General features: G+C 47.1%; 1 protein-coding gene across 1 annotated transcript; it reads left to right on the top strand.

Moving 5' to 3' along the window:
• Positions 1-59,475: 59,475 nt before the first annotated feature.
• NGFR (nerve growth factor receptor) lies at positions 59,476-126,830 on the top strand. Its single transcript, XM_080979426.1, has 7 exons — positions 59,476-59,708; positions 84,755-84,893; positions 104,871-105,230; positions 109,795-109,872; positions 111,434-111,650; positions 117,641-117,801; positions 121,090-126,830. Exons 1-7 carry the CDS (start codon positions 59,649-59,651, stop codon positions 121,389-121,391), a joined length of 1,317 nt encoding a protein of 438 aa, XP_080835552.1. The 5' UTR covers positions 59,476-59,648; the 3' UTR covers positions 121,392-126,830.
• The last annotated feature ends 17,349 nt before the right edge of the window (positions 126,831-144,179 follow it).

Below are 144,179 nucleotides of genomic sequence, written 5' to 3'. Positions count from 1 at the left end.
GTCATGCTGGCCACATGACCCAGAAGCTGTACGCTGGCTCCCTCGGCCAGTAAAGCGAGATGAGCGCCGCAACCCCAAAGTCGGTCACGACTGGACCTAATGGTCAGGGGTCCCTTTACCTTTACCTTTAGAACCATGTACACCACTTTAGAGAAAAAGGTTGGATATAAATGCAGTAAATAATAATAATAATAATAATAATAATAATAATAATAATGCCAGCATATTGGGGGAGGGTACAACTATGGAAGCAGAGTAAGGCTCAGTGTTCAACTCAGAGCAAGTGACTTTAAAGGATAAAGACAGTAAGATGCTGTTGTGCACCATACAAACAAGGCAAGCGAGGCATTTACTGACCTGATCAGAGGAGTGGAATGGCAAGGAGTTCTGTAACTAAAAGGGGACAAACATGATTCATGATACATGTGGGTGCCCTTTGATGAGAAGAGTATTGGACTTTCTTCTGAAGAAATAAAGCACTCTTCAGAACCCCTTGGTTTGAATGACAGAAGGTTTGTTGAGCCTAAACAAAACCCTTATAATCACAACCCATTTTATGGACTTCCCTCCTCATGAATATTGAGCAAGCTCCCTCCATGTTATCCCAGCATGTTTCCAGGAACAATTCAAAGGGTTGATGCTGACCTTTAAAGCCCTAAATGGCCTCGGCCCAGTATACCTGAAGGAGCGTCTCCACCTCCATCGTTCAGCCCAGACACTGAGGTCCAGCTCTGAGGGCCTTCTGGAGGTTCCCTCACTGCGAGAAGTGAAGTTACAGGGAACCAGGCAGAGGGCCTTCTGGGTAGTGGCGCCCGTCCTGTGGAACACCCTCCCACCAGATGTCAAAGAAATAAACAACTATCTGACTTTTAGAAGACATCTGAAGGCAGCCCTGTTTAGGGAAGCTTTTAATATTTGATGAATTATTGTATTTTAATATTTTGCTGGAAGCCACCCAGAGTGGGCAGAGTATAAATAAATAAATTATTATTATTATTATTATTATTATTATCCTTTAAAGACCACCTAAAATGCTCATAATTTCACCAAGCTTTTGCCTGGAGCATGTCCAGCTTGGGCATTTTTGCTTTACTTGATTGTTGAATCACTTTTAATTTTTTTTTTATGTTGCCTTCTGTGACTTGACCACTGACTGCTTAGCGAAGAATGTTCTTAGTAAGTGAGCGGTATAAAAATAATAGTAAGTAAAATAAACAAATAAATGCACGGGCAGGGATGGCGAGGCCTCAGCCTGCCATTTCTCTCCCTCCCTCCCTCACACACACACACAGAAACCGCCAAGCTGTGTTTCGAACTCTTGATAACATATTGTAGGACAATTAGGTTTTTCTAGTATACCTTTTTTAAGCGAAAGAACAATTGCCATTTTCTGGCTTTTAAACCAGCTGAGGAGTATTGCAGACTAAATGAATGCAACATACAGCAGGATATGAAAAACCTTCCACAAAGTGTCTTGGGCGAGCTTCAGAAAGTTGGTCCTCGGTATGCGAATGGGAGTGTTATAAGCATGTCCCCATTTTCATCTGTGAAGCTTTGGAAGGTATGCTGTTATGAAAGGGTTTGGCGCCATGCACACTCCGTTAGGTATGCTGGAGAATTCAAACAGAATTGGAAAACGGGAGTAGAAATGCCATGTGTTCGCTCATTTGAGTCATATCCGGAACAGAAATCAATCCAGGGAATATGATCGGGATTAGGTGCGGTTTCTTTTCAGCCTGCAAATGATGACAGTACCCTCCACCAACCCGTTTGCATTTCCTTGAAATGAACTGTGTGGAATAACTTAAAGGTAAAGGGACCCCCGACCATTAGGTCCAGTCACGGACGACTCTGGGGTTGCAGGGCTCGTCTCGCTTTACTGGCCTAGGGAGCCGGTGTACAGCTTCCGGGTCATGTGGCCAGCATGACTAAGCCGCTTCTGGTGAACCAGAGCAGCGCACGGAAACGCCGTTTACCTTCCCGCCGGAGCGGTACCTATTTATCTACTTATACTTTGACGTGCTTTTGAACTGCTAGGTTGGCAGGAGCAGGGACCGAGCAACGGGCGCTCACCCCATCACGGGGATTCGAACCACCAACCTTCTGATCGGCAAGTCCTAGGCTCTGTGGTTTAACCCACAGTGCCACCCATGTCCCCATGGAATAACTTACTAATAACCTAATTAATTCTGACCATTTCTGCCATAGCAAACTGCCAGGCGAATAACGTCGTTTTTGTTGGAAGCCGAGCTGCAGTGGAATGGAAGCAGCACTGCATGGGACAAACATGGGTTGGAATGGATATCAATGTGCCTCCACTTCATATGCCAGGGATGTTGAATTTTGGCCCTCAAGGTGTTGCTAGACTGCAGCTTCTATCAGTGCAGAGCGCTCCTGTTTAGTATCTCAGCCAGCCAGCCAGCCAGCCATTCCCTCCTTTCCAATACTCCATTTCACCCCTGTCCCAAATTTCCATCCACCTCCCCCAGCCATTCAGTATCCATTGGCCATTTTGCATGCTCAGTCCCCATTGGGCTGTTTTGGGGACCCTTCCCCTTATTTATTTTTCTATATATTTTTGGTACTTCTGCAAACCTTGAGGTCTCCCCATGCTTGCTGATATCTTCCTGTTGTGCATGAATGCTGCTGCTACATTAACCCTGGCACTCAGAACATCTGAAATATAGGAAATGATTTCTTAGAGGTCTTGGGAAAACCAGTACAGTAGTACCTTGGAAGCCAAACGTCTTGGTGCTTGGACATTTTGGCTCCTGAATGCCGCAAACCCGGAAGTGAGTGTTCCAGTTTGTGAACGTTCTTTGGAAGCTGAATGTCTGACAGGGCTCCCACGGCTTCCGATTGGCTGCAGGAGCTTCCTGCAGCCAACTGGAAGCCGCGCCTTGGTTTCCGAATGTTTTGGAAGTCGAATGGACTTCCGGAACGGATTGCATTTGGCTTCCAAGGTACAACTGTATCTCCAGGCTTTATGGATGCCTTTTTGGCTTCAGTGGAACATTTGGCTGATTTACATCCAATGCCCTTTTAAAATGTGCTGTGGAAGGGGAGAGATCATTGGGTATTTCTTGTTTTTATTTTTATTATGTATTTTGTGTTTTTATATTGTGATGTTATGTTGTGAACTACCCTTAGACCTGCAGGTATAGGGTGATATACACATTTAATATATAACAACAGCAACAACAGCAACCTGCTTCTTATGGCAAACTCCTTTTTCTTCACCACCATCACCTGCTTGACAGAAACTATACACTGTTAATAGTAATGATAAACCTTTAGGCCAACGGAGGAAGCAGAAACCCAGATTGTACATTTGCTTTTAAACGCTTTACTCTGCAACACCAGATTCCTTGTTTTATTTCACCAAACTTTATACGCCGCTTGGCGTAAGCGGTTTACAAGAAAGATTGATTGGTGTTGAAATGCAGAGCGACGGGCAAAAATCGACAGACCCCAGGAGCTTCCAAGGAGATCTGCAAAGCTTTTGCTGTTTTCAGCACCTTTCCCTAGAAAAGAGCTGATGCGCTCTGAAAATTTATGCCCTTGTCCGGGAACCTTAATGAACACACGCACGACAGCCGAAAGAGGCCCCCCTCCCTCCCTCCCTCCCTATGATCGCATTCATTCTTTTGACCTTGAAGCACACTTCACTTTTGAGCGTTAATCAGAGTGTCTTCTCAGCTGCGAGGAGATGGATTGAAAATGCATTTACCAGAACCACATCTCTCCATGATAATGCATCCAGCTCTACTCAGGCTGGTCTTGCCATTTCTCTGAGGCTCTGACCACCATCTGGGTGAAAGGATAGGTGGAGGATCTTGTGGGTTTTCTGGAAATCCAGCATGATGAAAGAGGGGGTGGGGTGGGGGAAGAAAGCAATGCAGAGCTGGGGGGGGGGGGGGAAGGCTGCAATCTTATGCACACTTACCTGAGAATAAGACTCTCAAGACACACAAGACATCTCCAAGTCATCAGGCTCAGTCATGTACTGTACTGGTTTATTTGTAGTCTTGCAGAACACCCTGAGTAATTCCTAGGTGTTTCAAATGTCAAATATTACGATTCAGAGCACCTAACTGGAGGACATGGGTGTGGTGGGACTCTGACTCCTATCAGCCCCAGTCAGCATGATCAATCGTCAGGGATGATGGGAGTTGTAGTCTAGAAACATCTGGAGGGCTACAGATTCTCCATCCCTGCTCTAGAGACAGATGAATGAGTCTACTTCTGATCTGTGTCGCCTTTGCTCTTGAATCTGTTCTGTCCCATTTTCACACTGATTTGCAGTATTTCAAATCTGCACCAAAATGTGCATCTAAATAGTATTTGAATTTACGGTAATGCATTTTCTCTCAAGAATACATATTTACTGTATTTCTTCACAAAATGCACACACTGTCTTTTCAAAATATGCATTTCTAAATGCCTTTCTCCTCCTCCATGTTCAATGGCCGTGTACCTCTGACTATCCCTTATTGAGAGGCCCTGATTGTGGCTTTCCAAAATGCATCTGATTGGCCCCTTGCTTTGACCCAGCAGACCTCTCTTTGCTTTCCTTCTTTCCAACATCTCTTGCTAAAATCTCCACACAAACACTCGTCTTGATCCCGGGCTGGGGCTGTGAACTTGTACGAAGGGTGGGAGAGGTCAGTGCCCCAAGTGCTGACCCTGTCTCACCATTCCCTTCCTGACTTGAGGAGGTCACGCCGCTGTCCTTTAAGTCAGAGGTCTGAAGCCCAGAGGGAACGATGGTCTCTCTCATGCTGTCAGAGCCAGTGGTTGCTGAAGCAGGCAAGGCCCCTTTAACTTGAAGAGTCCACTCCAACAGAGACAGAGCAATCTATCCTCACTATGTCCCCTTTAGGCCTTAGCTGGGATTTAAAAAATGCTTTTATTAAAGATTTTCTTGGGTTACAAAAGTACATACACCTTATAAGTAAAGGTAAAGGGACCCTTGACCATTAGGTCCAGTCGTGGCCGACTCTGGGGTTGTGGCGCTCATCTCGCTTTATTGGCCGAGGGAGCCGGCGTACAGCTTCCGGGTCATGTGGCCAGCATGACTAAGCCGCTTCTGGCGAACCAGAGCAGCGCACGGAAACGCCGTTTACCTTCCCGCTGGAGTGGTAGCTATTTATCTACTTGCACTTTGACGTGCTTTCGAACTGCTAAGTTGGCAGGAGCTGGGACTGAGCAATGGGAGCTCACCCCGTTGCGGGGATTCGAACCGCCGACGTTCTGATCAGCAAGTCCTAGGCTCTGTGAATAACAAACCCATAGCAACACAAGAAATACATGACAAATCAGGGGACACCCAAATACCCTGGCTAACATGCAATTAACTGCACGCCTTCTTAAACAACCCAGTAGTACAGTGGTACCTCGGGTTACATACGCTTCAGGTTACATACACTTCAGGCTACAGACTCCCTAACCCAGAAATATTACCTCAGGTTAAGAACTTTGCTTCAGGATGAGAACAGAAATCATGCAGCGGCAGCGCAGCAGCAGCAGGAGGCCCCATTAGCTAAAGTGGTGCTTCAGGTTAAGAAAAGTTTCAGGTTAAGAACGGACCTCCGGAACGAATTAAGTACTTAACCCGAGGTACCACTGTAAAAGCAACAGCCACAGGCCTTTGACCATCTTTCAAAACCATCTCCTGACAGCAGAGCAACATGGCAAGGGGATGGTATCCACGATATACAAAAGACTACTCCAGAATCCCCCAAACCCCTCACCTCAATCAAAGAACAATGGGAGCATGACATAAGGTTACAAAATAAACTCTACCCAATGGTCTAAACCAGGCTTCCTCAACCTTGGCCCTTCAGATGTTTTTGGCCTACAACTCCCATGATCCCTAGCTAGCAGGACCAGTGGTCAGGGATGATGGGAAGTGTAGTCTCAAAACATCTGGAGGGCTGAGGTTGAGGAAGCCTGGTCTAAACTGTGGTCTAAACTTTTTCACTTGTAGTGTAACAATTCCCATGGAAAATACAGATTGATATAATTGTTAGAGTTAGGAAGAAGATGCAATTTTTAATGTTTGAAATGGGGCTCCAGGGAGGGGGTGGGAGGAAGTCCTGAGATTCAGAGGAATCTCTGTATATTTGAATTTTTATAACATTGTATTGTAAAAATAAAATAAAAACGATTTCACAAAAATGATACATTACATAAACTGTGGTCTAAACCACCCTATAAAGGCACACGGGTGGCGCTGTGGGTTAAACCACAGAGCCTAGGGCTTGCCGATCAGAAGGTCGGCGGTTCGAATCCCCGCGACGGGGTGAGCTCCCGTTGCTCGGTCCCTGCTCCTGCCAACCTAGCAGTTCGAAAGCATGAAGTGCAAGTAGATAAAAGGTACCACTCCGGCGGGAAGTTAAACAGCCACATGACCCAGAAGCTGTACGCCAGCTCCCTCGGCCAGTAAAGCAAGATGAGCGCCGCAACCCCCGAGTCGTCAGCAACTGGACTTCATGGTCAGGGGTCCCTTTACCTAAACCACCCTATAAATCCATCACAGCCAAAAGAAGGGAACTCACCTTCAAAACTTATCTATAGATGGTACCTAACACCATGGAAGCTGGTGCTGGAGAGGTTGCCCCTCTACAAGCACATACCTCCACATGTGGAGGCAGCTTTTGAGCATTCTTGAGTAAATCTCTAGGCTGAGCTTCAAATGGAGCTATCCAGGGTGCTACCTAGAAATTGAACTTCCCTGCAGGAAACTGAACTTTGACCTGCTTTGCTTTGCCTTGCTGGAAACCAACCTTGCCTTCCTCTGCTTACCTGGCTGGAATCTTGACACTTGCCTAGACTTTCCCCACGCCGTTTGGGCTTGGGCTGCATCTGACTGAGACCTCCCACCTGAGACAGAGCAGCTGTGGATGGGAACTTGCAAGGTAGAACTAGTCCTTTGTCACAATCTGCCTTGCACTTGGTGTTCCTATTGGACACCCATCCCAGGAGAAGCCTACTTCTTCTCCAACTCCTCGAAAGATTCCATCACAGGTATCTCCAAAAATTTTTACACATCACTTGGGAAGACAAGCAAACTAATGCCAGTGTACTGGAAGAAGTGAAGATTACCAGTATCAAAGCGATGATTCTTCAACATTAACTTTGTTGGACTGTTCATGTTGTGTGGATGCCTGAGTATCTTCTTCCAAAGGAACTACTCTACTCCAAACTTAAAAATGGATAGCGTAATGCAGGTGGTCAACAAAAGAGGTTTAAAGACTCTCTCAAGGCAAATCTTAAAATATGTAGTATAAACACTGACAACTGGGGAACACTGGCCTGTGAGCACTCCAGTTGGAGAACAGCCTTTACCAAAGGTGTCATGGGCTTTGAAGACGCTTGAGCTCAAGGAGAAAGGGAGAAACATGCTAAGAGGAAGGCACGTTTGGCAAACCCTCACTGTGATCAACTCCCACCTGGAAACCTATGTCCCCACTGTGGAAGGACGTGTGGATCCAGAATTGGTCTCCACAGCCACTTATGGACTCACTGTTAAAACTGTGTTTATGGAAGACAATCTTACTCGGCTACGAGTGATCGCCAAAGAAGAAAGACTCCTTCAGCCTGAGAGAGCTGAGATTGACGGTGACCCCATCCTTTCGAGGCAGCTCAACGCCCTGCCCAAGAAGACGAAGGGGAGGGGAGACAGGAAGCAGAGGATGCTGCTAAGTTGAATGGGGTGGTTGACATGGGGACAGCGTTTCTGAGTGGGAACTTGGGCTGTTTTCCTGTCTTGCTCCGTTTCCTCCCGCCCCTCCTTCACGGTGTCTTTAGGGGAGCAAATGCTTCATCAGTGCCAAGAAACACAGCCTGGAGGGGGGGAGCTTTGGTAACTGAATCTGCCACATGTAGCATGTCAGAGGCAGCGCTCTTTCAAAGGCCACAGCCAGGGCTGATGGGAAAAGAACAAGGTGTTTCGCTCAGGGGCATCTGTGTTCCAATGGGGAATCAATCTATTCCTATTGATTGGAGCTTTAGTGCTGCCAAGCTGATGAAGGGGGACGCGTGAAGGGGAGGAAGGCAAATGCGCCTGGACAGATGGACAGGAGGAAGGGCGAGGAGAGCGCCGTCCTGATGGAGGGAAAGGAAGAAAGGGCTAGGGTTACAAATCATCAGATTTCCATGAAAACGGCAACAGTGTCGAGTGTGCACAAAATAAAATCAATTCCATCATGCATGGAAGCAATTCGGCTTCAAGGTAATTTCTCCAGAAAGCAGCAGGGAAGGCTGTGTGTGTGTTTGTGTGTGTAATAATAATCTTCACCATAATCTCCTTTCCTTCCTTTGGAGAGGCTGTTTTTAATGTTTGGGTTTGGCTTTTTGGAGCAAAGGATGTACACCCAAATTTTAAGAGCCAGTAATTTGGTTTCAAGGTAATTTCTCCCGAAAGGAGGAGGGAGGGCTGGGGTGGTGATAGCGCGGGCAAAATAACAACCGTCATAATAATCCCATTTCTTTCCTTTGCAAAGGCTCGTTTTAATGTCTGGGGCTGGGTTCTTTTTCTTTCTTTCTTTCTTTCTTTCTTTCTTTCTTTCTTTCTTTCTTTGCAAGGGCTCTACCTTTGAGAGCAGGGTTTTGCAATACATCTGTGTTCAGGTAACCAAGCAAAGGTTGATGCAATCGTACTCTTAAGTAACCTTGCTAAAAAGCAAGCCCAGGGGAGTACTGTGTGGAGAAAGGCCCGAGATTAAAACACCTGTCTCTTTAAAGATCCAACATCCCAGGTCTAGAACCTCACATGGTATTATCTACCCATCCTGCTTCAAGCAGATGGTTCTGTCTCCCAGACATAAGACTGGATATTTCTCCCATTTCTCTCTTTTGATGTCCACCTTCTTGGGTTGCTCAAAAGTGCCAATAGCCCATCTCTGTGTGTGAAGATATAGGACACACCATGACTCATGTAAGAAAAAATATGCTGCTAGAGGTGTCTCCAAGTCCACACAGCCACACCCGAGTAGCAGATGCATCCCCTCTTTCCACAGGATTAAGAAGTGGAAATTATCCTCTACACAGACTTGTCACCTACCAAACATCATGGATCATCTTTAATCCTCCTAGGCAAATTTGATAATCCTCTTTAAGATTGTCCAGTTCAGGTTACTTCAGCAATAACATGGAGTGTGTGTGTGTTCACCAGATTACAAGTCCAGCACTCTTAACCACTATACCACACTGGCTCTCGCCTATTATTAAAGCCTATTATTGTAGCTCAGTCTGTCTGAGAAACTCAGCATGTAAAGAGCTCTGAGCTGGTTGCTCCAAGCTCAGACCGCACGGCTCTAACACGCCTTTCTTGTGTTCCTGTACCAATAATTTAGGAACTTTCACCACTGTAACGAAGCCAAGTTGTACTGCCTGTGTTTTCTGACTGCTGTATGGAAAAGCACACAAACCTGACCTTCGAAATATTTGTGAGTAAATCACATTTTAACTTACCAAATGTGTGGTCTTTTCCTATGCTGGGGGAAGAGAGGATTTTTGAAATTCACAAGGGTATATTTTCAAGGTTTAGCAGCCAATTTTTCCATGCTTTGCTGCATATTTTGTAATTCGGAATCTCTGCTGATGTTCTCTCACTAAAGAGAACTTGCCCCAAACCTTGATTTTGGCATCCAGGGAATTCTTCTTTTTTTATACGTATTTTTTTCCTTGCCTAGCAATAGAAAGGTGTGATAAAGCCATAAATAAACAATAGGCTCCACTAGCAGCCTCCGCCCGTTGTCAGCAGGCAGCCTCACAGTGATGCCTGAAAACTCAGTGGCACCTCAACTCATTCGAGGTTGTTGGGTTTCTGTTTTTTTTCCTGGTTGGAAGTCAGCAAGATAATTAAATATTTAGAGTCTGAATTAATTTGAAAATGGCTGGGAAAGCACTCAGCCATCGGTTGAGGGATATTAAGGCTCTCGTCAGAAATGTCATAGGATTGTAATGAGGAGGTAATATGATAAACTTTATTACAAGCACTTAATTGCTTGGGAGAAAATTGCGAGGGCTCATATGCCATGGCAGAGGATGCTTTCCAAACCCCCTGATGCGAGACTCTGGAGGGGAAGGCGAAAATACAAACCAACTGGCCTGTTGCTCCCCCCACCCCCCGCACTTTTCTTTAATAGCTGGGAGCTCGTTCCTTGATCCATCAAGCCTGAAATTTCTTTCCTACCAAGCTGGGCCTGGCAAGAATCATTCACACCTTTGCGACTCCTCGACTTGTCCAAAGCGCTTTTCAAGGGCTGCCTCTGAAGGACGTCCAGGGGAGGCAACTGGTATAGGAGAGAGCTGCTCATTTCCCAGTGTGGGGCACATTATGTTGACACTGTGAGGTCCTTAAGGTGCTCTCTAATTGGTTCCCAAACAGCAGGCTCCAGGGGTGGGTTTTTTGGAGGGCCGGAAACTCAGCAAATTGCCCTCCAGGGGGCTCCCTGCTACCTTGATGGGCCCTGGAAGTGGGCACTGCTCTGAATGACTACTGGGTGGCTGGGAGCCATTTTAATCTCCCATAATGCATTGAGGCACTGTGGGAAATTATAATACAGTGGTACCTCGGGTTAAATACTTAATTCGTTCCGGAGGTCTGTTCTTAACCTGAAACTGTTCTTAACCTGAAGCACCACTTTAGATAATGGGGCCTCCTGCTGCTGCTGCCCGACGGAGCATGATTTCTGTTCTCATCCTGAAGCAAAGTTCTTAACCTGAGGTACTATTTCTGGGTTAGTGGAGTCTGTAACCTGAAGCGTATGTAACCTGAAGCGTATGTAACCCGAGGTACCACTGTACCAGTTTCCAGCTCCCGAAGTCTACCATAGGATGGAAGGTGCTTGAAGATCAGACATTGACTGGCAGCTTCTCCTTCCCACCTGACTTTCCTCTCCTTGACAGTCTCTGCCCCCCTGACAGTCCAGTATTGCTCCAGGCAGCCAGATCAGATCTGGGGCAATCATAGGCTGTTTCCACCTGACTCTAGTTCCCTCTGAATTGGTCTGATTCAGTTTGGGATTCAGCTGTTTCTGTTGCACAGTCGTCGTCCCCCCCCCAATAGAACTCATCAAATGTTTCATAATTTTACATGCATTTTAAATTTCATTTATTGTATGGATGGTATAGCCCTTGTTTGTGTAAATGCAACAAGTCCATAACCAAACCAAGCAGTTTATTGATCCAGGACCAGTGGTGCTATCAGGGCAGGTCTTTAGGGCAGAGGTGCAGGTCCCCACATAACAGAATGACTAGGAGGGCCCCAAAATGCATCAGAGTTGGCTTACCACATTTTGAAGTAAGTGAAGTAATAGACTAGTTGCTCTAGTTATCTCCCGCTTGGACTACTGCAATGCGCTCTATGTGGGGCTACCTTTGAAGGTGACTCGGAAACTGCAATTAATCCAGAATGCGGCAGCTAGACTGGTGACTGGGAATGGCCACCGAGATCATATAACACCGGCCCTGAAAGATCTTCATTGGCTCCCAGTACATTTCTGAGCACAATTCAAAGTGTTGGTGCTGACCTTTAAAGCCCTAAACGGCCTCGGCCCAGCATACATGAAGGAGCGTCTCCACCCCCATCGTTCAGCCCGGACACTGAGGTCCAGCTCCGAGGGCCTTCTGGAGGTTCCCTCACTGCGAGAAGTGAGGTTACAGGGAACCAAGCAGAGGGCTTTCTCGGTATTGGCACCTGCCCTGTGGAACGCCCTCCCAGCAGATGTCAAGGCATTAAACAACTTTTTTACTTTTAAAAGACAACTGAAGGCTGCCCTGTTTAGGGAAGTTTTTAATGTCTGACGCTGTATTGTTTTTAATATTCAGTTGGAAGCCGCCCAGAGTGGCTGGAGAAACCCAGCCAGATGGGCGGGGTATAAATAATAAATTTATTATTATTATTATTATTATTATTATTATTATTATTATTATTATTTAGACAATACCCTCTGAAAAGGGGAGAGAGAGGCCCTCAGACTGTCAAGTGGGCTGCCATAGCATCATAATGTCCAGAGTCTAAAATTGCCTAACTATACCACCAACCAGCCCTGGCTCAAATGAAGATCTGGAGGAGTTCAGGGGGATTGTGATGATGCTCATAACTTAAGCAGACACAAAATGATGAAAGGTGCAGCTGTGGTGGCTCGGCAGATCTCCTTCTGTGTCCACCTAAGCACGCTCCCTTGTCAAAAGCAAAGGAAGTGGCTTCTTTATGGGATGGTCCTGAGCAGCTATCGCTGAACTTCAGGCCTAGGGAACACCTGGGATCTGGACAGTCCCTTGACGTTGTAGGGCTGTGCCCCACATGTTGACCTGACCTGTTCCCGTCCACAGTCCCTCCTTTCTTCCTCCAGATCCCCACATTTCCACCCTCCCATGCCATAAAGGCCTTTTTTTAAGGGAAGGAAGGGAAATAAACCTGATTTAAGGACAAGGAACTTCGAAAGGCCATTGACCCAAAATGCAGGATGACAAGCAAACAGCCGAGTGGCTGTGTCAATGAATCTTGCCTATCCAGACACCAGCAGTTTCTGCGGGTGCCCCAGCAGTGGGAGGTGAGCACGTCAATCGACCCAGCTGTCCAAAGAAAGGACGGTGGCCTGTGATTTAACGACGCCTGGAGTTAACGAGTCCAGGGATGGGATTCCCATTCGCAAACAGGAATCTGAGCCATTTCCTGGCAGCCATCCCGAGGAGCACTTGGGAGCAGGGCTCTCCGATTGATCCTAGAGATTTTGCAACCACCTTCAGGAACAGATGGGAAATCAGTTCGGGGCCCAGCGAAACCTCTGCCTACACAGATTGCTGGACAAGTAAAAGGCATAGATTTAGGCTCAAGACAATGGATTTGGGCTAAGGTTCATACCCTGCTTTTGGCTGTACCCCACATTGGGGGTAGTCAGGAAGGAATTTTCAAAAGCAGTACCGATTGGCCAGTAACTGTGACGTTGCTTTTGCTTCTCTTCCTCCTGCATGGATGCATACATACATACTACATGTTGAAAACTCATTCCTCCCCTCAAGAAAGAATCATGGGAACTGTAGTTTAACCCTAACAGAGCTACAATTCCCAGCACCCTTTCACTAGTATATTCATTGTCATGTGCGCTATCCCCTAAAATATTCATTTCCGCAAACGTTATTTGGTTGGAGAACAGCATCACAAAATTCAGATACATGCAAATTTCGTAGGGCGGCTGTGCTTCAGCTCACTTATTGTTCCAGAAAGTGCACATTTGCAAGATTCTCCTTTAAATGTAACACCCCCATGGCCCTGCGGTTTGGTTGTTGTTCCCTAGGGACTTCAGTGTGGCCGGCTCTGCCCTGTGGAACCCTCTTCCACTAGAACCATCCCTGTATTCTTTTAGACATGTTCCGAAAACTACACTGATTGGACAGGCCTCCTCAATAGGCATGTCTCTTTCTAACCAATCAGTATTTATTTTCTGATGTTTTGTTGATGTTTTTAATTACATTTTTATGGATGCTTCTACCGATTTTCTGGTACAGTCGTACCTTGGATCTCAAACTCCTTGGCTCCCGAACAAATCGGCTCCCGAACGATCGAAACCCAGAAGTGAGTGTTCCGGTTTTCGAACGATTTTCAGAAGCTGAACGTCCAGCACTGCTTCTACGGCTTCCAATTAGCTGCAGGAGCTTCCTGCAGCCTATCAGAAGTTGTGCTTTGGTTTCCAAACATTTTGGAAGTTGAATGGACTTCCGGAACGGATTCCATTAGACTTCCAAAGTACGACTGTATTTTGTATGCTGCATACTACCTTGATATAGTTTTACGAAAGTGTGGATTTATACATATTTCAATTAATAAATACAAGCATCTCTCTGTAGCCATGAAGGCTGATGACTTTCCTTTCCTTTCGCAACGCCCGAAGCCAGCCATCCCAACTCTACAATTCTACGATCCCTGGCACCACTTCCCCCCCTTTTTTTACTATTTAGGAAATCCAGCACCGAGAGCAAGACACCCCCCCCCAATACTGCCCTGTAAATGCTAACACGAGTCTGCTTGCGCCAACCTCTCGTCTTCTCTTTCCTCGATATCCACAGCAACCCGGTGTTTGAAGTTCATTTTCTTTGAACAACTGAAATCCTGTTCTATCAACAACATAAGCGGATCAATCGGCTCCTAAAACCCCGGCCGGTGAGAAGAAAGCCTGCCGGGCCCTTTTGCATGTGGAATCAATCAATATTTTAAGCAGAAAAATATTGATAATGCAATCCACAAGCCGTTGCAGACATATTTATGTGCCTTATTATAGTCACCACAAGGAGCTTGATCTTTCTCTAATACCCTCCCTGAACGTGCGGTTGTTTATCCTTCACTGCGTAATCTGAATTTCTTTCGATGACACTCCCTTCCCGGCCACTAGCACAAAGAGCATCCTGCAAAAGCATCCTTTTTTTCCCTTCATCTTTCTCTAATTCAGGGCTTTCTGCTCTCCCCCCCCCGCCCCCGTTAACGGATCACGTTTCGCGGACATTGTTGTGTTTGGTTGCGCCGGTTCCTTGTAAGAAATCAAAGCCGCATTACGTCGCTTTGCCCCCTTTGGCCTGTCATTCTTCAGAGCGAGACGTCCCGTTGAAAGGACACTTTGTACGGAGAGAAAGGGAGATGGGAAACCTTTAACCAAAAGATGATTAACAAGTGAAATGGGAGGTGGCGGGACGACATTAGGAGAAATTATAGGGTTGAGAATCAAGGGGTATAATGGAAACCAGAGCAGGGTTCTTTGACAGTAATGGAAATCAGACATAGCGTAGGGCTTGGGCTGTGGGGGGAGGATGGGAAAGCGTTCTACTCCATTTACCCTGTACAAAGTGAAGGGGATCGGGATGCCAACTGCTGGCACATATTAAAAATAATAACAATAACAATCTTGCAATCCACACCACATTGAAAGGTTCTAACGTTGCTAGACGTGGGTGCAAGACAGCATCGCTCGCTCCCTGAAATACTGAATCTAAAAGAATTAATGTTGTTTTTAAAACTCATCCCACATGGGTGGCCAGGGCCGTTTTTACCTGGGGGTGCAAGGGGTGCAGGGCACCCGGGCGCCGAATTCTAAGGGGTGCTGGGCGCCCATCGCTGAAGCCACCTAAGCTCTTAACTATCTACCTGAAGCGTCTGTAACCCAAGGTACCACTGTAATGTTAAAGGGTAGTAATAGACTGCCCCGATGGTGATGACGATTAGCAGCCTGGATAGCTCAGTTGGTTAGAGCATGGTGCTGATAATGCCAAGGTTGCAGGTTGGATCCCCATGTTGTTGTGGTTTGTTATTGTTATTATTATTAACATTTCTATACCACCTTCATCTTCCAAGGATCTCCAGGTGGTGTACATGGTTCCCCCCCCCCCCCATTTAATCTTCACAACAACCCTGTGAGGTAGGTTAAGCCAAGAAATGGTGACTGGCCCAAGGTCACCCAGTGAGCTTCATGGCTGAGTGGGGACCAAGGGGATATGGAAGACGAGAGAGGCATGGGGTGGAGTGCTGTGTTAATTTTCTGCATTTGAGGCCTTATGCTGTTCCTTGATAAATATAAATGAAATGAAAGAGGATCAGAGATAAGAAAGCACATTTGATTTGAACATCTTTGTTTACGCCACAATACAGATAAGGAGAAAGAATTCACACTGGAACATTATTTTATATTGCAATGCAGATCAGATCATCAGAAGACCTTAGTATTGGGGGGGGGGGGACTTTTTATTTTTAAAGAGGTTTTCTGGCCTTTTAGGTCTAAAATTTTGAATCACAGCATGGAAATTAATTGTTCTGGCAATGTTGGATTCAATACCTAGCCTGACCAAATCCACAAAACGTTTCTGAGACATTGTAGACTTTAAATAATTCTTAATTAGCTAACTTTTGCTAAATGATATCTCTCCAGAAGCTATTGTTTCTGGAATTGTTAATAGCATTCTTAAACTAACACAAACATTTGGAAACAAGTCACCAAATCTCTATTAACAAGTTCAATAGATTAATTGCTTTAACTATGCATTTACAAAATTTGTTTTAGGTACTGAGGGTCAGAACCAGCAGATACTAGCGCCTTCAGCAGATATCAGTGCAGACTGATAATAATAATAATAATAATAATAATAATAATAATAATAATAATATACCACCCATCTCACTGGGTTGCCCTAGCCACTCTGGGCGGCTCCTAACACACATATTAAAAACACAAAAACATCAGATATTAAAAACTTACAGGGCTGCCTCTTCTAAAAGTTGAATGGTTGTTTAATTCCTCGACATCTGGTGGGAGAACATTCCACAGGGTGGGTGCCACTACCGAGAAGGCCTCGATAGAAGTGCTAGTCTTGACTGTCTTGTGCCTGAAGAATGGGCGTGGGAAGCAAGAGAAAACTCTCACACATAGTTCTCCATTAGTGCTTTGGAATTTCAATATGCTTTTGGGCAAAACTTGATGGCATGTTCCTTTGGGGAATGTTTTAGGCAGAGGGATGTGACCTTTTCTATCATCTTTCGACATGGAACCTCGGTTGTGCTACATCAAGGACTACGTTATGATGACTCCTCTCATCTTCCAAGTTCACTTCTACACTGTAATGGGTTTAGGGGTTGCTCGTGCGTAAGTTGCCGCCACTCCTGGCGAGGTTACCTGGTTAAACCCTTTCTGACTGAACAGCCTCCAGCATCGTGACTGTCTCAGTCGCTGGCAGAATCCGTCAGTGGGCGTTTCTTAAACTTCTTCCAGCACAAAAGTTCCTTGACGCCTAGTCTCCACCTAGTCTCCCTGCGCGGAAGCCTTCTGCGCAGGGAGGGTGTGGGCAGCGGAGGACCCGTACTCTCTCCGCTGGTCTCCGGCGAGGAGTCTTGGAGCCTCCTCTCTGATTCCCCCATCTGCCCCCCTTCTCTACTGGTGTTACGCTGATTTCCTTCCCCAGCGGACGGACTGCCTCTCTCCCTACTGGGACCCTCTCCGCCATCCCTCTGGAGCCCTCCCTCCGCCTCTAACTCCGATGGCAGTTCCCTGACATACACGCATCTGTATCCCTGTTTCTTTCTGTTTTCCAAGCAAGCCTGTCATCTCGCCTTGTGCTATCTTTTGCCAGAACTTCAGCACCGCCTCTCTGGATTGCCTGGGAGAATGTGGGCGGCAGAGGAGGGAAAGAAGGGTTTTATGTAGGCTTACAGGAAATGTAAAATGCTAGTCTTCACACAATACAAGCTCCCCTGCTTTGCCTCCCAGGTGCCATCTTTTTGACCCAGGGCAGGAGTACGATGGACCCCCTGCACTCCTTCTGCTGGGCCCTGTCCACAGTCTAAGCTTAGCTAATTGCTCTTCTGCATTAACCTCCAATCAATGGGATGGTTTGTGGTTCTCGAATGTTACTCTGGCAACAGTCCTTGGAGAATGGGTAGGGGTAGGGGGTGACAATCAGGAACGAGGTTTGCAAAAGGTATTTTGTGGGAAATCCAAATGTCAGTTCAAGGCCCATAGAAATGAATGGCTGTTGCACAAGAATGAGGGTAGTGGTTAAGAGCGATAGACTCATAATCTGGGGAACCGGGTTCGCGTCTCCGCTCCTCCACATGCAGCCGCTGGGTGACCTTGGGCCAGTCACACTTCTCTGAAACCCTCAGCCCCACTCACCTCACAGAGCGTTTGTTGTGGGGGAGGAAGGGAAAGGAGAATGTTAGCCGCTTTGAGACTCCTTCGGGTAGTGATAAAGTGGGATATCAAATCCAAACTCTTCTTCTTCTTCTTCTTCTTCTTCTTCTTCTTCTTCTTCTACTACTACTACTAATCCTATTGCAATGAAGTGTTGGTGCTGAACTTTAAAGCCCTAAACGATCTCAGCCCAGTGTACCTGAAGGAGCGTCTCCACCCCCATCGTTCGGCCCAGACACTGAGGTCCAGCTCTGAGGGCCTTCTGGCAGTTCCCTCACTGCGAGAAGTGAAGTTAAAGGGAACCAGGCAGAGGGCCTTTTTGGTGGTGGTGCCCGCCCTGTGGAATGCCCTTCCACCAGATGTCAAGGAAATAAACAACTATCTGACTTTTAGAAGACTCCTGAAGGCATCCCTGTTTAGGGAAGTTTTTAATGTTTGAAGTTTTATTCTGTTTAATATAGTGGTACCTCGGGTTAAGTACTTAATTCGTTCTGGAGGTCCGTTCTTAACTTGAAACTGTTCTTAACCTGAAGCACCCAATTTAGCTAATGGGGCCTACTGCCACCGCGCCGCAGGAGCACAATTTCTGTTCTCATCCTGAAGCAAAGTTCTTAACCTGAGGTACTATTTCTGGGTTAGCGGAATCTGTAACCTGAAGCGTATGTAACCTGAAGCGTATGTAACCCGAGGTACCACTGTATTGTGTTGGGAGTCACCCAGGGTGGCAGGGAAAACCCAGCCAGATGGGCGGGGTATAAATAATAAATTATTATTACATTATTATTATCACTGAGGAGAACTTCCTAGGAGGTCGTATTAAATAGGCAAGTTGGTGGTGGTCTTGGTGCAGCAAAAAGTTTCAGCAATCTGTCAGCCCCATTGAAATAAGGAATGGAAGAGCAAGTCATTGATTTGATAGCTTGGGGCTCATCCAATTTGGTGAATTCACTTCCCAGTACCCACACACAGGAGTAGGCTCTATGAGTACTAAAACAGAGAAGTAGCAGGCCCATAAAGATAATTTAATGTGGCTTTTCGGAAATGAACAGGAACTTTATCCAAATGCATTAAAGTTCAAATATGTATTGCAAAGGGTGTAAATCATATTGGAATTGGGACTGCTGAACAATTACATTTTTAGTGGATTAAGTAGGCTGCTTTTAACTCATTAACTAGGAAATTAATCAACCAAGTACTAAATTGCTGCAGATAGTCAATGCATCTCTCTCTCTCTCTCTCTCTCTCTTTCACTCCCTCTTTCATATATATAATAAAATCCACCGGCATGTCCTTTCCTGCTTGTGACTAATCTCCACCTCCAATCCATTTACTTTATAATGTTAAACTTTGTTTTACTGGCAAATGAAGCCCAGGGCTCCAATCCTGGGCACAGTTAGGAGGCAGAAAACTGCACTGAACTGAGTGGGCCTTATGTCCGAGAGAACATGCAGAGGCTCACACAATTGCAGTGCGATCCTAGGTGGGATTAGTTCCCCCTGTGTTCAAAAGGGCTTACTCTATATGACTGTCTAGTGGGAGAGAGGAGGGAGGAGAGGAGGCTGACGGGAAGCTGAGGCAGGGATGGCTGGAGATTCAGAAGGGAAACCAGGACGGGCTCCTCCCTACCTAACTGAGCTGTCAACTTTTTGCTCTCGACAGGGTGAGCTCCCGTTGCTCGGTCCCTGCTCCTGCCAACCTAGCAGTTCGAAAGCACGTCAAAGTACAAGTAGATCAATAGGTACCGCTCTGGCGGGAAGGTAAACAGCATTTTCGTACGCTGCTCTGGTTCGCCAGAAGCGGCTTAGTCATGCTGGCCACACGACCCGGAAGCTGTACGCCGGCTCCCTCAGCCAATAAAGCGAGGTGAGCGCCGCAATCCCAGAGTCGGTCACGACTGGATCTAATGTTCAGGGGTCCCTTTACCCTTTACTATGCCTGCTACACCTCCATAGCTGTAAATATATATATATATAATCCTCATTTCATACCCTCCAACATGTTGAGTCCCAAAACTGGGATGCACGAGTCGCAACTTCCTGTCTGTCCTTGTCATGTGACCTACGCAAGCTCATGGAGCCGAAAGGACACACTTTGGGGGAGCTGTGCTCTCACGGCACCCAAAAATGCATGTTTTGGGGCACTGTGTGAGATCGCAGTCCCCGCAAAATGCTTTGTCCCCCAGGGTGAAATTGCACAAGATCTCGGTGCCCAAAATCGGCTGGGAGGAGACCGGCAGCGTCTCCTATGCACCATGAGGCCAACGTAGAGGTGGCATTGGGGGGAGACTGCCAAGGTGATAGAAGTTGCAGACTCCAAGGAGCGTGCTGCAGTTGCTGCTGTCACAGCGATGCTTTATTGGAGACTAGTGATGTTTTATTTGGAGACTGGTTCTGCTGCCCCTTTGGATCCTGCAGCCTGAGGCAGCTGCCTCACTTTGCCTCATGTATGGGCTGGCCCTGCTTAGTGGTGCCATTAATGCAAGACTTGGGGGAGCAGGAGTCCGGGGTGAGCAGGAGGGATCCCCACCCCAGGCAATAGGGTTGGCTTTCCACATTTTGAAGCAAGCGAAATAATACATAGTGCCATGTAATACAGTGGTACCTCGGGTTAAGAACTTAATTCATTTTGGAGGTCTGTTCTTAACCTGAAACTTTTCTTAACTTGAAGCACCACTTTAGCTAATGGGGCCTCCCGCTGCTGCCGCACCACTGGAGCACAATTTCTGTTCTCATCCTGAAGCAAAGTTCTTAACCTAAGATACTATTTCTGGGTTAGCGGAGTCTGTAACCTGAAGCGTATGTAACCTGAGGTACCACTGTATACGGAATAGTATCATGTAATACAGTGGTACCTTGGTTCTCAAACTTAATCAGTTCCAGAAGTCCGTTCCAAAACCAAAGCGTTCGAAAACCAAGGTGTGCTTTCCCATCAAAAGTCATACAAAATGGATTAATCCGTTTCACACTTTTAAAAAGAACCCCTAAAACAGCAATTTAACATTAATTTAACTATCCAACGAGACCATTGATCCATCAAATGAAAGCAATAATCAATGTATTGTACTATAAAATAAATAAGACAGTACTGTAGATGATAAAAATAAAAATTAATTATTTTTCTTACCTGCACTGATGATAGTCGTTGTTTGGATGGGGGGCTTTTATCCATTTCCACAGTCACACAATCAGTCAGCAGCTGAACTGGGTTCCGCACAGACACAAAAACAAATTAATCGGAAAAGCCTCAAAAACAAAAACAGAAAATAAATAGCAAAAACGAAAGCACCAAACTTAATCTGTTCCGGACGTCCGTTTGACTTCCGAAATGTTCAAAAACCAAGGTGCAGCTTCTGATTGGTGCAGGTGCCCTGGAAACAATAGCTGACAGTCGCATCGGATGATTGGTTTCTGAAAAATGTTCGAAAACTGGAACACTTATTTCCAGGTTTTCGGCGTTTGAGTACCAAGGCGTTTGAGAACCAAGGTACCACTGTATAAGTAAATCACTGTATCTCCCCCTGCTCCAGAGTCTAACATGACCTAACTGCATCACCGGCTGGGCCTCTCAGTGTAGGACCAGAATCCAAGCACAAATTCTCCCCTTGCCTAATATAAGGTAAAAGTCACAGTTTGCTTTTGCAAGTTCTAAAACTTCCTCCCCAGGGAACTTTGAGCTGGCCTGCTCTTCTTCTTCTTCTTCTTCTTCTTCTTCTTCTTCTTCTTCTTCTTCTTCACAAAAAAACCAACAACCTTTCGCTAGAAGATTAGCCAAGCAAACCCCTCCTCTTGAAGAAGACCTTTGGTTTGCTAGAATGAAGTTAGGTCATTTGTATTTTTTAAAAGGTTTTATGGACTGGCTGGTCTTAATTGCTAGCTGTGTCTTGTTTAAATGGATTTTATTGTTTTAGTAGTTTTAAATGGTTTCTTTAACTGCTTCCCTTTTTATAGGATGTAAACTATGGCAAGAGCTTTGGCAGAGGAGAAGTGTCAGCCAGCGCCTGGAAGGGAACAGTAAAGCAGAAGTTGGAATGAGGCAGAAATTTGATTTCTGTTTGCCTTTTAACGAGAATGTAGCTAGGTTGCACTTTTCAAACCAATATGCAAACTGAAACACAATTATCCATTGAAATTTGCACTTCTTGTGGAATAACCAGCCTCAAATAACCAACACGCTTATGTCTAATTAATACATGAAGGGGTTAAAACCATAGAGTAACTGTCCTGCCAGGCTTCTCTGTGTCACTTCCCCTTACCTTGGGAGGAAAAAGGCAATCAAGCCTTTGTTTCCTCCCCAGTCTGCCTGAGAGATTCAGCATGTGAAAAGGTCTGAGCTGGCATTTCTTCAGGTGCTAATTAACCTCCCCTGTCCTCTCAGATCTTCCTCTGGATCATCTAACTCCAGCTCCCTGATCTATTCACCCTCCTGCTTGGGAGCTGCCCATCCCTTCTATGACATCCTCACAGGGCTCACGACACCCTCAAACCTGCAGCCAGCCCTGGAAATGACTTCTTAGCCACAAGTTCTCTTCTTCTCCCCATCTACTAGAGTGGAGCATTCATCCACTGTTTTTTCCTGCTCTTGTTGTGGTCTAGGATTGAGCGGGAACCTGTTTTTTTAAAGAAAATCAAGTGGATAGGCCTTTAAGCCATGAATTGCACAAATGTTGTCAGAAAGTTGACCTCTTCCTGTAAAGCTCATCCTTACTTAACTTGAGGCTGTGGTAGGGCAATTTGTATTGTTTTTCCCCTCTTCAACAACGGAGGACATATTTTTAATCTGATCCTTATCCCAAGGAGGAATGGTTTTTTGTGCATTCCTGTCGAAGTGTGATTCTGCGCTTCTTAATAGACGTTTGGTTGGCAAGGGATCACAACCTGGAACTGTGCTTCTGAAAACTCAGCCAGCCCTACTCTTCCGTTTGGGCTTGCCATTGCATCGACTAGAAATAAATGAGTGGTTTTCAAAGGTTCAGTGGGCTGGGAAGCAGTTCCAGATGTCAGGCTGCCAACATGGCAGAAGTTCACAAATATTTGTGCATATGCTTGGCTTTCCAATTTCATGCTCATGAATGTCGACAACAGATTTGTGGTTTCTGCTTCCATTTGAATCGGTTTCATCTAAAACATCTCTTCTTCCACCACTCGCCCCATGGGGGTGGACCTGGGAGACCTGGGGTCAAGCTGTATCTCTGACACAGATTAATTGCATGGTCCTGGCCAAATCGTTTGTCTCTATTGCCTCAACATGACATCTGTAGAATGGGGATAAAAGCACCCACATCACAGGTGTCAACCTGTCACCTTCTACACCAAGCTGACTTCATTCCCATTTCAAAACCCTGCCCAGTAGCTAGACAGTGAGAAAGATGTGGGAGATCTAGACTGATGCCCCACATCTGCTATGAACACTCTCACTCTGAACCATCAAACAGAATTCACATGCTCAACAGAGTGTGCACAGCCTTCTTGTTGGCCCTGCTATTCTCTTTCATGTTGCCTTAGCTCCACATCTGTGAAATGGGAATAACAGTGTGGCAAACCAAGATCTATCAGCCTTTATCAATGGGTGGAATACAGGCATGGAGAGAACATGAAAGCTCCTGCTAGATGTGAGCTTTGTGGGGACTGGGTGAGCTCAAGCTGTGGTTTTGAAGCTGCAAGGAGCAGAGAGATCCTCCAATGAAAAAGATCAGGAATGGGAGACAAGTTGCCTAAATAATAATTATTATTATTTAAAATTTATAACCCCCCCCCCCAGTTGGGTTTCCCCAGCCACTCTGGGCGGCTCCCAACAAAATATTAAAACACGATTAAACATCAAATGTTTAAAAATTCCCTAAACAGGGCTGCCTTCAGATGTCTTCTAAAAGTCAGATAGTTGTTCATTTTCTTGATGGGAGGACGTTCCACAGGGCAGGCGCCACCACCAAGAAGGCCCTCTGCCTGATTCCCTGTAACCTCACTTCTCGCAGTGAGGGAACGGCCAGAAGGCCCTTGGAGCTGGACCTTCATGTCCGGGCTGAATGATGGGAATGGAGACGCTCCTTCAGGTATACTGGGCCGAGGCCGTTTAAGGCTTTAAAGGTCAGCACCAACACTTTGAATTGTGCTTGGAAATGTACTGGGAGCCAATGAAGGTCTAAAGGATGGTTCATTCTCCCTAACTGCTTTTCCTCTGCTGTGTGCAGCTGCCTTGGAGTGTTTGTGTGGTGACCCTTAGATTCTAACTGTTTTGCCCGTGTGGTCACCATCAGCCTGATGAAGACCGACATCCTGCCTAGGGCGTCGCCATCAGCAATGGTGACCACATGCTTGAGGTGATAAGCGATTTTGTCTACCTGGTCTTTACCATAACCGGCATCCTCTCCATTGATGCTGAGCTGGAGAAGCATATTGGTAAGGCTGCTACAGCAATGGCTCGCCTCTCCAAAAGGGTATGGGAGCAGGTGATGCTAACAACCGATCCCAAGATGAAGGTCTACAAGGCTTGCATGTTGAGCACACTGCTTGATGGGAGTGAGTCGTGGGCAACTTACACCCGCCAGGAGCGATGCCTCAATGCTTTCCATATGCGCTGTGCCAGGAAGGTTTCGGGCATCACATGGCAGGACAGAGTCTCCAACAAAGGTGTGCTCTTCCAAGTCCACATTCTCAGCATGTTTGCACTTCTGTCTTAGCAGTGTCTACACTTGCTTGGTCATGTCCATGGAATGGAAGCTGGCAAGATCCTCAAGAAAAGGATGTGCTTTATGGGGAACTGGCTTCAGGCACCAGGCATGTTGGCAGACCAACTCTGCCTTATAAAGATGTCTGCAAACATGACATGAAGGCTAGCAACATTAACCCTGCCATGTCGGAATCCCTTGCAGATGACTGCAGTGCCTGGAGACAGACAGACAGATAGACAGACAGGTTATGTATCCACAGCAATGACCAGAGAAGTGATCGCTGAGAAGAGAGCAGAGAGGAGAAACACCACGGCGCATCTTTAATAGCAAAACCAGACATCTTCACCCGCCCCAGCTGCAACAAAACATGTCTCTCCCGTATCGGTCTCTACATTGGCTCCCAGTACGTTTCCGAGCACAATTCAAAGTGTTGGTGCTGACCTTTAAAGCCCTAAACGGCCTCGGTCCAGTATACCTGAAGGAGCGTCTCCACCCTCATTGTTCAGCCCGGACACTGAGGTCCAGCTCCGAGGGCCTTCTGGCAGTTCCCTCCCTGCGAGAAGTGAGGTTGCAGGGAACCAGGCAGAGGGCCTTCTCAGTAGTGACACCCACCCTGTGGAATGCCCTCCCATCAGATGTTAAGGAAATAAACAAGTATCTTACTTTCAGAAGACATCTGAAGGCAGCCCTGTTTAGGGAATTTTTTTATGTTTGATGTTTTATCGCTTTATGATGATGATGATGATGTTGGGAGCAACCCAGAGTGGCTGGGGAAACCCAACCAGATGGACGGGGTATAAATAATAAATGTTGTTGTTGTTGTTGTTGTTGTTGTTACAGTAGTGGTACCTCTGGTTACGAACTTAATTCGTTCCGGAGGTCCGTTCTTAAGCTGAAACCGTTCTTAGCCTGAGGCGCACTTTTGCTAATGGGGCCTCCCACTGCACGCACACCTCTGGTGCACGATTTCTGTTCGCATCTTGGGGCAAAGTTCGCAACCAGGAGCAGCTACTTCCGGGTTAGCGGAGTTCATAACCCGAAGCGTTCGTGACCAGAGGTACCACTGTATTACAGCCACAGCAGCTGCTGTAGCTCTTCACAGGCTTGACTTTACCCCCAATGGCACAATCTTCCATTGTCTCTCCAGACAGACGGATGCTAAGTTTCTCAGTTCCCATGGGGTGACCCTAGATTCTAACAGGTCTTGCTATACATGCAACTTTAAAGTAACCCAAAGGAGCTCAATTGCCAGAGGAAGGTTTGCTTTACGGAGCTGAGAGTCAAGTAGAAAACAGGAAGTGGGGTGAGATTTAAAGGAACGGGACATCACAACTTAGGCCCCACACAAACTGAGACTGTGACCTAAAACAAGTGGGGCTCAAACATTCCCATCCTGAAAGACCATTTGAAAATTTCTGGGAGTCTCTTGGCAGACCCACTTGAATAAACTTCTCCTTGTCCTACAAATCAAAAACATACATAACTCATGTTTTAATAAAATTTCCCCATCATCATCACAACCCATGCCATGTTATGTAAATCATAGCTTAGGTCCTGGTCTGCTAGATGATTTGGTCCTGTTCAAAATGTCCTCAAACTCCAGGATGAATAAAGTCAAGTGCAAATATTCTCAACTGCTCTGCTATCTCTCCACCGAGTTTGTGGGCTGTGAATTATGGAAATCTGTCCTTAATTTCACAAGTAGATACCTATCTGTTTTATATCGCAACCGAGCGCTGAACTTCCTGCTCTGTGTTCCTCCCCTCTCTTCCCCATCTTCTCATATCCCATATTTTTGTTCTGCACTGCACCAGAAGACTATGAGTAATTCTGGTCTTCCGCCGAGGCCTTATTTATGCATTGTTATTTATAACTTTCCACTAATGGGTGGCCAGCTTTGACAGGGAAGTAATTACCTCTTGCTTTTTAGTAAAATCAATGGAAAGTTTAGCTAGGTGCAAATGAGTGCAGAGTATTTAACTTGATCTACTGCTGGAAGGTGAGGCATGGTACTTGCTCACAATGCCATGCCTTTGGGATGAAGAGATAACAAAATTCCGAGGAACTCCTGGAGCAGGGATGTGTTTGCGTGTGTGTGTGAGAGACAAAGAGAGCCAACCTGCAGTTAACTCATTTCAGAAAGGGGTGCGTCTCCCTGCTAATCCTCAGATGCGTATCTGAGTGTATGCAGCTTAGATATGCCATCTAAGCTGCTTATCTTCAACTGGTGGCTTGGAAACCGATACTGGGATAAGACCCAAGCTAATGTGGGTCACACCAGGCGTGCCACCACTTCTTTCTCCCACGTGTGCGGCTGTTATAAGAATCCCAACGTGTCATACATAAAATGAATTTTCATAAGTGCAGAAGGTAAACACACACAGACCCGCTAAACCACTGAGCCTCTTGGGCTTGCCGATCAGAAGGTCGCTGGTTAAAATCCCCAGTGAGCTCCCATTGCTCTGCCCCAGCTCCTGCCAACCTAGTTGTTCGAAAGCACGCCAGTGCAAGTAGATAAATAGGTACTGCTCCGGCGAGAAGGTAAACGGCGTTTCCGTGGGCTCTGGTTTCTGTCACGGTGTCCCCTTGTGCCAGAAGCGGTTTAGTCATGCTGGCCACATGACCCGGAAAGGTGTCTCTGGACAAACGCTGGCTCCCTCAGCCGGAAAGCGAGATGAGCGCCGCAACCGCATAGTCACCTTTGAATGGACTTAATCGTCCAAGGTTTTTTTTTACCTTTTACCTATTTTCCAGGGACAGTCCCGGATTTACAGAAGCGGTCCCGGTTTCTGGAATCCTGGAATGTCCCACTTTTCCTTAGGACATCCCTATTTTCATCGGAGAAATGTTGGCGGGTATGGAATTATCCGACCCCTGAGCCATCTGACGGCAGCCCTCTATAGTGGAGTTTTTGTGGGGTTTTTAAAAAAGTTTATGTTTTATTATGTTTTTATGTATGCTAGAAACTGCCCAGAGTGGCTGGGGCAACCCAATCAGGTGAATGGGGTATAAATAATAAATAATTGTTATGATGGAATAGGACGTCCCTATTTTTATCAGAGAAATGTTGGTGGGTATGCACACATGAATAAATACATAAACCACATGACTGAAATAGTACAGGAGAGCAATCCTGAAGCCATCTTGAAGGAGGCCTGCATTTCAGCTTGCGTATTGGTTCAGGAAGTGAAAATTGGGTTCGTTCTCCTGAAAATGAACGCTGAACAAACTTCTTTCTCACCCTTAGGGAAAACTAAGGTTTCACCCAAGACAGAGTTTGTCAGTTTAGCCCCGGAAGCTGTGCCCAATGCTGTAAGAAGGAAGCAGAACAGCTGATTTGCATTCAGAAGAACCCAAGTCTAACCCCTGCCAGCTCTTGCTGAAATGATCAACCGGCAGATTAAGAAGGGAAACTATTTGTCTGAGGCCTGCGAAAATATGTATATGAGGAGAAATGTGTGTGTGTGTGTGTGAAAATGAATATGAATTTTCATGCCAATGTCAACAGCAAGCTGTCACCGATGACATGATGTGGAAAAGGGCAAATGAAGTTAAGAATGGAAAAATGGAAAACTGAAACTGACAAATTCGTCTCTCCTTAGTTTACTTCTAAATAAAGTCAATGCTTGCAGGAGAAAATGATACAGTTATAAGTGTCTCGTTTCCGCTCCTCTCCAAGGTCCTCTTTTCCCTTCCACCTCTCCCCTAACAGGTGAGACACCAACTCAGCTGCCGCCCTTATGGGAGCATCTTGAACCCACGCATTGGCCTGTATCCTTAAGGGTCTGATGCTTTCCAGGTCAGCTGCTTGCTGGAACCTGGTCCAAAATGGATCAAACTGAATTCTTCACTCTTGGCAAAGAAATAATTGGATATCGCATACATATGAACCCCGCTAATAATTCTTCTGGGATATCTTAAAAGAACTTGTGACATCAGGAGATCGAAATTCAGCTGGGGCTTTCTTAACCGCTGCCAAACCACTGATCTCCGCCAAATGGCGTCCTCTGATAGTTCCGAGAGAATTAGAACGGTGTAGTAAAATTTGGTGTCTTGCCACGACGAATGGAAATGGTAAGGTTAAGGAAAGGTAGAGAAAGAAAATTTACAATTTGAGAGCCCAAGGTTCCCCATTATTAGGTGCAAGAACATCAGCTAGAATTATACTTATGGCTTTTTCGCTGCTGTGATAATGAATCATGTATATTATAGGAAACAAACTCTAATATAAACTTTTGGGAAATGTATACAGTCGTACCTTGGTTCTCAAACTTAATCCGTCCTGGAAGTCCAGTAGACTTCCAAAAACGTTCGAAAACCAAGACGCGACTTCCGATTGGCTGCAGGAGCTTCCTGCACTCAATCGGAAGCTGCGTTGGACGTTCAGGTTCCAAAGAACGTTTGCAAACTGGAACACTCACTTCCGGGTTTGCGGCGTTCAGGAGCCAAAACGTTCGAGTCACAAGGCATTCGAGAACACAAGGTACGACTGTATTTCTACTGCGTGACATTAAAAAGTTACAATTTTAATGTATGATGATTTGGAAGTAAAAGATACATTTGGAGAAGATGAAGAACACAATATGTCACTTGTGATGACTTCCGGGATAGCTTGGTTGGTAGAGCATGAGACTCTTAATCCCAAGGTCATGGGTTTGAGCCCCATGATGGGCAAAAAAAAATCTGCATTTCAGGGGGTTGGATTAGATGACCCTTGTGGTACCTACATACTCTATTATTAAATTATCTTTGTCGGTTTGCATGTTAACACAAAATCAGGAATTCTTCCCTGTCACCCACAGGAAACAAGCAGCTTATTTGAGATGACGGATGCTTCTCCTTCAGGAAGAGCCTGGAAGGTTCAGGCGACAGCCCATCTGTCTGTTCTAACACATATCTGAACTGTCCATGTTAGGAGAGCATCTGCCTCCTGGAAGTAAGATATCAAATAGTCTCACAGCATGACAGAAGGACTTAAATCTCCTGAAGAAGAGAGATATGCAGGGGATGAAGTCTGCTGGAAAAGCAATATTTCTGTCCCAGAAACCCTCCCCGTCCATGCAGATGTATGCAAGATGGGAAACAGTTGGGGTTACTCAACGGTGAAGGGCAAGACATGCGTTCAAGTGCTCGTTGTGTTTATAGCAGCAACCTTTTGGGGCTCGTAGACACATTTGACGGTTTCAAGAAGTGCTGTGGGCGCCAGTCAAGAGATGGATGACATGGGGGGGGGGGGCTTGGCGTGACTCATAATGACTCTCTGGCCGAGGACAATATGACTTCTATCTTCTCTTTAGTGTGTAGGACAAATACATTTTAAATGAGGGCGATTGAACTATGTTTAGTTTAAGGCAGTGGTTGTCAACCTGTGGGTCCCCAGATGTTGTTGGACTACAACTCCCATCAGCCCTAGCTAGCAAGGCCAGAGCTCAGGGATGATGGGAGTTGTAGTCCAACAACATCTGGGGACCCACAGGTTGAGAACCGCTGGTTTAAGGGATAATGTAACATTTCTAGGGCTGAGCATCCACCCTAGGTGTTTACTCTTGGCTCACCAACTTTTTATGGGACATTTTGAAGATGTTGTCACCAGACTGTGGTCTTCCTGCCTTTCTCCTGTGGTGTTTCTGTCTCTTTGGCTCTTCCGGAAGGGGCTTAATATCGCCAACGGGTCCTTTGGGTGTCACAAACGGGTGACGAGAAAGACGTCGTTTGTTTTAAAAAATCTGAACACCTGATAAGCAGAGGATTCCATCCTGTGTGGTGCTGCTTTAGGGGGAGAGGTGTTGGGTGGGAATGGGAGGCTGAGTGGGAAGGAGAGATTGGGCAGGAAAATCCACACCCCACGTCCAAAGGGTTTCACCTTCCCCCAGGAAGAGGTAGCTGGCTAGGTAGGTCCTTCCTGCTCGCCCAGCCCTTTTTGCAGGTTCTCCTTCTTCCTGTCAGACACCTGCCTCTCCTTTCTGCCTGCTGCCTGGCAGCATCTGCTTTATCTCTCTGTATGCTGAGAGGAGATGTAGCACCTCCATCCCAACAGATTTATCGCTGTTTGGGGCCCCTCCTGCAAAGACCTACACAGAGAGGGGAGCACTGCTGCTTCCGCCTCACACACAGTTACAACACTTATACAAATTTTATCGGTGCTGCTGCTTTTTGTTATTATTTTGAATTGTTTCTAATGTGTGTGTGTGTGCGATGTGCTATCTGGCCAATTATTTTGTGGGAAAGTAGCATACAAATAAAGGGATGCTGATGATATGCAAAATGAGTGGCTTTTGCGGCAGTCAAGCCTATCACATTTAGGAATTTGAAGGTGTTGTTTTTTGTTATAAATTTTTGTTGTTGTTGTTGTTTAGTCGTGTCCGACTCTTCGTGACCCCATGGACCAGAGCACGCCATGCACTCCTGTCTTCCACTGCCTCCCGCAGTTTGGTCAAACTCATGCTGGTAGCTTCGAGAACACTGTCCAACCATCTCATCCTCTGTCGTCCCCTTCTCCTTGTGCCCTCCATCTTTCCCAACATCAGGGTCTTTTCCAGGGAGTCTTCTCTTCTCATGAGGTGGCCAAAGTATTGGAGCCTCAGCTTCAGGATCTGTCCTTCCAGGGAGCTCTCAGGGCTGATTTCCTTCAGAATGGAGAGGTTTGATCTTCTTGCAGTCCATGGGACTCTCAAGAGTCTCCTCCAACATGTTTTAAATTAGATTGTACTAAAATGCTTTTTGGCCTATACAGTGGTACCTTGGGTTACAAACGCTTCGAGTTACAAACACTTCAGGTTATGAACTCCGTTAACCTGGAAGTAGTTGCTCTGGGTTGCGAACTTTGCCCCAGGATGTGAATGGAAATCGTGCTCTGGTGGTGCGGCGGCAGCGGGAGGTCCCATTAGCTAAAGTGGTACCTCAGGTTAAGAACGGTTTTGGGTTAAAAACGGACCTCTGGAATGAATTAAGTTCGTAACCTGAGGAACCACTGTATAGGCCAAATGCTATGTAGGCCAAAAAAGCATTTTGGTACAATCTAATATGCGGGTTTGAGCGCCATGTTGGGCAAAGGATTCCAGCATTGCAGGGGGTTGGACTAGGTGACCGCCGGGGTCCCTTCCAACTCTACAATTCTACAAATGAATGAATCTTTATTTGCGTCAGCCATAGCAATAAAACAACAATACGATATACAAAGAACAGAAATAAAAAGTCAATTACTGGTATATAAAATACATTTTAGGGTTTTGAATCAATAGTCAAATAGTGGATCTTATTCTGATTTATATAATTTAAAAATTCTGATTTTATTTATTTAAAAAATAAAAACAAACACACACCCTCAAATTCCTATATTCTTAAAATATTTGTGCCAAGGCACTTGATTTTTTCAAAAAAGCCACAATATTAATTTTTGCATTGATATTCTGCTGAAATCGTGTGCTAAGATGTCACACACCTAAACCAAGTATACCATTCCTTGCAAATGCTACACTCCCAGAAGTGTGGCAGCTCAGTTTCAAATCCGCATGTAGCAACTTTCAGGAGGAATTTCATTGCTGGTTCTGTTTCCTGAGCCCCTCAGGCAACGGATTCCTGTGGATTTGTCTGCCTATTAGCTTGTGGTCAAACTCAGGTTCCTTACCTGGCACGAAACCACAGCTTTTGAAACGAGCTCCAGATGGATCCAGCAGCTCTCGCATTGGTTCAGTCTGTCTCTGGAACATGGCAGAGCCCATCAGGAATGTGAGCAAACACCGGTACAATTTTAAGCTTTTGCTCACTGCGTGTTGTATCCGGTATATGTCGCATTCAGAGTAGAACCATTGAAATTAACAAGCGTGACTAACTTAGTTCCATTAATTTCAGTTATATATCATTGGCTGGAGAATTCACGGTGCAATCCAACTTCAAGGTCCACCAGGATGCAAGAATTCGGATTTGGTGGCTCTTGGGTCTGCCTAGGCTTGCATAAGTTCCTCACCTGTGCTCAGCCCGGGTTCACTCACAGAACTTAAGATGGTGTTTAAAATGACATTTGTAAAAAAACCAGAAGCATTTTTGTTAGGGATTGTAGGACAAGACCTGCCAAGAAAAACAAAGAATTTATTCATGTATGCTACATCAGTGGCAAGAGTCTTGATAGCACAAGGATGGAAGAATGAGGAAATCCCAACGAAAGAACAGTGGCAAGAAAAATTGATGAGCTATGCAGAGTTGGCTAAATTGACATACAAACTGCGGGACAAGGACAACTGTGACTTTAAGGAAGAATGGGAACTTTTTACAAATTATCTAAAAAACAACAAAATGAACTGGATTCTTTGGCAGGTTTTGAATAAACGTTCACAAATTTATTGGTTGATTATATGAAAGATAGGGACGTGGTTGGCGCTGTGGGTTAAACCACAGAGCCTAGGACTTGCCAATCAGAAGGTCAGCGGTTTGAGTCCCCGCTACGGGGTGAGCTCCTGTTGCTCGGTCCCAGCTCCTGCCAACCTAGCAGTTCGAAAGCACGTCAAGTGCAAGTAGATAAAAAGGTACCGCTCCGGCGGGAAGGTAAACGGCTTTTCCGTGTGCTGCTCTGGTTCGCCAGAAGTGGCTTAGTCATGCTGGCCACATGACCCAGAAGCTGTACGCCGGCTCCCTCGGCCAATAAAGCGAGATGAGCGCCGCAACCCCAGAGTCAGCCACGACTGGACCTAATGGTCAGGGGTCCCTTTATATGATAGATAAGGCAAGGATATGTATAATTTTATAACATGCAGAGAATAATATGTGCAGAGAAATCAGAGAGAGGAGCTGAGGGAAGTCCTTGGGGGGGAGGGAGGGATTGAAGGGGGATGGGGGAAAAGGGGGGGGGGGATAACATATGTCATTATATGGTCTGATAATTTATTATGTTGAAATTGCTTAATAAACATATTTTTTAAAAGAACTTAAGATGGTGTAACTTATGCCAGAGTCAGCGGCAGAGCAAGCCGATCAGGTGCCTGGGGCGGTGCACGTGCCCTGCGCCCAAGGGCGGGGGTCAGCCGTCCGTGGGGTGGGGCCAGCCAGGGCAGGATGCTCAGCGGGGCCTCAAAGGAGTCTGCCTGCCTCCTCCCACTCAGCCGCCCTACAGCGTTTGGGGCAGCGTGAGCCTGCGGGTGCCCAAGCCACCACGTCACTCCCAGGAGAGACGCGTAGCTCAGGCGCGCTGCAGGTCCCTTGGTGAGTGCCGTCCTTCATTTTGTCACCCCCAGCAGTGGTGACACCCGGGGTGGCCCGGCCCCACCTCACACCCCTTCCTTTGCCCCTGGCCAGAGTAAGTTTCCAAAGAAGGGGATACTAGGGGTCCTTCTTGGTAGTGGCACCCGCCCTGTGGAACTCCCCCCCACCAGATGTCAAAGAGAACAACAACTACCAGACTTTTAGAAGACATCTGAAGGCAGCCCTGTTTAGGGAAGCTTTTAATGTTTGTTGGATTACTGTATTTTAATATTTTGTTGGAAGCCACCAAGAATGGCTGGGGGAGCCCAGCCAGATGGGCGGGGTATAAATTATTATTATTATTACTAGGGGTGTAGCTTGCTTTTGAATTATGGTGCTGGAGGAGACTCTTGAGAGTCCCATGGACTGCAAAAAGATCAAACCTCTCCATTCTTAAGGAAATCAGCCCTGAGTGCTCACTGGAAGGACAGATCGTGAAGCTGAGGCTCCAATACTTTGGCCACCTCATGAGAAGAGAAGACTCCCTGGAAAAGACCCTGATGTTGGGGAAGATGGAGGGCACAAGGAGAAGGGGACGACAGAGGACGAGATGGTTGGACAGTGTTCTCGAAGCTACAAACATGAGTCTGACCAAACTGCGGGAGGCAGTGGAAGACAGGAGTGCCTGGCGTGCTCTGGTCCATGGGGTCACGAAGAGTCGGACACAACTAAATGACTAAACAACAACAAAGCGGTGTGGCATGGTGTGGCCAAGATGGGGCCAGGAGAGGCTGACACCTGTCACAAACCCTTGCAGCTCAGTCACGTGACTTAGTGACCCAGCGGAACTCAGACAGCAAAAAAACTTGTGCAGGTCAGATTCCTCCCAAACAAGAGTTTGGAATAGGGGTGATTTATGCCAGCTTGAATTTATAGCGACGTAACTCATGCTAGCTTCCTATAGTCAGGATTGTTCTGTGATTTGCAAAATTCAGAGGAGTGCAAAGTTCAAAGGACTGGCTGTGTTCCGGTTTTGGAAATTGCAAATTAAGTAGGTTTAAATGCAAAGTGAATTGGATTGCCCCCCCGCCATCCCTTGCTATGGAACTAAACATGCTCATCCGAGAGGGTTGTGTAAAGTTCCTACAGGGAGCAGCAGTTTTCATTTACCTTTTGCTGGCTCCCAGCCCGCCCTACAGATGCATCCCATCTGATTGGGTGTCTTGTGTTCCTGCTTTTGAGTTGCCAGTAGTTTGGTGCGTGTGCACAAGCCACACACACACACACACACACACAGAGTGGGCAGGTGGTCATGCAACACCATTGGCAAAGCACCACTTGGGTACATCTGCCTCCTTAAAAGCCACAGAGGGAGCATTACTGTGTGCAGCAGAAAAGTGAGGAGGACCTCAGGAGCCAAGCTGGAAAAGAGGCTCCCGCCTTTGATCGGGTCAGAAAGAGAAATTCCACGGCAAAGCGGGAATCAGTCACAGCATTCCTAAGGCAGCGGGTGATCGTCCTCTGAGTCTGGAGCTTTTAACCAACTTGGTGCTACTGGAGGAGGGGCTGGGGAAAGCAGAGACCAGCCCCGGACTCGGAATCACATTGGGAACGAAGGCTTCTCCAGGCTGGTTTTCCATGCCCAACAATAAGTACATTCTATTTTATTTGGCTGTTCCTTTGAACTTTTCCCCTCGACTGTCCTTCAGCTCCGAGAGCAGCCCAGCTGGCTTTCAGCTATAACACACTACAGCAATTAAGCCCAAAAGCAATAAAAAGACAATATCTCCCCAATTTACAAAGCAAAACAATATATAAAAGAAACCACAATCTTTCCCAGGGCAGGCTCGCTCCTCAAAACTATGCAACCAAGTTGAAAGACGCTAGTGAGAGTTGAAAGCTGGGCGGAACAGATGTTTCTCCCGGAGAGGCCCGAACTTTGACGGTAAATGCAGATGCTGGGGAGCGCATCATTCCCGGTGGGACCTTTTTTAAAGTGGAAAAGCTGCTTCCAGAGGAGGCCCAATCCAGACAAGAGAAGCAGCAGGAAGGGGGCTTAACCCTTTCGCTGCCTGCCACCTCCCAGCTTCCGATGGCTCCTAAGCACCATCACTCCACAGGGTATGAGATGGAGGAAAGCACGTATGCATAATCACATGTGTTTGGTGGGGGGGAAGCTGCTAAGGGGTGATTTAGAGCCGGGAGGGAAGGGGAGGGAAGGTTCGGCATTCCTGCTAAGGGGAAGTTTGAGGCAGGAGAAAGGTACAGTTGCACCTTGGATCCTGAACGCCTTGCGAGTCGAAAGTTTTGGCTCCCGAATGCTGCAAACCCAGAAGTGAGTTTGGATTTGATATCCCACTTTATCAATACCCGAAGGAGTCTCAAAGCAGCTAACATTCTCCTTTCCCTTCCTCCCCCACAACAAACACTCTGTGAGGTGAGTGAGGCTGAGAGACTTCAAAGAAGTGTGACTGGCCCAAGGCCACCCAGCAGCTGCATGTGGAGGAGCAGAGACGCAAACCCGGTTCACCAGATTACGAGTCTACCGCTCTTAACCAGTCCTTTGGAACCCAAACAACCAATGTGACTTCTGCAGTTTCCAATTGGCTGCAGGACCTTCCTGCAGCCAATCAGAAGCTGTGCCTTGGTTTCCGAACTTTTCAGAAGTCGAACAGCAGCCCTATGTATAACGCATTGCAGTAATCTAGCCTTGGCAACCCCACTTGCTGAGTGACAACTGCTGGAAGCAATGACTCTCTCTGCGTTCACGTGTAGTTTGGAGAATGAATGATCTCATGCTTTGAGGTATGCAGACATGAATGTATTTTAGCTACAACGGCAAATATATTTCACCACTGTGGGCAAGATGGTGAACAGATGAGCTGTGCGCCTGTTCGATCTGCTGTCCAGGTGCTGACTGTTGATGGGCATCCAAGATCCCTTCACTTCCTTCTCATGGTTCTTCATCTTCAAACCGGCCTTGGACTGGACAGCCCTCCCAAGAGAGGATTCGTGTCTATGTAAAGATTATGTGGCCACCCTAATTCAGGTGTGCATTAAAAATGTGACCCAATATCCATGTGTGCATGGATATTGCCTACTGAAAATGAAATAGAGGACCACCCTCTATAAAGTAGGACACCTGCCCACTTTAGGGGGAAAAAGAGCAGACACAGGAAACTCCTGACCACATCAGAAGACATCCAAGTTCAGCACCACCTAGTGGCTTAACTATATAATAGCACTGTCCACCCAACATCACACCGCCATTTCCCCAAGTAACTCAAAGCCTTGAAGCTGCTATTGGGCGCAGGGATGTTAATGTACAGTTATCATAATTGAATGCTTTCTCCCATGGGGTAAATAGAAGGTTTGGGGGGAGGCCTTAATGAAGAAACTAGCATAATACCCTGGAGGACTGTCTTGTGAGCAAGGAAGCTTAGTGGCTGAGCATGGGTTCGGGCCGAATCTTAAGCCTGCTCTAACCACTCCACCACACTGCCTAGCAATGGTCTGCACTGCTGCTGCTACTACCAGTCCTGTTTCTACATGCAAAGCTTTTCGTGACAACTACAGACCTTTCATCCAGGATGTGTTCCTTCCCTGTTGGTTTTTTTGTGTTTGTTTTTTTACATAAAACAAGCAACTTGGGAACAGTTTTAAATTATCGAACTCCGAAGGGACTTCATTCCATACTAAGCTATGCATAAACATGTAGCTTAAACCTTGCGATTGTGTGTCCTGTGTTTGCATGTTTGTGTGTGTTTGTGTGCGAACACAGTGAGAGAAAGAGAAAGAGAGAGAGAGAGGTGGAGAGAAAGGATTAAGGTGCTTCACAGTCTCTTTGCTCTCAATCGACCCTGCAAGCTGCTTTTTGAAAAATAATAACGGATCTGGGGCTCTAATATGTGCTTTTGTGCATAGCGTGCATTTAGCCCCTAAATCTCCCAGGGGTCAAAACAGACATCCACAGAGGTTTGCCGCACATTCCAGGAAATACAGACGTGCGGCGGGAAAGGGAGGGGGCAGGGGGAGAGGTCTGAGATCAGTTTAGCTTCACCCCGTTCCTTCTGTTCAGGCACTTCCTTGGCCCAGCTGGGTCCCCTGAGCACCTCAGTTTGGTGGAACCCCACGTCCTGTAAGCTGCAGAACGCCAGAATCTAAGGCATGTCTCTGCTAACTGGAGGCCGGTCTCTGAGTTCCCCCTACCCTTCTCTTTCACACCTAAGGAGGGGCTTGATCTAAGCCAGCCAACTCAATTTCCAAAGAGGCATCACCATGTGGGAAGCACATGTATGTGTAGCTTAGGAGCGGCTACAAGACTGTCGTTTTAGGTGAGTTTTTCATTCTTTCCAGGACCATAACTAGGATCTTGACGTTGATGTGCAGGTGGGAGGATGAAGTGATACCTGCTTTCAGAAATCGCAGGACTAGGAGATGCCCCAAAGTGTTCTGCTGATCCTGGTCTGTGCCATGTGTTAAAGGTGGACTGAATTTGCTCAGTTGGAAGTCCAATCCCCCAGTCCCAGATTTGTGGGAGCCACTTGTGATTATTCTACATGTATGGTTTTCCCAGTAGTGATGTATGGAAGTGAGAGCTGGACCATAAAGAAGGCTGATCGCCGAAGAATTGATGCTTTTGAATTCTGGTGCTGGAGGAGACTCTTGAGAGTCCCATGGACTGCAAGAAGATCAAATCTATCCATTCTGAAGGAAATCAGCCCTGAGTGCTCACTGGAAGGACAGATCCTGAAGCTGAGGCTCCAATACTTTGGCCACCTCATGAGAAGAGAAGACTCCCTGGAAAAGACCCTGATGTTGGGAAAGATGGAGGGCACAAGGAGAAGGGGACGGCAGAGGATGAGATGGTTGGACAGTGTTCTTGAAGCTACCAGCATGAGTCTGACCAAACTGCGGGAGGCAGTGGAAGACAGGAGTGCCTGGCGCGCTCTGGTCCATGGGGTCACGAAGAGTCGGACACGACTAAACGACTAAACAACAACAACAACAAAGTGAGGGCAGCTGTGCCAATGCTAGGGGGTCTTCGGCCCCCTCTATATTTGTTGGAAGGGGGCAGACGTAGCCCTAGGTATAAACAGAGTTTAGATCAGCAAGTTATAGAACAAACTCATTCATTTAGATATAGTGGTACCTTGGGTTACAAACGCTTCAGGTTACATACGCTTCAGGTTACAGACTCCGCTAACCCGGAAGTAGTACCTCAGGTTAAGAACTTTACTTCAGGATGAGAACAGAAATCACATGGCGGCGGTGCGGTGGCAATGGGAGGCCCCATTAGCTAAAGTGGTACCTCAGGTTAAGAACAATTTCAGGTTAAGAACGGACCTCCAGAACGAATTAAGTTCTTAACTAGAGGTACCACTGTATTGGGGTGTTCTTTTCAGTGAATCCCTTTTGTGGAAATGGCACACCAAGGCAGTGAAATCTAAGGCACAGAAAACTATTGGGGCATTGATGAAGTTTTATTCTAATAAGGAAATGCAGCTGATCAAACCCACTGTATTTTCTTTAGAAAATAGAGAATTTTAGAGCTAGTTTAGAGCTAAAGGCATGCTTGTTTCCCCAAGAAATGCTTTTATTGAGCTGCAATTTCAAGTGATGCCAACTGCAATCCAGGACGGCTGCTATAACAAGGTGGCTGATGAAGGAAGATTCTGTGTTTGTGGCCAATATCAGGTGGAAGACATTATTCCCTATCTATTAATCCGCCCTTTATGTAGCGATCCAAGAGAGAGATTTCTGGAACCCTTGTTGACATATGGAAGCAGGAATACCTTGTTAGAAACAGTACAATTTCTTTTGAGTGACACTAATGACTTTGTGACACATAAAGTGGCTCTCTTTGCGCTGTCTGCAAAAAGAAAGAAAGAGTTTGATAATATTGCGGTGAATTGTTTTGGAGACTCTGAGACTTCAATCTGATGTTGAGTTAACTGATGGTACTTCTAGTTTTTCTTCTGTTATGTTATCACTAGGGTTACAGACCACCCCAATCCCCATGAGTGGTGCGAGATACCATGGGTTGAAGGAACTCTTTCCACAGCCTGTGTTCCCTTTTGGACAATGAAACACAGTGCAGCCCTTATGATACAGTGGAACCTCGGTTGTCGAACGCTTCAGAAGTCAATGTTTCGGCTTTCAAACGCCAACGACCCGGAAGTGAATGCGTCCGTTTTTTATCGCATCTCGGACGTCGAACAGCTTCTGAGGTGCATTTCTCCATTTTTCCAATGGATTTTGCCAACTGGCAATTGCGCCTTGGTTGTTGAATGTTTCGGAAGTTGAATGGTCTTCCGGAACAGATTACGTTCAACAACCGAGGTTCCGCTGTATATGGTTTGTTTGTGGGATATTTACAATGCAGTCGAACCAACAATTCATGCCTTGCTAGATGGGCACATGCTAGGAGCTAAAGCTCACAAAGTTTTCCTGTTAAGTCTGCTAGAGAGAACTTTGTGAGAGACACGCCCCCTGTGCCCCAACAGGGGAAGGCGATAGCCTAATAGTAATAATAATAATAATATACCCCATCCATGTGGCTTCTGGATGTCTCCCAAGAGAATATTAAAAACACAATAAAACATTATACATTAAAAACTTCCCCAAACAGGGCTTCCTTCAGATGTCTTCTAAAAGTCAGATGGTTGTTTATTTCCTTGACATCTGGTGGGAGGGCGTTCCACAGGACGGGTGCCAATACCAAGAAGGCTCTCTGCCTGGTTCCCTGCAACCTCACTTCTCACAGGGAGGGAACCGCCAGAAGGCCCTTGGAGCTGGACCTCCATGTCCAGGCTGAATGATGGGGATGGAGACGCTCCTTCAGGGAGCTGCCTGGGCACATTCTCTTTTGCTTCACTTTCTTCTCTTACTCTTCCACCTTCATCATCAAGCCAGAAATGTGAGAACAACTACTAAGTCTGAGCTACAGCTCAGACTCCATCTTAAGCTAGACTTAAGCATGTCCTTGTAACTGAATTACCATTTTAAGCCTGCCAGAAAAAGGTGCTGTACTGTATCTGTTATTCTGCAACAGAAACTCTGAGTGAGTGGATGTTCCTCTGACCTTTTACAATACTATTCGTGTGATTATTGTTTTAAGGAGGAGAAAGGGGTAAATACCAGGAGAATCCAGTCTGCCTTAAAACATCTGGATTACTTAAACGAAAAGGCTAAAACTAGCCTATCTAAGCTTCCCCTTTAAGCTGCAAAAGGATGCACTCTGCTGAACTCACAAACATGAGGAAGGAAGGATAATATCTAACAATTATATCCTCCCCTACAGTCTATACGCATCCCGACTTTATTTACACATACATAAAACCTGAGCCTAGACAGAGAGAGTTCAGAGCATTCACATCCCAAGAGAGTCCTATTCCCTCCACTGCTGCAGCCTCAGATTCCAGAAGACCCCAAACATTGTGTTTGACCCTCTCTGCAGTATAGAACAGGCAAACTGTCTTCTGCCTTGCTCCCCACTCCAGATGGCAAAATGGACAGTTCTTCTGTTTGTTTACATCAGGCAAACTGTTATCCTAAACCAAAACTACTGGTCGTTTGTCCTACTAACTATCCCTCATTTGAAGTGGGCACTGCCTTGGCTTGATGGGTCAAGACTCTGACTTTGTTTCTTAATGGCGTATATCCAGATGATTCCCTGGTCAGGAAAAGCAAGTTTATCCTGCTTTTTTACACTGTTAATCCAACATCTGGTACCTTCTCTTAGTATTCCAAGCTTTGGTTAAATTCTAACATTTACTAAATCTTGGAACTATGGGTGCCTTGCACCCACAAACTCTAGTACTATGTCTGTGTTAAAGGAAAAGGTAAAGGGAACCCTGACCATTAGGTCCAGTCGTGGCCAACTCTGGGGTTACGGCGCTCATCTCGCTTTTTTGGCCGAGGGAGCCAGTGTACAGCTTTCGGGTCATGTGGCCAGCATGACTAAGCTGCTTCTGGCGAACCAGAGCAGCGCACGGAAATGGCGTTTACCTTCCTGCCGGAGCGGTACCAATTTATCTACTTGCACTTTGACATGCTTTTGAACTGCTAGGTTGGCAGGAGCAGGGACCAAACAACGGGAGCTCACCCCATCGCGGTGATTTGAACCACCGACCTTCTGATCGGCAAGTCCTAGGCTCTGTGGTTTAACCCACAGCGCCACCCACGTCCCTATGTCTGTGTTAGGTGCATTTTAATGTAATTGTCATTTGGCCAGCACAATAAACTTCTTGAATGAATCAATGAATGAATGAATGAATGAAAAAGTCTCATAAGGACTCTCAACAAACTACACTTCCTACAATCTTTGGGGGAAGCCAAGGCTGGTTAAAGTGGTATGATACCCCTTTGAATGTATAGTGCTGAAAGGGTCCGTATCGGGTAGATGTGACCCAAATATGGTTTTTCTATTGTTCTTCTTTGGATTTTTGCAATCTTTTGCTTTTAACTTTCCTAATACCCTGCCTCGAGGGCAGTACCAGCCCAGGATATTTTGCTATCTCAGCCAGAGCAGCAGATCAATCCCACTGCCAGGCAAGTCGAAGTGTGTGTTACCCACAGCCAGCCAAGCTATTTTAGCAACTCGGGTAGGAAATCCCAGAAGCACCTTTCTCCTTCCCTGGCAGTAAGAATACAATACTAATGCAATTAATGGATTAACCAAGAATACTCTTCCTGATGTTAGGACTGCCCAATGCTGGGGGAAACCATTTGGGATATTAAATATTGCAAATAAATGCATTTCATCTGTGGGTGGAAGGACTGCAGTTTCCTGGTCACGAGGGGAATGAACTCTGCATATGCTAAAGAGCCATATCATTTAACACAGGCATAGGCAAACTCGGCCCTCCAGATGTTTTGGGACTACAATTCCCATCATCCCTTAAAGAAGCACTGTGAAATTTGAGAAGAATTGTTAAAAGGGAATAGAAAAGGAAAGGTTTAAATAATGACAATACAAATTTAAGGAATGCGTAACTTAAATAATGACTATGGATGATTTACGGAAAAGCTGAAGGAGGTCCAGAAAAGAAATACTTTGTGAAAAATTGGATGTGAAATTATTGTGTGTTTTTGTTGTAAATTAATAAAAAATTTTTTTTAAAAAAACACACAATTCCCATCACAATTTTATGAGGAACGGCTAAGAGAGCTGGGCATGTTTAGCCTGGAGAAGAGGAGGTTAAGGGGTGATATGATAGCCATGTTCAAATATATAAAAGGATGTCACATAGAGGAGGGAGAAAGGTTGTTTTCTGCTGCTCCAGAGAAGCGGACACGGAGCAATGGATCCAAACTACAAGAAAAAAGATTCCACCTAAACATTAGGAAGAACTTCCTGACAGTAAGAGCTGTTCGACAGTGGAATTTGCTGCCAAGGAGTGTGGTGGAGTCTCCTTCTTTGGAGGTCTTTAAGCAGAGGCTTGACAACCATATGTCAGGAGTGCTCTGATGGTGTTTCCTGCTTGGCAGGGGGTTGGACTCGATGGCCCTTGTGGTCTCTTCCAACTCTATGATTCTATGATTCTATGATTCTATGATTCTATCATCCCTGACCACCGGTCCTGTTAGCTAGGGGTGATGGGAGTTGTAGTCCCAAAACGTCTTAAGGATCGAGTTTGTCTATGCCTGGTTTAACATGTTCCAAAACCAAGTCTTGACACTGGAAGCAGGCTTGGGTGCTCAGGTACTCTCGCCCCTAGCCTTTGACCTCTTTGCAATTAACTTTATGCAGCCTGAATAATCGGCACCATCGTTGTAGTCTATCAATTTTTTTAAAATTCGTTAATATTATTACCAGTTAATTGAGTCAAGCGCTGCAGCCCGAATTGGAAGCCCTCCTAATACTGCGAAGGGGGAAATTGTGGAATACGCTACAAAGCTCTGCAGAATGAGAAGTAGGGAACACCCTTGGTCTCTCGCACTACCATTAAAGCCCTTTTGTCGTTGCTAATCAGAGCGGACAGATCTATGAAAAATATATAATAATGACAGCAGAACAACTGCCCGGTCAGACCGATAACCCCACAAGCCTCAGCAGGTCGATCGTTCCTGCTTTTCAGAGAAAACCCCGTATGAAGCAATCGATAGGACAAAAGCCCTTATTCCAGAGAAAGATGTCAACTCTGGCGAGAAGGCAGGCAAAAGCTGCCACTTCACAACTGCTGTGCATCAGTGAGAAAAAGAGATGCATACAGTGGTACCTCGGGTTACATATGCTTCAGTTTACATACGCTTCAGGTTACAGACTCCGCAAACCCAGAAATAGTGCTTCAGGTTAAGAACTTTGCTTCAGGATGAGAACAGAAATCGTGCTTTGGCGGTGTGGCGGCAGCGGGAGGTCCCATTAGCTAAAGTGGTGCTTCAGGTTAAGAACAGTTTCAGGTTAAGTATGGACCTCCGGAACTAATTAAGTACTTAACCTGAGGTACCACTGTATTGCACACGGATCGTCACCCTGTCTGTGCCCTCTCTGTTTTTTTCTCTTCCTCCTTTCCTTTTCTCCTCAGAAAACGCTGAGAGGCTATATACCATTTGCTGGCAGCAAGGCCCGGACGGTAAGGAGGGTTATAAAAAAGTGTTTTTTTACGATCGGCATCTGAAAAAACACACCAACGCTTCATGCCGCTGCAGTTGGTTTGGGCCACCTCATTACTCGGAAGATATTGGCTAGCTGGAGAGAGTTGAGAGGAAAGATAATCAAAGAAAGGTTGAGGAGGGCACAGGGAGGAGGGCCTGATTTTGTGAAGGGGTTGGGGGGAAATAAAAAGGACAAAGAACAGAGCTTCTGGGAAGGAGAAGAAGAGTTCAGCCACATATTGTGAAACGCTCAAGCGGGGATTGGAGGGTTGTTTATCTACACCATTGTCTGGTTTTCGAGTCAACCCTTGGCTCTCCTGTTGCCACCTGACTTTCCACTAACTGATCCCTAGTATTGCTGTCAGGTAATGGAATCACATTTCCCGCATTACAGAGGAGAGTCTTCTATTTGAAGGTGTCCTCTGTTTGAAGGTCTGTGTGGTCTGAGTCTGGTTTAAAGATAGAGGAAGGGCCGGCCCTAACGTTTGGCAGAGTGAGACGGCTGCCTCAGGTGGCAGATGCTTGGGTGTGGTAGTGAAGTGTTGGAAGACAGAGCTGTGTGTGCCATGGAGTCTGCTCTGCATCTCCTAAGTTAGCGTGCTGCTGTTGAGTTTAATGGAGGATAGTGTCCCATTGCCGGTGTTGATGGATGTGAATTTGGGTTACGTATTGCAGTTCCATCACTTCTAAGTCCAGATCTGAATATTCTGACTGCCATTCCCAAATCCGCTATGCTTCTTCTTACATTACAGGCTTACAGGAGCCAGCCAACATTTTATTGCCTTTATGCAATTGAATTAGATTTTAACCAGGTGCCTTATAGTGCCTTTTAAATAATTTGCATCACTGTTATCTCCTGTTGCAGGTTTTATTTGGTTTGATGCTCTTTTGGTCTGTTTTTAGACTCCATATTTCTAATTTTACTTCTTCCTTGTCATTTTACTTTTTTTTTTTTTACAGTATTCATTAAAGTATGCATACTCAAGAAAACTGTGGGAAGATTTATGTAAGCCATTTAGCTGCTTTTATTGTGATATTAAGTAGCACAATGTTTCGAAATAAATAAATGGTAGTATATAATGAAAATGTAAGGATGCCATCAAGCTGTAGTTCACATGGCTGTCAACAGGTGGCCACACAAACTGCAGGGCGGTGACAGAACAGCAGGCAAGCAGGTAGTGAATGTGCAGGCAGAATGAGCAGTGTGATTTACAAATAAAAGAATGTGATTTCGACTGGAGGAAAACTCGATTTAGTTTGCATTTAAAGACACACCTACTAATCTCCACTTTCCTAAACCACATGTGAACCGAAACACAACCACACTTTTATGAATCTCTCAGCACAGTTCTCCAGCCAATGCATACACTAGGGGGAAATGCATATATTGGTGAAACTGTTGGGATGAGGTTATATGCTAGGAGAGAATAATAACAAACAAGAGCACTTAAGCAGGCACTGAAAAGAGCAAAGGCACCTGCCTGATACCAACAGGCAGTGAGTTCTGAAGAGCACAGGACGCTTAATCTCAGGGTGGTGGATTCAAGCCCCACATTGGGCTAAAGATTCCTGCATGACGGGGTTGGACTAGATGACTCTGGTGGTCCCTTCCAGCTCTACAATTCTATGATCTACGTGTAGGTGCTGTCACACTAAAGGTTCGATTTCATACCACTGTGGAACAAGTAGAGGCCTCTCCCTGTACTTATGTGGCTGTTATGTTTCTGGGTACTGTGTGCATTCATGAAATCGCGTATAGTGGGGGACACGATCTAAAAAAACCTGTGAACACCCTTTAAACCTCTGGACGCCCTTTAAAAAACGAACAGCACTTACCAGACTGGCAAGAATGACGGCAATGGATGGCGGCTCTCAGTCTTCCTCATTGCAAGAGGAGGATGTGGAAGCAATGACGGGGGGCGGGGTAGGCTGTAACCCAGGGCCGGATTTACGTATAAGCTAAACAAGCTTTGGCTTAGGGCCCCACTCTCTTGGGGACCCCAAAATTAAAGGGAAGAAAAATCTGGATCTACATTTTCAAAATATAACAAATAAAGTGAAACCTATATACATCAACAGTGTTGTGTAGGCTCCTATGATGTAAGTAATGGGGCCCGCCTGCTAGCCAGCTCCCTAAAATATCACTGGTTTGCCCATTTCTATATACAGTGGTACCTCTAGTTATGTACTTAATTCATTCCGGAGGTCTGTTCTTAACCTGAAACTGTTTTTAACCTGAGGTACCACTTTAGCTAATGGGGCCTCCCACTGCCGCTGCGCAATTTCTGTTCTCATCCTGAAGCAAAGTTCTTAACCTGAGGTACTATTTCTGGGTTAGCGGAGTCTGTAACCTGAAGGGTATGTAATCCGAGGTACCACTGTATAGGGTGCCTGCATTCTGCATGGACTGGTTGCAGGGCAACATGTAGCATGCAGACTGCAGTGCAGCAGAGTTGAATGTACGTCAAGCTGTTGTGCCTGTTATCTAATATTAAAGAGTGCTTGTAGACCGATGATACAGCTTAGGTTGGAACTCCAGCCTTGTATCTCTCTCTAACAACATTATTCAAACTGTGAGAGGTGCATCCCTGAAGAAGCCATTTTCGGTGGATGTTGTGGAGCCTATCAATTTTTAAAAACGGCTCTCTCATTTCCTCTCTGCTGAAGCCCAGTTTTTAGGGAGTGTTTTCCAAGAAAGCAGAGCGCCTTCTGAGTTAGCGTTCAAACTGGCATTCATTATTAAAGCCACAAGAAAAGCCATAAAATGCTCTGATGAGCAACCGGAGAGGTTGATCAAGCCGAGTCATGCTCCAATGTGCTGCTGCTGCTGCTACTACACCCAGGATCCCTCCTCCCCAGAAATGTTTTGTTGAGAGAGAGATGGAAGGGTTACGGCGGTCTGAAATGTCTGTCTTTAAACAAGTGGGTAATTTAGCCATTCAAGGCTGAGTGATTGGAGCTCAGAAGGCCGGGCCTTTCATGAATGAAAGAGACAAGGCAGAACAGACAAGATCCAGTTCGAGCCTGCGCACAGAAGAGGGGCGATTTTTGTCGAGTCAGACAATTAGATCCTTGTTTCTGTTATTATTGATCTTACAATGGACTCAGAAAGGAGTTGTCTGAGATTGGGAAAGGGAAAACATATTTCAAGATGGTTTTTTTAAAAAACCAACAACCAGGGCTGGTCTTGCCATGAGCCATCATGAAGCAATTGCTTCAGGCAACATACTGCAGAAGGAGACCCCTTATTTTGCATTTATGTTCAGGGTGCATTGCTTAAATAAAGGAGCGCCGCTTCTGAGCATGGTGAGGTTGCAGTTCAATGTTTTCTGATCAAATGCAAAACAACAACAACATAAACACCCCTCTGTTTTCCTGCACGTTTCTTAGATATATTTCACCAGCGTTTATAGCATCTTTCCTGCATGTTGTGGAACATGCTGGAGGCAGAAATCCGAAATGACATTCCCCTTCCACTAATTGACTGGGGTGGGGCACAAAGCGTCTCGTTGAAGCGGGTTTAAAGTGCCATTTGAGATGAAAAGGAACTGCGCAGAGCTTGGGCAGGAGAAACGGTGCCTTATGGCTTACAATTCAGGGTTTCCCAAACTTGGGTCAGCAGCTGGGTGGTTGTTTTTTTTTTTTTGGGACTACAAATCCCATCATCCCCAGCTAGCAGGACCAGTGGTCAGGGATGATGGGAAATGTAGTCCAAAAACTGCTGGAGACCCAAGTTTGGGAAACCCTGTGTCAAGGACTGGGTAGAGGAGGAATGGTGGAGACCACCTCCCCAGCCTGACCCTTCAGGAGAAAAAGGAGACAGTTCAGAATTACAACAGGAGTTTGAGGGAGATCATAGTTCAGAGACAGATGAGGGGGGAAAGCTGGGAAATGATGGGAGAGGAGGAGGAAGAAGAAGACGACGACGACTAGGGGAGAGACAGCTGACAGACTCAGTGTCTTTAGAAAGCATTCCAGACACACACACACCCGAACCCAGTGGGCATTGAAAGTAGGAGAGCAGAGAGCTCAGAGGCAGAAGGCACAGCTCAGCCACCGTAGGGATGACACATAGCAGGAGAGACGGAGGGGGTGGGGTTTCACTCAGAGCAACACCATTACTTCAAGAGGCTGCATCTCTGTGACGATTGAATAAACAACATTGGTGATGAGAACTTTCCTTGTCTTATTGTTTTGTGGCAACCTACCGTAGGGGGTTGGATCCTCTGACGCCTGACACCTTGGAGCCTTTGATGATCTGATTGTCTTTCTTCAGTTGCAACAGGTTTAATGGAACCCCAAATTTGCCACCTGAAGCGGCCACTTCATGCCATCTCCTGGGAGGGCTGGCTCTGTTATGAGATGCTCCAGGACTAGGGCATGGTTGGAACAGAAAACAATAGCTCCTGTGAGTGCAGGCAGAATGGCCTCCGAGGTCATACTTCCAACACTCCGATTTATTGCCCGCTTGGCGAGTGCAATGCTCACCTGGTCAGTTTCTCACCCTGCCTTCCCTCCCCTTCTTCTTTTCTTTAAAACAGGGTTGAGGAATTTTTCATATTGGCTTCTGAGCAACCTTCCGTGGTGGGTGGGGCCAGAGGCAGAAGCGGGCAGGGAACAATATAAGGCAGATCCTGGGGCCTGAACTAACTTTTGCAGGAGGCGAGTCTGAGGATCTGAGGCAGGATCTGGTGACAAGAGATGAAGTTCTAGGTCTAACAGAAAAATAATAAAAAACAGAAAACCTTCCGGGGTGGCGCCATCGGCAATGGCGAACTCCCTCTGAACTGGAGGGACTAGCTCCGCGTGAAACGGGTCCTTCCCGCTACGGCGAAGCGGGGACCCTTTTAAAAATCACAGGCAGATGAAGCCTGTGACCATGGGACTCGGCGGGCACCTTTAGTGCCCCCCCAACTCGCAAAGGAACCCACTAACGGGCTCCGAAGTGAAGAGGGGGAAGTGGCGCGGTGCTGTGAGTCAACTGCTATTTCCGTGGAGCGAAGCCGCATAGCCGTTGCCAGAGAGCGCTGCCTTTTTCCTGGGACAATTTGGACTCTAAAATAAGCACCCGTGAGTACTTAAACCTTGAACAATAAGGACTTGCGAGCAGAAAGGAATTGGATTTTAAAAAATTTATTTCAATTTGGTACTGAATGGGAAGGTCTAAACAGGAAGTCAGCCTTCCGTTCTTTTGTAGACAGAATGAAGCAAAGACAACGTAAACTAGAGCTCAGGAAATCGCCTTTAAAGGATTGGATTTCATCATTTAAAATTGTGGAACCCCCCTTCGACAGCAGGAGAAGAAGGGGGATCTTTTTCGGACTGTTTAAAGTGAGTTTAAAGTAAAGCAACTTTCCTCCGTCCTGATCCTGGAGCGGGGTGTCAGGACTGACGTTTGAAGCTCATTGACCAGAGACAAACTGAAATATACTCAGAGTCGCAAAGTGATTTCATGCTCTTTATTCAGCTCATAGTGGTGAGGAGGAATGAATGAATGTCCCCTCACAGTATCTGCTTTATATACATTATTTACACAATGGGCTGCACATGATTGGCTAATTCTGGAATTCTACTGTAAGCCAATCAGGATGTGGATTCACTTCTATCTGGAGCAGGATTGGGTGGTTCCTGCCAACCAATCATACTGCTGCATTGTTCTAGGACCAATCAGACTGCTGCATTCTGAATCCTATTGTTCTAGGACCAATCAGACTGCTACAGTTTGGATCCTATTCAACTCAGTACATAACACCCCTCCCCTCTAAGTTCCAGTCCTGCCCGGGAGGTCGCATTCATAGTCCTCAAGGTATGCCGGCGGCCTACGTGTGCGTTGTGGCCTGGGGTGTTCCCTGGTCCGGGCTCCGGGTTCTGGCTCGTGTTCCAAGGATGCTGGCTGTGATGCGGCTGTTTGGTCTGGTGCAACCGGCTCGCTCAGTCGTGGTTCTGGTTCCGGTGTCCTTTCGGCCTCACGGGTCCTCTCTGTATTTACTGATTCTGCCTCTCCTGCTGGCCCCTCCTGCTCTATGGGCCTCACTGCCCCGCTGTTCCCTTGGGACTCCTCTGACCTGTCCTCCTCCTGGTTTTCTCCCGGGAATCGTCGCCGTATCTGGTCGCAGTGGCGGCGCCAGCATTGCCCCCCATCCGTTAGCACCTCGTACGACACGGGGCCAGTGACCCTGGTGATTGTGGCGGGTACCCATGCTGGGCCTGCCCCAAAATTCTTTGCGTACACTGGGTCCTGGGCCTCGAAGGTCCGGGGGTTCCTGCCTTCCCCCACCACTACCTCATCCTGAGCTCTATCGGGGTGAAGGCGGTCCAATCTGATTGCAAGGCGCCGACCCATTAGTAGTTCAGCGGGGCTCCGGCCAGTCGTTGAGCTGGGGGTGCTGTGCTGTGCTAGAAGGAATGTGGCAAGGCGGTACTCCCAGTCCCCTTGCGTCATGCGGCGAAGGGTGTCCTTGGTGGTCCGCACCATGCGTTCTGCTTGGCCATTGGTGGCAGGGTGGAACGGCGCCGAACGGATGTGGCGGATGGCGTTCTGCGCTGTGAAGGTTTGGAATTCTCCTGACGTAAATGCAGTCCCGTTGTCTGAGACGAGAGTGTCAGGGAGCCCGTGGGTTGCAAACAGCCTGCGTAGTACCCGGATGGCTGCGGACGTGGAAGTGGACGGTACCAGTGCGACTTCCAGCCATTTGGTGTAGGAGTCCACCACTATGAAGAATGTTTTCCCCTGAAAGGGGCCAGCGAAATCCACATGCAGGCGTGACCATGGTGCTCGGGCGGACTCCCAGGACTGGACTGGGGCCCTTGGGGGATCTGGGCGGGATTCTTGGCAGGCCTGGCAGTGTTTGACCCAGGCCTCTATCTCTCCATCGATCCCCGGCCACCACACATAACTCCTGGCAAGGGCCTTCATTCTTACTACCCCTGGATGTGTCTCGTGTAGGGCTGTGAGGACCCTTTTGCAGAGGGGCTGGGGAACAACGACTCTGCTTCCCCATAACAGGCACCCCTTGTGAGCCGACAGTTCATGTTTGCGGGTTGTGTAGCCGGCGAATTCTGGCCCGGGGCTGCTGCTGGGCCATCCCCTCCACACCCAGTCCAGGACCCGGGAGATGACCCTATCTTTCTTGGAATGGTGTGCAACTTCTTGTGCCTGAATGGGGCGGTCGGGAAGCAGCTCCAGGCTCATAACCTCTTGTGCAGGTGCTGGGTCAGGGCCTGTTTCCGGTAGTGGTAGCCTGCTGAGGGCGTCCGCATGGCCCATCGCCTTCCCAGGTCGGTGAATCAGTGCATACTGGTAGCTGGCAAGGAAAATTGACCACCTGAGGACGCGAGGAGACAGCACTTGGGGGGTCTGCTTTTCGGGGGCAAACAAGCCAAGCAACGGCTTGTGGTCAGTCACCACGGTGAAGGGCCGCCCGTACAAGAAATCATGGAATTTTTTTACTCCCTTTACGATTGCCAGACCCTCCTTGTCGATTTGCGAGTAGTTCCGCTCGGTTGTGTTGAGTGTCTGGGAAAAGTACGCCACCGGTACCTCTCTTCCATCCGGGAGTTGGTGCCCCAGGACAGCTCCAATGCCATAGGGTGAGGCGTCGCATGCTAGCACCACCGGCAGCCTCTCGTCGAAGTGTGCCAAGACCGAGTTTGAGACAAGCAAGTCCTTGACTGCCTGGAATGCGGCCTCCTGGCGCTGGCCCCACACCCAAGGGGCCCGCTTGTCCAGGAGTCTGTGTAGGGGCTCCGCTACCGCCGCCTTGTGGGGAAGGAAGGAATGGTAAAAGTTCAATAGTCCCAAGAAGGCCTGAAGTTCAGTCTTGCTCTTGGGCGCTGGGGCATCACAAATGGCCCGTACCTTGTCCCCAGTCGGGTGGACCCCTTCTGCGTCCACCATAAATCCCAGAAAGTCCACCTGAGGCACTCCTAGTAGACATTTTTCCCGCTTCACCTTGAGACCCGCCGTCTGGAAACGGTGCAGAACGGTGCGGAGGCGGTCCTCAAACTCCTCTGGTGTGGGGCCGGCAATCAACACATCATCGAAGAAGGGGGTGACGCCAGGAATCCCTTTAAGGAGAGAGTCCATTATATTCTGGAATATGCCTGGTGCCACGCTGACACCGAATTGCAGCCGCTTTACCCTGAACGCTCCTCTGTGCGTCACAATCGTCTGTGCCTCTGCTGTGGCCTCATCTACTGGCAGCTGTTGATATGCTTGGGCCAAGTCCAGCTTGCCAAAAATTTTCGACCCAGCCAGGGTGGCAAGGACATGGCTGACCACTGGCACTGGGTATGCGTGGGCCGTGAGGGCCTTGTTTATGGTACATTTGTAGTCTGCGCAGATGCGGACCGAACCATTAGGCTTGACGGGTGTGACGATTGGGGTTTCCCAGGGAGCATTAGGCACCGGCTCCAGCACTCCTTGCTCTACGAGTCGGTCCAATTCCTCGTCTATACGGGGTTTCAAGGCGAACGGGACCCGGCGGGCCTTGAGCCTGACCGGTCGTACTGCGGGGTCAAGCTGTAGCGCAATGGGGGGGCCCGTATACTGTCCCAATTTCCCATCGAAAACCCCTGGAAATTCCTTGCATATGGCGTCCACGTCCACTTGTAAGCTAGTGTGGTTCACCCCGGTGACAGCTAGCCCCAGTGGTCCAAACCATGCCAATCCCAGTAAGCTAATGTAGGGGCCCTTGACCACAAGCAAGTCCAGTTGCCGCGTCCGCCCTCGGTATTGCACCCTGAAGGTCCCCACCCCCATTGTGGGGACCTTACGTTTCTGGAAGTCCCGGAGGGTGAATGGGGCCGGCCTGAGTTTGGGACCCCCAGTGGGACACAGTTTCCTTAAGGTCCTTGCCGAGATTATGGATAGAGTTGAACCCGTGTCAAGCTCCATGCGGCATGGGGCCCCCTCTATCTGTACCTCTACATAAATTTTCTCTACGTTGGGGTGGGGCAACTGGTATACCTGGAAGTCCGTGAGCTCCGTCGAGTTGCCTTGGTGCGTTGGGCCCCGGGACCTGGGGCTCTTGGATTGGTCATCTGATGCCTGGTGTCGGGTGGGCCGAGCCCGACACACCCGGGCGATGTGTCCCGATTTTCTGCACTGCCTGCACTCTGCGTTGCGGAAACGGCAGGTCCTCCTCTCGTGACTCTCCCCGCAGCTTGCGCAGTTCCCTCCTTCTCGTCGAGGCAGCTGTGGTCTGTGCGCTGCTTGAGTGCGCTGCTGTACTCGGTGCACCTCCTCCCTGTCGGATCCTGAGTCGTCGGTGAGGTCTTCATGGTGGACCCTCGGTTGGGATGGTAGGCTCGGCCGTGCCTCTTGGGTCGACCTCTCGGCAGCTTCTGTTGCCAGGGCCTCCTCCAGAGCGACCTGGAACGTTAGGTCCTTCTTAGCGTAGAGGCGTCGTTGCAGCTTCTCATCCTTCAGGCCACCGACGAGGCGGTCACGAAGCATGTTCTCCAGCTCTGAGAAGTTGCAGAACCGGGCGGCTTGGCGGAGAGAGGTCACAAACCCAGTTATGGTTTCCCCAGGGGCTTGCCGCTTTGCGTAGAAGGCATTTCGACGAGCCACCACTGAGGGCTGTGGCGAAAAGTGCCCCTTCAGCTGTTCCATTATTGTTTTGTATGGAACAGTAGCGACGTCTTCAGGCGCAAGGAGAGCCCGGGCGATTTCAAACGTCTCCTCTCCGCAGACGCTGAAGAATATCGCCCTCTTCTTGGCGTCTTCTTCGTCGGTGACCCCTTTGGCTTCTAGGAGGAAGGTGAAACGGGAGGCGTACGCTTCCCAGTCTCCAGATGCTGGGTTGAATGGCGAGAAGCTGCTGTTGGCTGCCATTCTGAGTTCCTTGTGCCCCGGAGCTGAAGCCTGGATACACGGTGCGAGGCAGCGGTGCGGCAGGTGGCGGTGCTGCGGTGCTGTGTGTGGCAGTCAGCTCAGCGGGATCCCATCCTCGTCGCCAGTGAAATATACTCAGAGTCGCAAAGTGATTTCATGCTCTTTATTCAGCTCATAGTGGTGAGGAGGAATGAATGAATGTCCCCTCACAGTATCTGCTTTATATACATTATTTACACAATGGGCTGCACATGATTGGCTAATTCTGGAATTCTACTGTAAGCCAATCAGGATGTGGATTCACTTCTATCTGGAGCAGGATTGGGTGGTTCCTGCCAACCAATCATACTGCTGCATTGTTCTAGGACCAATCAGACTGCTGCATTCTGAATCCTATTGTTCTAGGACCAATCAGACTGCTACAGTTTGGATCCTATTCAACTCAGTACATAACACAAACGTTTTTGACAGATAGCTAAAAGAAGAGAAACACAGTCATTCCACTGTTTCCCTTCGCATTTTAAAGGACAAATATTGACAAAATATCTCAAAAAGGGAAACTTTGTTGCAATAACAAATAGAAGTTTTCCCCCTAGAGGGAGACTGTGAAACTGTAACCAATTCCAGGGAGCCGGCAGCTGTTACAGATTACAATCGTGGGAATAGACATTTGACCTTGCAGGACAATGTATTCAGAAGCTCTGTTGTGTGCTTTCTATAAAACAAATGCCCTACTGGAACAGTTACATGAGAAGATGAATTTGATGGTGACTTCGACTAGAAACTTTGAACAGGCAGTGGGAAATTTTGAACAGACAGTGGGAAAAAATGTGGAGCCCACCCAGGAATTAAATCAGGAGTGTGTCCTGACAGAACAGGCCCAACAGGAATATGAGCTTTCGGACTTGACAAATGAACTTGGAAAAAGCCAGATTTGGAAAGAAAAAGTTTGGTTTGGCTTGGAAATGGGGGGCTGGATTGACCCCCCTATGCTAGGATGTTTGGACTTTTCAAATCTGGCAATGGGCCGTGAGATGTCTGGGATTGCGGGGGCTCTTAATTTTGGAGGGTTTTTGAAACATGCTTTTAAATACCACATGGAATTTAGTGTTGAATATGGAAAAGGGGCTGATCTGTCGAGAAGGGTCAAAAATATTGCCAAGCTGGAGTTACCACGAGCAGGAGACAAGGGAAAATACAGTTACAAATTTGAAGAAGAGCTGCGGAAGGGACATGGAAGAGACTTGAGGGCCTCGGATATAAGGTTGCCAGGTTAATGGGCTAGATCGATGGGATAATAAGGACTGACAAAACCCAGGACCAGGAGGAAGGGACGCTGGATGAAGATTGGATCTGTTTGTATTTCTTTTTTTACTATTAGGACTGTTTTATAAAATTGATGAATGTTAGAAAAATGTTGGAATGAAATTACTTGGCTTTAGTAAAGATGTTTAAAGAATTATGAAAGAATATTATGGTTATGAGAAGTTGGTAAGGATAAGATTTAAGCTTTAAGTTTCAAGGTTTATTTTTTTATAGAAAGATAAGATTAAAACAGTTTAAGGTAATGTAATGACAGAATATTATGAAATATGGAAAGGATTTGCTGGGATAATTAATAACTAGGATACAAAGAAAGGGAGGAGGAGGAGGTCAAAGAAAGAAGGTAATGACAGTTGAGGATTTGAGAATAATGAATTTGTTTTTAAATGTTCTTAAATGTTTGTGGTGTATTTTTTGTTTTTTTTCTTTCTTTTTCTTATTTTTGAATTTGTATTCGTATTGTTGGAAAGGGTTTGTTTTTCTCTTTTTCTACTTTGTTAACCATTTTTATTTTGTATTTTCTTCTTTTTTATTTTTATTTCGTAACATTTTGAAAATTTCAATAAATATCTTATAAAAAATAAAAAATAAAAAACAGACATTGATTGGGTCTAGAGGGCATCCACCCAAGAGTGGATGGAAAGTTGCTAATGCAACACCATTTTTTTAAAAAGGGATCCAGGGGCAACCCTGGAAATCAACCTCTCTCCCAGGAGAACTGGGGGAAAGTATTGCTAAAATAACCAAGCAGAGCCAGGCAGCATGGCTTCTGCAAAGGCAGGCCCTGTCTCACAAACTGATTACCGTATATACTCAAGTATAAGCCAACTTTTCCAGCACATTTTTATGTGGGAAAAGCCCCCTTCGGCTTATACTTAAGTGAGGCGGGTGGCAGCGGTGGAGGGACTAGCGGCCCGAAAGGAGCCTTTTCTTGCCACTGGTCCATCCGCCGCCACCCGCCTCTTGCAAGGGCAGGCACAGGAGCTGTGGTTGGGAGAGACACTGTGCTATTGGGCTGTTTGTTCTTCCTCCACCGCTGCCGCCACCACCAGGTTTCTGGTGTGGTGAACCGGCTTATACTCGAGTCAATAAGTTTTCCCAGCTTTTGTGCTAAAATTAGGTGCCTCAGCTTATATTCGGGTTGGCTTATACTCGAGTATGTACGGTAGTTATTTGAGAATGTCAACAAGCATGTAGCTAGAGATGATCCAGTTGACATAGTATACTTGGACTTTGACAAGGTAAATAAGCTTAGCAGTCATGGAATAAGAGGAGAGATCCTACCATGGATCAAGAGTTGATTAAGTAGCAGAAAGCAGGAATAAAAAGGCATTTCTCCAAATGGAGAGCTGTAGAAAATGAGTCCCTCAAGAGATGATATTGGGACCTGCACTATTTAACTGGACCGTAAACAATATAGATGCAAAGGGGAGTGGTGGCCAAGTTTGCTGGCGATACTAAATGATTCGGGGTTGATAAAGCAAACAGAGATGATGAAGAACTCTAAAAAACCCTCACCAAACTAAGTGAACAGGTGGTGACATGGAAAAAGCAATTGAATGTAAGCAAGTAGAAAGTGGTGTGTGCTAGCACAAAAAATAATAACATTATTTTCACATATATGCTTGGGGTGAACTGGTGGTGGCTTACCATCAGATATCGAGGTCATAGTGGGCAGTGTAATGACGATATCAACCCAGTGTATGGCTGATGTGAAACGGGCAATTTCCATGCTAGGGATTATTAGGGAAGGAACTGAAAATACAACTGCAGATCTCATTATGCTGTTGTACAAATCTATGTTGTGACTGCATTTGGAAGACCATGTACACTTCTGGTGGGCTCGCCTCAAAAATGATATTGCAGAGCTGAAAAACGTTCAGGGACCCCTGACCATTAGGTCCAGCCGCGGACGACTCTGGGGTTGCGGCACTCATCTCGCTTTATTGGCCGAGGGAGCCAGCATACAGCTTCCGGGTCATGTGGCCAGCATGACTAAGCCACTTCTGGCGAACCAGAGCAGTGAATGGAAACGGCATTTACCTTCCCGCCGGAGCGGTACCTATTTATCTACTTGCACTTTGACGTGCTTTTGAACTGCTAGGTTGGCAGGAGCAGGGACTGAGCAGCAGGAGCTCACCCCATAGCAGGGATTCGAACCGCCGACCTTCTGATCAGCAAGCCCTAGGCTCTGTGGTATAGACCTCAGTGCCACCTATGGCAGTAAATAAGAAGAGATCAAACGAAAGGAACATCTTACCAGTTAGATTCTTTAATAATTACAGTGAGAGACAAAAGAACCTGTCTACCTAGAATGGCGGTGCTCCCAATTAAGGGTTACACCCCTCCGTCCCTGTTAATCTATGTCACTCCTACGTCTTGTAATATGAGCTTGTACCCTCTACGCTTTCTGTTCTGAGACTTTCTGAGCTCTTCTCGACTTGGGGAGGGTGCTGGAGGAATGCTGTCCAAGGACTGTGAATCTGTAAACCCTCTCTCTTCTGCTGTGTCTTCTCCTAGCTGTTCCCCATCCAGTATTTCCCAGCTTCTGCCTTCTGAACTATGTCCCTCTGCAAACCACTGTTCCAAATCTATACTATCCTCCTGCTCCAGGGAAGATTCAGGGTCAGGGGAGGGTCCCTGACAGGAGGGGAGAGTGCTCTTGTGCTCAGGTCCTGCTTGCAGGTTCCCGCAGGCATTTGGTTGGCCACTGTGAGAACAGGAAGCTCAACTAGGTACACCACTGACCTGATCCAGCAGGCTCTTCTTGTACACAATAAGCCCGTTTCATGCACACTCACACGCCCCACACTCTATCCTCCATCCAGCAAAGCAGGGGACGTTGGGGGCAGAGTTCAAAGACACATCCCCAAAACACTCAAGGAGGGTGCGAAGCAGAACTAGCGAGGGGTGTGACCTGGGGAGAGGGGAAGTTGCTAAGGAGTGATTTCAGATTGAGAAGAATCTAAGGGCCAGATAATAATAATATTTTAAATAATTTTATTATTTATACTCTGCCAGTCTGGCAGGGTTGCCCCAGCCACTCGGAGGTGGAGTGTGGGTGTTTGCAACACATAAAAACATAACAAAACATCAAACATTAAAAACTTCCTGATACAATGTTACCTCTGGTTGCGAACGGGATGCGTTCCGGAGGCCAGTTCGCAACATGAAAAGAACACAACCCGCAGTGGCGCGTCTGTGCTCGCGCGGGTTGTGATTTGTCACTTCTGCACATGATGTTATTTTGCGCATCTGCGCATGTGCAAGTGGTGAAACCTGGAAGTAACCCTTTCCAGTACTTCTGGGTCACTGTGGGACGCAACCTAAAAAAACATAACATGAAGCAAACATAACATGAGGTATGACTGTACAGATGTCTTTGGAAAGTCAGATAGTTGTACATTTCCTTGACATCGGATTGGTGGGTGTTTCACAGGCACCACTGCTGAGAAGGCCCTTTGTCTGGTTCCCTGTAACTTCACTTCTCGCACGGAGGGAAACGCCAGAAGGCCCTTGGAGCTGGGTATCAGGTTCTGGGCTGAACGATGTGGGTGGAGACGCTCCTTCAGGTATACTGGACCGAGGCCGTTTAGGGTTTTAAAGGTCAGCACCAACACTTTGAACTGTGCTCAGAAACGTACTGGGAACCAATATAGGTCTTTCAGGACCGGTGTTATATGGTCTCCACGGCTGGTCCCAGTTACCAGTCTGGCAGCCACATTCTGGATTAGTTGTAGTTTCCGAGTCACCTTCAAAGGTAGCCCCATGTAGAGCGTACTGCAGTAGGGGGGGCACATTCACCCCCCAAGTGCCCCTTCCCCACTCTACCAGGTGGCTGCCAATGCAACCCTCTGACTTCCACTCTTCCAAAGGAACTTTAGGAAAGCTGCCAGGGCGTGCCCGATGCGAATCTCCCCCCCACCTTCGGAAGAAATCAAAGCCAGCTCTATAAAATGAAGGAATGGAATCAGGAATGCAATGAAACCAATTCATGTTCTCCCCTGTCAGTTCAGCTCTTGCTGGGAGCCTGAAAGCGGGCGGCGCCCTGGTGCCACCGTTGTGCGTGCGCCTTTTTCCCCGAAAGCCACCCAGCCAGTGGGCTGAGGGCGCCGCTCGTTTTAATAGTAATGAGGGGGAAGCGGGGCGGAGCTTCCCAGTTACAGAAAGCAGGTGCTGCCCGGGCTGCAGCTCAGTCGCTCGCTTCCTACAGGGGACGCCGCCGCCGCGGTATCTGCATCGCGCTCCCTTCTCTCGACCTGAGACGCGCGCGCGCGATCCGCCCGAGGAGTACCGGGAAGGGGATGTGGAATAAGCCTCCCGCCTGGCCCCCGCTGCGCTCCGCTTTCCTCCAGCTCTGACGGTCATGGAGAAGAAGGCGAAGAGGCTGGCGCTCCTGCTGGGATCGCTGCTGCTTCTTTCCGGGGTGAGTGGGTTCGCCCTGTGGATCAACCCAGGGGTGGGGTGGGGTGTGGAAGAGGCTCGGCGACTCACTCCCATCTTTAGAGGGCAGGGATGGGGAGAAGATCGCAGATGACAGTGCGCACGGATCGTGGCGAGGGTTGAGACGGGGGCGTCGATCGGATCTGCCACCCATGGGTGCTTGTGTGTGTGTGTGTTTGTCCAGTCTGGAGTGCAGAGATTGGGGCGGGTGGTAGCGGTTCTGCTTCTGGTTCGGTGGATACCAGGGTGCTCTGTCTCCGACACAGGAGCCAACTCCTTAGGACCAAGGTCCCTTCACCCTCCCCCCCAAAAAAAAATATTTGAGGGGGCCAAGCCCCCCGACAGTTGATGAATACTGCCATTCAAATAGTGTGTGCGCACTATGTCATGTGGTCAATAATTACCTCCCCACCCCAATGTTTAATTAAAGTTGGCACCCCTAGCCACTGGGGTTAAGTTTCTCTTTTTGGGGGGGTGGATCTGCTGGGAGGCGCCCACCCGTCGGTTCGGTCCCTAGGAAGGGTTGGTGGGGGGTTGCTAATCAGCTGGGAAGGAACTTTTGCGCGCGTCCAACCCGATAACGGGCTGCTGTCCTCTGCGCACTTCCTCGCGAGTAATGCTTCGATCCCGGGTCTCTGGCGCCCACGGAGTTCCAGAGGAGGCGCGGCGAGGATCGCGCTGTGAAGTCAGGGAGAGCGGCTTTCTCTGCGTAGACGCGCGCAGAGGATCCGGGTGGATACGCAGGGTAGGGCAGCGCCGGGCTCCCTGGCCCCACCCTAACCACACCCCACGTCGGTTTGTTGGAAACCCCCCAAACAGAGATTTGCCTGCTGGAGGAGAACATTTGGGGCGACTATGAGAGTCGCGGGAGTGGAGGGGTGGGGGCAGAAGAAGAGGATGAAAAGTCCTATTTTGACGTTTCAAAAGGGGGGCGGCGACGGCGAGGATGCGATCTATCAATTACAGTGTCCGGAATAATAGATCTTGTTTTATATTGTTCTCTCCGGAACGTGTGAAATGGTTTTGTGCGCGCAGGGGGCGCGGCAGGGAAACGAAAAAGAGCGGCTCCGAGGATGTGCTGAGGAAGAGAGAGAGAGAGAGTTTGAGGCACGGTTCCGCCTTTTATGAGACGTCTAAGGAGCTCTGACTAGATTCCAGTTGGGGTGATAAAACGAGGAAGCACGTCTGCGTGCTCGAAAGTGCTTCCAAGAAATCATAGCGACAAATGTAAGCATCTCCCTGCGCTTTCCCTGCCTCTGGAGACCCCTCTGTAACCTCAAACTTCGGTGATAATGATGATTGTGTGCGATCAAAGATGGGCATCCTTTGTCCTGAAGCAGGAAGGTGCCCTGGACCAAAACTGCAAGGGGGATAACAAATCCTTACCCACCCTCCCTCCAAAGAGCTGCCAGGGTCATTCCAGTCTCGCAACAACCTTATCAGGTAGGGAAGGCTGAGAGATAAAGCCTTGCGCAAGGATATCCGCCTCTCGTAACACATTAATAATAACCGTAGCTAGCCCTGAGGTTGATTTTACATTGGGACCACCGCCGTCCTGTTTCCCTGAATCGCTCTCCTTCAGTTTGGGGTGTAGTTCTGCACAGGCTGGGTGTCTGACTGTCTGCCAGGCACGATCCCTACATTGGGTTGGGCTCGATGACCTCTGAGGTCCCCAACCCATCTCTAAAATACAGTGGTACTTCGGGTTAAGTACTTAACTCATTCCGGAGATCTGTCCTTAACCTGAAGCACCACTTTAGCTAATGGGGCCTCCCGCTGCCGCCGCGCCGCCGGAGCACGATTTCTGTTCTCATCCTGAAGCAAAGTTCTTAACCCGAGGTACTATTTCTGGGTTAGTGGAGTCTGTAACCTGAAGCATATGTAACCTGAAGCGTATGTAACCCGAGGTACCACTGTACTATGATTCTCTCACTCACCCTCCAGCTGCTGTTTGCCAAACGAGGCTAAACACGGTCGGAAATTCAGGATATCTGCTATTCTTTACTCCACGGGGAAAACGACAACTTCCACTCCCAAGCCCATCCACCAACCTTCCCTGTTATTACTTTTAAAAAAACAAAAAACCCAACTATAGGAAGAGTGATCCTATTCCCGGATCTCCCGTGTCGCACCAGTGTTAGCCTGTAGGCAAGGAAGCTAAGTTACCGAGGTCTCCTCAAAGCCAAATCACATACATTGATTAGAAAACGCATCGGCTTTTAAGCTTCGAGTGGTCATTTCTGCCTGCAGCCCTTCGGTTAGTGTGGATGAAAAACGGCAGGGAGCTGGCGTGAGAGAGAGGAGGGAGAAAGATCACAGAAGGATGAGGGACGGTTTTTAAAATTAGTATTATTTTGCAGAGGGGAGATTTAGGATGAGTAGCCAGACGGAGGGAGAGGCTCGCTGGTTTAGAGGGTTTGGTTGCAATAGGGACTTAGGAAGCTGCCTGCCTTATCCCCAGTCAGACCCATTGGACCGTCTAGCTTAGTACTGTCGACACTGGCTGGCAGCAGCTCCCCAGGGTTTCTGACAGGGGACATTCCCACCTATATCTGGAGATGCCAGGGATCCAATTTTCTGCATGCAGAGCTGAAGTTCTACCCCTGAGCTCCAACCCTCTCAAATCGTATAGTGTTTAGCTTGCAAAATGGGGTGGAGGGAAGCTGAACAGACGTGGCTTTTGGATCTCAAGGTCCGTGTTTTCCACAAACCTCAAATCTGTGCCCGTAACTCTTGGAGTATGCAAGGTGGAGATCAGGTTCTTCAGTGAAGAAGGAGCCCTGCATACGCTCAGAGGCAAATCTTTGCTTTATTGCCTTGCTCATTTCTGGACAGGAAACAGTTAATAATAATAATGTCTAGGGTTGAATCGCATTAGCCCTTAGCAGAAAAGGAGACAGTGGACGGCTAGTGCAGTAAAAGGCTAATATCTTAGGGGGCGTGGGTTTGGCATGTTGAACTTTGGGGGTGATGGACATTTAAGGTTGGTGGCTGACTGGGAGAGGCAGATGGCAGGACTGTAAGACATAAATTAGGAGGCTTGGCACCACGGCAGAGGCTGAAACAGGGACCATGGGGGCATCCTAGTATAGCATTTTTCTTGACTCTGCACCCACTGGCTTAATTTGAAACAAGAACCAGCTCTGCAACCCATTTTTAATCAGTGCTTGGGCTCCCCCACTATTTTGCCCTGGAATAGAAATCAATGTGCACCAACCCCCTGACCTTTGCAGTTTGAGTATAAAACACAAACATATACAGACGATTAGAATCCCCAGACTGAATTAGAACGCCAGCAAGGAATATCACCAAAGTAAACCAAAACACCAGCAGTTGCCATTTTTGCACAAAACACAAATGCAAGAAATTATGCCAAGCAGGTGAAATTAGCAAAATGAACGAGACTTTAAGAATGATGCAGTTGAGGAGATAACACACCCCAGAGTGCCTCTGAGCATGTGAAAAGAAACGGCAGCTTTATACATGCCACCACTTAATCCAGGCATAGGCAGACTTGGCCCTCCAGGTGTTTTGGGACTACAACTCCCATCATCCCTAGCTAACAGGACCAGTGGTCAGGGATGATGGGAGTTGTAGTCCCAAAACATCTGGAGGGCTGAGTTTGCCTATGCCTGACTTCACCTCATCCTGGCCTAAACAGGAAGAACTTCCAAGGAACATGATTAGAAGGTAGGAAGGAAGGAATAAGACACTGCTGAGATGTCAATGCACAGGCACTGCCAGTGGCGTAGCGTGGGGGGTGCAGGGGGGGCCGGCCGCACCGGCCGCAACTTCTGGGGGTTAGGGTTAGGGGGCGCAAATCCACGGGTTAGGGGGCGCAAATTACTTGCCTTGCCCCGGGTGCTGACAACCCACGCTACGCCACTGGGCACTGCACAGCGAAAAAGGAAAAAGAAGTAGATTTCAGCCCCAAAGAGCTTACAGACCTATGGAAGGAGATCAGAGGGCAGGGAGGCATGGAGGAGGCAGGAGTAGACTCATAGAATTTTAGGCTTGGAAGGGAGCAATATGCAGCTGCCCCATACGGGGATCAAACCTGCAATCTTGGCAGGCTTGTCTAGGAAGGACCATAGATGCAGAAATGCAGTCGACACACACTTTTGAGCCTGGGGGTACAGATTTGGTGCATGGGGATTGTGGGGAAGGAGTTTGGGTTTATCATCCTTGGAGGAGGGAACTGAAGGAGAAGAGGGAGGTGGCGCTCTGAAGGTATTATGGGTGAAGGTCCCAGGCATGACAGTTACAAAGGCAGAGAGTGTGCGAGTTTCCTGTTTTGCTTAAACCCTGGAATCTCTGGGATGTTTGGAAAAAAACGAGTTAAGCATCGGCTACACAGCTTCTCCTCGTCTTTCCCCCAGGCTGTGGACAGCTGAGTACAATCCGTTTCTTTCAGTGCTGGGTCTACGAGATGCCGTCCCTTTCCCCTAGAAGTAGGAATAGGCACTGTGTGTGTTGAGAGACACACCTTCTGCAGCTTAGAAGGCTGCAAAAGCCAGGGAGAACGATCCCAGGACTTAAAATAAATGCAATTAAAAAAGAAAGGAAGTTGCACAACATGTTTGTTCGCAAGTAAGCTTTGCTTAATTTAGGAGGCGGAGGAAGGGGTGTCGGTGAAGCCTAACATGCCTTTCCAGATTCGCCCTCATGCCAGAGAGGGCCAGGGATGATATGTGAAGAAGAAGAAGAAGAAGAAGAAGAAGAAGAAGAAGAAGGGAAAATCAGTGTTGGAATTCTGCCTGGGTCAGAGGAATGTGCCACAAGCAGGCACCGGCAGATATTCCTGTCGACCTCCCCGCGTCTCCCAACCTCTGCTGATAAGCAGGCGAGGTCCGGCGATTCTTCTCAGATGTATGAGAGGAACACACCGTTCTTCCTCTCTCCCCTTTGGTGTCCCCAGGGAGGGGAAAGAAGCAGACAGAAAACTATTTACATCATTTATTTCTGCCTCTTACATCAGTACAGAGAATCGTGTCTGCACTCAACAACAGCAAGAAAAAAACTCCTCCCAAGTACATCCAGTACGGGTCATATGACACACACACACACTGAGCTAACATCCGGTGCTCAGTACAGAATGGACTGCCCCTTTGTTCCCATGGCAACAGTCACAAACATCCTGTCTGGCTTTCCAGCCACAAGCAGCTGGCTGAGCTGCTAGAGCCTTTGCTTGCTGCAGCATTGGTGCTTTATGGTAACATACTCCCCCTAAAGTATCAATGTGTGCTGCGAGCAAAGCGTCATCCAGAGAAGAAAACAAACAGTTGTTATATTTATAACATTCCCCTGTTGTTTCAGTTCCACCCTTGGAACTACCCGCCACTGGTTTAACCAATGTACCTCTCTGGTTGTGTGACTTCGCATTACCTCGGTTAACACCTCTCTGTTGTGCCTTTGTCTCTGACTCAGACACAGCTTCAATCTGTCCTTGGTCGTTTACAATAGCAACATATGCAAGGTTAGCAAACTCCTTTGAATACCTCTTGGGTGGTACACCCTTCGTTGCTCTCTCAGACCTACGTAAAAGGTTCTGATCCTCTGTGCTCACTGGTTCAACCTTTGGACTCTGTTGAGAACCAGTAGCAATCAGTGGTTCTTCCTTCACCTGTGAAGGTCTATCCATTGTGTGAGATTTCCTCTCAATGACTGTTACAACTGAACTCTCTGAGCTATCACTGTCATCATCAGTACTACTGAACTCAATAAGATCAAACTCATCATCATCTGAATCATCGTTTCCTGTGGGAAATGTCTGTACTACCCGCTCTTGCTTTGGAGCACTCTCTAGGAACTTTGTGAGAATCACCTGACCAGATTCAGACAAAATTACTCTGTAGAGACCCTTTTCATAACCCACAAAAATGCCTCTGGCATTCTTTACTCCACCTGGAGCTTCTGTTCTCACATGAGACCCGAAAACCTTGAAATAGGCAACAGAAGGTTTTCTATTGAACAGCTTCTCAAAAGGAGAACATCCCAACTCTGTTGAGACTTTTCTCAGCCACACATGAAGATAGGACGCTAGCGATTCGGCCCAATATTCATGTGGCAAATGTGAACTCAGCAATTGCGCATTCATCCCCTTTTGCAATTCTTTGTTCACTTTTACACAGATCCCCCTGTCCCACGCTTCTTGCGAAACTGCCACTTTGTGGTCTATCCCTTTTCCATCCAGGAACTTCTGAAACTTCTGTAACAGAAAAATTTGCTTCTCATCTGTGAAAAGACAATCAATGTTAGCATCATGCATACTTTTAACCTTGTCACAAAACCCCTGAAACTTTTCTAAAGTTTCTTGTGGTTTCTCCATCATATAAACCCAAGAATAATTAGTGAAACAATCCACACACACAAGGTAATATTTTGCACCGCCTCTAGATGGTTCTAGAGGACCAATCACATCAGCATACACCCGCTGAAATGCTCTGTCGACCTTCTTGGTCTTGGTGCTCACACTGGTCACGCCTGTAAGAGAGATTTCGTTAGAAACAGAAGAATTACATTTCATGTAATCACTTTGATCAAAAGTCAACAAATACAGTCCATCTTTCTCTTTGGCAGTAAGAAACAGTTCTCCATCTTTGTAGATCTTGCAGCTTTTAGCATCATAGGACAGTTTCAGTCCTTTCTTTGCAATCTGCGACACGCTCAGCAGATTAAATCTCAGTTCTGGAACCAGGTAAACATTGCTTATAGTCAAGTTCAGACTCTCAAGATACACAGTCCCAATTCCAGTCGCTTCCAGCTCTTGACCGTTGGCCTGTTTCACAGTGAAGCTTTGCTTCATCAACGTCGAAAATAGTCCTCTGTGCGGGCACATATGAACCGTGGCGCCCGTGTCAATTATGAACGAGTTCCCAACATCTGGCGTGGCTCCTTTCGCCATCATAGCCTTTGCAGGTTTCACCTGGCACTTGGTTCGGCTTTTGCCTGACGCCTGAGGCTTCGTAGAGCTGCTCTTTGCTCCTCTTGACTGGCGCGGCTTCTTACAGTTTCGCTGTAGATGCCCAGTCTGTCCACAATTGTAGCATCGGACAGCACCCAATGCTACACCATGCTCTCCAGTAGCATCAGCAGTGGGGGAATTAGAACTCTGTTCTTCCCTCCCCCTGTCTTTTTCTTCCAGTGCAGCAAGTCTGTCGTGTTCATTCAGGACCACAGCACACACTCTCTCCGCGGTCAGCTGCGCGGCCGGTAGGGAACCAAGCTGACTGGCAACAACCTTGTAGGTGCGACTAAGGCTGTTTATCATCATGAAGCAAAACACTTCCTCCTGAAGACGGAAATTGCGTTCCACCATCTGTTGACGCAGAAACTTCATTTCTGTCAGGTGCGCTTGAACATCTCCATCAGGCGCAAGTCTCAGATTGGTCAATTTCTCAAAATACAGCAACGCTGAAGAACTGCCAATGTTGGAATTCTGCCTGGGTCAGAGGAATGTGCCACAAGCAGGCACCGGCAGATATTCCTGTCGACCTCCCCGCGTCTCCCAACCTCTGCTGATAAGCAGGCGAGGTCCGGCGATTCTTCTCAGATGTATGAGAGGAACACACCGTTCTTCCTCTCTCCCCTTTGGTGTCCCCAGGGAGGGGAAAGAAGCAGACAGAAAACTATTTACATCATTTATTTCTGCCTCTTACATCAGTACAGAGAATCGTGTCTGCACTCAACAACAGCAAGAAAAAAACTCCTCCCAAGTACATCCAGTACGGGTCATATGACACACACACACACTGAGCTAACATCCGGTGCTCAGTACAGAATGGACTGCCCCTTTGTTCCCATGGCATCAGTCACAAACATCCTGTCTGGCTTTCCAGCCACAAGCAGCTGGCTGAGCTGCTAGAGCCTTTGCTTGCTGCAGCATTGGTGCTTTATGGTACCAATCAGAGGGGAAATGAAAGGATGGCTGTTATTGGATCATGTGTTTAGTTTAGGGTTCTCCCCCCCCCCCAATGATGGGCAAACTTTAGAGCTACACAGAATGCTTCCCCCACAAGGCTGTTCATGAAAAAGTAAAGAAGAGGCTTGCAGAGGATAGTGTCTTATGAGGTCCTCAAGACTACCCTGTTTCACTGAGAATCCATACAGGGGTCTTTGCACAAGGCTTATGCAGAGATTAGGGATGGCGAGACCTCACCATTTCTTCTCTCTCAGTTTCTTACTTTTCCAATCTTAAATTCGCTCCTCTGCATTTTGCAGTAATTTGTGACTATTTATTATTATTATTAAAGAAATCCTGATGAAAAAACACCAGCGTTTTATTGTGAATCTCTCCCAATAAACACATTTTTAAAAAGCAGGTTTGACGAATATACACATTTTTGCGTGCAATTCCTCCTAATAAATGCATTTTTTTTGGTATGTTGTTTTCACTACGTCTCCATCCTCATGCACACTTTTATGTCATATATGCATTTTGGGAAATACTGTTTGATTGCAGAACTGCATTGCAAAATTCAGATGTGTACAGATTTTGAAGGATGGTGCCACCCCCATTCTCGTATTGTTTCAGAAACTGCAGATTTGATGGATCAACTTTAAACGTGAGCTGCATGGAGTTTCTCCTCCCTCCCTTGTGGAGGTTAGTCTGTGTCTGGTCTTACTGAGCATCCATCCTGATCTGCTTGCAGAGTAAACCTTCCTCTGCATCTTTTGTCCCACCCCCACCCCCACTCTTCCCAGAGCACTTCCTTCTGGCTTCCTAACCACAAAAAGCCCATTTTTCTTTTTTAAAAAAAATGGGTTCGTTGTGCTAGGGCAGCAGATGGCTTTTGTCCACTCCATGCAAACCTAAATATCCCTGCATGCATGGTGGGTTTGCATCGTAGCAGTCTGGAGGTGCCCTGTGACAGCTTAGCAGGGATTGTGGGGGGACGGGGGAAGGAGAAAGGAATTGCATGCTAATGACAACCTCTCCCACACACTAATTTGGCAGCTAGGGATGTCCCTGACTCTGTGGGAGGGGCCACAGTCCAATGGCAGGCCACATGCAGTTTCCCATAGACAGTCCCAAGGCTGAGTCCCAGCCTAGGAATCTCCAGTGGAAAAGGGTCATCTAGCAGCTCATGGGAAAGACCCTGGAGTGAGACCCTGGAGAGCAGATGAGGAGGAGAAATAGAAATCATAGAATCACAAAATTGTAGACCTGAGGGTCATCAACCGCCTGCAAGGCAGGAATATGCAGCTGTCCCATCCGGGGATTGAACCTGCAACCTTGGCGTTATCAGCGCCACGCTCTAACCGACTGAAATAGTCAGAGCATGCTTCAAGGCACAGGTCCTGTTTGCAACGTTCGCCAAATTAAAGGCGACGCACCTCAAACGACCCTACTTTTTCTAAGAAAGGAACAAAGATTTGGGGGGGGGGGAGTACTTCAGACCAGGTTCCATGGAGCAGGCATGGAGAAAAGGAGAAGAAGAAGAAGAGGAGGAGGAGGAGGAAGAGGAGCATGGATGTTATTATTATTAATAATAATAGCGCCTTCCGTTAGGAGTTTGGGTGTAACCTTCAACACCTCCCTTTCTATGGAGGCGCAGGTTGCAGCCATAACAAAGGCGGCATTTTTTCATCTCCGCCAAGCTAAGCAGTTGGCTCCCTACCTCTCTCGCCCTGACCCAACCACTGTGATCCACGCGACGGTCACCTCCAGGCTTGATTATTGTAACTCACTCTACGTGGGGCTGCCCTTGAGACTGACCCAGAAACTCCAGCGGGTGCAGATTGCTGTGGCGAGATTCCTTACTGGGTCCTCACCGCGGGATCACATTCACCTGGTGCTATACCAGCTGCACTAGCTCCCGGTGGAGTACAGGATCAGGTTTAAGGTGCTGGTTTTGACCTTTAAAACCCTATACGGCCTAGGACCCTCCTACCTACAGGACCGCCTCTCCTGGTATGTCCCACGGAGGACCTTACGGTCTTCAAATAAAAACATCTTGGAGATCCTGGGCCACAGGGAGGTTAGGCTGGCCTCGACCAGAGCCAGGGCTTTTTCAGCCGTGGCTCTGATCTGGTGGAACGCTCTGTCACAAAAGACTAGGGCCCTGAGGGACTTGACATCTTTCTGCAGGGCCTGCAAGACGGAGCTGTTCCACCAGGCCTTTGGCCAGGGCACAGCCTGACCCCCCTCTCTCCTTCTGTAATCCTCATAGAACTCTAGCCCAATGGTTGCCATTAATTTGATTCTGAATTGATTTTAGAATGTATTTTAATTGACTGTGATTTTATGTACACTGTGCTATTTTTACTTGTTGTTAGCCACTCTGAGCCCAGCTTTGGCCAGGGAGGGCGGGATATGAATTATTATTATTATTATTATTATTATTATTATTATTATTTTGCTGAACACAGGCACAAGCTGCCTCTGCCCATGTACAAGTGTTTGTGTGAAAGAGGGTACACTTGCTTATTTGTACAGCTTAGCTATTGTGTACACAGGTAAGCAGGGTGCCCATTTGCTGGGCATTACATGCAACTAATTTTGCGAGCGTGCAGATCAACCCAGGTATACAGGTGTACAGGGATTGTACACTTGTTGAATCTAATGTGTGAACACCCCTATTGTTGGTGTTTTAAGAAATGTTGGATGAGAGGTGTGCTCCAGCACCAGAGAGGGTGTGTGTAAATTGTGGGGGGAGGGCGGAGAGTATTTATGGTGCAGTGGGCAAGATTGTTATCCGACCTTATTGGTGCGGGCCAACTTTGACTGGTGCATGGTCCTGCCCACCTGCCCATCCCATCACCCAATGTCATTGTGATGCTGGATGATTGAAAGTCAGGTCATCCCGCCCACCTGTCAGCAGCAATCATAGGGCTGGACAAAGCTGCTTTCTGCAGGGATTGGCTGCTCCACTGCTGACATCACATATGACATCAGGTGTGGGGCAAGTGGGTGTGGTTTGGGGAAATAGCTTTGGGACCCACACCAAGCCGAAGGTGGTGGACTCTCCTTCCTTGGAAGGTGGTAAACAGAGGTTGGATAGCCATCTGTCATGGATGCTTTAGTTGAGGTTCCTGCACTGCAGGGGGTTGGACTAGAAGACCCTCAAGATATCCCTTCCAACTCCACAATTCTAGACTGGTGCCAGTGTGGTGTAGTGGTTAAGAGCGGTAGTCTTGTAATCTGGTGAACCGGGTTCGAGTCTCCGCTCCTCCACATGCAGCTGCTGAGTGACCTTGGGCCAGTCACACTTCTCTGAAGTCTCTCAGCCTCACTCACCTCACAGAGTGTTTGTTGTGGGGAAGGAAGGGAAAGGAGAATGTTAGCCGCTTTGAGACTCCTTAGGGTAGTGATAAAGCGGGGTATCAAATCCAAACGCTGCTTCTTCTGGTGACTGGGAGCGGCCGCCGAGAACATGTAACACCGGTCCTGAAAGACCTACATTGGCTCCCAGTATGTTTCTGAGCACAATTCAAAGTGTTGATGCCGACCTTTAAAGCCCTAAATTGCCTCGGCCCAGTATACCTGAAGGAGCCACCACCAAGAAGGCCTTCTGCCTGGTTCCCTGTAACCTCACTTCTTGCAGGGAGGGAACTGCCAGAAGGCCCTCGGAGCTGGACCTCTGTGTCCGGGCTGAACGATGGGGGTGGAGATGCTCCTTCAGGTATACTGGACCGAGGCCTTCTAGGGCTTTAAAGGTCAGCAGCAACACTTTGAATTGTGCTCAGAAACATACTGGGAGCCAATGTAGGTCTTTCAGGACTGGTTATATGGTATCGGCAATTTATGCACTGCCTTTTTAAAAAGGAAAAGCAGTTTAAAAACTCTATCCACTGTACGACATTGTCCCCGATATGCAAGGTGAGTCTGCCTATCTGCTCACTAGGCTGTGCTCCATCTTCCCTCAGTTTTGGACCATGGAGGACGAGCTTTGTTTGACAAGACCGAGGCCGCAACAGACACAGCTCCTGGCGCCCCCTGACACCTCTGGTTTAATTTATGGCACCTCCGAGGCTAATTGATGTATTGTGGCCAGAGCTGTCACAGGCAAAAGCTTCCCTTCATCTGAAGCACAGGGCTGAGAGGGTGCTGGATGTATAATTCACAGGGCCTGCGGTGCAAGGGAGACGAAGTGATTAGCGGGATGAGACCCAGCGGAGGCAGAGAAAGAGAAGTGCGACTCATTAGCCAGAGTGCTAAAAGCCACAGAAGTATAACTTAAGTATTCTCCTGAGCACGCAAGGACACAGATTTGCATGAAATTCGCCTTTTCATTTTATTTCATTAATACCCCATCTTTCCTCAAGTGAGCTCAAGGCAGCAAGCATGGCTATCCCGCTTCCTTGTTTTGTGTGTGTTTTAATATTTTGTTGGAAGCTGCCCAGTCAGATGGGCAACATATCCTCCTCCTCCTCATCATTACCCCCTACAAATGTGATTCTCAGAACAACCCTGTGAGGTAGATCAGGCTGAGAGACAGTAACTGGCCCAAGGTCACCCAGTGAGCTTTGTGGGCGAGTAGGGATTGGAACCCTGGTCTCCCAGGTCCTTGTCCAACTCTCTAACCCAGGGGTAGCAACCTAAGGCCCAGGGGCTGGATCCGGCCCAATTGCCTTCTCAATCTGGCCTGTGGATGGTCCGGGAATCAGTGTGTGTTTTCATGAGTATAGGTAAAGGTAAAGGGACCCCTGACCATTAGGTCCAGTCGTGGCCGACTCTGGGGTTGTGACGCTCGTCTCGCTTTATTGGCCGAGGGAGCCGGTGTACAGCTTCCGGGTCATGTGGCCAGCATGACTAAGCCGCTTCTGGCGAACCAGAGCAGCACACGGAAACGCCGTTTACCTTCCCGCCGGAGTGGTACCTATTTATCTACTTGCACTTTGACGTGCTTTCGAACGGCTAGGTTGGCAGGAGCAGGGACCGAGCAACGGGAGCTCACCCCATTGTGGGGATTCAAACCGCCGACCTTCTGATCAGCAAGTCCTAGGCTCTGTGGTTTAACCCACAGCGCCACCCGCGTCCCCCATGAGTAGAATGTGTCCTTTTATTTAAACTGCATCTCTGGGTTATTTGTGGGGTCTGCCTGGTCTTTTTAAATGTGTAGAATGTGCCCTTTTATTTAAAATGCATCTCTGGGTTATTTGTGGGGCAAAGGAATTTGTTCATCCCCCCCCAAAAAAAAAATATTCCAGCCCACCACATGGTCTGAGGGATGGTGGACCGGCCCCTTGCTGAAAAAGGTTGCTGACCCCTGCTCTAACCTCTACACTTCACCAACTATGCACAGATGGATATTTGGAGCATGGTACTGATAACACCAAGGTTCGATCCCCACATGCGGCATATTCCTGCATTGAAGGGGGTTGGACTAGATGATCCTCGGGTCCCTTCCAACCCTATGATTCTCTGATACAGTGTCTCTAGTATTACCGTCATTTAAATAAATGCATCTCAACATAGTGAAGAAAGTTTGAGACCGGGTGACCTGTCTGCTTGCCTGCTCAGTCTGCTTCAAGACCCCTGTTGTTCTTGACTTTTCTTTCCTTTTTATAAATTTTCAAAATAACCTTTATTATACAGTGGTACCTCAGGTTAAGAACTTAATTTGTTCCGAAGGTCCGTTCTTAGCCTGAAACTGTTCTTAACCTGAGGTACCACTTTAGCTAATGGGGCCTCCCGCTGCCGCCGCACGATTTCTGTTCTCATCCTGAAGGAAAGTTCTTAACCCGAGGTAATATTTCTGGGTTAGCGGAGTCTGTAACCTGAAGTGTCTGTAACCTGAAGCGTCTGTAACCTGAGGTACCACTGTACATCAATTAACATTACTTTACATAAAACTTAGACAGTACATACAATACAAACAACACTCATTCCATCCATTACAACTTAAACACACCTTAGACACTAACTTCCGATTCTTCACATTGTACTGTTTTGTTATCCTGTACACAGTTCATTATTGTTTTTTTGTTTCTCCATTTCTTATCAAGACTCTTCTATTGTACACTGCCTTTATGTTTCAAGATTCATTCTAGATCTGCAAGGAGTTACCGTTATCTCAATAGTTTTAAAGATATTCTTTAAACATTATCCATTCTTTATTAAATTTCTGTATCGACTTTCCTCTTAACGTCCCCGTCATCTTTCCGAGTTGTAAATATTCTATCATTTTTGCTTGCCAGTCAGTTTTTGTGGGGGTGTTATCGCTTTTCCAATTCTTTGCTATCAAAATCCTAGCTGCTGTGGTCGCGTACGTAAATAGAGGTCTATGATTTTTCTTAATTTCCATGGACATTATTCCTAATAGGAAGGCCTCAGGTTTTTTGATAAATAAGAATTTGAATATCTTTTTAAGTTCTTTATATATGGTGTCCCAAAATTCTCTTAAAGGTAAAGGGACCCCTGACCATTAGGTCCAGTCGTGACCGACTCTGGGGTTGCGGCGCTCATCTCGCTTTATTGGCTGAGGGAGCTGGCGTACAACTTCCGGGTCATGTGGCCAGCATGACTAAGCCACTTCTGGTGAACCAGAGCAGCGCACAGAAACGCCGTTTACCTTCCCGCCGGAGCGGTACCTATTTATCTCCTTGCACTTTGATGTGCTTTCGAACTGCTAGGTTGGCAGGAGCAGGGACCGAGCAACGGGAGCCCACCCCGTTGCGGGGATTTGAACTGCCGACCTTCTGATCGGCAAGTCCTAGGCTCTGTGGTTTAACCCACAGCGCCACCCACGCCCCTAAAATTCTCTTATTCTCTTACAATCCCCGCCACATGTGCATAAATGTACCTACCCCATTTTTACACCTCCAACAAACCTCTGAATTGTTTTTATACATTTTTGCCAATTTGGCTGGGCTTAGGTACCACCTTGTATAGCATCTTCATTACATTTTCTCTGAGACTGTAACAAGCAGTGAATCTAATATCCTCCTTCCACAGCCTTTCCCGCGCATTCATGTAAATATTGTGTCCGACATCTTGGGCCCACCGTTGTTCTTGACCTTTCAACTGGATTCTTGCAAAGAGAGAAGTGCCCTTTGTAAAGGGCACATGCACACATGGCTACAACACAGAAATGCAGTAGCAGATTTTCCCAAATAGGACAAACACCCTAAATCTTTATCCCAAGCCTGAGAAATGCAATCAAACTGGGGAATGTGCTCCAGCTCTGCAGGTGTTCTTTTCCAACCGTCCTTGTGAATTTTTGTTGCTCAAGTAGAACGACCCTAAGGTCAGAAATCGCACGTCCAGGAAAAAACAGAACCTAAGTTATGAACACTTCCCCACCCCCCGATTTAGAGATCTTGAAAGGGGGCAGGAAATCACGGCCGGTTGTCATATCTGACTGAAGTGGCAGGGGAAAGAAAATAAAGCGATGACTCAATTGACAAGGAGTTAGTTACGGCCTTAGAAACACCCTCAATTTCCTATGTAGGGGGATAAAATCAAAGCCCTTCTCCCAGCCAGCCACCCTACATTGCAGCTGTTATGGTACTTATTGTTTAGAGAAAAAGTTGAATAATTTGCCATACAAATTATTCACTCCCGCTGCTGCCCAGCGATGGAGGCTGCTACGTCTGCCCATTTTACAGATGGGAAAAGGGAGGCTGGGAGGTGGTGATTTATCCAAGGCCTCATGGCAACTCCATGGAAGAGGTGGGGCTTGATTTCCATGTCAAATAGTTCACATCACAGGCCAAACAGAGGAAGGGAGGGAGGGATTTATTGCACTGAGGTTTATCGGACCGCAAGAAAATATTTGTGGCTTGTGAACAGGCAACTTTGTGCAACTTTTAAAAAAGTCGCTTTGAGTTTCAGTTTTTTTGGGGGAAATGAAATAAATAAAAATAATATCTACATGGTGGCCTTCAAAAAGGTGCAAATGTGATGATGGGAATTTGCAGTGACTGTGTATTATTTAGCCTCCAAGTTGCACATCTCTCTGTGTGTGCACAGTTTGGCTACATACAGTCCTACCAACATTTATGAAAGAAACCCCCTGGGTTCTCTAACTCTGGCTTATTTCTTCCTTGCAGCCAAAAGACTGCAGTTCCAACTCCTTTTCTGAGCATTCAAAGCCCAACCCCTTGTGCCCCTACAAATATGGATTGCTTCCCTCGAAACAGCACTTGCCTGGATATTACAATTGCTGGGTGGGATTTATGTAAGGCGTCCCTATGGAACGGCTTCTTGCAGTATGATTAGTCATCATGAGACACAGCCCTTCCTCCTCCACTCTCAATTGTTTTGTGATGCCCCTTAATTTATGTTCAAAAATATTCCCAATTGCCTCAAAACTACGAGAGCTGGTGTAACGTAGAGCATATTTTTTCAGAAATACAGTCAAACCTCGGCTCCTGAATGGTTCCGTTTTTGAACGATTCAGCTCCCGAACACCGAAGACCCGGAAGGAAACACTCTGATTTTCAAATGTTTTTCAGAAGCCAAACATCTGACGCGGCTTCCGCTTGAGTGCAGGAAGCTCTTGCAACCAATCGGAAACCGTGCCTCGGTTGTCAAACGTTTCGAAAGCCGAACAGGTTTCCAGAATGAATTATGTTCAACAACTGAGGTTTGACTGTAAGTCATGTTAAGAGGGAGTTTAGGCTGCACTTCTACATGCTGTGGCAAGTGGATGGAAACCCGTTTTAACCCAAGGACCACACTCCATACTGAGCAACCTCGCAAAGGCCTCCTGTGCCCAGGTGTGGGCGGGGCCAGAGGCAAAAGGTGGGCGGGGCAGCAGATGTGATTCGGAGCCCCGTAGGGAACAGTTGAGTCAGAGGTGTACACATGCGCAAACACACACACGACTCTGTCTTCCATCTTATTGCACTTCCTGCCAGGCAAAAGCAGATGTGGAACAGGGATGAAGAGAGGGGTGCGCTGGCGAGAGTCTCAGGCAGGGGTCAGCAACCTTTTTCAGCCATGGGCCGGTCCACCATCCCTCAGACCATGTGGTAGGCCGGACTATATTTTGAAGGAAAAAGTGAACGAATTCCTATGCCTCACAAATAACCCAGAGATGCATTTTAAATAAAATGACACATTCTACTCATGTAAAAACATGCTGATTCCCGGACCGTCAGCAGGCCGGATAGAGAAGACGATTGGACCTGATCCGGCCCCCAGGCCTTAGGTTGCCTACCCCCGGTCTCAGGGGTCAGAGAGGGAGGCATTTGCCCCCCACACCCCAGCCTAACCCTGGTTATCCATTCCTCCCCTGGGTGTAGCTCCCATTGAACTTGGCCAGGCTTACTTCTGAGCAGCCATGACTGCAGGCTCCCCGACCTAAGGATCGGGTGGTCTGCTACTTGATTCTCACCTCTGTCAAAGACACACCTAGCAGCCTTCATCAATTCCCTCTCAGTTTCAGCTCCCTATCTGCGATATGGGCGTGTGATCAGGCTGGCCCGCACTACAGGATTGTCGTACCACTGCAGAAAATTATGTAAGCGAGCGTTGAAAGCACATTACATCAGGTAATGTTTGCAAAGTGCTTTTAGCACTCTGTTAAGTATATCTACACATGCCAAGTATTATTGCCCTGCGCATTAAAACTCTGGGGGAGGAATGCACTCTGCTGTGGATTACTAAAGTGCTTATACAGGAGTCTTCATGTAGACATTTTTGTTTTAAACTGCAGCCTTAGCCTTTCCATTCCCCAACTCCCTTTTATTTTCCGTTCAAAGGAGGTGCACATCCCAGTTCCTTCTACAAATGTGCCTTCCTCTCTCCCTTTCATCTGTCCACCTCTTTGTCCACACAGATAATCTCAGACAGGCTGAAAAGGCACCTGGGCCTGCTTCAATCGTCGGGTGGAAAGTGAAATATTTAGAAGTTAACCTGCAACATTCATAGGGGAAATTTGCCTATGTTCTCTGAGAGATAGCTAGCAGTGCAGTCGCAGGAGTGGAATTTGGGTTTTGACTTTTAAATGTAATTTCCGAACAGGGAGGGTGTGGGTTGCAGCTAAATCTTAGCCCTTCTCAGAGTAGACCCATTGCAGATAATGGAGGGGAATAACTGAGGTCCATTAATTTCATTGGGTCTCCTCTGAGTATAACTTTGCTAGATACAAACCTGTGCGTGCATGAGACGGTGAGTTAAGTATACAGTTTACTTTATTTTTATTTATATGTTAGATTCTTATACCGCCCCTTCATCACAAGATCTCCGGGTGGTTCACAAGATAAAAAAAATACCAGGTAAAAGAACAAATCAATAATTAAAACAAAACCAACAAAATAACAATCCCCACCCACACCTCCCACAGAGTTACCACATGCTTACTCAGAAGCAAGTCCTACTGAGTTTGTGAGATTTACTCCCACCCAGCAAAGTGTGTTTATCATTGCAACCTTCATTTCTAAAATAAGAAGGACCAAGCTTGAAGTCTAAAACCCAGTGACTCCCTCTTCCCCCATTTATGTGTTGGCCCTGGCTGTGGATGCTTAGGGATGGGCTGAGAAGCCTGTTGACATTCACAGCTTTCAAGACGGAGTTCTGGCACTGAAAACAACCAGACCAAGTTCAAGGTGTGGCCATTAGCATCTAAGGCCCAGCTTGGGACCATTTAACCTGCAAGATCGCCTTGCCTCAAATATGCCCACTCAACCACTTTAATCTACGACACTGTTTAATCTACTGCACTGTTACAGCTGCCACCTAATACTCATCCTGCGTGAGTAAGAAATCAGTATTTTAGTGTGGCAGCATCTGCACTTGGGAACTCCCTGCCACTTGACACCAGGCAGGTCCCTTCGCTATACCCTTTTTGGCGCCTGCTGAAAACATTTTTGTTTAGGTCAACCAGACATGTAGGGTGTTGACATGTGTTTTAATTGGGTTTTCAGTTTATAGTTATTAATATTTTTAAATCGTTGTTTTAAAGCTGATTTTTTATTGTTATTATTAAAATCATTATTATTAATTATATACTATTTATATAATTATTATTAATTAATATATTATTTATATATTATTAAAATTATTATTTGATTTTCAAAAAGAAAGAAGAAACCAAACATACATCAAAAGATCATACAAAACCCACATATCGAGATTGCTCTGAATCTCCTGACCCTCCCCTCCCTCCATCCCATCCATGCATATCAATACTTCTCCAATTTTATATCTTCCTAAGTTATCTGTACTTTCTGTTACATTACAAGTGTGTTTAGAAACCTGCTAATGTTTTGACCTGTTTGAAATAATTTTGTATATACATTATAAACATTTCCCATTCTTTTTTTTTTAAAAAAATCTTGTCTTTTTTATTTTAAACCCCCAATCATTTAATTGTTTTATTCATTTTTTAAAGTCTGTTGAGGTTCGTTTTTGTTTTACAATTGAGCCGTATAGAAAATTCAGGAAATTAACTAACTAGTTAGGAAGTGAAAAGATCCTACTCTTAAACATGATTACTTTATTGGAAGTCAATAGCACTTTAAATCAACCAGGTTTCTCTTTGAGGAAACAGAGTCAGGTTGGGGCTCCTCTGTGTGAGCTCACACTTAGATTATTGTATTTTTTACTGCCCGGGTGGGGAAAGCTCCTTTGTGAGGGTTTTCTGCCTCAGGTACCACAATAGCTTGACTGGCCTTGGATACACTTTATACCATGATATAGAGGTGGCAGGATGGCAGGGGCACCACCTGCTTTTCTGCCTCAGGCGGCAAAATATTTTGGGCCAGCCCTGTTGGCCTAACCCCCCCCCCCCATATAACCACCTCGAAGTGTAGAATGAAAGGTTTCTCTTCTCAGTTCATTGTATTTCTTTCCAAAGGAGGAGGAGGAGGAGGAAACCCCACTGGTCCAAACATGAGCCCGACTTAGAAAGCAATTAAAAGCTTAGCGAAGGTGTCTCTCCCCTCTCTCTCCTCGTTTTGTTCCACCTGTCAGAATGCTTTATGGGGTTAATACCTACGGCTTTGTCAACAGGAGTCGTGTTAATAGCAAGCACATTTGGATGGGCCTAATGCAGAACATGCGTCCTCCCCCGAGAGTGATAATCTGTGGGGAAGGGAGGTCCTGGACTCTTAGGGAAAACCCAAAGCTGAAGTGTGGGGCAGGATGCAATCCTGCTCCCAAAAAAAGCTGGTGGTGAAATGGATGTTACATTTTTTTTACACGCTGTTGAGAAGTGGATTTTGTGTGTGTGTGTGTGTGTGTGAGAGAGAGAGAGAGAGACTGAAGAGGCAACGCTTACTCACTTTTTACCTTCCTTGCTTAAGAAGACCTTTCTTTATTTACACAGCCTGTTGCACTTCCAGGACTTAATTTCTGCCAGCGGGGAGCACTGGAACCTATTTTCAATGTGACAGTCCAGCCCTGGAAAGCATTGAGGCAATCCTTTAATTTTTATTATTATTTGACAGGTGGAGATCTCTCTCTCTCTCTCCCCCTGATCTGAGAGAGAGAGAACCTGGTGCCATCCAATTGTTGTTGTACTCCAGATCCCATCGGCCCCAGACATTGTGGCCAATGGTCAGGGATGATGGGAGTTGTGCTTAGGGATGGGTGAATCCACCAGTTCTGGTTTCTTGCAGTTTCTCATCTTTTCCAGTCATAAATCCAGCTCCCCACATTTCCATGTCAGTTTGTGATCCCCCACCCCCACTTAAGTCCTTGTGAAAATTCTTCAGCATTTTAAGGCAAATTTCTGATAAAATACAAGCTTGTGTGCAATTTTGCCTAATAGACACATGTTTGCACAGCTGTCTTTCCTTAAAACAATAACAACGCATGTCTGTATGTTATTTTCACTTATATGCCTTTTGATGCACATTTCCTTCCCCTCAATATCTGCATTTTTGTGTATCTGAAGAAGTGTGCTTGCACACGAAAGCTCATACCAAGAACTAACTTAGTTGGTCTTAAAGGTGCTACTGGAAGGATTTTTGCATTTTTGTGGCTATTACTCGGTTAGATTGCAAAATTCGGAAAAAGTGTGCGTTTTGAAAGATGGATGTGTCTTGCCTTTTAATGTGGACCGAACTGAATTCCTCTCCAGCCCCTAGCTGTAGTCCAACAGGATCTGGAGGACAGTAGCCTACCCACCCTTGATCTCATTGGCCTTTTCTCATAAAGAGATCCAAGATGGCAAACAGGATCATTTCATAGAAGTCAAGATAGAATTAACAAAAAAGGTATCAAAACAAATAAAGGACAGAGAACAGAGTTGGTGCTGAGCATGTGCAGAGTGTTCACTCCCTCATTGCTGAGCAACAGCAGCCTGGTCCAGTCTCCACACCCCACACACCTTGGTGGGGAAGCCTGAAAATCCTGCTTCAGGACCACCCTGGGCACAAAATGACCCCTTACCTCGCTGGTCCTTAGTTGATCAAGCATGGTCAAGTTGACCATCCATCTGTGTTTTGTAGGCTGTATGTTTTGAAGAGAAGTCATGGGTCAGTGGTAGAGCACACACTTTGCCTGCAGAAGTTCTATGGTTCAACCCCTAGTACTTCCAGTTAGAAGGGTTCTTCCTTAAGTAACAGTGCTGGAAGAAACCCCTGCCTGAAACCTTGAGAAAGCTTTTGACAGAGTAGACTAGCCTACCCTTGATGTAGCTGGACTACAACTCCCAGCTCCCCTGACCATTAGCTGTGCTGTCTGGGGCTGATGGCTGTTGTAGTCCAAATATCTAGAGGGCACTGACTTGGGGATGACTGCATTAGACTATACTGTCAGACTCAGGATAAAACACCTTTCTGTATCAACACACCTGAGCTTAGGAGCAGAACGCCAGGGTCAAACGATATGACTTCCAAGCAGGCATAAACTTGGAAAGGAAGCACTGGAGAGCTCCAACAGAGGAGCTGAGCCTGGGCAGGGACTGTAGCCTAGTGCCCCTGCTTTTATTGACCAAAGAGGGAACAGGTCTGCCATTACCACTACTCCATGTTTATCTAGCCTCAACAGCATGCTGGCTGCTCCTTTTTCAGGACTACTACTGAATCAGATCAATGTGTATAATGGGGCATACAGTTAGCAAGGAATAATGTAGCTTGAGAAATCAATTGGCTGTCAGGGCTCGTCCAGACTTCCTTTCATGCACATTTCCAGGTTTTAAAGTTCTGTACCTGAGCGGTTTTGTAAAAGAATCCTGGTGCTTTCCCCAGGAAAACCCACATTTTGCCACTGAATTGGAGCAAATGGCAGTCAGATTTCCCGCAGATTGCCATTCGCACTGGTTTAGTGGTAGAGCGCAGCTTTTCCTGGGGAAAGAGCCGGAACTAAAAAACAAACCTGTCAGACACATAGCTTTAAAGTGCAGATCTGTGCCTGCAAAGGACAGGGTAAAAGGAAGCCTGGATGAACACTCAGTTTCAACACAAGGCCAATTATTAGCTAATTCCATCCCACCTGAAATTTCTGTTTCCCACCTGCCTAGCTGGATACAGTGCTTACTGTAGCCATTTCCCAAATTGTTAGTGTGCGGAGGGACTTTGCTGTGCCGTGAGATTCCTCTTAGCAAGCTGCCGGGTAAAGAAATACTTAAGTAACTCTTAGTCCTGTCCTCCCCGTGCCCAAAACACCCATCCTGACTTCTGACTGGATCCTGGGATGTCCTGCTTTTTTGGTCCAGCGCTCCGGCACGAGTTAGCTGGTTTGCACCTTGAGTACTGAACCCAAGAGGGAAGCGGGTGGCTCTGTGGGTTAAACCACAGAGCCTAGGGCTTGCTGATCAGAAGGTTGGCGGTTCGAATCCCCATGACGGGGTGAGCTCCCGTTGCTCGGTCCCTTCTCCTGCCAACCTAGCAGTTTGAAAGCACGTCAAAGTGCAAGTAGATAAATAGGTACTGCTCTGGTGGGAAGGTAAACGGCGTTTCCGTGCGCTGCTCTGGTTTGCCAGAAGCGGCTTAGTCATGCTGGCCACATGACCTGGAAGCTGTACGCTGGCTCCCTCAGCCTATAAAGCGAGATGAGCGCCACAACCCCAGAGTTGTCCGCGGCTGGACCTAATGGTCAGGGGTCCCTTTACCTTTATCTTTACTGAACCCAAAGATGCTAGAGGTTTTTTTTTATCTCAAACTTTTATGCCAATCAGCTGGCCCCCACGAGAGTTCGGGACCGGAAAAACGAGCACCCCGATTTTGATCAGTGGCATGTTGGAGGTCATGGAGTTCTAAGAGCGAGACCCTGGCCTGACAAGCCGCTGCGCTCCGAAAAAGGCAGCAAGCCAATATATAACTAAGCTTTAAAGCACTTGCTCTTCTCCCGAAAGAATTAACTCAGCTCTGCTGCAGACTTTACCTCTGCTCCACTCTAGAGGTTGCCTGCCTAACCACACAGCTCCTTGGACGTATTACTGCCTTGCTTGGAAAAGGGTAATATTTATTCGTAAGCTAACTGCTACTCCCGAGAGGCAGAAGATGCATCTAAATCCTCCCAGCACCAGATTATAAAGCACTTTAAAGTATACATTTTCAATTATTGGGCCTCTGGATTCCTGGGAAGATAATGTCCCTTCTGACGTTATGCGCTTCTCCGGAAGAATTGTGGGGAAGCAGGTCTGCAGTCAGTAAATCTATTAGCAGCATCGTCTGGCTTTATGACGAGACAAATTGTTTGGGAGATGGGGCATAAATCTTTCTCTTAGGCTGCAGTCCCCCCCCTCCTCCACTTACCAATTGAATTCAATAGCACTTACTTCAGAGTAGACAGGGCTGCCTTGTCTGTAGACTTGCAAGGCTTACCTTGGCCTATTCAGTTTCAATCCATTTAACTTCGTGGACCAGCCCTTGCAAGTCCAGCTAAAATAATTTTGTTAGGCATCAAGTAGGGACTAGTTGATCCTTGGCTTCCCTTCCAACTCTAGGATTCTATGAAGTATTTAAGGCTTGAAAATGTTCACATGCTTATTTTTAAAAAAGTCTAGATACTTACAAAGCTAAATCCTTAAGTATCACTGACAAATCCAAAGGCAATAAAAGCTTGCTGAATTCTATACTTGTTGGTAAACCTGGCCACATCTGACGAGTTTAGTTTTCCTAAAAGTGGTTTTCCTGGAGTGGCTGTCAATCGCTCTTGCAAGGGCACTCTGAGAAATGTAGCTCTGTGAGGGGAATGGGCGGGGAGTTTCCTGCCATATAACACCAGTCCTGAAAGACCTACATTGACTCCCAGTACATTTCCGAGCACAATTCAAAGTGTTGGTGCTGATCTTTATTTATATATATATATTTAATGATATTTATTAAAGTTTCAAGGAAAAAAAGAATTACACAAAAACAAAAAGTAAAAATACAAGAAAAATACAAAAGACAAAATACAGAGTAAAAGAATAAAAGACACTTAAAAAGGAAAAAAAGGAAAATGGATCAATCTTTCCACAGCTTACATTCATTTCCTTGTTTCCCTGACCTCCTCATACCTCCCTTTTTTGTATTCCAGTTCAATTAGTTAAGTCAGCAATTTCTTTCCCTCTTTGTTTTCTCATGATCCTTTAACTTGATATACTATAACTTTAAATTTTCATCTGTTATCAATCCTTTTTTACATACACCTTTATAGCATTACTGCTTAAACCACCTAGCTTCATTCCAACATCATTCTAACATTCATTAATTTTGCAATATTTCTGTAAATAGTCTTTAAATTTCTTCCAATCTTCCAATCTTCCAATCTTCAAATTTCTTCCAGTGTTGGTGCTGATCTTTAAAGCCCTAAATGGCCTTGGCTCAATATACCTGAAGGAGCATCTCCACTCCCATAATTCAGTCTGGACACTGAGGTCCAGCTCCGAGGGCCTTCTGGAGGTTCCCTCACTGCAAGAAGTGAAGCTACAGGGAACCAGGCAGAGGGTGCCTTCTCGGTTGTGGCGCCCGGCCTGTGGAATGCCCTCCCATCAGATGTCAAGGAAATAAATAACTACCTGACTTTTAGAAGATATCTGAAGGCAGCCCTGTTTAGAGAAGCTTTTAATGTTTGATGTTTTATCATGTTTTTAATATTCTGTTTGGAGCCTGACACTCTAACAACTGCACCACACTGTCTCTGTGTTCATGCATCCCATTTCAGGAAGCGAGTAACACACACCTTCTGCTTGCCTCTCGCCACAGGGCTCTGCGTGGGCCAAGGAGACCTGCCCCACCGAGAAGTACACCGCCAGTGGAGAATGCTGCAAAGCCTGTAACGTCGGGGAAGGCGTTGCCCAGCCCTGCGGGATGAACCAAACCGTCTGTGAACCATGCCTGGACAGTAAGTAACACACGAGCATCCTTTGCCCATCCCTGAAAAGTGTGCATGACCTCGTTGCTTAAAATCATCGCCCCTAAAGGGCGATCAAGAGGCAGACACAGGAAATTCCACGAATTATTATTTTCTTTCTTTATTCAATTTATATACCACCCTTTATCAAAAGATCCCAGGGTTGTGTACAACATTAAAAACACATGACAGAACACCAATAATAAAAACATAATAAAAAGGATAAAGGTAAAGGGACCCCTGACCATTAGGTCCAGTCGTGGCTGACTGGGGTTGCGGCGCTCCTCTTGCTTTATTGGCCAAGGGAGCTTCCAGGTCATGTGGCCAGCATGACTAAGCCACTTCTGATGAACCAGAGCAGCGCACGGAAATGCCGTTTACCTTCCCGCTGGAGCAGTATCTATTTATCTACTTGCACTTTGGCGTGCTTTTGAACTGCTAGGTTGGCAGGAGCAGAGACCGAGCAACGGGAGCTCATCCCATTGTAGGGATCCGAACCGCCGACCTTCTGGTCGACAAGTCCTAGGCGCTGTGGTTTAACCCACAGCACCACCTGCGTCCCAATAAAAAGCATACTGACTGAAAAATAATGAAACGGTTAATAACAGTCCTCTGCTTTAAACAGTAAACTATGAAATTCAGTACATGGGAGTGCTACCTGTTCCAGGCAAATTTCGCTTATTAAAAGAAATAAATTGAGATGACTCAGGTGCACTGGTGAATGCTGATATTCACCCCCCCCCCAAATCATCTAGAGTGGATCTGTGTTCACATATTTGAAGAATTTTCAAAATCTCAAAGCATCCCAAGTTAAGTATTCCACAGAATTTATCACCTGAGATCAAGTTAGACATGTGTTGTTCTGTACTCATCCTGCTCACGGGTTTCCCACAGACATATGGTTGGCCACTGTGAGAACAGGATGTTGGACTAGAAAGGCCATTGGCTGGCTCCAGCAGGCTCTACTTAGGCTCTTCCTTGTTGTCCCCCCAGCTGAGTATGGTCCACACTGACCGACAGTAACTTCCCAGGCTTTCCCAGATTTACCCGGAAGAGCAGAGGAGTAACTTGGCTCCCATGCACCCTTGGCAAGTGCATTAGCATGTATTAGCATCCCCCCACCTTAAAAAAAGGGGGGGCGCGGGTGGTGCTGTGGGTTAAACCACAGAGCCTAGGACTTGCCGATCAGAAGGTCGGCGGTTCGAATCCCCGCGACGGGGTGAGCTTCCGTTGCTCGGTCCTTGCTCCTGCCAACCTAGCAGTTCAAAAGCACGTCAAGTGCAAGTAGATAAATAGGTACTGCTCCCGCGGGAAGGTAAATGGTGTTTCCGTGCGCTGGTCTGGTTCGCCAGAAGTGGCTTAGTCATGCTGGCCACATGACTGTACGCCGGCTCCCTCGGCCAGTAAAGCGAGATGAGCGCCGCAACCCCAGAGTCAGTCACAACTGGACCTAATGGTCAGGGGTCCCTTTACCTTTACCTTAAAAAAAGGACCACTTTACCACTCTCCTTTGTGCTGTGGTGCAGCATGCGGGGCAAGAGGAGGGCTGTAACCCCGGGCACAGAAAGTGCCCTCACAACCCAGTTCCCTCACAACAGGTTCCCTCAGCGAGGCTATGTGGCTGTCACCTTCCCGAGCTGCGGGGAGGCAAGCCACACCCGGGCTGGGCCTTCAGAGCTGCAGCAGTGCTTCCTTCTTCTAGTGGCCGGTGAAGGGATGCCTGGCCCTGGGTGGAACTCCCGCCCAGCAGAATTCTCCTCGCCTGCGCCAGTCCTTCTCCGGGGCCTATCTCCTGGTGTGTGACCTTGGGTGAAGTATGCCTTGTTTGGCAGGAGCACAGAGAAGAGAGCCACCCACTCGGCCAGGACCAGCTGGTGCCCACCCATATTGCGCAGCCAAGGAGAGTTGGCCGGGGATGGACTGCAGTTGGAGTCTCGGCCTGCTCTCTGCCGCCCTCCTCCTAGGCCTGCTGCCAAGCCCACCAAGGAGCACCAGGGAGCTTGCCGAGCTGAGAGGGCAAACATGGCAGCCTGCAGGCAATCTCAGTGAGGAGCGGCTGCCATGGGGCGCAGCGAAGTCTGCCTGTTGCCTCCTGTGCAATGCCCACAAGGAGGTCTGGGGGCACAATCCTTGTCCCGGGCACTGCCAATGCACGCTATGCCACTAACGGGAAGCTTCTCCTGTGCTTGACCTCACTGTGACACATTTCCACACATACACAGTGGTACCTCTGGTTAAGATCTTAATTTGTTCTGGAGGTCCGTTCTTAACCTGAAACTGTTCTTAAACTGAGGTACCACTTTAGCTAATGGGGCCTCCCGCTGCCGCCACCCGATTTCTGTTCTCATCCTGAAGCAAAGTTCTTAACCCAAGGTACTATTTCTGGGTTAGCGGAGTCTGTAACCTGAAGCGTCTATAACCTGAAGCGTCCGTAAACCAAGGTACCACTGTATATGTCATATACTCCATAGTTTGATAGGTGTTTTTTTGAGAGGGGTGTCCCCTTGCTCTAGGCCCGCGCCCCCCTGGGGGCTGGTTTCACCAACCCCTAGGTACGCCTCAGTGGCAGAGATGTTGGGAATTGGACATGGGCTCGTTTGCATGCAAATCAAATGCTCTGCTACTGAGCTACAGCTGTTCGCCAGTCGACAGCCTTTTGTGGAAGGAACAATATCTTTGATTAGAGCCCTGAACTGCTGTACCACTTGCTCAGATTTCCTTTTTTAAGGTCGAGAGTAAAGGGGACTCAGCAGCAAGCGGCAGCTTTAAGATGCAAATATTTCTACATTAACATCTCAGATGGCATTTCACAGAATGAGATTTTGCTGCTGGCAGTAGCTTCTCTTTAAACACTGCATGCAGATTGCATACCCTCCAACGTTTCTCCAATGAAAATAGGGATGTGCTGTTGATAATAATAATAATAATAATAATAATAATAATAATACTACCCTGGGCTGCCCCAGCCACTCTGGGTGGCTTCCAACATATATAAAAACATAATAAAACATAAAATATTAAATATCACTTTCCCTATATAGTGCTGCCTTCTAAAGGTTGTATCTTGTTGGCTCACATAACTCCATACCCTCCGACATTTCTCCAATAAAAATAGGGACGCCCTAAGGAAAAGTGGAACATTCCGGGATCAAATCAGAAACTGGCATGGCTTCTGTAAATCTGGGACTGTCCCTGGAAAATAGGGGGACACTTGGAGGGTCTGTGATTCCAGGGTGTCTCTGGACAAGAGAGACGGGAGCTCCTAAGCCCTCGAAAGCACCAAGTGCCCCTGGCAGGGGAGCGACACAAAGGTCTGGTTCTGCTCCACACAGCACTGGTTAAAAATAAACTAAAAATAACATTCCCATGCAAAATCAATGGCTGCTACTTAACCTCAGCAGAGAATGGCAGCAGAAAGGCTGGGTATCAAATACCAGGCTGATAATCTGACCTTGGAAGACTTGCTGCATTGGCATTTGGCAGGGCAAGAAGGAAGGAAGGAAGGAAGGAAGGAAGGAAGGAAGGAAAGCTACTGTGCTGCTTTTCAGAAAAAGGAAGCAAGCCTGCAAACTTTCATTACTGTCCAAGGTGCTCTCAAGGCTCTGGGCCTTGTGAGGAGTCTTGGTCCAGGGCTGATTGGTTCACCTGCATCTTGCATGCTACCAGATTCATTATCTATATCTATCTCTATCTATCTATCTATCTATCTATCTATCTATCTATCTATCTATATCTATCTATACGTACATGATTTGCAGGCATGTGCTGGCAGAATTGGATGCAAAGCCAAGAGGGCAGCAGGTCCCCTGTGGGATTCCGGCTGAAAGCGGACACTCTGGATAGGGCAAATCAATAAAGAAGAATAAGCACACAGCTGTGAGAGACAAAAAAAAGCCTTCTTCCAGATGAGTCAGTCCTCTGAGCACCAAACCAGGCCCTCAGTGGCATCTGAGATGTATTTGGGAGTGCTTAGGCATACTTCCAGCCTGTTTTCCAGTGTTGCAACTACCACTAGGAAAGGGGGAGAAGTTTGTTCATTCGCACTTCCCGATTCAGTACGACAGGCATGGCAGACCCTCCAAGTGTCCCTATTTTCCAGGGACAGTCCCGGATTTACAGAAGCTGTCCTGGTTTCTGATTCTACCCTGGAATGTCCCGCTTTTCCTTAGGACGTCCCTATTTTCCTCAGAGAAATTTTGGAGAGTATGGTAAAGATAAAGGTAAAGGGACCCCTGACCATTAGGTCCAGTCGTGGCCGACTCTGGGGTTGCGGTGCTTTATTGGCCGAGGGAGTTGGCGTACAGCTTCTGGGTCATGTGGCCAGCATGACTAAGCCGCTTCTGGCGAACCAGAGCAGTGCACGGAAATGCTGTTTACCTTTCTGCCAGAGTGGTACATATTTATCTACTTGCACTTCGTGCTTTCGAACTGCAAGGTTGGCAGGAGAAGGGACAGAGCAACCGTAGCTCACCCCGTCATGGGGATTCGAACCGCCAACCAGAGCCATAGGCTCTGTGGTTTAACCCACAGCGCCACCCACGTCCCTGGAGGGTATGGTAGGACACTCCTATTTTCCAATCTTTAGTAAATGTTGGCAATTATTTTTCCCTGATTAAACATGTCAGCTTTGCCATCACAGCTAAGGGGGCGGGACAGGTAGTAGATCTAATAGGCTTCAAATTACAAGAGGATGGGTTTAGGCGGAACGTAAGGAGAAATGCCTTAATGGTAAGAGCAGTTCAAACTTAGAATCAATTATTTGCTGGGTGGCGGGAACCTCTTTGCTGCAGACCTTCCAGCTGAGGCCAGAGAGCTACCTCTTGGGCATTCTTTAGCTTTAGCTTTCCTGCCGGGAGTTGGACTTGGTCTCCTGCAATACCTCCTTCAAGTCAGAAGTTTTATACATCACAGTACAGGGTGTCAGCAAAACCAGTATAGAACTAACGACAAGAAAGTCTGAAGCATAAAAACTGCAGGATTCTGGTACAGATAGCGATGTAAAAAGACATTATTTTCCACTCTGCCACACATCGCCGTTTCTGTTCTGCTGCACTTCAGCTTCCCCAAAAACAATGCTATTTGGCTCCCTTTTCTCTCTGAACCAGATTTAATAATGTAATTATTTCAGTTATCGTTACTTGGTTCTACACCATCCATTACAAGGGGCATGGGGGTAGGGAATATCCTTAATAACATATTGTTTGCATCCTGAAAAATATATAGTTGTACCTTGGATCCTGAATGCCTTGCGAGTTGACCGTTTTGGCTCCTGAACCCAGAAGTGAGTGTTCCAGTTTTCAAACATTCTTTGGAACCCGAACTTCCGATGTGACTTCTGCAGCTTCTGATTGGCTGCAGGAGCTTCCTGCAGCCAATCGGAAGCCGTGCCTTGGTTTCTGAATGTTTTGGAAGTCGAACAGATTTCCGAGGTACCCCTGTAATGACAAAGAAATTGTGGACTGGGGTGAACAACAAAAGGCAGCAGCAGATACCAAACACATTTGCTTGCCTGATTTCTGTTCCTGTTTGCAGACCAACAAGCAAGAAGTGAAGTTACAGGGAACCAGGCCAAAAGCTTTTTCGGCAGCAGCACCCTCCCTGTGGCATGCCCTCCCATCAGATGTCAAGGAGATAAAGAACTACACAACTTTTAGAAGAAGTCTGAAGGCAGCCCTGTATAGGGATGTTTTTAATGTCTGATGTTTCGCTGTGTTCTGTTAGTTTCTGTTGGAAGCTGCCCAGAGCGGCTGGAGCAACCCAGTCAAATAGGCGGGGTAATAAATTATTATTATAAGCGAACTTCTAGTTCATATAAAAACACAAGAAAACGTCAAACATTACAAACTTCCCGATACAGGGCTGCCTTCAGATGTCTTCTGAAAGTTGTGTAGTTCTTTATCTCCTTGACATCTGATGGGAGGGAGTTCCACAGAGAGGGTGCCACTACCGAGAAGGCCCTCTGCCTTGTTCCCTGTAACCTTGTTTCTGGTAGTGAGGGAACCACCAGAAGGCCCTCAGAGCTGGATTTCAGTGCCTGGGCTGAACAATGAGGGTGGAGATGATCCTTCAGGTAGCTACAGTCGCCTCCTTATGCCCTAATCCAGCAAATGAAATGCACACTTAGAAACAAACTCCTGCAGGAGGGGGTTTCCTGGAGTGGGTTTGCAGAAGCCTCTTGCCTTGGGGTGGTGGTGAAATGACTGCATGGAGTCACCCACGTGCGCAGCTTCAGAGGCATTTCTGGGCCTGTCTGGTTTGCATTCTGGGGGACACATTCCTTCCTATCCACCCCCAACCTCATATTCCAGGACGTTGCAGAGTGGAGACATTTCCTCTCTCATCTGGGATCTCCGTTTGGGGAGACGGGAGGGAAGAAGGCTTACAGCAGGCAGATTTACGGTTTGTCTACCTCGTTGAAAACTACCACACTGTGCATATGTGTTTAGCTCCGCTAAGCTGCCTGTGGGTGGTTTGTGGGCATAAACACATGCGCTCCTGTTTTATGTTACCGTGCAGAAGCCTGACCTTGCGACACCCTTGCGCATCTGCGCTGCTCCGCCGGTCTGTTTCCGTTGTTGGGTTGCAAGATCAGAGCCTTTGGCTCGGGTCCCAGTGCTGCAGAGTCCCCTTCCATTAAAAGAAGAAGACAAATAAAAAGGCAATGGTAAACTTCAGTGAAGAAATAATTCTGGGGTTTTCCCTGTGTGAGATCAACATGGTAAAAGAGGGAGCAAAGGGAACTGCGTTGGAGGAGGAGGAGGAGGAGGAGGAGGAGGAGGAGGAGGAGGAGGAGGAGAAGAAGAAGAAGAAGAAGAAGAAGAAGAAGAAGAAGAAGAAATAATTCATGGTCAGGCAAAATCTTTGTTAGAAGGTCCAGCTCTGAGGGCTTTCTGGCGTTTCCCTCGCTGCGAGAAGTGAGGCTACAGGGAACCAGGCAGAGGGCCTTCTTGGTGGTGGCACCCACCCTGTGGAACACCCTCCCACCAGATGTCAAAGAGAAAAATAACTACCAAACTTTTAAAAGACATCTGAAGGCAGCCCTGTTTAGGGAAGCTTTTAATGTTTAATAGGTTATTGTATTTTAGTGTTTTGTTGGAAGCCGCCCAGAGTGGCTGGGGAAACCCAGCCAGATGGGCGGGGTATAAATAACAAATTATTATTATTATTATTATTATTATTATTATTATTATTACCAACCAATAAAATGAAATAAAAATCACAAAATAGTGTTGAAGTTCACCACTACTCTGCGCACGTTGCAACTCGTCAATGTCCCATTGCTGGCAGCGGTTGGATTTATTAATATGTAGCTGTCTCCTCTTGGCATCCATCTGCTTTCTGAATGCTTCCCCTCTCGCTCCAGGCTGCCGCGGAGACAGTGCCCATTTGGCCCAGCCACCTCCCTCCCGCAAACCTGCTGTCTTCTCCCCTCCTCTGCACCAGTCTAATGGTTGCCATCAATAATTCAGCCTGATGGAAGGATCCACCTGGGTTAATGGGAGCTGTTTGCTCCAGCCGCTGAGTTGGCGCTGGATGTAAAACCATGGTTCTTCCAGAGACTGGAGCAGGCGGCTTCAAGTTCTCACGTCACGTTGGTGAGGGGCAGCAGGCAGCGGCCTAAGTGGAGGTTGGCCCATTGGGGCAAATCATAGAATCGTGGAATTGCAGAGTTGGAAGGGACCCTGAGGATCATCTGGTTCAACCCCTTGCCGTGTAGGAATAGGCAGCTGTCCCATAGGGGGATGGAACCTGAAACCTTGGCATTATCGGCACCACGCTCTAACCAACTGAGCTATGGGGCGCTGTCAAGGCTCTGTCAAGGCTTCGGCAAAGCTATTCCTCCCCTGGTTGCAGCAATAGCAGAGAAAACAAGGCAGAATCCTTTTTAATGAGTTCATTCAATCCTAATAGTGAGAGACAAAAGAACACAACAAGCCTTAATACAGTGGTACCTCGGGTAAAAACTTACAGTGGTACCTCAGGTTAAGTACTTAATTCGTTCCGGAGGTCCGTTCTTAACCTGAAACTGTTCTTAACCTGAAGCAGCATTTTCGCTAATAGGGCCTCCTGCTGCTGCCGCGCCACCGGAGCACAATTTCTTTTCTCATCCTGATGCAAAGTTCTTAACCTGAAGCACTATTTCTGGGTTAGCAGAGTCTGTAACCTGAAGCGTATGTAACCTTAAGCATATGTAACCCGAGGTACCACTATAATTCATTCCGGAGGTCCATTCTTAGCCTGAAACCGTACTTAACCTGAGGTACCACTTTAGCTAATGGGGCCTCCTGCTGCAACCACGTGATTTCTGTTCTCATCCTGAAGCAAAGTTCTTCACCCGAGGTACTATTTCTGGGTTAGCGGAGTCTGTAACCTGAAGCGTCTGTAACATGAAGCGTCTGTAACCTGAGATACCACTGTAATGGCGTTGCTCCAAACTGGGCTCCTCCTCCCTAGCAACAGCATCTTCCCTTACGGTGGCCACTTGTGGTCAAATGTCTCTGATAACTTAGTTCTTGCACTGTTCTGGGAGAAGGGGGTGGGTCAGAAAACTCTGCAGTGACAACGTGTCATCTGGCTGCCCTGCCCCTTCTAACACTTCCCAACTCTTCTGTTCATCTAACTCTCCCTCAAACCCCTCAAAGCCCTGCTGTAAACCAGCGCTGCCTCCCTCTTCTCCTGCAGCGTTGGGAGAAAGGGGAGGGGGTGTGATCTCCACCATTCCTCCTCCATCTTGCCCTCTTGAGTCCAAGCCCTGAAAGGTACTGTTCCCTCAAGCACAGTTGGCCCATAGCTGTCAACTTTCAGATTTGAAAAGAAGGGATCAGCAGCCTCACCTGTCCCGGGGACAGTCTACGGGATATCTAACAATCCGGGATAGCAGCGGGAAGCAGCAGGAAACTGCGCTGGAATAAGGGAATTTCCCGCAAAAAAGGGAAGGTTGACATCTATGAGTCGGCCCTCAGTCAGGTATCACCTGCCTGCCTCCTTAAATACAACTCCTAGGGGCCAACTCCTAGGGGCCGAGGCGTCTTCGGCCCCCCATAAAATATTTGAGCCTCCCCCCAAGTTGATGGACATTGCCATTCAAATGGTGCGTGTGCACTGCGTCATGTGATTGATTATGCAGGGCGGGCTTACCTGGGTCCCCCCAATATTTTATTCAAGTTGGCACCCTTGGCATTGTCCGTCAGCCTCCTTCTTTTCAGCCTCAGTGTTGCCTTTGTAGAATTCAGCAGGGAGGAGGAGGAGGACAAAGCCGGAATTAGTTGGCTCGGCCTATTACTGTCTCTGTCTCGGCCTGCCACTGGCTTTTGCTCCTGTGATTGTTAGCCTCCATGCCATCCATCTTCCCACTCCCAGCTGGGCACCAGCCTCCACTGGTAATTTTTGTTGGCATCCGTCTGTCTCGGGAGACAATGAAAGAGTGCGTTTTCAGGGCTAAGCTCAAACCGTTGGAAAGTTACAGCGACTGCTGTGCATGTAGAGACGGATGCTGATTTCACAGAAATCAGAGAATTGTAGAACTTGCCAAGTGCTCCCTCCAACACGATACCACCAGCCATTGACAAACTGACAGCCATTGACAAATCCAACCCTCAGACCTCCGCAACTTGCCTGGGCCACCAACCTGCCTATATCTCCATTCTTCAGTTCCCTCTTTGTCTCCCCTGGACTGTCTGCCTAGGCTGTGTGGGAATGTTGTGGATAGTGGGAGAGGATATATTGATTAAAAATTATCCTTCCTCACTCACGCTAGTGAGTCAGTAGCAGAGTACATTCCCCTGTATATTGCAGAAAGCTAGTTAGTAGATTCATTAGAATCTCTTGAGTTAAGCTATGGGTAGGCAAACTAAGGCCCGGGGGCCGGATCAGGCCCAATCTCCTTCTAAATCCAGCCCACAGACAGTCCAGGGGATCAGCGTGTTTTTTCATGAGTAGAATGTGTCCTTTTATTTAAAATACATTTCTGGGTTAATTGTGGGGCCTGCCTGGTGTTTTTACATGAGTAGAATGTGTCCTTTTATTTAAAATGCATTTCTGGGTTATTTGTGGGGCCTGCCTGGTGTTTTTACATGAGTAGAATGTGTGCTTTTATTTAAAATGCATTTCTGGGTTATTTGTGGGGCATAGGAATTCGTTCATTTTTCTTCTTCAAAATATAGTCCGGCCCCGCACAAGGTCTGAGGGACAGTGGACCGGCCCCCTGCTGATGAAGTTTGCTGACCCCTGAGTTAAGCAATCCAGTCTGGCTTGTCCAGATTTGGATTCCTGGTAAACCCCCTTGGTTCCTTCTAAAAAAAGAATAAAGACACAACAGTCTTCTCTTAAATGTAATAAGAGGTTTACTTACATTCAGTTCACGGTATGATTCTGAAAGTAGACTTTAGCCTGTAGTTACAGAAGGGAGTGTGGGTTCATCCTATATGGGGATTGAGCCCATGGGCTGCTGGCTGAGAGCCAGCACACAGCAAAAGCATCAAGATGGTATAAAGCGAAGAAGGGTCAAGAGAGAAGGGAAGGTGGCTGTGGGACTAGGGGTCTCACAGGGTCTCTACCTGGTCACATGCAGGGGAAGGATGCTCCAGACCAGGTGTGACAGGAAGTCCTCCTGGCTGAAGTAACATCCCCCTGTATGCCCACTCTGGGCAAACAGGAAATGTTGTACTTGACTGCTACAGTGATGTTACATCCCACAGGCTGCTCACCTACCCACATCCCATCCCTCCAAGTTATCACCACCTGAGGGTGGTCCCAGGGCAGGTTACAACAACTAAAACACAAAAGAGCCTCATAGAGAGGGTCAAGACCTTGGCACCACCAGGCCAGTGTTGCTTCTTCTAGTGGGTAGTGGACTCCCAAGAATACCCAGCAGATGCCTTTCCCAGATTGTGCTACTTGATCCTTGAAGATATCAGGATTTGAATCTGGGGCCTTCAGCTCCACCACCAAGGAATCAGTCCTTCCCCAAGAAGGCTGAAGTCTCCGCTAACATTTCTTTTTTTCAGTGCTCAAGTCTCTTAACGTTTCGAAACATCCCTTCTGCTATTTAACCTTAATACTCCTTCCTGCAATTTAGATCTATTACTTTTGCTTCCTTCCCGCCCCGCCCCCCGAGTTAACAAGGGGGATTTGGGGAGGCGGGAGTTTGCCTGAGAGGCCGGTGACAAAGGCTACTGCTTCATTGATAGTGACAGCAAAGGGCAAGTTTAAATGAGAGCGTGGTGTGTTTTGATGGAGGCATTCAATCTGAAGAGTGGCTTTTTGCGTCCTGCCATTCAGAAGGAAAATGGCTATTTCCCAAGAATGTCCTCAAGAGATCACACAGCTGATGAAAGATTAATAGGGTGCAATGGGAGGGAGAGGGGGGTGTGTGGAGGAGCTGGACTGCTGCAAAATCACGGCAGAAGGAATCAATGAAAAAACCCCTTTGGTTTGCATTTATCAGCGAACCTACCAATTTTGCACTTTCTGAAACAGTCCGCCAGCCGAAACGAGTTTCTGCGAATTTTGCAGCACAGATCTCCAGCCACGTAATGGGTAGGAAAAATGCATGTAGTGGGGTAAAGCAGGCATAAAAATGCACATATTTGTGAAAAAAGCAAAAGAAAATGGGAATATTGGGCAAAATAGCACACAGAAGCGTGCATATTAGGGGTGTAGGGCTGTGTCTAGATGCTAGGAGAGGATATATTTATTAGCTATTATCCTCCCTCCCTCATGTTTGTGAGTTCAGCAGAGTGCATCTCTTTGCAGCTTAAAAGGGAAGCTTAGATAGGCTAGTTTTAGCCTTCTAGTTTAAGTAATCCAGAATGCTTTAAGGCAGACTGGATTCTCCTGGTTTTGCCCCCCCCTTCTTCTCCTTGAAACACAAATCACACAAACAGTGCTGTGAAAGGTAAGCATAACATTTGTTCCCTTCAGAGTTCCTGTTGCAGAATAACAGAGATGGTAGGTTTGCTCAGGCACCCTTAAAATGGCAATTCAGTTGCAAAGGCATGCTTAAGTCTAGCTTAAGATGGAGTCTGAGCTGTAGTTTTGTTTTTCATTCACAAACTGATGTGGGAGTGTGGAGGGCTGGACTTGAGAGTGCAAATGAGAAACCGAGAGGAACTGAAATGTGCAGCTTTGCTTAGCCCAAGGCTCAACACCACACCTGAAGGTAAATCAAGAAATGAATTAAGAGCGTTTTTGGGAGGGGGGTGATTTAAGCCTGGTGCTGTGGGTTAAACCACAGAGCCTAGGACTTGCCAATCAGAAGGTCGGTGGTTCGAATCCCCATCACGGGGTGAGCTCCCCTTGCTCGGTCCCTGCTCCTGCCCACCTAGCAGTTCGAAAGCACGTCAAAGTGCAAGTAGATAAATAGGTACCACTCCGGCGGGAAGGTAAACGGCGTTTCCGTGTGCTGCTCTGGTTCGCCAGAAGCGGCTTAGTCATGCTGGCCACATGACCCGGAAGCTGTATGCTGGCTCCCTCTGCCAATAAAGCGAGATGAGCGCCGCAACCCCAGAGTCGGCCATGACTGGACCTAATGGTCAGGGGTCCCTTTACCTTTACCTTTTAGAGTCACTGTGCAACCTGGTTACATGAAGAGTCATTTCTTTAGATAGCCAGCACTTGTGTATTCCTGCATCAATCTGAAACAAGTTCTCCTTCTCTAGACGCCTTTGGGCAATGATGGTGAGGGTGATCCCGCAGAGAAAAAAGCAGGCCAGGAAATTTGGGACTTGAAACAGGGTACAGAAAGATTGATTTCCACACACTATTTAATTCCCTACAGAGTGCAGCTGAAACCAGAGAAGCAGGAACGAAGAGCAGGGTCAGTGGAAAGTCAGCAATTTTGGCATCGTTATTCAATGTTTACATTGGACACCAGAATCCTAATCCTTTCCCATAGCTAATTGACGGGAAAACAGATGCTTGATCAAACATTGCTCCCCGCATCCCCACTGTGGAACAGAGATGGCAGCAATGTATGGCTGCCAAATCAACATTTATTTACTCGCTTGCGGTATTTATAGGTTGCCCCGTAGCGAAGTTTTCGGGGTGGCTCACAATGGGAAATAAAGTCATGTAAAACTTAATAATAATTGAGACAGCGATAAACATACATTTATGTATGTATTGGCTATATATTTTGGAAAGTGGTTGACCTGTTTGCTATGCATTTGGACACCTTTTAAGACATCATAACCAAATCTTGCATGATGATTTCCTGAGATCAAGGAGCAGGTTGTCTTTGTTGGGATACAATTAGACACCATTTGGAATCAAGATGGCGGGCTGCACTGATTTTAACCACCGGTTTCAAAACTGTACTCATATTTTGGGTTTCTTGGAATTCCCAAGCAATGCTAGGTACACATGTACACACACACACACACTTTTATGCACATACATGCATATAAACAGGGCTGGATTAACCATTAAGCAAAATAAGCACATGCTTAGGGCATCAAGGGAAGGGGAGCACCACAGAAATTTTCCATTGCTGGATTTACCATGAACCATAAGGTGCAGCTGAACCAGGTTCCACAAAAAAGGCTCTCCTAATATGCGTGTATAATAATAATTTTATCATTTATACACCAACCCATCTGCATAAGTTGCCCCAGCAACTCTGAGCAACTCCAAACAAAATATTAAAAACACAATAAAACCTCAAACATTAAAAACTTCCCTGTACGGGGCTGCCTTCATATGCCTTCTAAAAGCCTGATAGTTGTTTGACATCTGATGGGAGGATGTTCCACTGGGCAGGTGCCACTACCAAGAAGGCCCTCTGCCTGGTTCCCTGTAATTTCATGTCTTGCAGTGAGGAAATCGTCAGAACCGGCCCTTGGAGCTGGACCTCAGTGTCCGGGCTGAATGATGGGAGTCAAGATTCTCCTTCAGGTATACAGGGTCAAGGCTGTTTAGGAATAATAATTTTATTATTTCATAAATTCAGTGCAACAACACCACAAAGAGTAAAAACAAGATTCAGTCAGGCTGAACGTTATAATATAATTTGAGAATACCATATTTTATGGTTTGTTATTATTTATATTTTGAATTAGATACAGTACATACAGGGGCACCAAAATCTTTTAAGTGCTGAAGGCTTCTAAAAGTCTTAATCCGGCCCAGCATATAAATACCTGAACACACAAATCATAGAGAGTAAAACAGCTTAAAACCAAAATGCATTCAAAGGTCTGGGGAAATAAAAAAGGAAATTAAAGTAGATGTTAGGTGATTTTTCCAGGGGTGGGGGCGATAGACCCTCTCCTCCAAGGCCTCCCTTCTCTTCAGCACATCTCAGTCAGTAGTGGCAGTTGGAGAAAGGCCTCCGAGGAAAATCTCAGAGTCCAAGCAGGTATATGGGGAAAGAGGTGATCCTTCAGGTATGGAGCAGTTCCCACAACTCCAGCCTCACTGACCAGCTCTTCCCTATTGGCTGAGATTGAGCCAATCCCTTCATTTCTTCCTCCATCCTGTGGAAGAGGAAGTTGTCAACAAGGCGTGCCTGAAATTACTTGGAGATTCCATGCTTAGTGGAGTTTGTTTCCAAGCAAACATCGTGGTTGTGACAGTTGCTCATTAACCGAGGATTCCTGCTTCTCTGAAAACATCTGTAATTTGTTTCAGGGAAGCATCATCCACATGTCTTGAAGAAATTTTGTTTTGGTTTGCATCTTAATGGGAAATTACCCAATGCCAGTAACAATACACAAAAGGAACGGGCATCTAGCCTTCGAAAGTTATCCCTCTCTGAATTTTGTAATGCGGTTCTTCAACCAAATAAGGTGTAGCAAATATGTGTACATTAGAGGAAAGTGTGTATAGAAACGACCATTGGTTATGTTGGCTGAGGCCGACGGGAGTTGCAGTTGGGTCCTGGTGAGTCTAGGGTCTAAAATGACTTATCAGCACTGCTGGGATTCAGACTGAGGGAAGCCTTCTCAGGTCTAGTGATACAGTCCCCGGATACAGGATGCATCGGGAAGTTTTTAACATTTGACGTTTTATTATGTTTTTATATTCTTCTGGAAGCTGCCCAGAGTGGCTGGGGAAACCCTGACAGATGGGTGGGGTATAAAGATGATGATGATGATGATGATGATGATGAGGAACATAAATCTCCAGTTAAAGCAAAAGACAAGGCAGCCCATGCTTCATTCCCAGTGTAGGTCCTAAAATCATCTGTCACCTGCTGTGCAAGGAACCTGGGCCTTGTATGGCATAGCAGTTGAGCTAGACAATAGCACTAGAAAGGATGTGTGTGTATGTCTCTCTGTGTGTGTCTGTGTTAGTCTTGAGGAAGGGCAAATCTGTCCATTTCAGTTTCTCTGCTTTTCTCGTTTCCACAGTTCTCATAAACATTAATTCACATTTTTGTGCTGCTTCATTTGCACATTTTTGTATGCAATTTTTGCCTAATGCAGACTTTATTGCAAAGGAATTTCCCTTAATACAGTGCACTCCCCCCCCCCCGCTTTACACACATTTTTTTATACATTGCGTGGCTGGAGAAGCGTATTGCAAAATTCAGAGAATTTTCAAGGATGGCTATGTTTCGGTTTGTGAATTCTTTTCAAAAGAATGAATCAAATCACTCCCCCATTCCTAGTGGATGATTCACAGAAAGGAGAATTCTGCCAGGCATGGATTTCCTTGCTACGGCAGGTTTGCGATGGGGAAGGTGCCACCCCTGGAAATGCCATACCTTCTGTACAGGGGCTATTGAGGGCATGAACTTGGCAATGTTGCCATCTGGGTACTGATCCTTTGCCAGCACCCCTTCCCTGGCTTGCGTGAAACTGGATATCTTCAGTACTGGCTCCTCAGCTAGGAAGGCCCACTGGAGCCAGAGCTAAATCGAAATAAACTATTTTAACTTGAAGTCAGCGTGTTTGTATAGCTCCTTCTGCTGGTTTAACTCCCCCATTAAATCATAATATATTGCCTCTTTAGGCATCACGGCGCACTTTATAATGCTCACTGGTGTGTGATTCATCCTATGCGATCTTTGTAACAGAGTTGGTTCAATTTTATTGTTACGAGCCAATTATAACTACGCAGCAATGAATGGTGAGCGAATGTTGCCTTCAGGCACAGTTATGCAAACTCTAAACAGGCTTCCCCCACCCCATGATCCTTCAGGAGCCATATTGGGATCGCTTAATTTGGAGAGGAAATGAGGGGGGGGAGCAAGGACCATAATTAGGAGGGTTGGTATATTGCTACACTTGCTTCACCCAAAGGCTCCGCAGCCATGTTGGCAGGTGGCTTGAATCTGGGGTTGCGACTGAGCTTGTTTTATCAATCTGCACACCCATCCACACTGTTAATCCCTATATTCGTGGTCAGGGGTTGGGAACTTGTGGCCCTCTGGATGTAGTGGGACTCCAACTCCCATCAGCGCTGGTCAATAGTCAGGGATGGTGGGAGTCAGGGCCAGCGGCGTAGCGTGGGTTGTCAGCACCCGGGGCAAGGCAAGTAATTTGCACCCCCTAACCCGGGGCAAGGCAAGTAATTTGCGCCCCCTAACCCGGGGCAAGGCAAGTAATTTGCGCCCCCTAACCCGGGGCAAGGCAAGTAATTTGCACCCCCTAACCCCTAACCTGCCGCCGCTGCCAGCTTCTTCTTGCTGCTGCCTGGTCTGGTCTGGTGTGGTTCTCTCCCGCGCTCAGCGCTGCGCTGGGCGGCCGCTGCACTGTCCCTCCCCCAGATAGTCCCTCGCTCTCTCTCCGCACCGCACGCCTGGCACCCACCCCCTCCACAGTGGGCGGCGACCCAGCGGCTCGGATCGGATTTGCACAGCCAGCACTGCAGTGAGAGAGAGTGAGTGAGCCAGGTAGGGGCAGAGAGCTGCGAGTGCGAGCGTGCCCTCCCAGATGTTGTGCCCAGTGCGGCCGGCCCCCCTGCACCCCCCATGCTACACCACTGGTCAGGGCCGGCCCACCTATGAGACAAGCTGAGGCAGTTGCCTCAGGTGGCATATTTGGCTTCCAAGGAAAGTGATGCTTGCCACGGCTGCTGCTGCTGCCTCCTCTACCACCTGCCACTGCCTGCTCCTCTTTAGCCTCCTTTTACTCCCTTCTGCCTTATTCCTTAATGTATAAGGGTTTATGCATGCAGAGAAAAAGGACAAGAAATAAGTCTGGGGACCTGCATTGGCCTCTAGGCCTATGAGCCCTGGGACTCTTCCCAGGTCACATTGGCCCTCATGGGATGCAGGTGGTGCTGTGGTCTAAACCACTGAGCCTCTTGGGCTTGCCGTTCAGAAGGTCGGCGGTTCGAATCCCTGTGACGGGGTGAGCTCCTGTTTCCCTGTCCCAGCTCCTGCCAACCTAGCAGTTCGAAAGCACGCCAGTGCAAGTAGATAAACAGGTACAGCTGTGGTGGGAAGGTAAACAGTGTTTTCGTGCGCTCTGGTTTCCGTCACGGTGTTCTGTTGCGCCAGAACTGGTTTAGTCATGCTGGCCACATGTCCCAGAAAGCTGTCTGTGGACAAACGCCGGCTCCCACGGCCTGAAAGCGAGATGAGCGCCACACCTCATAGTCACCTTTGACTCGACTTAACCATCCAGGGGTCCTTTACGTTGGCCTTGATCCATACTCTCCCAGTTCTTTTGGCTGGTGAAATGTATCTCTGCTTGCCTGGACGGAGAGATGTACATGAAGAAAACTCTGACTTCTATGTGGCTGGGCTATAGCCTTCTGTATAAAGGCAAGAGTAACATCTGTGGCCCCGCTCACCTCTGGCATGTGGCTATCAGAAGGTTGCATATTAGGGGATGCAGCCCTCACACTGCAGAGGTTTGCCTGCCCTGGTTGGAGAACACCTAAAAGGCCTGGGAGAAACGAATGTTTTTGCCTGGTGCCTTAAGGGTAGCAGAGAAGGGGTCCGGCGAGCCTTTCTGGGAAGGGAGATGCACCCAAATGAATTGAACAAAATCGCAGTGGGGAGTGTCAACACAAGGCAAGCAAAACACGAGGCTAGTCACGAGGCAAGCAAAACACAAAGAACGAGGACCGAGCTATTTCCAAAAGTAACTGTATAAAATTTCTGCAAAGCATCTGGACTTATTCAAATCAGTATTGCATCCCTGTTTACGAAAATTAATAAAAGGCAACCAGCCTAATCCAAAATTCTGCTTTGTTTTTCTTCCTCCCTTTTATCGCACATGCTTGGTAAATTAATTTTGACATCTCAATTTCCCCCCCGTACTTGACACACCCATTCTTCAGTTGAAAGAACTGCAGGCATCCAGGATTTAAGTGTTCCAAAAACAAAGCCCCAGTTCTCAGTTGTTATCCTGGAAGTGACCTGGAAGGAACCTTGCTTCCAGCCACCAGGGAGGTCAAGAGACTTTAAAAGACTGGCAATTCAGAGGTATACGACCTCTGAACATGTAGGTTCTATTCATTTTCATGGCTAATAGCCACTGATCGACCTGTTCTCTAAAACCCTCTTAAAACCATTTGAACAAGTAGCTACCGCTACATCCTGAGGCAGTGAGTTCCATAAGTTAATTTTAGTCAATTGGACTAGCGATGGCAACCAACTTGGAAGGTTTTCAAAGAAGATGGGGAAAATTCATGGAGGCTGAGGCTATCAGTGGCTACTAGTCAAGCCGGATATGTCCTCCAAATACCAGTTGTTGGGAAACGCAGATGGGTAGAGTGTGGTTACTCTCAGGTTCTGCTTGCAAGTGTTTCATCAGCATCTCATTGGCCAGGATGCTAGGCTAGATGGGCCATCTGAAGTCGCTCCCCAGTCCCTTTTAACACACAAGTCAATGGGCTCTTTATTCATTGAGAGATTGTTGGGCTTTTTAGAATCTTGGTTATTAATTTTTCACAAGGAAAAAAAACTTCACAAATTTTAACATAAACCATAAATTACATTATCAATCGACTTCCTGTCCTCCACTTCCATGGTTTCCATATTTACCCTTAAATGCTGCATATTTCACCTATACTATTCAATACATTCAATTTCACCTATTTATTTTAATAATTCACATTGTTGCTCGTATTTCAAGTCCTGCTCATATTTTCATCTCCCTATAATAGTTCTTTAAATACTCAATGAAAAAGTTTCCAGCCCTCAATGAATTTACTGTCGTTTTGGTGTCTAATCTTTGGTGTTAATCTTGACAGTTCTGCGTACTCCATCATTTTCAAAAGCCAATCTTCCTTTGTTGGGAACTCTTCTTTCTATCTTTGGACAAACAATATTCATGCTGCTGTCACCATGTACCTAAATAAGCTAACCAGCTCTTTTGGAACATCATTATTTATAATTCCTAAAAGAAAAGTTTCAGGTTTCTTGGGAATTATCAACTAAAACATATTTAGCTTTTTTTGCAACTCCACCACGTAGGGAAGAATGTTCCTTCTGTCATTTTGCACTTCCAACACATACTTGACTTAGCTTTATACATTTTGGCTAGCTTAAGGTAAAGGTAAAGGGACCCCTGACCATTAGGTCCAGTCGCAGACGACTCGGGGTTGCGGCGCTCATCTCGCTTTATTGGCCAAGGGAGCTGGCGTACAGCTTCTGGGTCATGTGGCCAGCATGACTAAACCACTTCTGGCAAACCAGAGCAGGGCACGGAAATGCCGTTTACCCGCCGGAGCAGTACCTATTTATCTACTTGCACTTTGACGTGCTTTCGAACTGCTAGGTTGGCAGGAGCAGGGACCGAGCAACGGGAGCTCACCCCATCGCGGGGATTCGAACCACCGACCTTCTGATCGGCAATCCCTAGGTTCTGTGGTTTAACCCACAGCGCCACCCGTGTCTTACTTGGTGTTAAATACAATCCATAAATCATCTTCATATAATTTTATTTTAAAGTATAGCAAGCAGTAAATCTTAGATTACTCTGCCACAACTTCTCCCATGAAGACAGTTCTATATGATGTCTCACATCTCTTGCCCACTGGATGACTGTTGTTTCCTCTCGTTCTTTCCAGGCGTCACCTATTCTGATGCAGTGAGCGCCACCGAGCCCTGCAAGCCTTGCAAGGAATGCGTGGGCCTGGAAGGCATGTTAGCACCCTGCGTGGAGTCGGACAACACCGTCTGCAAATGCATCTACGGCTACTACCGGGACGAGAGGAGTGACACTTGCAGGAAGTGCCGGATCTGCGAAGTTGGCTATGGCCTCGTGTACCCCTGCGGGGAAAATCAGAACACATGGTGTGAGAAGTGCCCCTTGGGGACGTACTCTGACGAAGCGAACCACGTGGACCCCTGCTTTCCTTGCACCGTGTGCGAAGAGGACGAAGTCACCGTCAAGGAGTGCACCGCCACGTCAGATGCGAGGTGCAGAGGTAAGAGTCATTGGGACAGGCTAAAAATGTGCATTGAACAGGAAGGGTAGAGCACACTAACAATGCACAAACATTCCTTTCCAGACCTCCACTGCTGTTTGTGGAGGAAACAAAGTGGGGTGAGTGGGATGCAATGGCACTGGGGTCAGGGTCAGTGGGGTGATGTCAGGATTCGGGGAATCAGATCCCTTCCCCAGTGGCAGTAAATGAGCAGATTAAACAAAAGGAGCTTTCTTACCAGACAAGTTCTTTAATGATCGCAGTGAGGGACAAGGAATGCATATCTCTAAAAGAAATGGCGTTGCTCACCCCTCCGTGTCCATTAATCTACGTCACTCCTACATTGGGTAATCTGAGCTTGTTGCTGTTGCGCTTCCTGTTCTAACACCCTCTAGTCTTGGGTGAAGGGGGAGGGCCAGGAATGCTGTCTAAGGACACTGAATCTGCCAGCTGTCCCTCTCTTGGCGTTTCCTCTTCTAGCTGTTCCTCACCCAGTACTTCCCAGCTTTTCCCCTCCAGAATATGCCCTTCTGCAAACCACTGTTCTAAATCAAACCTGCCCTTGGGAAGGTTCAGAAAAAGGGGGTAGCAGGCCTTTAAGAACCATATTGTCAGGAAAGCATTGTTTAATGTTCGGGTGAGATATAAGGATTTGTTGGAAAGTAAAACACCAAGGTGGCTGTCACCAATGGAGGCTAAGGCTTTGAAAAAAAACTAATATGGAGACAAACTGGCCAAAATACTGTGAAATTCTAGAACAAGTTGGAGATAAACTAAAGCTGCAGAGTTTTGACAAACTAAAAACTAAAGTTCGAGACTGGCTTCATTATTATCAAATAAGGGAGGCTTTTAACCTAGATAAAAAGATTGGTTTCCAGGAGGAAAAATCCAAACTGGAAACTGAATTGTTAGAGCCTAAAATTAAGAACCTGTCAAGAATGTATAACTTGTTGCTGAAATGGAATACACAGGATGAAACGGTTAAATCTGCTATGATTAAATGGGCACAAGATTTTGGACATAATATTATGTTTGCTGACTGGGAACGGTTATGGACCACAGGTATGAAATTTACGGCTTGTAATGCTTTAAGAGAAAACATAATGAAAACGATTTATAGGTGGTACTTAACCCCAGTCAAGCTAGCCAAAATTTATCATACGCCCGACAATAAATGTTGGAAATGTAAAGAAAATGAAGGTACTTTCTTCCACCTTTGGTGGACGTGCCCAAAGATCAAGGCCTTCTGGGAAATGATATACAATGAATTAAAAAAGGTATTGAAATATACTTTTCTAAAGAAACCAGAGGCCTTCCTCTTGGGTATGGTCAGCCAATTGGTGCGAAGGGAAGATAGAACATTTTTTATGTATGCGACAGCAGCAGCGAGAATACTTATTGGGAAATACTGGAAGACACAAGAATTGCCTACCCGAGAAGAATGGCAGATGAAAGTGATGGACTATATGGAACTGGCTGAGATGACCAGCAGAATTCGAGACCAGGGAGAAGGGTCGATGGAAGAAGACTGGAAAAAATTTAAATTATATCTTCAAAAATATTGCAACATAAAAGAATGTTAGAAAGAGTTTGGAAAAAGATCATTAGGTCGCTTTGGCAGAGATGATAAAGAAGGTTAGAAGGATTTGCTGGAAATACGATTTAAACTAGAATACAAAGCAGGGAGGTGAGAGGAGGTCACGGAAATAAGTAAAAGGAAAAAAGGCTGTAAAGGTTTAATTTGATTTTTGTTTTATTTTATTGTAATGTATTTTTATATTTTTTGTTGAGTCTTTCTTATTGTCTGTTTTTTGTTATATGTTTATTCTACTTTGTATGGTTTTTTCTTTTTTTGTAATTTTAAATTTGGAATAAATATATTATAAAAAGAAAAAAGAAAAAGAAAAAGGGGGTAGCAGCTCCCACCATTCCTCCTCAGTCCAGCCCCTGACACCTGATTCCGCTTCTCTCTGGGCATTCGTTCTACATGTGCTCTGAAAACCAGGCCTCGTGCATTTCCGCAGAGCTCTGAACTCCCCCTAGGTAAAGGTAAAGGGACCCCTGACCATTAGGTCCAGTCGTGACCGACTCTGGGGTTGCGGCGCTCATCTCGCTTTATTGGCTGAGGGAGCCGGTGTACAGCTTCCGGGTCATGTGGCCAGCATGACTAAGGCGCTTCTGGTGAACCAGAGCAGCACAGGGAAACGCTCTTTACCTTCCTGCTGAAGCGGTACCTATTTATCTACCTGCACTTTGACGTGCTTTCAAACTGCTAGGTTGGCAGGAACAGGGACTGAGCAACGGGAGCTCACCCTGTCACAGGGATTCAAACCGCCGACCTTCTGATGGGCAAGTCCTAGGCTCTGTGATTTAACCCACAGCGCCACCCACTTACAACCCAGCTACTACTTATTCAGCCTTTGATCGGATAAACAGATCACGGGGAAAAGCCAATTGTGAAGTTGTATAACTGTTCTCTGAGGTGTGTGGCCCATGCCATGCCCAGCCCAACACCCTACAGTTGGTGGGTGGCAGGAGGCTATGATTACAGACTTTCCGTCTACAGATGTTACTTCTTCAACTTGCACGTGGAGACAGAGCAGCAGAGAACCGCCCACACTGCAATGCACTCCATTCCCCAGTGGTCTCATCTTCCCCTTCTTTCAACCACCAAAGACGAGAAAACAGAAACTCTGAGTGTGCGCCTATTTCTCTTCCTGGCATCTTCCATTCTCTTGTCCATCCCTAACCTGAACCAGGCCAGGCCAATGTACACGATACCTTCCATTTAGCTCAGAAAAAGGTGCTACATAAACACACCTTTTATTAATTAACTTTTAAAAAGAAACTGATAAAAGGTGTATGAGGAAGAGTGGGAACTGTAGATCTGAGAAATACAGGATTCTTGTTCTATTCAGTATCTAGTAAAGGTAAAGGGACCCCTGACCATTAGGTCCATTTGTGACCGACTCTGGGGTTGCGGCACTCATCTCGCTTTATTGGCCGAGGGAGCCGGCGTACAGCTTCCAGGTCATGTGGCCAGCATGACTAAGGTGCTTCTGGCGAACCAGAGCAGCGCACGGAAACGCCGTTTACCTTCCTGCCGGAGCGGTACCTATTTATCTCCTTGCACTTTGACGTGCTTTTGAACTGCTAGGTTGGCAGGAGCAGGGACTGAGCAACGGGAGCTCACCCCGTCGCGGGTATTCGAACCTCTGACCTTCTGATCGGCAAGTCCTAGGCTCTGTGGTTTAACCCACAGTGCCACCCGCGTCCCTCATCCAAGATCTAGGGAGCAGTGAAACATCTGGTTCAAAGAGAGCTGGAAGATGTACTTTTGTAACCCAATAAAATCTTAATAAAAACAATTATCTATTAAAAAAAGGCTTCCCAGCAAAGGCAGCACCAAATTTAGCACTCAGAGCCCCTGGAAACAGGAACAAATCAAGTCACGGCAAACAGCTGTTCCTTTTCACTGTGTATATTTGAAGATGGGAAATGGTTGGGATTGAAACCAATGTGTGGACACTCCATGAACCTTTGCCAGGAATTCCCTTGACAATGGGGTGGAGTTAATGTGATCAGTAAAGTGGCATTCCCCTGACGATGAGTAAGCAACTGTTGTGATGTAACAGGGCTTCAGGTGTGGGGGGCGGGAGTCAAGGCTGCAGAGCAGAAAGAACAGCTGTTCCCTTAGGCACTGCCAAATTCCGTAAAGCTAAGCAGGGATGAGTCAGGTTCAAGGCTGGATGGGAAGCCCTAAATGAATGGGAAGAGGTGTAGGGGAAAGAGTATCGCCTGCTTATATGGGGTAGCTTGACTCAGTGTCTTGAACTAATGGAAATCCAAAGGGCTAGAGTACCAAGGTTGTCAATAATGCTACGTGGGCAAAATGTGTCAGAACTCAGATGGCAGTAAATATTCATATTATTTTGGGGGGGGGGGGGACCACAGGTTGTTGTTGTTGTTTTTGCAGACCTGTGAATGACCTGCACCATGCTCTGATATTTGATATTGGTGGCATCATTTATTAGATAACCTGAAATGGTACCTGTGAGCTTGATGGATCAGCAAGTTTCTTTCTCCAGGCCTGCCAAAAAATAATTTAAATGTTGAAGAGGAAAACCCGTTCAAAATGCAAATCCAAACTTTACATTTGAAATGTCCCAAATTGACAGTTCCCTGTGACTTCATTTCAGCTTTAAAAAATGAAACGTCAGCAGCTCAGGTCCCTGATCTCCTGGCACAAGTGTCAGTTTGGTCCTGGGAGACAGTGACTTGTCGAAGGCCGCAAAGTAATCTTTGTGGCAGGGCAGTGGTTTCAATCAGGTCTCCCGCACCCAGACTAAACCCTTCAGAGGTCCAGTCACTACTTCTGTGTCTCCTGTGAAATGGCTCCACAGGACTGGCTACTCCCCAACCTCCCCACAGGCCTTCTCTTGTTGGAATCAGTGAGCTTAAGCAAATGAAAAAAACAAAAACAAAAAAACGAGACTTTTGATGATGGTCACACCTTCTTGAAGATTTCTTTACTCCCCTGATAAGTTCTCTGTTTTATTGGCAGCGATTAACCCACGGTTTACCACAGCTGCACCAACACCGGAGTCCAACACCACGGGTGCAACCACGGCTCCTCAACACGGTACCTTCAATGTTTGTTTGTTACATTTTATTTATTTATTCAGATTAGATTTATATACCGCCCTAGATTATAAGATCTCAGGGCAGTTTGCAAAATAAAATGCAGGATAAAAACAAGTAAATAAGTAAAACAAAACAGCAAAACAATACCCCCCCCCCAATTCCCACAGACACATTTAAAAGGTTGTAGAATATTAATCAGCCAAAATACTGGTTGAAGAGGAATGTTTTTGCCTGGGGCTTAACCATATATAATGAAGGTGCCAGGTGAACTTCCCTGGAGAGAGCATTCCACAAATGGGGAGCCACTACAGAAAAGGCCCTGTTCTTGTGTTGCCACCCTCCGGACCTCACATGCAGGAGGCACACGAGGAAGGACCTCAGATGATGAATGCAGAGTCCAGGATGGTTTATATGGGCAGGGGTGGTCCTTGAGGTACAGTGGTACCTCGGGTTAAGTACTTAATTTGTTCCGGAGGTCTATTCTTAACCTGAAACTGTTCTTAACCCGAGGTACCACTTTAGCTAATGGGGCCTCTTGCTGCTGTGCGATTTCTTTTCTCATCCTGAAGCAAAGTTCTTAACTTGAGGTACTATTTCTGGGTTAGCAGAGTCTGTAACCTGAAGCGTCTGTAACCTGAAGCATCCGTAACCCAAGGTACCACTATATTTATATACCACCTTTCTTCTAATGAGCCTTCCATGGTTCCCCTTCTCATTTCACCATTGCAACAATCCTGTAAGGTAGGCTAGGCTGAGAGAGAGTGACTGACCCAACATCACCTACAGAACTTCACAGCCAAATGGGGATTTGAACCTTGGTCACCCAGGGCGTAGTCTAAGTTTCTGACCATCACACCACAATGGCTCTTTGCACCTTTCTTCTGACCTGGTTGAACCAGTTCCTCATTTACTTGGTTGGTATAACTCCAAACATGGAAGGACTCCATTGGAAATATGAACTGTGTGCAATAGTTCAGGTCACTAAAGCAGAATTTTTGACACACTCTGAAAGCTACAATTCCTGAGGTTTTCTGAGGGGAGGTAGAACACCACAGAGGTCAAAGAAGCTAAAAGTCAAGACTATGAGTTCAGGTTTGTATACATTCAGTAGAATGTGCTTGCAAGTACCAACAGAACCACTTATGCCAGTAGCAGCCAGCAAGGTAACTCTTTCCTTGATCCCACTCTCAATCTCCCCTCTCTGTTAGCAAAGTCACTTAAATAACACAGATGGAGTCCAGAGAGAAAAGAAACCCTGACAACACTTTACTGAGGAATCTGAACAAAACCGTGTATGATCTGAGGAGAAATTTGCTAATAACAGATACATTTCAGAAAGTGTGCCTGGTGTGCTTTGACTTCCAAAGCCTTCTTCAGTGGCATATTGTTAAAAGGGGGCATTGCCTTGTGCAAGGGCTCATAGAGCAAATTTATATAGTATATTATGCTATGGAAAAAGGAGTCCCTTCCAGTGACACACATTTTGAAAGCTGTGATTCTGAAATGCAGTCTCCCATTTCCCACACTAGTGACTCATTTGCTATTTTGCTTCCTTGCAGATTTTCCGCCTGGGAGTCCTGAAGGCCCCTTTCAGGTCACAGATGGCCCAGATACCATTGATGTTTCTGGTAGCACCGTGGCTGGTACAGCAACCACAGTCATGGGTAGCTCCCAGCCTGTGGTCCGAAGCGGCACAGCGGACAACCTCATTCCTGTGTACTGCTCCATTTTGGCAGCTGTGGTGGTGGGGCTGGTGGCGTACATTGCTTTCAAGAGGTAAGCATGCTCCCAAGGTTCAGAAATGAGAGGATTATTTGTGCAGAAGAAGGACATCATCAACGTTCATTAGGGTCACTCACAAAGGCCAATCTTACTCACACCCTAAGCCCACTCCATTCTTACAAGCTGCTCCCATCATTGCCGCTTCATCCTTCCTCTGCCCCATGACCATCCTCCTTTTGTGAAATTTACTTTGGGTCAAGGGAAGGGTCAAGGCAACTTTGTTTACTCTCCGGTCTTGGCAGAGCTGTTCGAAATTGGGATGCAATTGCAACCCAATAAGATGAGGCTCTTGTTAGATTCCCATTTTCCCAGCCAGAAATGTGTGCAGAGTAGGGATGGTCAAATCTGTCAATTTCAATCCATTCCATTTCTCATTTTTTTCCAGTCTTAAATTCAGTTGTTCACTTTACCGTAGAAATTTGCAGATGTTAGTGAAAATAATCCCGTGAAAATTTACCAGCATTTCCGTATGAAATTTTCCCCAATGTGCACATTTTAAATGTGTTTTTGACTAACACAATGCATTTTTGTATTTTATTCTTGTAATGTATGCATTTATATGTGCAGTTTACACTAGCACGTGCATTTTTGTACATGTTTCTTGGCTGGAGAAGTGCGCTGTGAAATTCAGAAAAGGGCGGATTTTGACGGATAGCTGTGTTTCAGTTTGCAGATTGTTTCAGAGAGTGTGAATTAGGTAAGTTCGCCTTTAAATGCGAACTGGATCACATTTCTACCCCATTCCCTAGTGCAGAGAGTGTCACTTTCCCACTGGGCACCATCAGTCCCACTCCTGTCCTCTGCAGGGAAAGGTGCTCCATCACATACTAAGTCACCTCCGGCTTTCCCATGCCCCAAAGTAGGTTTTGTGGTGGGGATGAGGGTAACTTAGGGCAGGGAGGAGGCGGCGGCAGCAGCAGAGGCAAGGCATTTTGGTGAGCATCTGTTTGGAGTGTTCACAATGCCTTGATCCCTTTGGGGGCAAGCAAGGTGGTCTTCAAGCATCGCTGGTGCTCAGCAGCAGAATACACACCCATTTTCTCCTTCCTCTTCAAGCTGCTTGTGTGGGTTGGTGTGGGTTTTGGCGCCCTCTTCCATTTGCCCCATATGGCAGGGAAAAAGTCTCTGAGCCTGCCAACATACCATTATTGTCAAGCCTATGGTGGGTATCTTTTCCAGACAGCTGCTATTGCCTAGATCTGGGAGTCTTCTTCTATGTTGTTGGGTTCCCAGAAACCAGCCCTTGAAGGCTGGTGCATGATTCCTCATCGGAATGTGCAAGGAGGTGCCTCCAGACATGGAAATTTTGGCAATCGTTGCCAATCTGCTTTATGGTGCAGGTGGAATAGCAGTGCTTGGTGTAGGCTGTTGCCTGTAGGGATTGGTTGGGCGGCGGGAAGGGAGGCCAACAGTAGGGGGAGCCAGAGGAAGTAACTGGCAGACTTTTGCTGAGTTCTACACTGAGACTAAGGAACGTGGGTGGTACTGTGGGTTAAACCACAGAGCCTAGGACTTGCTGATCAGAAGGTCGGTGGCTCGAATCCCCGCGACGGGGTGAGCTCCCGTTGTTTGGTCCCTGCTCCTGCCAACCTAGCAGTTCAAAAGCACGTCAAAGTGCAAGTAGATAAATAGGTACCGCTCCGGTGGGAAGGTAAACGGCGTTTCCGTGCGCTGCTCTGGTTCGCCAGAAGTGTGGGCGGTTCTCTGCTGCTCTGTCTCCACGTGCAAGTTGAAGAAGTAACATCTGTAGACGGAAAGTCTGTAATCATAGCCTTCTGCCACCCACCAGCTGTAGGGTGTTGGGCTGGGTATGGCATGGGCCACACACCTCAGAGAACAGTTATACAACTTCACAATTTGCTTTTCCCCGTGATCTGTTTATCCGATCAAAGGCTGAATAAGTAGTAGCTGGGTTGTAAGTGGGTGGCGCTGTGGGTTAAATCACAGAGCCTAGGACTTGCCCATCAGAAGGTCGGCGGTTTGAATCCCTGTGACAGGGTGAGCTCCCGTTGCTCAGTCCCTGTTCCTGCTAACCTAGCAGTTTGAAAGCACGTCAAAGTGCAGGTAGATAAATAGGTACCGCTTCAGCAGGAAGGTAAACGGCGTTTCCCTGCGCTGCTCTGGTTCACCAGAAGCGCCTTAGTCATGCTGGCCACATGACCCGGAAGCTGTACGCCGGCTCCCTGGGCCAGTAAAGCGAGATGAGCGCCGCAACCCCAGAGTCAGCCACGACTGGACCTAATGGTCAGGGGTCCCTTTACCTTTACCTTTACCTTTACCTTTACCTTTACACTGAGACTAAGGAGGAAGAGTCAGAGATCCAGTACCATTCACATCTGGGGAAGGGTTGTAGCTCAATGGCAGAGCATCTGCTTTGCCTGTAAAAGGTCTCAGGTTCGATCCCTGGTATCTCCAGGTAGGGTTGGGAGTGCTCCTCGTTTGAAAATCCCGAAAAGCCACAGCCAGTCAGTTTAGACAATGCTGAAGTTGATAGCCTCAACACCTTATGCTCCTGTGTTTCTACCCCATTTACTCTAGCTGTAAGTAAGGAGACAGGCATTTGGGAGCTGGATCAAGGCAGGCTGAGGTGGGTGGGACTGTGCCCCACTTGCCCTAATGGGATGGTCTCCACTGGCAACTCTGCTTCTGGAATCCAAACACAGTGGTACCTCGGGTTAAATACTTAAGTACTTCCTTCTGGAGGTCTGTTCTTAACCTGAAACTGTTCTTAGCTTGAGGCACCACTTTAGCTAATGGGGCCTCCAGCTGCTGCCGCGCCACCAGAGCACGATTTCTGTTCTCATCCTGAAGCAAAGTTCTTAACCTGAAGCACTATTTCTGGGTTAGCGGAGTCTGTAACCTGAAGCGTATGTAACCTGAAGCGTCTGTAACCCGAGGTACCACTGTAACAATTTACAGTTTGGCTGGCAATCCCCCCTTTCCTCAGCTCTAAATGTTGGGTGTGTTGGTGGGGAAGGGGGCGATTTTCATTTGAACCATGGTGTGGACGGAAACTGTTAATTATTAATTCTACCCTCATTACACTCTTGATCATGATTATTCCCCCAAACACACTGCAATTTGGGGAATTGGGGAGGAATTGATACAAAGGCAATGACACACCCGCCAACATTTCTCTGATGAAAACAGAGACGTCTTATTCAACAACAACAACAACAACAACAACAACAACAACAACTTTATTTATACCCTGCCCATCTGACTGGGTTGCCCCAGCCACTCTGGGCAACTTCCAACATATATAAAAACATAATTAAGCATTAAACATTAAACAATTTCCCTGTACAGGGCTGCCTTCAGAGGTGTTCTAGAGCAGCATTTCCCAACCTTGGGCCTCCAGCTGTTTTTGGACTACAACTCCCATAATCCTCAGCTAGCATGACCAGTGGTCAGGGATGATGGGAATTGTAGTTCGAAAACAGCTGGAGGCCCAAGGTTGGGAAACACTGTTCTAGAGGTTATATAGTAACTTATCTCCTTGGCTTGGAGGTCGCATAACTCCATACCTTCCAACATTTCTCTGCTAAAGTAAGGACATCCTACCATACCCTCCAACCTTTCTCTGATGAAAATAAAGATGTCCTAAGGAAAAGTGGGACATTCTGGGATCAAATCAGAAACCGGGCTGGCTTTTGTAAATCCGGGACTGCTCCCGGAAAATGGGTACACTTAGAGGGTCTGCAATGAGATTTGAAAAGACAAGGGTTAAAGCAATAGAGCTGAATGGTAGACAGGAGAGACCAACCATAGAGAAGGAAATGTCTTGAGTAATCTATGCAAGCCATAACCAGCCAATCTATGTACTGAACAGCTGCACAACGTATCACCTACATCTGGGGATACTGCACAGCTGTTCCATTGTGTGTGTTAAAAAAACAAAAAACAAAAGCTTGGCTTTTCTATGCTCCGAGGGCTGGGGAGGGGAAGAAATGCTGAACAGGGAAACATTGGAGCAGGATGTTTTGTTGAAAATGCCATTGAAATGCCTTGTTAAAAAGTGAGTAAACAAGGCTTGGCTATTCCGTAGTAAGTGCATAGTTAAGATAACGGAATTCGCTACTGCAAGATGTAGGGAACGCAATCGAGTCGGACAGCTTCAGAAGGGAGTTAGCTACACGCCTGGGGGAGAACGCCAGCCATGACGGCTTTATTATGTCCAGTATCAGAGGAGGTATACCTCTGATTGCCGGTTGTTTGGGATTATGTGTGGGAAAGAACCGTGACACTCAGGTCCCGCTTCGCTGGTTTCCCACAGGCAACTGTTTGGCTGCTGTGAGAACAGGATGTTGGACTAGATTGGCTTATGCGCGCTGCTCCGAGATGCACACAGGGGTCAGGAACGTAATCTCTCCACAAACCGGCCATTGCCTGTGTATATAGAATCCACCAGCGTATTTATGGGCTTCGTTTCCATTTGCTTGCTGTTTCAGGAAATGCACGTTAGGTAGAGTCAGGTTTAAACACGCACTTTCTCCCCCCATCCTTTAGGCCCACCAAAATCTAGAGCTGGCTAGTGATGAGCTAAAAGGTAAAGGGACCCCCGACTATTAGGTCCAGTCGTGACCGACTCTGGGGTTGCGGCGCTCATCTCGCTTTATTGGCTGAGGGAGCCGGCATACAGCTTCCGGGTCATGCGGCCAGCATGACTGAGCCGCTTCTGGCAAACCAGAGCACCTCACGGAAACACCGTTTACCTTCCTGCCAGAGCGGTACCTATTTATCTACTTGCATTTTGACGTGCTTTCGAACTGCTAGGTTGGCAGGAGCAGGGACCAAGCAATGGGAGCTCACCCCATCATGGGGATTCGAACCGCCGACCTTCTGATCGGCAAGTCCTAGGCTCTGTGGTTTAACCCACAGCGCCACCAGCACTAAAGTTCAGATTTGTAGGCAGCCGTGGAATAATGATAATAATAATTTATTATTTATACCCTGCCCACCTGGCTGGGTTTCCCCAGCCACTCTGGGCAGCACCCAACAGAATATTAAAAACACAATCAAACATCAAACATTAAGAACTTCCCTAAACAGGGCTGCCTTCAGTTGTCTTCTAAAAGTCAGATAGTTGTTTATTTCCTTGACATCTGGTGGGAGGGCATTCCACAGGGCGGGCGCCGCTACCGAGAACGCCCTCTGTCTGGTTCCCTGTAACCTCACTTCTCACAGTGAGGGAACCACCAGAAGGCCCTCGGAGTTCGACCTCAGTGTCTGGGCTGAGCGATGAGGGTGGAGATGCTCCTTCAGGTATACTGGGCCAAGGCTGTTTAGGGCTTTAAAGGTCAGCACCAACACTTTGAATTGTGCTCGGAAACGTACTGGGAGCCAATGTAGGTCTTTCAGGACCGGTGTTATATGATCTTGGTGGCCATTCCCAGTCACCAGTCTAGCTGCCGAATGGCTGGGGTGGGGTTGCAACCAGCCTGCTGGGCTACTTGATAGCTGAACCCCATCCTTAGAAGGTTCACCCTCAGCAAGTGTAGGAGACCTTTGGCCCTGCAGATGTTGCTGAACTCTATCCCCCCAGCATGTATGGCCAATGACCAGCGATGGTGGCAGTTGTAGTTCAGTGACAAGTGGAGGGCCAAAGGTGTGTCCCCCCACCCGATCCAGGGGTGGCTTCATGGTCTTCTGGTTCAGCACGGGAAGTGTCCTAGGGAGATAAATGCAGGCTCTGTTCCTTCCATATGAGCCTTTGTGGACTTCCATGAAAACTTTGGTTGCCGAGAATCAAGGAGCTGGTGCAGACGAATGCAACCTCATGCCTGGACTGGAGAAACAGTCCCTGCCGCGAGGTTTGCCTGAGCAAGCCCCGAGAAGATTGGGCTCACCACACCCAAAGCATTGTGATCCGCAGGGAGCAATCTACCGTGTTGGCAACGGCGCCAAGTTTGTGGTCTACCTTGATCCGGGAAAGGAGGCGTGAGCATCTGAGACTCAGCTGTTCCCTGCTTTTTCACCTCTAGGTGGAACAGCTGCAAGCAGAACAAGCAAGGAGCCAACAACCGCCCCGTCAACCAGACGCCTTCGCCGGAAGGGGAGAAGCTCCACAGCGATAGCGGCATCTCGGTCGACAGCCAAAGCCTCCATGACCAACAGCCGCAAACACAGACGGCATCCATGCAAGGCAAGGGGGATGGCCTGCTGGGTGAACGGGGAGGAAGGCCTAGGGGACGCCAGCCAGCTTCAGGGAATGGGGGCAGCAGCTGCCAAGCGTGTTCAGGCTGTCACCTGCAAATCATAGAACTGTAGAATTGGAAGGGACCATGAAGATCATCCAGTCCAACCCCCTGCAATGCGGGAACCTTTCGCCCAACGCGAGGCTCAAACTCACGATCCTGAGATTAAGAGCTTCATGCTCTTCCGACTGAATTGTAGGAGCCAACTCCTAGGGGCCGAGTTCCCTTTGGCCCCCCAATAAGATATTTAAGGAGGCATTGCCATTCAAATGGGGTGTGTGCACCAGGTCTGGTGATCAATTACCTGCCCCCCCTCCATATTTTATTTAACTTGGCACCCTTGGACTGAGCTACTCTAGTTGTAACTGGCAGAAGCTGGTGAACTAAGCAAAACACAATGGGAGACAAAGCAGGGGAAGAAGGTCAGTCCTCTTTTTCCATCGCCCCACAGACTCAGTAGTGGCCCATCCAAATGATGGGGAATTCCATCTTGATTTCCAAACTGAAAGGGAGCATTGTAGGACAGGGCCATTTGAGCAATCAGACTTCCGATGCAAAAAGCAAAATGCATAACAAGCATAGTGGTACCTTGGAACTCGAATGGCTTGGCTCCCAAACGCCGCAAATCCGGAAATAAGTGTTCCGATTTGCAAACGTTTTTTGGAAGCTGAATGTCCGACGCAGCTTTGGTGGCTTCTGCGGCTTCCGCTTGAGTGCAGGAAGCTCCTGCAGCCAATTGGAAGCCGTGCCTTGGTTTTTGAATGGTTTTGGGAGTCGAACGGAATCCTGGAACAGATAAGTTTGAGAACCAAGGTACCACTGTATTCACCAAGCAAATATGCATCTATCCATCCATACATCTCTCTCTGTGTGTATTGCACAGAGCCCCAAAATATTAAGTGTAGGGTTGTTTTTTAAAACCAAGGTGTTTTGGGTTACAGAACTGAAATGATAGGCCCCCCTAAATCTGTGCTCCCCCCACCAATGTTCTTTATTTAGAACTGGTGATTTTAAACGCCTTTCTTGTTTGCAAAGCTTTAAATTGCAGGGGTTGGACCAGAAGACCCTCGGGGTCCCTTCTGACTCTACAATTCTATGAAAACAAATAAGCAAAAGAATGTATCTTTCTCACTTCTTCCTTTGGAAATTAAGATCACCTTTCACTCCTGATCGATGGATTTATTCAGGGATGGACAGCAGGACTGCTCTACCATTAGGCAAATATATATCATCACTTGAATGATGCTGGTGGGAGGCAGAGACTTTTATTCAAATATCAAGAAGAGTTGAAACAAAACCATACAATGATTTCTTTACCAAATTCGTTAGGTCCACTAGAACATTTTATTTTATTTTTTGGTTAAAAAAAAATAGTACGGAACAGAACTAATCCTGTATACTTGCCTCTCGCACGGCCACTTCGTTATAAATAGATTGTGTTGCATACAAATTAATACAATTCAATACAATCCATGTATGGTGCTGGACACATTGCAGCTTAGTGTTCTTCAGTATATGAGTAAATCTGATTATGATTATTGTTGAAAATTAGTGGGCGTAGCAGATTTATTTAAAAAATAGATGCTTGCCTCCATCCATCCATCTTTCTATCTATATTTGGAAGAGAAGTATTCCCACCCCCACTCAACTGGGTTAAAACTGATTTTCACTTTGACTGGGGCACTTGTATTCGACATACGTTGCCTTCCATTGTAATTCTCCTACCATCAAATATGGCCCACTCTCCATTCTACTCCCTACTCCCACATTTCATACCCCAACAGACTCTTTTCTGGTGCCAGCACCCCTCTGTTGAGAGCCAGTGTGGTGTAGTGGTTAAGAGCGGTAGACTCGTAATCTGGTGAACCGGGTTCGCATCCCCACTCCTCCACATGCAGCTGCTGGGTCACACTTCTCTGAAGTCTCTCAGCCTCACAGAGGGTTTGTTGTGGGGGAGGAAGGGAAAGGAGATTGTTAGCCACTTTGATAAAGTGATAAAGTGGGATATCAAATCCAAACTCTTCTTCTTCTTCTCTGTTGGCATTTTGTTTGCTCAAATGGGAGGCTGTCAAAGCAGTTTGCTAAACTGGTCTCTGAAACAGCCCCCTCTCAAAGTTTACAGATGGGGGGACCCCACTTCAGAGAGCAGCTTGGCTTAGGGCCTTCCTACACCAGAGAGAGAGAGAGAGAGAGAGAGAGAGAGAGAGAGAGAGAGAGAGAGAGAGCCTGCGCTTCAAAATGCAGAAAACCTTCAAACTCCCTCCATATTTCTCCTTTAAAACTCCGAGGAAGTTTAAAGAGAAATGAGGGGGGTGGGGACATAGACATCGCACCCCCATCAGCTGTAGGGCTCTAGGAGAACCCCCTGCTCAAGGTTTTCAAATGCTTCCCCTCCGCGTTTCTGCTTCAACCCTCTGTGGAAGTTTAAAGGAGAAGTGCGGGAGGGTGGGGTGGGGGGGTGCTGAAAAGCCATTTGTAAACATCCCCATGTGAAGAGGCTTACAAAGGGCTGTTTGAAAAACCCTGCAGTTTGCTTTGAAGTCCTGACAATCAGAGCAGCGCCAGATTTAGGGTGGCGCAGATGGCCCCCCTGCACTGGGTGCCGAGCTGAGAGGATTAATAATAATAATAATAATAATAATAATAATAATAATATCTGACTGGGTTGCCCCAGCCACTATGGGCAGCTTCCAACATGTATAAAAACATAATAAAATATTAGACATTAAAAAGGCTTCCCTATACAGGGCTGCCTTCAGATATCTTCTAAAGTTAATAATAATAATAATAATAATAATAATAATAATAATAATAATACCTACTCAAAGTTAGGGGGCACCAATTCCTGTCCTTGCTGAGGTTGCCATATTACCAAAATCCATCCCTGATTGGAGAAGCAAAACCTGATATCACTCTGACATCAGGTGATTGACAAGTGACTGACTCCAACCACCAGGCAGCTTTGGCCTGCAATGGGTTGGGGAGATAAAGATCTGGTCTTCTGGCTCAAAAAGGTTCCCTGCCCTTGGTGTAGACAACTCTGAGCTGGGAGGGACAATGACCTGACTCGGGTTAAGGCAGCTTCCTCAGTTCCTAGTAGGGCACTGATGGTCAGATGCAGGCCTGCTTTCCCATGGACAGATCCAGGCCTTCTTGGTTTCTGAGGTGGGCTGGGTGTTGACTTCCTACCTACGTAACCCCTTTTGTGCTCCCCACCCCTGTTCCCCCCACTCCAGGCCTTAAAGGAGACGGGAACCTTTACACCAACCTGCCTGTCAACAAGAGGGAGGAGGTTGAGAAGCTGCTGAACGGTTCCACCGAGGAGACTTGGCGCCACTTGGCTGGGGAGCTGGGCTACAAGGAGGACCACATAGACTCCTTCACTCAGGAGGAGTACCCCGTCCGCGCCCTTCTCTCCGACTGGTCCAGCAAAGACAGCGCCACGATGGACGCCCTTTATACCGCCTTGCGCAAAATCCAGCGGGGGGACATTGTGGAAAGCCTCTACAGCGAGTCCACTGCCAGTTCGCCAGTCTGAAGCAGGGGAGGCGGGGCAGAGGTCCTACTGGCCAGCCCCTCTGTGATTCCCCACCCTGCTTTTTCCCTCACCGATGCCTCTCGGGGTGAAGACACATGAAGGAAAACAAAATGGAGCTTAGTCTCCCCATGGCCACCATCGTTTCTGGGGAGCACCAGAGCAACCCTGTAATGCACTGCATCGGTTGTGGGTTGTTTTCTTCCTCCTCCCCAGTATTTTCACCCAATACCTCTTACCTGTAGCAGACAGTAAGATGCTAAAAAAAGGAGAAAGAAACAGAGGAAGGTAACTGGAACGAATGTTATTGCTTGTGTGTGTGTGTTTCAAGAAAAAATGGATTGACAGCATTTTGCTGGTCCTGCAGAACTTGCACCCAGTCGATGCTGCTAGTTTGGTCTCACTCTTCCAGGTGCCTCTGAATGGCCATCTTATGTGCCTCTCCATCCTTGTCTCTGTGGATCTTCTTTCCTCACTTGTACTTGTCAATCTTCAGCCACTGACTCTTCCTTTTTAGGCACTGTGTCCCCCTAAGCCAAGAAATACAATAGGCAGCCTGGCTTGAATGTGTTGCATGGCCGACGGACTTGAAGGAGGCTGACAGAGGATGAATATTTGGATCTGAAGCATGAGGATGTTAAGAGGACACGATGGAGACTTTATTTTCAGGGAGCGTCTCTGGGAGGGGAGGAAGGATGTGATTTCTGGCTTGTCAAAACTGACACTGTGAAGATCAAACCTCGAAGTATATGGACGGAGGCTTAGGAGGAGACCCCCATCCATGTTTCCATCCATGCGTTGCTGGCAACATCAAGAATGTCTTTGGTCCCTGATCTCTCTTTTTCTTGCTCAAGATGCATTCCTCGTAGTTCAGTGAAGCTGTGTTGAACCTCGCCCCGTAGCTCCCTTGCTGGGTTTGATCAAAGCTAGCCAGTCCCCAAATGGGACAGCACTAGTTTAAAAAGGGGTTATAAGCCATACTTGAGAGAGCAGAGCTGGCCAAGGCAAACAAACTAACAGTGCAAACATTGTCGTTAATGAGTGGGAATTGTATTAATCACTGTGATCCTATAAACCTGGCCTCCGACGTTATCCCAGATGTTGTGTTCGTGAGACATAATTAAAAGCGATGCTCTGCATTCTTCCTCAGACTAGTGAACCAATCACTGTGGGTTATTAAAGCCATTACCTCTGTTGCATTAAAAAGGGGGTGAGCAAAAGTCCCCCTTGGTGGCCTTAAGACATAAGGTGGAGAGAGGAGGGCTGTGGTTCTACGCTAAAGACTCAGAGCTAGATTTGGGTTGGGTGTTAAACCTCTATGGTTTGCCAGTGTTCCCCTATCCCCACCCATTTTCATAAATATTAGAGGGTACTGAAAAGTAAAATAAAGGGTGGGGGGGACGGGGACGGTCTCCATAAGTGAAGAGGATCCACCTGAAGTCATTGGGCCAACTAAAGTGAACTGGGATCATCGCTTCCCCCTTGATATATATTACAAGATATTTGTAGACCTGGTGGAGAACTTGTGATGTTTGAAAATTTGCAGCATTTTGAACCACTGCGGAGCCTGCCAGAGGAGATCATCGCACTGCTCCTGTTGTCTCTCTGGACTGGAATTATGCAGAAAATGGATCCTCTTCACCCACCCACAGAAGTATATAAGGGCTTTAGGAAGAGTTGGAAACCAATACATAAGAAAGCTGGGATGGAATGCAAGAGAATTTTCCAGCCCCACACTTGGGTGCGATGAGGAGTATATGGCAGCCCTCCGAGAAAGGTTGCTTTTCTGGTTAAAACACATTTTGCTTCCGTCAATAATTTCTCCAGTGTTTTGCCTAAACCGGAACATCTCAATTTGCCTTGAAAATTTGCTCTAGGCAAAACTGAATGGCAGTTCTAGGTAGGATGGGATTATTAATTTTTATTTTTTAAAACCTCTCTCTTGTCAGACAACTGGGACTACCACTTCTTTTACAAGCTGTTGGCATCAGATGGCCAGAATCTCTAAGTAAGAGGTGGACAAAAATCCAGAAGATGTGGCGAACCAGTATGCAAGTCCTGAGTGGTAGAATGTATTGGGAAATCAGCACCACAGATGGTGTGTTACTCCCTTCAAATTGCCACTCAGGTGATTAATCTTCCTCCTGAGCCACCAGTGCGACAGGTATCTGTAAACACCTGCACGCAGTATCAGCAGATATCAGCAGATAGCGAAAGTGAGGCTTGAGGCATAGATATGAAGCACTACGTTTATTATTTACAGGACAAAGGAAAACATGGCTCCTCTTACTTTCTTCATCGGCAAGAGAAGAGAAGAGCAAAAGCAATATCACGGAAACGGCGTATCTGAACTTCCGGTCCCATGACATCCAACACTGTGGAATGTAAACGCAGACGCGTGACAACAACAATCACACATCTGCAGCACGGAGGAGTGGAATTCCCAACAGAATGGACTACACAAGAAAAGCATGAAACTGCCATATCCTTAGATAACTGATTGGCCTAAGTATTGTCCACTCTGGCAGGTTGCAGCCCCCCAATGGTTCAGATAGAGGCCTACCAGATTTTTTTTATGGGTAGAGACATCAGGAATTGGGGTGTTCTACATGCAAGGCTCTACCACTGAGCTATAGCCCACCCCCATCTTAACCTTGGTCAGAAGGTCTCTAGGGTGGTCCTTCAACCATCAACCACTATGATCCCCTCACACTGTTTCTTCTCCTGGTGGAGAAATGTGCCCTATATTTCAGGGACTACCCAAGAGAAGCAAGAAGATAATGCAAAACGATCTGACTCTTCTTGACCAGCCATGACTGCTGAGCCATTCTGTCCCCTTTGGGCACACTGCAGCCAAGCATGCCCCTTATTTTATTTTTTTGTGGGGGCACCATCCTATCTTCATGCTTAGAGAAGAGAGGCAAGATAAAAGCACCGGTGAAATTTGGATCATTGTGGACAATCATGTATAGAATTACCCCCCATTTCAGTGGGTCTATTTCTGCATGCAAAAAAATTAAAATAAATAATTTCAATCTCTCTCTCTCTTTTTTTTGGCCAACTTTGATCATAGTTCTAACACTGGTGGGACAAAACTGGTGGCGGTAACTCCTAGCCAGAGTGTGTGCACAGCTCTGTAGTAGCTACTATCTATGAACAGAACAACAGAGAATGTTTGACCACTGTTGGTGAGAGCATAGTGCCATATATTCAAACTAAACTAACAGCTTTGATGTCAAACTTTTTAAAATAGAGATGGTGGAACCATTGGCTGCCAATTCCAGAAAGCTTCATTAGAAACTTTTTGTCCCTTGAAAGGTGGTGGACTCTCCTTCCTTGGAGGTTTTTAAGCAGGGGTTGGATGGCCATCTGTCATGGATGCTTTAAGCTGAGATTTTTGCATTGCAGGGGGTTAGATGAGATAACCCTTGGGGGTATTTTCCAACTCTACTGCCCTGTGAATCTATGGTTCTGTCCCTTCTGGTCCACATTCTAGATTGCAATCATGGAATTCCAGACCGGCGGAATGACCTCCATGTGCATGTGCAAAACGCCACATGCCTGATGAAATCAGTGATTGTGTAGCACACCGAAGACCTCTGCAGATGAGCATAGAGGCCTGGAGGATGTTTCTGGGCCACATTAGGCCTCCCTGCACATCTGCAGAATCCCTGACATTGCCAGTGAAATAGTGGACTATGCACAGGAGCCTGGAAAGGTTTCAAGGACTCGCCAGAACTTAACAGAAGCTGCTCCATTAGCTGAGAGATTCTAGGAAGTCCTGTTTTCCTTCTTGGACCCATCCCACCCTGGCTGGAAGAACAGTACACTCCACCGTAGGCTGTGCTTGTAGCAAAATCAGGCAGTGTTCTTATCTGATAGGACAGAGGCCACGGATATCATCTCTAATTAATAAATGAGCATGGAACAGGTCCAGCTGCAACACGCCAGCTTACAGCCTCTAGAAGATCACAGAGTTGCAGAACGGAAAGCAGAATCTCACGGTTATCAAAGCTGCCTCCAGACCGTCGCTATTTTGAGCGAGGGATTCCATCTCATACTGGAACTTTAGTTTTGCACAGCTAAGCTAGATGAGCAGATAAGTGCTATGGTAACATGGCACAGCAAATCCACCTTTAAAAACACACACCTTGTGCTGTTAGGAAAGCAATGGGAATAAATGGAATAAAACGCGTAGGGTAAATGACCAGTGGGTGGGGAGCAGCATAACCTCTCGGCAAATAAATCAGAACGATTGCCTCATGAAGAGCAGGCATCGTTTAGAAGCCCCGTGAAACCTTTGTGCGAGCAGCTCAGGATGACTGCTCAGCTGAACGTGGCAGAAAGATACTGAGCATCCTTTTTGTTGTTGTCGATAGAAATCACAAGAGGCAGTGATGGCCACCAATTTGGATGGCTTTAAAGGAGGATTAGACCAATGCCTGCTGGTTAAGGCTATTGATGGCTACTTGCCCAGCCATGTCCTGTCTCCAGTATCAGAGGCAGCATACCAGGAATTCTGTATATTGCTGGAAACCACAGGAGAGAAGAGTGCTGTTTTCATGCTTGGAGGATTCCCATGGGCATTTGGTTGGCCACTGTAAGAACAGGAGGCTGGACTAGATGGGTCCATGGCCTCTTCTTATGAATATGCAGGCCCTCCTCAATCTTAAATTCATGAGAACATGTGTGCCTTTGGAGAAGAAAGCCAAATGTGTGTGTTTCGCCCCCCACCCAATAAGTCAACAGATGGTAAATTCTTAAGCTGAGAACCAACTATGAGACAGGGGAAGATGGGGAGTCGCGGGTTATACAGAACGTGGTTGCAAAATGGACACTGATGCTGAATAAGCTGATTTCACATGGAGAAGAGTCTTCTGTATCAGATCCATGCTTAAGTTTCTAAAGGTATTTTGCATGAAAGAAAGAGAGAAAAACCGTTAGAAAGCTACATTTCCCCACAAAACTTGGTTGGCATATTTCTAAATATGATTCAGAATTTCACAGCTAGAAAGAAAGCAAGAGAGAGAGAGAAAAGTATTATAAAAAAAAAAGGAAATAGCCAAAGTTAGTACCTTACAAAAAAATAAATCGCTGCCTATATTTTACATTTCTTTGTTGCGATGCGTGGGGTTTCTATTTTGTTAATACTCTTGTTCCCCCGTCCCGTGGTTTGCTTGTAATACAAATGCCAGTTTATTAAAACAGTCTTTACCAATAATAAACATTTCTGTAATAGAAGCAATTGGATTGGTCAGTAGGTTTCACGGCGATTGTCCGAAAGGCCCATTTCCCCCTGGCTTTTCAGTTTGCATGGGTGGATGACTCAAAGGGGACGGCGGGGGAGGGGGCGAAAGGTGACTTTAGATGATGTTGTAGTGGCTGCGTGGACAACTGTAACTGTGTACTGTTCAGATGTGAATAAATATGTGTACCTGTGTCCGTTTGTGTCTCACGTGTCTTCCAGCAATCCAACAGAGGAAGAGGCAGGTTTTATGTTCAGCTCGGACAGGTCTCAGCCTGTCGTTCTCCTTTTCCCTGCCTGATTCTGCGGCTCTCCAGACAGCTTACGATTTCACATTCCTCCCCCTTGTTGTACAAAACTGACAACCCACCCACCCCCTCCCCAAAAATTAAAAATGCCTTCTAAATTCTGCAGCCCCCTCCAAGTTTACTTTGCAATCAAAATAAACAAACTGAGCAGATTTAGGTAAACATAGTCAATGTGCATAAATCTCTTCTAGATGGTCCAGTTCAGACACAGATGTTTGCTCTTAGGGATAGATGAACTGGATCCCCTTTTGCTTGCGTTGACTAATAGACATGCTCAAGCACATTTGACATAATTGATGAACCGGTGTTATGAATTTCCCCGGGACTGGTGTATGGCTGGCTGGAGGTCAGTCTCTCCAAGGGCAAACCCCTTTGCAGTTTCATAAAGGTAAAGGGACCCCTGAGCATTAGGTCCAGTCGTGGCCGACTCTGCGGTTGCGGGGCTCATCTCACTTTATTGGCCGAGGGAGCCGGTGTACAGCTTCCGGGTCGTGTAGCCAGCATGACTAAGCCGCTTCTGGTGAACCAGAGCAGCGCACGGAAATGCCGTTTACCCTCCCGCCGGAGCGGTACCTATTTATCTACTTGCACTTTGACGTGTTTTTGAACTGCTAGGTTGGCAGGAGCAGGGACTGAGCAACGGGAGCTCACCCCGTCGCGGGGATTCGAACCGCCGACCTTCTGATTGGCAAGTCCTAGGCTCTGTGGTTTAACCCACAGCGCCACTCGCATCCCTGCAGTTTCATACAATAACGCAATAGTCATTTTATTCTTTGCATCTGTCTCCTTCTCTTTGTCCAAAGAGCTCAGCATCATGTGGGCATAGCTTGCATTCCTTGGGTGGTCTGGTCTTGTATCAGGTCCAAATTTGTTCGGCAGCAGGTGCTTTTGGGACTTTTATTCAGGCCCGGTGCTGAAAAGAGTTCCTCCCTGAACAAGGAGCATGCAACAGGGCATGGCATAAATTTCCCTTGTCTGCAGGCATCCCTGCATTACCTGTGTGCTTGCCTGTTGTGTCACTGGGGATGCCATGGGGCTGGCTGGAGGGTGAGCATCACAGGGGCCACTTGTAAATTCCTTGAGCAATACTCAAAGCCAACCTCTGAGTAGAGTCCCATCCACACCAAACATTTAAAGCACATTGCTTACCCCCAAGGAATCCTGGGAATTGTAGTTTAAGGGTGATGGGAATAATTGTGACCTTTGTGACTTCCTTCTAGGCCTAAAGGCGGGGGCACTGGTTATGGAAACTTGCTAACTGTAATGAAGGAGAAGTGCTCTGTACATGTTCAGAGGGGTCCTTGTCCATTGCAAAGCCCTGAACTCTGAGCCCCTGATTTTAAAACAAGCTCCAGGGCTAGGTGTGTGTGCATATATAAATTTGGGGTGCTCTTCTCCTGCTACCCAGAAACCATACACACACAAAAAAATGTTTCAAGTAACTTACACAAAGCTGGTGGAGAGGGCAACCAAACCACTGGCCCCAGCCTGAATTGTAACTGATGTTAAGCAAGTACTTATTTTCACCTACTTCCTCTTATACCCCAAGCATAAATGGCAAGAGCTGGCAGTGGCAGTAGGAGGGGGTGGAGGAGCAGCTCGCCAGATGTTCTGTGTTTGAAAGGAGAGTTTCCTTTTACGTCTTGTTTACACTTCGAGAGATAGCCAAGGTTGTTTAATTCGGTGTCACGATCCCGACTCAACAATTTACAAGCTCAGGTCTGAAACCGGGAGTCTTTCATTCTCCCAGATGTGGAGAAGGGCTTGTTGTGCTTTTGCTTAGGACGCCCTCTGCACAGGCCCAGAGGTGCTTTCAGCCTCAGTTATTTCCAGGGTTGTTGTTCCTTCCCCTGCCGGAACTTGCCGGAACTCAGTTCTGGCACCTCTCGGGTGGGCGCCATTGCCATTCTAAGAGAACAAGGGAGGCGTTCATGGTGAGTTCTGGCACCTCTTTTTCTAGAAAAAATAGCACTGTTTCTCAGACTCAGCTTGTGGCAGGTGAAAATGTCCACCATGACTTTTGACAGCTAGCATGGAGCGGTGGTCAGAGCAGTGGTGTAGCGTGGGGGCCCCCAAATTGTTAGAGGGCGCAAAATTTCAACACCTGGTGCTGCCTCAGTACAGCTGCGCTCTTCCGTCGCTGGACTCCGTTGAAAACAGCTTCTCCATGAGAACCAGGAAGTGACCTCTGCAGACAACTCTACAGACATTTCTTTTCTCATCTCTGCAGCTGCGATCTCCTGGGGGACACAGATGCTGTTAGGCAGTTGAAAGTGCATGCATACCCCATACGTTTTCCTCTCTCTGCATGGCCCCGGGCGCCAGCAACCCACGCTATGTCACTGGGTCAGAGTGCCAGGTTGGTCCAGGCTCCAATCCCCCTTCAGCCGTGAAGCTCTTATGGAGGGATCTTGGCCTGGGCAGATCCTTACCTCTCAGCCTGACCTACCTCACAGGGTTGCTGTGAGTTTAAAATGGGGAAGGGCAGAGAGATCCATGCACATTGCTTTGAGTACCTTGGAGTGGGTGAAAAGCAGGATATAAACAGAGATATAAATAAATGTAATAAAACTTTCTGCAGGCAGAGACTTATCCATGCAACATCTGACACACTGGTGACAATCAAAATCTGGTGTTTACACACCCTCAGAAATTCCAAAAGTGCTCATGGGCAAGCAAGCATGTATTCTCTCTCTCTCTCTCTCCCCCCCCTCTCTCTCTCTCCCCCCCTCCCTCCCTCTCTCTGTCTCTCTCTTGCCCCCTCTCTCTCGTATCTCAAAATACATGCCATGACAGAGAGGTTGTCCTCCCTATGACCATACAGATTTCATTTGACTACAAACTCCATCATCCCTGACCAGGGCTGATGGGAGTTGTAGTCCAACAACATCAGGAGCACAACTGCTTCCCCATCCCTCTGTTACGATAAATGCCCCTCTTTTTAAAGCATAACCTGACTACTTTTTTTCTGAAGAAAAAACAGCTCTGGTTCTATAACGTATTATTGTCCCAGATCAGCACCCCGCACTGATCTCCTGCCAAATATCTATGCCACCACCTCCACCCTGGTTCCTCTTTTCTCCTGAAGGTGACACTCTCCCTTTCCTCAGTGAATCCCCACAACAACCTTGTGATGTAGGTTGGGCTCAGAGGGAGCGACTGGCCCTGGGTCTCCGATCGGGCATCAAACCTGCAACTTTGGCATTATTAGCACCCTGCTCTAACCAACTGAGCTATCCAGGTAGACAAAGGAACACCTTTCAGCTGTCCCGGAGCATATATTATTATTATTATTTATACCCCGCCCATCTGGCTCCCAACAGAATATTAAAAACACAATAAAACATCAAATATTAAAAACTTCCCTAAACAGGGCTGCCTTCAGATGTCTTCTAAAAGTCAGATAGTTGCTTATTTCCTTGACATCTGATGGGAGGGCATTCCACAGGGCGGGTGCCACTACCGAGAAGGCCCTCTGCTTGGTTCCCTGCAAGCTCGCTTCTCTCAGGGAGGGATCCGCCAGAAGGCTCTCAGCGCTGGACCTCGGTGTCTGGGCTGAATGATGGCGGTGGAGACACTCCTTCAGGTATACTGGGCTGAGGCCATTTAGGGCTTTAAAGGTCAGCACCAACACTTTGAATTGTGCTCGGAAACTTACTGGGAGCCAATGTAGCCCTTTCAGGACCGGTGTTATGTGGTCTCGGTGGCTGCTGCCAGTCACCAGTCCAGCTGCCGCATCACATCCTCGCATGGGGAAATGCAAAGGGAGAAACAGAGGTTTGGAGAAAGCGACAACAGCAGAAAGCCATGGGCTGCTGTGTCCGGAGTAAGCTCCTGTTATCCGATAAAAGTTCCTGGCAATTGAAGAACAAAGATTCACCTCCTGATGCCCCCCTCCCACTCAGAGTGGGGGGGGGAGGAAAAGGCAGGGAGGGAAGGGATGCAAGCTCCACGCATCAGAAGCTGGAGCAGAGCCGCCTGCTCACCACCCCATGCCCCCAGGCGCAATCTGTCCGCCACATGTGGAAGGCAGCATACATTCCCCAATAATGCAAAGCAGGACATTTTCACATTCCGGCTGGGTGCCAGACCGGAGTCAAACTCTGCTCCCCAAAGGCCTGTCTTGGTGTCTTTATAAACATGGGGGCAAGGGAAGCTTGATGTGGTGGGGAAATATCGGCACAGGATACGGTGGTCCCTTGTCGCTCTTGGCCTAAGCTGCGGTGAAGACCCAGGTCAGATTAAGCAATAGAGACCGGTGCTTGAAGTTTGGCAGTGACTTGGTCTGAAACTGCTTTTAATACCAGGGTTTTGCCCTCAGATGCAGGAAGGGAAGAGGGCCTCTGGGCAGATGCAGAGGAGGGGAAAAACAGAGGAGAGCAACCAAGGGGCTGGAAACCAAGCCTTATGAGGAACAGTTGACTGAGCTGGGTATATTTAACCTGGAAAAGAAGGAGACTGAGAGAAGATATGATAGCCGTCTTCAAATATCTGAAGGGCTGCCACACGGAAGTTGGAACAAGCTTGCTTTCTCCTGCTCTGGAGGGGAGAACTTGGACCAATGGCTTCAAGGTACAAGAAAGGAGATTCCAACTAAACATCAGGAAGAACTTTCTGACAGTAAGAGCTGTTTGACAGTGGAACGGTCTCCCTTGGGAGGCTGTGGACTCTCCTTCCTTGGAGGTTTTTAAGCAGAGGTTGGATGGCCATCTGTCATGCTTTACTTGAGATTCCTGCATTGCAGAGGGTTGGACTAGAAGACCTTTGGGGGGGATCCCAGCTCTAGGATTCTATGAGGTGGAAAAGAACCTCAATCAAATTCTCCTAAATTGTGTGAAAATTTATATGACTCATTTGATTTGACTCTGAATTCCAAACAACCAAAACCAATCAAACATATACACAAGATAACAAATTATAGTGTATACACCAAGATAAAATAAGTAATCAATTGGTTTATTCAATCTGTTTTTGCGAGTATAAAATGGGAGAGGCAGAACTGTGTCCTCTGCCTTATGCTCCTTAGAGGACTAGGACTAGCCACCTGAGAAACAGTTTCTATTCAAATGCGATTTTGGTTTTAAACGCAGTGTAAGGCAGTCTCAGTGGGAGTATATTGTATTTAATTATGGGGTATCAGAGTTTTTAGGGGGCTAACCAGGTTGGGATAGCTGGGATAGCAGACTTGTTGGTTTCTGAATGTCTGATATAGATTTTCAATTTTGTTGTTCTGTATGGGACAATGACAACAAATATTATCGTATCATATAGTATCATAAGCGTATAATAATAAGGAAATTAAAGTTGGGATTCATATCAATATGGTCAGATAAATTCTGATGTCACAAGGAAGGCTTAGGTATTCAGATGGGGATGTTGCTAATGGGGGCCACCATCTTTACTTCAATATGGTCACTGTAAATCAAGGCTAGGGAGCCAAATATGACTCTCTGAACATATCTGTTGGCTGTTGGGACGCTCTTCAGGCCACACCCTCACCAACTCTGCATTGGTTTCCAAACTGCATTGGTGCCCAAACTCCCCTCCCCCCACAGACCCCTTGAAAATTGCTGAGGGTCTTGACAGACCACTGCATGATTCCCCCCCCCCCCCGCCTCTTGTAACAGTTGAAAGGCACTGAACTGGATACTGTATGATTTTTAATTACATGTTTACAGATATGCCCCATGCCACCTGCATGAAGTTTGGGGACTCCTGCCCTAAGGCACCAAGGTAAATGTCCTCAATCCACTTTTGCCTCTGACCTCACCAACCTGTGGCCTCTGGAAGGTTGCTCTTGAAGAAACTTGACCCCGGGTCATAAAAAGTATCCCCCGGCTGAGTAAACAAAGATGGCAGTCCCAAGTGTGTGTGTGTGCTGTCGGCCATCTTGTAACACGTCCAGTGAAATATCCAAAGCTCCAGGACTGGCAGTCCAGCTCCCACCTTCCGAAGCCCCAAACCTCTCTTGTCTTAGGCTCTGCATACACAACCCTAATTACTCAATGAAAAGCAGACAGAGAAGTCACACCCAGTGCCAACAAGCGTAGGTGTACATATTTTCTAGCTAGATCTCTCTCCCTCCCTCCTTCCCTCCACTCCATGAGGTGATTCCAAGTAGCCTTCATATAGCCCCACACAGCTCTCCCCTTGTTCTTATCTCTCCCTGTTCACATCCCTGCTCCCCTCAATTCCTTTCGCCCATCATGTCTTACTGAGTCATGCTCTGCTTCTGCCAAGCCCCTCCGGGCATCTGGCACAGACTCTGCAAGGAGTGGTTTCGCACGCTGGCATTTACAAGGGATGCCAGGCAAGACTTTGCTTTCTCTGGAAAAAGGCAGAGCGCTTTCCCTTTCGGGAAGGCGTTCTTTCCACGCTCCCTTTTTCGCTCGGCCTCCACAGTCTTCAGGGGTGGGCAGAGAGCATTAGCGGGTGGGGGGGAAGGTTTAAATTTTATATTCACCAAATTATCTGCCTTTTCGTTTTCGGCTGGCTTCCTAGTCTGTTGTGGCACATAGGCAGAAGTGGGTTGAGACTGGGCAATGGTGCTTTGTCATTTAAAATGTCTCTATTTATTTGCTTACAGTACAGTGGTACCTTGGGTTAAGTACTTAATTCGTTCCGGAGGTCCGTTCTTAACCTGAAACTGTTCTTAACCTGAAGCACCACTTTAGCTAATAGGGCCTCCTGCTACCGCCACGCTGCCAGAGCGCAATTTCTGTTCTCATCCTGAAGCAAAGTTCTTAACCTGAGGTAATATTTCTGGGTTAGCTGAGTCTGTAACCTGAAGCGTCTGTAACCTGAAGCGTATGTAACCCAAGGTACCACTGTATTGCGTTTATATTAGGGTTGCCATATTTCAAAAATTGAACATCCAGACTTTTCTGGCCAAAGTTGTTGGGCTTTTTTTTAGTTTTGCCCAAAGTCGCTGAGCCCCTTTTAAGGGTATTCGCCAATATCTATACTTCCGACATGGGTTGCCATAGGTCTGGATTTTCCCAGACATTTCAGCGATTTCCACCCGGACACTGTTTTCCTGGCAATGTCAGGGAAATTCCGGTCATATGGCAACCCTAATTTATATGGCACCATTTTCTCTAAGGAGTTCAAGTCAGCATACATGGTTCCTCTCTCCTCATTTCATCCCCACAACAGCTCTGTGAGGTAGGTTAGGCTGAGTGGTGGTGACTGGCTCAATATACAGTGGTACCTTGGGTTAAGTACTTAATTCGTTCCGGAGGTCCGTTCTTAACCTGAAACTGTTCTTAACCTGAAGCACCACTTTAGCTAATGGGGCCTCCTGCTGCCGCCACGCTGCCGGAGCACGATTTCTGTTCTCATCCTGAAGCAAAGTTCTTAACCCGAGGTAATATTTCAGGGTTAGCGGAGTCTGTAACCTGAAGTGTATGTAACCTGAAGTGTATGTAACCTGAAGCGTATGTAGTGGTATAGCATGGGGGGGGCGGTTGCCCCGGGCGCAAAATTGTTAGGGGTGCAACATTTTGACACCCTGTTCTGCCTCGATACTGCTGCACGCTTCCATCTCTGGGACGCGTCATCTGCAAATGTGGCAAAGGCAAGTTTTCGAGTCAAAATCTGGCCAAATGTAAGCTTTACATATGAATGACAGGTGCTGGGGGCGGGCAGGAATGAAAACCGATTTAAGCATCACATTCTATAAGCAAGAAAGCAGCTTAGGAATGCCAGCCGTTAATTTGAGAACACGATGCTGGATTGGAAATCAAACGGATCGAGGAGCCTCCATTGCAAATCTAACGGGGGGACTTTCAGATGTCTCTCCCTTTTTTATCTACCCGCTGCCATCCTCTGTGGCAGAAACAGGAGTCCCGTTTCTGCCATTTTCCACAGCTCCAAGGAAAAGCTTTAATGTGGAGCGATATTGTCCAGCAAGTGGAATTGGCAATCAATCCTCTCTTTCATGACCTTTAATTCTTTCCTCTGCTTCAGTTGTGGGAAAAAGGAAAGGGATTATTTATTTAGTCCAGAGGATATATGTCTGTGTGCATAAGTGTGTTTGTGTGTATTACATATATATATATATGGAGTCCAACTTGGTTTCTTTCCAAATGGCATCAGGGACCTACAGAATCCCGACGGCTTGGCGGGAGGTGAAAACCCGGAAACGGAGGATTTTATTTCTGGCTTTTTTACAATGAGAAAGTGCCTTACGCTGGTGCAGTGTGGGAGTTTTATTCCCAGCCCAAATTTTAAAAAGTGGACTGAGAAGGAGGTGAGAACATATCCGATGCTTGGTTCCTGTTGCCCATAGCTGTTCCTTTTCAACTCTGGCTCCTTGTGGAGAGAGAAAGAGCTCACTCTGAAGCAAAGTTTCCATGAAATCCAAACTTACTGGCTCGTACCGTCCCTTGTGCCCCAAATGCAATTTACCATCGGAAGACCAGTCCTTTCGTATGGGTTTGCTGTACCCCACATAATGAAGCCTGTTAGAATCTTAGAATTGTATAGTTGGAAAGGTCATCTCCCTGCAATGCAGGAATCTCAACACCATACATTTAAGGCACATTCAAGACATATTCCAAGCACATGTCTTCCCCCAAAGAATCTTGGGAGCAGTAGTTTACCCAGCACAGAGCCACAGTTCTCAGCACCCTTAAATAAATTATAGTTCCCGGGGTTCTTTGAGGGGAAACAAAGTGCCTTAAATGTGTATTGAATGCTCTTGAAATGTATTGTGTGGTTTGGAAAGCAGACAAGGGAGAAAGACTCCCTACTTCATACTGATGCTTTCCCCATGTTGTAACACTGATGTAAAATCCCTCCACGAATCCAGTGTTTTCCATGAAGCTCTTGGCTCAACCCCATAGTTCCCAGGCCCTAATGCAGGGATGAAGAACCTGCAGTCCTCCTGATATTGTGGGACTACTATTTTGCCAGATAGGGCCCCCCCTTTTTTTTGCCAAGCAATGTTCCCTAACCTGTTGCTCTTTTGTAAGCTGCTTTAAATAATATATGCATGTCTATGCACGCTTTACCCAGCGTATGCAGTTCTGTACACATAATTGGCTGCAGAGCCACACTGCAAATTTCAGGAAACAGTGAATTCCGAAGGGTGTTTCCATTCCGCTTCGTGTGTTGAAATTAAGTTCTGCAGCAATTTTTAAATTTAAGCAGAACTTACGTAGTGCAGCGCGGGGACTCAATTGTTGATTGATTGATTGCCCACCATTTACCCTAAGGAAACCAGGGTGGGCTACGGCATTAAAAACAATAATAATAACCACCTGCACCAAGTAATATGATGTAAAACAACAATGGAATTAAAGTTGCATTAGACATACAATATACCAAAAAATGGCAGGTACTTTTTTGCATATCGTTTGCATATAATTAGGCTTCAAAATAAATAAATAAATAAATGCACAAGGAGCCCAGACCTAAGCAGGCACTTGATGAAAGTAGTGGTGTGATATGAGTAAAGCACGGCTGAGTCGGAACCACCAAAAGGCTGTGTATAAATCAATTTATTCAGATTCCCCACCTCACTCCTAACTTCATTTTCAGTTCCATTACAGGGCAATGTATAAAAGCCAGAAAGTGTGACTTTCAGATAAGCCTTGCAATCTCTTGCTTTTATAGAAGGAATCACACATTTGGGAGGATGGCTCAGTCGGTAGAGGACGAGACTCTTAATCTTGGGGTTGTGGGTTCGAGCCCCACGCTGGGCAAAAGATTCCTGCATTGCAGGGGATTGGGCTACAGATGACATTCTTTGTCCCTCCCTCCCCAATTCTACGGTGTCTTCCTCCACATCTGTCTACCCCAGTTAAATGTCAAAACAGCGCAGTCCGTCGCATCACAACACGTCAAGGGCAACGCACTGGTATGCTTCCCAAGAGCCCCGCCTTGCGTGAGTCATTGAAATTTAAGCTCTTCCAACGGAGCTTAAATTACATACCCTGCAGGTAAGAAAAAGAGCTGACAATATGCTATGCTAATCAGGGAAGCAGCAAAGGCACAGGAGGTGTCACACCCATGTGCCGCGTTTCTGTAGAACACCACCTACTCCTTTGGGTTTAATTTCCTTTGCATGTATGTGCAAAGCAGCAAATCATGCGGGGACAGCCGCACCTCTCCACCCAAAAGTAACCCCAATACTTAGTGTTACTCTAATGAGCTTGGACCCCGCCTAACTAAGGCTGCATGCCCACATACGGCCATAATAATACATTCTCCAGTTGCATAGGATTCCTGTACTGAAAGCATAGAGCATGAAAGGGCATGCCTGGGGTGGAAGGAGTTAAAGGCCCATCAATTCCAATGCGCCACTTTCCATTGTAGCCAACCAGATAGGAAGCCCACATGAAGGTCATTTTGTGCCCCTTCTGTCAGGGCTCAGGGAAGAAGAAGAAGAAGAAGAAGAGGAAGAAGAAGAAGAAGAAGAAGAAGGGGAGGAGGAGAGTTTGGATTTGATATCCCTCTTTATCACTACCCTAGGTAAAGGTAAAGGGACCCCTGACTATCAGACTTTTAGAAGACATCTGAAAGCAGCCCTGTTTAGGGAAGATTTAATGTTTGATGCATTACTGTATTTTAATATTTTGTTGAAAGCCACTCAGAGTGGCTGGGGAAGCCCAGCCAGATGGGTGGGGTATAAATAATAAGTTGTTGTTGTTGTCAGTTTGGAAGCATGAAGAAAGAGAGGGGTGCCCCAGCAGGAAAGAAGTATGTAGTGTGACAGCTTCCTGCCAAGGTAGAAAAAGAAAGTGATCGTACGGAGCATTCTCTAGCAAATTTTTCAGGAAAGCTGTGAGCCTTGACCCTTTCATGTGCCTGTTTGCCAAAGCATGGATTGTTGGTTTCAGAGGCGCCAACTTCTGGAAAAGGTTGTGGTGGCCCAGCGTGATGTCCTGATGTCACACGAACAATGTCGTGAGGAGCCAGGGGGTGGATCCGAACATGGTGGCACCACGGCCCCAGTGGACGGCAGCCCCTGTCCTCTCCTCCCCCTGCTTCGCAAGGGGAAGATGGAGAAGCTGTCCCCAGCCAGGAGGAGGAACCGTGCCGTACCTGGCTCCGCATTTGTCCACCCTCTGAATATGGGGCCCCCGTCTCCCTTTAAAAAAGACATTGGGGGGATCCAAAGTGCCTCAGTCCTTAGGAGTTGGCATCTATGGTTGGTTTGACTGCAGCAATGTCTCACACCCCGTTCTTGTTTCCCAGTGCCTGGAAACAGGGTAGCGCTTCTGAGCTATCAAAGTGAAGCACCTATTGATTGACTTGCCCACCATAAATACGTTTAGAAGGGAAAGCCATCTTTGATATTTTATTTTCCATGCCCTGTCATGGCAACCCATCAGAGGCAAAATTGCTTCTACAAGTCAACATCTGTACCCTTAAGTCTCAGACTCACTGATTAAAATTGCCCCCCGCAGCTTAGCCAATTAAAGCTTCAGTTGATTAATCTACCAATTAAACTAATTAAAGTTTGCAGGCCTTAGGTGTTTGTTGTTGTTGTTGTTTTAAAACTCACATTCGCCGCCTGATTGATTACAGTATCTTGAAGTCAGAAATGAATTTCCTCCCTAGGGCAGATTGGCTAATGACGATGGGAATGGCATAAGCAAGGGACTTAGAAAGAAATGGTTGCAGATGTGTATCGAAAGCAGTAGAGTTGGGCATGTTTACTTTTAGAGAGCCAGTGTAGTGGCTTAGAGACATGAACTAGTGAAACCTAAGCTGAAATCCTCACTATGCCAAAACAACACCGGATCAATGAATTGTTGCATGTTAGCATTGGAAGGGGACCTTTTCATTCAACCTTCTGCTCAGTTATCTGCAATGGAAGATGTTAATTATACCATTCCTGATTAAGGATGGGGGGGGGGAAGGGGGACAGACGGACTCGATTCAGTTCTCATTTACAGTTTAGTTTATCCAATTCACACCTTCCAAACCAATATGAGAACCAAAACACACCCATTTTCCAAAATTCAGATTTAGCTGAGATTAACTGTGAGGTTCTCCAACCAACCAACATTTACAAAAATGCATACAGCAGGAGAAATAATAATAATAATAATAATAATAATAATAATAATAATAATTTATTATTTATACCCCGCCCATCTGTATAAAACATCAGACATTAAAAACTCCCCTAAACAGGGCTGCCTTCAGATGTCTTCTAAAAGTCAGATAAAGTAGTTGTTTATTTCCTTGACATCTGATGGGAGGGCGTTCCACAGGGTGGGCACCAATACTGAGAAGGCCCTCTGCCTGCTTCCCTGTAACCTCACTTCTCACAGTGAGGGAACTGCCAGAAGGCCCTCGGAGCTGGACTTCGGTGTCCGGACTAGACGATGGGGGTGGAGATGCTCCTTCGGGTGTTTAGGGCTTTAAAGGTCAGCACCAACACTTTGAATTGTGCTCGGAAACGCACTGGGAGCCAATGTAGGTCTTTCAGGACTGGTGTTGTGTGGTCTCGGCGGCCGCTCCCAGTCACCAGTCTAGTTGCCGCATTCAGGTACAGGACTGCAGCCGTATAGATGATGATAACAACCATGCCTGCTGGCAGAGCAAAGACGGGAAGGCGCTTTGGAGTGTTGTCTGCTGTGCCCAAATCCACCGATACCTAAACCCCACAGGCAAGCCCGAAAAGTGTGAGATAGTCTTTGCCTGTGAACAAACAGACACGCCTGGGCATGCAAATTCACCCGCATGCGTTTTCCCACCGTCCTCTCATGAAACAGTCCGCCTTGACAAGAAGCTCAAGGCTTTTTGAATGCAGGCTTTACGCAGGCTTTCCTCCAAAAGAAGCCTTAATCCGAAAAAGAAAGAGTGGAAAGCAGCGAGCAAGTTGACTGGGATTAAATTCATTGTTCCCATCAGGTTGATAAAAGCTCCCTGCTCCACCCACCTCAACTAAGAGTTACGTTCACACACACACACACGGCTGCTTTTAAGCCTCTGGAAACACAAATGTGTAACTGCCTCTCTGTCAGCTCCCCATCACTACCACACAGCCAACACCTTTTCACAGAGACATTGTTTTTCTTTCTGTGGTTTCCTCCCCGTCTCTGAGTGGCTTCAGAACTTGCTTTCAGATGTGGAAGCCATAAGATGTTTGTGGAACATGGGAAGCTGCCTTATGCCATTGGTCCACTCATCTCTATATTGTTTACACAGGCTAGCAGTGTCTCTCCAAGGTTTCAGGCAGGAGACATTCCCAGCCCTGACCTAGGGAAGCCGGAATTCGAACTCAGCACCTTCTGCATGCAGAGCTCACCGGTCATGAAGCTCACTGGGTGACCTTCGGCCAGTTATGGCCTCTTCGTTTCACAGACCCTCAAAGTGTCCCCCTGTTTTCCAGGGACAATCCCAGATTTACAGAAGCCATCTTGGTTCTGATCTGATCCCAGAATGTCCCACTTTTCCTTAAAGGTAAAGGTACCCCTGACTGTTAGATCCAGTTGCGGATGACTCTGGGGTTGCAGCGCTCATCTCACTCTATAGGCCGAGGGAGCCAGCAGACAGCTTCCGGGTCATGTGGCCAGCATGACTAAGTTGCTTCTGGTGAACCAGAGCAGCACATGGAAACACCGTTTACCTTCCCGCCGGAGTGGTACCTATTTATCTACTTGCACTTTGACGTGCTTTTGAACTGCTAGGTTGGCAGGAGCTGGGACTGAACAATGGAAGCTCACCCCATCGCGGGGATTCGAAACGCCGACCTTCTGATCAATAAAGCCCAAGGCTCAGTTTAGACCACAGCGCCACCCGCGTCCCTCGCTTTTCCTTTGGAAGTCCCTATTTTCAATGGAGAAATCTTGGAAGGTATGGAAGAAGATGTCACAATTTTCATTGGAGAAATGTTGGACACTATGGTTTCGCCTACCTCACAGGATTGTTGTGAGGAGAATAAAATGGGCAGGGGGAAAAACCATGTATTTAACTCATTGATGGCTAGAAAAGTAATAAACGTGCTCAGAGATACCAGTTACCACTTCACACTTTCCGAATTGCGGGAAGCAGCTCAGGAAACAGCACCAACCTTCCAAACAGAAGGTGTCCCCCCCCCCCCGGACTACAACCACCCTCATGAATTGCCTTCCGAAGAGAAAGCTAAGAAAAGGCTTGAAAGATAGAGCAAGGAGGCGTAGTTTGAAGGCTGTGTGGTTCCATGGAGCCTCAGGCGTGTGGTACTGCAGCAAGGTGGTAAACATGCTGGTTGACAACAAACAAGACCAGGCGGGTATTTGATTTGCGGTCTGCGCACCTTGCATGCGAAATAAAGAAAAGAATTGGATTGATTTTATTTATTTTTCAAAGGAGAATAAGTGTAGACACAGCAGGAGCAAAGCCAACATGTAGACCATTAAAGGATGTTCCTAGAGCTCAGCCAAAATTTCTGGGCTGAGAAGATTTTTGAGATTTCCCTTTTTCTTACCTAACACCCCACCCACCATTTAATCTCCCTCTCTCTCTCTCTCTCTCTCTCTCTCTCACACACACACACACACACACACAATGCCCCAGCATGGTGGTGGCTTCAGGAGCACCATGGACAATGCAAAATGGTGGTCAGGCTGCCAACCCAGTTGCTCACTGCTGTCGAAATACAGTGGTACCTCAGGTTACATACGCTTCAGGTTACATATGCTTCAGGTTACAGACTCCGCTAACCCAGAAATAGTACCTCGGGTTAAGAACTTTACCTCAGGATGAGAACAGAAATCGTGCGGCAGCAGCAGGAGGCCCCAATAGCTACAATGGTGCTTCAGGTTAAGAACAGTTTCAGGTTAATAACGGACCTCCAGAACGAATTAAGTTCTTAACCCGAGGTACCACTGTAATCATTAAAAACTTGGGGGGGGGGGAAGAACCTGCTACTGCCACTGGTAATCAATTTGGTGGCTGAAATCCAACTGTCATACTCAGAGCTAGGGAACCTTAGGTAATTTACGCTTTCTTAAACAATACACAAACCAAAACACTGGCCGTCCTTCGAAATTCCCACTTCTCTGAATGTTGCGATGCAGTTCTTCAGCCAAGCGATGTGTATAAAAATTTCCTCTACTAGGGTAAAGTCTGCATATATATCCATATATGGCTGAAAATAGCATACCAAAAATGTGAAAGGAAGATTACTTTGGAAAAATGTGTATATTAGGTAAAATTGCACAGAAGAACAGTATCGTCTCACAATTTTGCACTAAAATGCTGATGAACTCCCGTGTGGATTTTTAAAAAATATATGTTTGTCTATCAAACATATATTTTTCATCTATCTGTTCCCTGTGAAGAGAGATTGATTATTAAGCCACTGGGGTAGCTCTCAGAAGGTCAAAGGTGCCAACTCTATGGGGCTGAGGACAGCTCAGCCGCCACAAAGTATTCAGGGATGGGGCTGAGCCCCTGCAATCTTGAGTGGTCAGGCCTGGCCTCCTCACAGTAGCAGCCTCCTCCCAACATGAGTGATGTCACATGTGTGATGTCACATGCATGCAACAAGCCCCTCTGATGTCACATGGAACTCGGCACCAATCTGGAGGGGAAAAGGGGTCTCCTCAGGTTAAGAACAGTTTCAGGTTAAGAACGGACCTCTGGAACAAATTAAGTTCTTAACCTGAGGTATCACTGTATTCTGAATGTGTCTCATGGATAACATGCCAACTGGGCCATTGCTGTTCAAACTTGTCAAATGGTTTGGTTAAGAAGGTTCTCTTGGAAATCACAACTGTTCACAGGGAAGAATTTGTGGTTTCTTAATTCCCAAGACCTCTATACGATCCTTCTGTTAATGGAGGGAGGGGGGAGGTATAACCGTGCTTCGAAAATGTGCTAGTACTTTAACCTTGAACTTCGCTCCTGAGAAGTTTACACAAATCACTTGCTCCGGTTTCACAAACACTCCCGCCGGAGACCATAATCTGGGAAAGGACCCCACTTGTCCCGTACTTCAGATCTGGGGCATATGAAAGCACAAGCAAAGTTAGGAGGTTATGGTGTAACTCAAACCCTATTAATGCTTGCCAGAACTCATTTCTCGCCTTCTGTGCTCCAGACCTCCACCACCACTCCGCCCTGCTAATGCACCCATCAACCTCACCTTCCCTTTCATTTCTCGTTCTCTGAACGAGGGCAGGGGCACGAGGGATGCAGGGCTGGGGAGACAAGCCAGGCTCTTTCAGCCAGCAGGTGCGGTCGGTGTAGAGGAGAAAGGGGCAAACATCTGGAGAGGTCCATTAGCTGAGTCTCCAAGGATTTGCTGCACGGGGACAGGGAGAGGATGGCAAAGCTGCTCATTCTTCCCATCCAAGGAAAAGGAGCACAGTTCCCTCAAAATTAAATGAGAGCTTTTAATTTGAGACAGAGCTGAGGCCTAGGCTTTTGTTCCCACCTCCTCTGCAATGTCCCACCCCAGTCTGGGATCTTAAGAAGCAGAATAGAGTTGCCTTTGGGCATGCACAGAATGACTTTAGGGCACCATGGGGGGGGGAGGAATACCAACTTTGTTCTGCGCCTTTATTTTATACTTTTATTTGGCAGGTGTGGAGAGGTGTTGTAGCTCAAGTCTCACCTGTAGAGGAAGTTCCTTTACATCACCAGCTTGAATTCATCCCTAATTCCTCACCCCTAGGCTAGACAATTTGACTGAAGCCACACACCCATACCATATATTCAAAGCACTCTTACAGGATTATGAGGGTGAGACCAATAGCTGGGTCCAAAAGCCAAGAACTTCTGCACAACTTATAGGAGGAAGTATGGGGCAGATGAAGCTCACCAACCTAGGAAGGTAGTCCATCATGGAGAAGCAAAACTCTGGTTCTAAACCTCAGCTGCCTTGCGGGGTATCTTCGGGAGAAGAAATCCACTCCACCTCACCGTGGGGAGGAGTTGCTGTGGACCGCGTGGCCACCCACTCCCCTCCAGGGGGCAGGGACAAAATCCTGCATTGCCTGGGGGATCCCGGCCACGTCAGCCTCCAGTCAGCCAATCCGCTGGCTGGTGGGGGCATGGCCAGGGCAATTTAAGCCAAGGCAGGAGCCGAAAGGCTTCCTCTTGGCTCGCCTCTTCGATCTCCCTCCCTCCCTCCCTCCCTAGTTTTGCAGGTTTTTCTTCTTGGCCTTGCTATGGACCTTGGTTGGTCGCCGTTAAGGGGCCTGGTAGGAATTTTCCCACTTGGCTGAATTGGCTTGGGGCCATTTGGTTTTCGCCTACCTCATAGCAATTGTCACAACTTTGTAAGGTTTT

The sequence above is a fragment of the Podarcis pityusensis genome (assembly GCF_964106645.2).
Source record: "Podarcis pityusensis genome assembly, chromosome: 13".
Classification (NCBI taxonomy): domain Eukaryota; kingdom Metazoa; phylum Chordata; class Lepidosauria; order Squamata; family Lacertidae; genus Podarcis; species Podarcis pityusensis.
This window is presented reverse-complemented; position numbering and strand designations above follow the sequence as displayed.

What these genes read in the sequence shown, in the direction of transcription:
- NGFR (XM_080979426.1), top strand. Translation starts at nt 59,649, where the DNA reads ATGGAGAAGAAGGCGAAGAGGCTGGCGCTCCTGCTGGGATCGCTGCTG. An exon ending in CGCTGCTGCTTCTTTCCGGG is followed by an intron (nt 59,709 to 84,754) that starts GTGAGTGGGTTC and finishes CTCTCGCCACAG; the next exon opens with GGCTCTGCGTGGGCCAAGGA. An exon ending in ACAGACGGCATCCATGCAAG is followed by an intron (nt 117,802 to 121,089) that starts GCAAGGGGGATG and finishes CCCCCACTCCAG; the next exon opens with GCCTTAAAGGAGACGGGAAC.